This window comes from Sorex fumeus, unplaced genomic scaffold (assembly GCF_029834395.1).
Source record: "Sorex fumeus unplaced genomic scaffold, SorFum_2.1 ptg000052l, whole genome shotgun sequence".
NCBI classification, from domain to species: domain Eukaryota; kingdom Metazoa; phylum Chordata; class Mammalia; order Eulipotyphla; family Soricidae; genus Sorex; species Sorex fumeus.
The window spans coordinates 420,557-542,452 of NW_026606109.1; the positions used below are offsets into that span (position 1 = coordinate 420,557).

A 121,896-nucleotide genomic window follows, 5' to 3' on the forward strand; every position below is an offset into this window, starting at 1 on the left:
CTGACCGGGCCAGACCCCAGAGTTAATCTGTGGAGTAATGAGCAAAGCACGCCATGGGGGGCTAATGAGGCAGCAGCCCCTGCCCGCCATGCCAGGTTCGACTGGAAAATTCCCAGCCGAGCACAGGACCCCATCCAGAGTGGCCCAGAGAACCATGGGGAGAGGGGTCTGTGGGAGGGGGGCTCAGGGCCTTCGCCACAGGCCACTGACCACCCGGTCCAGCCTGCAGGTCTGCTGTGCTCAGGGTGGGGCCCCTGGGGGCTTGTGCAGATGCTCCATAGAAGGAGACTGCAGGGGGCACAGGGCACAGGGCTTGCGGGGTCAAGGCTGCATCGGGTGAGGGGGTGGGGGCGTGAGAGTATGGAATGCAGGTGGAGGGTGAAGGGGCTTGGAGGTGAGGGGGTATGGGGTGGAGGGGTAGGGGGACACGGGCGAGGGGTGAGGGGGAAGAGGCGTGGAGGTGAGGGGGGAAAGGAGCGAGGGGGCATGAGGGCATGGAGGTCCAAGGGGAAGAATTGGGGACACAGGGGTGAGGGGGTAAGGAAGTGCAGAGGTGAGGGGGCACACGGGGCGAGGGGTGAGGGTGAAGAGACACAGCGGCGCAGGGGTGAGGGGATGCAGTGGGGCCCAGGACACATGTCGGAGTGCTTCTCAAACCAAACCCCTCCAGACAAGCACCACCATGTGGGCTGTTTCAGGTGGACCTCCGAGGTTGGAGCAGCGGCCACCGCCTGACCTGGCTCTGAGATGCCCTGCGGGGAGGCCCCCTGACCCACAGGCCCATGGTCCCCCGGAAGGCGTGCAGGGGCCGCTGGTCAGCCGCTCCAGGAGAGTGGCAGCTCTGAGAGTGGGGGGCATTTGTAGGGTTAGGAGTGTCCCCACAGATGGCCCAGGGCAAGAGGAGGATCTGTGTGGCTCTGGGCAGGGCTGGACTTTGTCCTGTCTCCTGTGTTGGAGATGAGTGCAGACGGCCGCGCCCGAGTGTGACCCCAGCCAGCAAAGTGCGCCCCCTTTCAGTCTCCCCTGAGAGGTGAGCAACTTGGACCCTGTCACTCGGGGACAGGGAAAGGGCAGGGGGCGGGCCCTGAGGGCATCTTCATCAGGCTCCTGAGGAGGGCTGTGTGGCCCCGTGAGCCCCCTGACAGGAGCTCCCGAGGGCCCGCTGGCTGCCCCGGGCTCTGGGGCACACAGGATATGGCAGGTAGGCACCAGGGCCGAGGCCGTGCCCCTGTGGACGGACGCTTAGGCGCGTGCCAGGCCGTCAGACTCCCGTTGAGCTGAGGTGCTGAGTCATGGGGATAATTGGGGTCTCCGATGTGTCCGGAATCCACCTCTCACTCAGTGCCCAGGCCAACTCCTGCTAGGCCCAGCTGAGTCCTCCATAGCGGGGACAAGGCTGCCATGGTGGGCACACAAGCCAGCGTGCCCTGAGGGAGGTCTGCAAGAACACTCGTTCTCTGCCTGCCTGCACGGGTCCGGGTGCTGGCTGGGTCTCTGGAGGTGCGAGGCAGCCAGCCAGAACCAGCCCTCCAGGGTCATCCCCCCAGAGCCATGAAGCTGGTGCCCAGCAGGAGGGCACAGGAGGGTGTAGGAAGGAAGCTGAGCTCTGTGTGCCAGCTGTGGGTACTGGCTCAGTGATCGGGTCTTCCCAGGGATGGACGAGGACAGGCAAAGGACAATGGGCAGAGAAAACACCCTATCCAGAGGCCTCGGTAGCTCAGTGCTGAGAGTCCTGAGAGGGGAAACAGGCTGTGGTTTCTGCTCCGGTTCCTGCTGTGGTCCTTCTGTGGTTCCTGTTGTGGTTCTTACTGTGGTTCCTCTGTGGTTCCTGCTCTGGTTCCTGCTGTGGTTCCTGTGGTTTCTGCTGTGGTTCCTTGTAAAATCTTATCACGCCGAAGGTTGTGTGTTCACGGGCTCACTGGATGGCACTGTTTCACCGCCTGCGTTCGGTGCTCTTGAGCCGCTGTGTGTGGCCTGGATCGGAACGGCTGTTGGCCAAGGGCAGACGGAAGAAGAAATGAGGGCCAGGCCGGTCTATATCAATAGTAGTTTATTCCAATCCTCTTCACTCCTGTCTTTCTCTGCCTCCTTCTCTCCTGGGCCCCAGTCTTGGAAGCTCTCTCCTTCTGGCTCTGACTCTGGATCTCTGGAGCCCGAGCTCTCTCACTTCTGACCCCTTTTCCGAGCTTACGTCTTAGTTTATATAGCAGTCACATAAGGCGGTGACATAAAGGTGGGTTGAATACTGACGAATCAACAAAGAGAGGTAAGACCACTCCTCCAGGAGACTAACTCAAGGATAAAATCTCATCTACAGAGATTACTTCAGATTACTAGGAGATCCACTCAAGGGTGGGATCCAACAAGGGTGTGTTCTTCCCTCAGTTAGTAATCTACTTAAATAGTTGTAATAAATCTACTTCTAATATTTCTAGCAATGTCATTCTGTATGAGCACAGTCACTTAATCACTTAACTTCCCGTTAGTCGTCGATTTGCTCGAGCGGGCACCAGTAACGTCTCCATTTGTCCCTGTTGCGTGCTAGTGTAGCCCAATGGCATCTGTTCGCTCCGGGAACATGAAGGGCCTCAAACCGATCGTTCATGATCTTGACGAAGAAGTCTGACCATCTGGTAGGTGGGCGGCCACGCAGTCTTTTGACATCCCGTGGAATCCAGTCGGTAACAGCTCTAGTCCAGCGGTCGTCTTTAAATCTCATTACGTGACCAGCCCATCTAATTTTCGACACCTTGGCAAATGAGACAGCGTCCCTGATTCTTGATCGTCGACGGATGTCAGAACTCCGGATTCTTTCTCTCATTTGAGTGAAACGTGATATTCCAAGCATAGCTCTTTCTATTCTTTGGGAGACCTGAATAGCATTCTCATCTTGTTTGCGTAGGGCCCAGGTCTCTGAGGCATATGTTAATGCAGGAAGAACAGTGGAATCAAAGAGATGTGCCTGGAGCCGGAGGTTCTTCGTCCTCTTAGCTATTTCTTCGACGTTCTTGAAGGCGTTCCAAGCCTCTCTCTTCCTCCTGCGCAGCTCGGGTGCCAGGTCATTTGTCATGTTGACCTCTCGACCTAGGTACACACAGCTGTTGCATTCGGAGATGGTCGTTCCGTTGAGAGCGAATGGGGCGTCAGGAACGAGGCTGTTTCTCATGAACATTGTCTTCGTAAGATTCAGCTGTAGTCCTACCTTTCCACACTCATGGTCAAAGTCAGCCAGCATTTGTGCCGCTTGGCTGATGTTTGGTGTTATTAAAACAATGTCATCAGCAAAGCGGAGGTGGTGTAGTTACCGACCATCTATCTTCACTCCTATTCCTTCCCATTCCAGTCGTTGCATGATGTTCTCGAGGGTGGCACTGAAGAGTTTCGGTGAAATGGTATCACCCTGCCGCACCCCTCTCTTGACATCAACGGTCACTTCTTTGTAGAATGGTGAGATCCTGGTAGTGAATCCGCAATAGACCACATCATATTCAATCAACGGTCTTGCCTGACTGATGTTGCTGTTGTCCCAAAATTTCGAACGGGATCGGACCACCGTCTCCTTCATGCGAAATTCTACTTCACAGAGCGGGGAGAAAGGGCTGCAAAGTTCAAAAAGAGAACTCCCAGAATGGCCACCAACTGGGAACTCTTTGGTACTATTGCGGCAACATGGGAAGATGCCATTGTTGACAACATTGACGAGGAATACGATCGACTGGTTCAGCACCTCCATGAATGTGCGAGGAACGCCAAGAGAGAGATAGCCACAAAAAATCGCCTATCTTCGAAAACTCTTGAGCTAATTCGCCAGCGTGGTTTGGCGCATGCCTCAGGCAACTGCAAGCTAACGTCCGAGCTCGCAAAGCAGTGCAGAGATGCGATCAAGGAAGACCTCAAAGAGAGAAGAGCAGAAGTACTGGTAGATGCGGCAGAAGCCAGGAGAAGTATTCGTAACGCCCGCCTGTCCTTCGCCAACTACAAGACCAAGATGACTGCCCTCCGACATCCTGATGGATCCATCACATCCTCCAGAACAGCAATGGAGAAGATTATCCATGACTTCTACTCAAATCTCTTCGATAGCCATGTCCACTTGCCGACATACCAAATTCCACAGGATGGATATGTTGTTCCCAACGTTCTCCCTTCCGAAATCCGACACGCCATTTCGTCGGTAAAGAAACAAACAGCACCCAGCCCAGACAAGGTCAGACCTGAACACCTGAAGAACCTGCCGTCAGTACTCATCAACACACTGGCTCGACTCTTCACTCGCTACCTGTCTGAATGCAAGGTTCCGTCCCAATGGAAAACCAGCAGGACCGTACTACTGTTCAAGAAGGGAGACATCCATGACATTGGTAACTATCGCCCGATCTGCCTATTGTCTGTCATCTACAAGTTGTTCACTCGAGTCATCCTAAATCAGATTGGCAGAACACTAGATGAAGGACAACCATGCGAGCAAGCAGGGTTCCGCAAAGGATTCAGCACCATCGACCATATCCACACAATAACCAAGCTCATTGAGGTTTCTCGGGAGTTCAAGATGCCGCTCTGTTTAACGTTCATTGATTTAAAGAAGGCCTTTGATTCTGTTGAGACGGAAGCGATCATTGAAGCCCTAGCCAATCAGGGCATTCAAGCCCAATACATCAGGATCCTCCGTGAGCTGTATTGCGGATGAGCACAGTAAGAGATATAAATTTAGTTTGGTTCTTCCTGAGAACATCTCACTATACATTCTGCAGTCCTCAGGCCAGGTTAATCTTCCTAGCTCCAGCAGGGTCCTAGTCTCGTTGTTACTTACTTTTGGATCATGATAGCATTTGTCCATGATCATGCCCTCAACTTATAGTTGAGTATCGTGGCTCTTTGGCCTGGCCCATTTCGATGCCAGGGTAGCTCACCGCTTGCCCTGGGTCCATTCAGTCCCTCGTCAGGACCCTGCTTTTGGGGTGCTAGGAACTAAGGGCAACTGAGTCAAGAAATCAGATGCCCAGGAGTAAATATTATTCGGAGTCAATCAACTCCCAAGTTACAAAGCATAATATTAACTGTCTTCCTGTGTCCATGCAGAAAGGACATTGCTTACAATACAAGTTCAGTGTCCTTAGATGGGTGTGACCTGACAAACCTAAGCTACCTGAGGAAGGACAAAAGAGTGTTATCCTACAGTTCCTCTGTGGTTCCTGCTGTGGCTCTTACTGTGGGTCCTGCTGTGGCTCTTACTATGGTTCCTGCTGTGGTTCCTCTCTGATTCCTGCCGTGGTTCTTACTGTGGTTCCTGCTGTGGTTACTGTGGTTCCTCCTGTGGTTCCTCTGTGATTCCTGCTGTGGTTCTTACGGTAGTTCCTGCTGTGTTCTTTCTGGTTTCCTGCTGTGGCTCTTACTGTGGTTCTGCTGTGGTTCCTCTGTGGTTCCTGCTGTGTTTCCTGCTGTTTCCTGCTGTGGCATCTGTGTTGTTCTGCCTATGATTTCTGTCTGTTTTCTGCTGTAGTTCTTGTTGTATTTCCTGCTCCGATTTACTCATTTGTCCCCTCACCTATTTGAGAGCCATTTAACATATTTTTCTATCCAGGACCAAGCTTCATCCTGCTGTCATTTTTCATGGTCCAGCTCTAGGTGGAATATTTTTCTCTGTTCCTTTCCTGTGCTCCCATGAGAGCCACACATGGGCCATGGGAAAGAGAGCACATGCAGGCCACAAGGAAGAGAACCACACACAGGCCATGAGGAAGGGAGCCACACATGGGCCACAGGGAGCAGAGCCACACTAGGGCCATGGGGAAGAGAGCCACACATGGGCCACGGGGAGCAGAGCCACACATGGGTCACGAGGAAGAGAGCCACACACGAGCCACGGGGAGTACAGCCACATATGGGCTATGGGGAAGAGACCCACACATGGGCCACAGGAAAGAGAGAGCCACACACAGGCCATGGGAAAGAGAGCCACACACAGGCCACGAGGAAGAGAGCCACACACGGGCCACAGGGAGTAGAGCTACACATGGGCCACGGGGAAGAGAGCCAATCACAGGCCACAGGGAAGAGAGCCACACATGGGCCACAGGGAAGAGAGCCACACATGAGCCACGGGAAAGAGAGCCACACACAGGCCACAAGAAAGAGAGCCACACACGGGCCACGGGGAGCAGAGCCATATACGGGCCATGAGAAAGAGAGCCACACACAGGCCACGGGGAAGAGAGCCACACACAGGCCATAAGGAAGAGAGCTACACATGGGCCAGACCAGAATGGAGCAACACACAGACCAGGGTGTGAGGGTTGTGAGGTGTGGAGGGTTGTAGGGTGTGGGGGGAATGTGGATGTTAGAAGGGGTGTGGGGAACAGGAGAGAGTGTGGGTGGTTGGAGATGAAGATGCAGAGATGGAGGAAGTATGGGTACAGGAAGGGTCTGGAGGTCTGGGAGGGGAATTCATGCACATAGCTCAGTCATGAACATGGGTGTGCATGTGCTCTTGAGTGCATGTGATACATGTGCACTCTGAAATCTGCATTCAGGTCTGTGCTCATACTCATTCATATGCATGTGTACACAGGTGAATTATGTGTGCTCAGTGTTCATGCATGTGTGTGTTCATAAGTGTGCATGCATGCATGTGTGCATTATAAACTCCACATGCAGATGTGTGCATGTGCTTGTGCCTGCATACATGTATGCATTGTGTGCTGATGTGCATGTGTTCATGCCTGCATATATATGTGCACATGTGCTTAGGCTCGTGCCTGCATACACGTGGGCATTGTGTGCTCCGTGTGCACACATGTGCATGTGCTCATGCCTGCATACACATGTGCCTTGGCGTGCACCTGTGTGTGGGTGTGAGTGGAGGCATGGTTTCTGCCCTGTCCGCTCGTGCCCACTGAGCACTGGTCCTGTCAGTGCGTCAGGGGAGATGGGCCTCTGGGGTGGGTCCAGTGCAGCCCCGAGCGCTGGCAGCAGCGGGTGGTACTCCCCAGAGGTGCTGACCCCACTCTCGCTGATGGAAGACAGGCCCTAGACTCCCTGCAGATGGACACAGGGTCTGGACCCTGGAAAGCCCCAGGCCTGCAGCTGGGGGCTCTGGGATGGGCGGCCCCTCTCCCTGGGCTGGGAAGGAGGAACATGGGGCCACTTTGCTGAAGCTCCCTGATGATGCTTGGAGATGGTGTGGCCAGATTCTGGCCTGCTCCTCTGCTGAAATCCGCCTGACCAGGACTGGGTCCCCATACTCAGCTGCCGTTCACCCTGACTCCGGTCAGATGTGGGTGGGAGGGTGTTCCCCACTCCGGTTTTCTCACAGCACGAGCAGAGTGGAGTGCAGGGGTATAGAACGGAGCTGTGTGGGGCACAGAGGAGGGTACAGGGGGTACAGTGGGGGTGTACAGTGAGGAACAGGGTGGGGAATTCACATGGGTAGAGTGAGGTACGGAGTGGGGTATGGAGTGGGCCCAGCTAGAAGCAGAGTGGAACAGGCCCATCACGACCCAGCACTTGCTGTTTTCACAACGAGGTCCCTGTGAGGCCCCCCTCTGCCTGCTGCCTGCGGTCGGGGTGCGTGTGGTGAAAGCAGGCTCACCTGACACTAGGGCAGCCCCCACATGGAGATGGAGTGGCAGGCCCGGGTTCCAGCCCTGTTGGCTCAACGCCAGGCATGGGGTGGGGTCTGAGTCAGGGGAAGGAGTCAGAGTGACACTGTAGGACGAGGGGCTGAGTCATCACTCAGGCACCTGCATGCCCCGGCCCTCCGGTGGATTCTGGAAGACAAGATGGACTAGAGGGACAGACTGGCACAGGGTTCCCAAAAACCCTGCTCACCACCTCCTGGGGGCGCTCGTGTGTGGGAGCCAGAATGCTCCACCACCCCTTGGGCGGCAGCATCCAGTGCCCCTGCCTGGGGCTTCCTAGGGGCCCATCTCAGGGGGGAGGACAGGAGCACGAAGAGCCTCAGAGCCACAGTGCCACGGGGATGCACTGAGCATGCAGGGGTGGAGGGAACAGGGTGGTGGGTCTGGAGGACGGGGGAGCAAGGACGTGGAGGTGGGTGGGGAGCAGGGACAGGCCATGTATAAGGGACTCGGAACACAGGACAAACGGGGGGACAGGGAGACCAGGGGACACAGAGGAGGAACACACAGAGGCAGCACAAGGGGACACATGGGACACTGGGACACATGGGGAACTCATGGGGGACACACAGGGACACACAGAGACACAGGGGACTCATGGGGACACACGGGGACACAGGGACACAGAGACACAGGAGGACACAGGGGGACACAGGGAACACACAGAGACACAGAGGAATCATGGGGGACACAGGCAGACACAGGGACACAGGGGGATATACGGGGACACACAGGGACACAGAGGATTCATGGGGGACACACAAGGACACAGGGAACACGGGACACACAGGTGGACATACAGGGACACAGAGGACTTATGGGGGACACACACAGACACACAGAGATGCACAGGGACACAGGGGGACACGGGGACACAGGGACACACAGACAACACCCCCCCCCCCGCGTGAATGGGGACTGCAGGTGCTCCCTGGCATCCGTGAGTTGCCCGCGCTCCCCAAGGCGCGTCCCTCCTCTCACAAGCTGATGGCCGCCCAACTTCTCTCTATTCCCACAAGAGTTGTGCTGCACCTCTGCCTGCAGGCCTGGCCAGACCACCCAGGGAGGTGCCCACATGGGACCGTCCGCGGGGCCAGGCTCGCAGGCAGAGGGCAGCAGGTGGGAGGGAGGAGCATGGCCCAGGGGCAGGAGGGAGCACGTGCTCCAGGTGGGATTGCAGCGTGACAGGGTGGCTCAGAGCAACTCTGCCCACAGCACTGAGAGGGTCGCACACAGGCTGAGTGGGAGGGCGAGTGTGAGTGTGAGCAGGAGGAGGAGCGTTTTGCCAGGAAAGGGTGCATCTCCCTGTCCACCCAGGATGCTCTGCAGCACACTGCTGACCTCCTCGCAGATGGGACCCTCAGGGTGTTTTCTGGACACGGCCATCTGGGGCGCAGACAGGAAGTGGAGATTCTTTAGAACTGAAAAATCAAGAGATCAAACTCAGAACATGAGAGAGTTAAAGGAAAAATCAGTAATATGGAGCATGCAGTGACAAAACTCAGTGGGAAAGATGGACATGAGAAGCCATTTTTCTTGAAGGATCACTTGATCACTTGACATCCCACTACTCATCGATTTGCTTGAGCGGGCGCCAGTAACGTCTCCACTTGTCCCTGTCACATGCTAGTGTAGCTCAATGGCGTCTGCTCATTCTAGGAGCACGAAGAGCCTCAAACCAATCGTTCAGGGTCTTAATGAAGAAGTCTGACCATCTCATAGGTGGGCGGCCACACGGTCTTTTGATGTCCTGTGGAATCCAGTCCGTAATGGCTCTAGTCCAGCGGTCATCTCCAAATCTCATTACGTGTCCAGCCCAACTGATTTTCAATTCCTTGGCAAACGAGACAGCGTCTCTGATTTTTGACCATTGACAGAGGTCGGAACTCCGGATTCTATCTCTCATTTGAGTGAAATGTGATACTCCAAGCATAGCTCTTTCAATTCCTCTTTGGGAGACCCGAATAACGTTCTCATCCTGTTTTCCTAGGGCCCAGGTCTCTGAGGCATATGTTAATGCAGGAAGAACAGTGGATTCGAAGAGATCTGCACAGAGCAGGAGGTTCTTCGTCCGCTTAGCTATTTCTTCAACACTCTTGAAGGCGTTTCAAGCTGCTCTCTTCCTCCTGCGCAACTCAGGTGCCAGGTCATTCGTCATGTTGACTTCTCGATCTAGGTACACGTAACTGTTGCATTCGGAGATGGTCATTCCGTTGAGAGTGAATAGAACGTCAGGAATGAGACTGTTTCTCATAAACATTGTCTTTGTGAGATTCAGCTGTAGACCGAACTTTCTACACTCACGGTTGAAGTTGGCCACATTTGTGCCACTTGGCTAATGTTTGGTGTTATTAGAACGATGTCATCAGCAAAGTGGAGGTGGTGTAGTTGCCGACCATCTATCTTTACTCCCATTCCTTCCCATTCCAGTCATCGCATAACGTTCTCGAGGGTGGCACTGAAAGTTTCAGTGAAATGGTATCTCCCTACCAAACCCCTCTCTTGACATCGATGATCACTTCTTTGTAGAATGGTAAGATTCTGGTAGTGAATCCATAATACAGCTCACAGAGGATCCTGATGCATTGAGTTTGAATGCCCTGATTGACTATGGCTTCAATGACTGCTTCCATCTCAACAGAATCAAAGGCCTTCTTTAAATCAATGAACGTTAGACAGAGCGGTGTCTTGAACTCTCGAGAAACCTCAATGAGCTTGGTTATTGTGTGGATATGGTCGATGGTGCTGAATCCTTTGCGGAACCCGGCTTGCTCTCATGGTTGTCCTTCATCTAGTGTTCTGCCAATCCTATTTAGGATGACTTGAGTGAACAGCTTGTAGATGACAGATAATAGACAGATTGGGCGATAGTTGCCAATGTTGTGGATGTCTCCCTTCTTGTACAGTAGTACAGTCCTGCTGGTTTTCCATGGGGACGTAACCTTGCATTCAGGCAGGTAGTATGTGAAGAGCTGAGCCAGTGTATTGATGAGTACTGATGGCAGGTTCTTCAGGTGTTCAGGTCTGACCTTGTCTGGGCCAGGTGCTGTTCATTTTTTCACCGATGAAATGGCGTGTCGGATTTCAGAAGGTAGAACATTGGGAACGACATAACCATCCTGTGGAATTTGGTATGTGGGCAGGTGGACGTGGCTATTGAAGAGATCTCAGTAGAGGTCATGAATAATCTTCTTCATTGCCCTTCTGGAAGATGTGATAGATACATCAGGATTTCAGAGGGCAGTCATCTTGGTCTTGTAGTTGGTGAAGGACAGGCGGGCATTGCAAATGCTTTTCCCGGCTTCTGCCGCATCTATCAGCACTGCTGCTCTTCTCTCTTTGAGGTCTTCCTTTATCGCTTCTCTGCACTGCTTTGCGAGCTCGGACGTTCTATTGCTGTTGCCTGAGGCATGTGCCAAGTCACATTGGTGAATAAGCTCAAGAGTTTTTGAAGACAGGCGTTTTTTTGTGGCTATCTCCCTCTCGGCGTTCCTCGCACAATCATGGAGGTGCTGAACCAGTTGATCGTATTTCTCGTCAATGTTGTCAATGACGAGAAATGATGTTCTCTTGTTGCCGCAATAGTGCCAAAGAGCTCCTAGTTGGTGGTCGTTCTGGGAGTTCTCTTTTTGAACTTTGCAACCCTTTCTCCCCACTCTGTGAAGTAGAATTTCGCACGAAGGAGATGGTGGTCCAATCCCGTTTGGAATTTTGGGACAACAGCGACATCGGTCAGGTAAAACCGTTGATTGAATATGACGTGGTCAATTTTTTGTGGAACCGTCCACCGGGAGACTCCCATGTCCAACGTTTAGATTCGGCCTTCTGGAACTGTGAGTTACCATGGATGGTTTTGGTCGACATGATGAACTCAGACAGTCTCTCACCCTGTTTGTTCCATTCTAGGCCATGAGTCCTGATGTGGAGTTCTTCAGCTGATCTAGGGTCCTAGCTTGGCATTAAAATCACTGACAATTATCTTGTAGAAGGTATGGTCTTCTTTATAGAACTTCTCCAGCTCCATGTAGAACTTCTCAATTTCTCCTTCATTATAATTGGATGTTGGTGCGTAGACAACAAAGATAGAAACTGCCGGCAGTGAACCACATCTATTCAAGTGTAATCGTCCAATTCAGGTCGTTAGGCATTCGAATGAATCAATGCTCATGGCCAATTTTGTGTTGACAAGGACACCGACACCACCGATGCCTCTTTTCTTGCATGTTCTGAGGAATAGTTCTTCTCCAGTGTCGAAAGTGGCGTGATATGATTAGTGCCTTCTCGTCTTGGTCAGACCAATGATGTCGTACTTGGTTTTTTTGTCCTTGTACCATCAGGTCCTCAATGGATGCATCTGATGCCAGTGTACGTGCATTGAAAGTACAATCATTTTTATCTTTCTTCGTTTTGGCAGCCTAGTTCGGCCTTGAGATTTTATCAGCCTCTCCTTCCACATCCTTCTCAACGCTGCTGTATTGGTGGCTCCTTCAGGGTGAGGGGTTTGAGATCCATTGTATTTACTGGTTTTGGCATATTGAATACGCCACAGATAGCTTGCCAGGCTCTGCCATGCAGGCGAGATACTCTCAGTAGCTTGCCAGGCTCTCTGAGAGAGATAGAGACTTTTGGGGCGGCCTCTAATTGCCCTTGTAGGTGTTCCCATGGTTCAAACCATATTTGGACCCTATCAAATATGGTGCAGCTATCCTGGAAGATGGGTATTAAGAGTCTTATGATGTGTTACGTGGCCACTTCCTTGAAGGGATATTTTCAAAATTTTGTGTTTGAGACTTTTTTTAAATTTTTGCTTTTGGGCCACACCCAGCGATGCACAGGGATTATTCTTGGCTCATGCACTCAGGAATTACTCCTGACAGTGCTTGGGGGACCATACGGGATGCTGGGAATCAAACCTGGGTCGGTCACGTGCGTGGCAAACGCCCTACCCAATGTAGTATCGCTCCAGCCCCAGTTTGAGACTTTTTAAAAACACCACAGTTGTTCGCAATACAGTTGTTTCAGGTATTCAATGTTCCAACACCAGCGGGACCTTCTCTCTATCAATGTCCCCAGTTTCCCACCAACCCCCAAGCTGCCCCCTTAGTAGGCACGAAAGATTTTATTTTATATTGGTATTACACTGGTCTTACGAAATTCCTTCTTTGAGGATATCCTGGGCTGCTTGGTGCTGCTTGAGCTTTCTGTGCTATTGTTTTCTCACTCTGAGCTTGGTGGGCTTCTTACAACCTTCCCATCTAACTTTCTGTGCTCCTGCTGCGCTGTCAGAGCTGTGAAGTTTGGAGGTGACGTGGCTGTCTATGTGGCCAAACACTGCAGGAGCTGAGGGACTATGACGTACAGTGGTTGGCGTCCCTGAGATTGGTTGTGGAGCTGTGAGGCTGGGCCTTTCACATGGTGAAGGAGGTCAGGTGTGGGCAGGGCAGGGTGGGGACTCGGCCCACCCCAACCCCTGGAGCTCTCAACCCGGAGTTGGGCCTACCTGGACGACTCAACGGCAGCGTCCCTCCATCTTTGAAGGAATCTTGAGTCTGATGAAGGGCAAACACGACAACTCAAGAGTATTTACACAAAGATGATTAGGCAAATATGCAGTGAGAGTAGAGAGAGAAACCAGGAATGAAAGAATGTTGTGAACAAATAGGAATGATACACTTAGAAATAAAGATAAGATACATCTCTGGGGAAACGGGAATGCCAGTTTGATAGGAAAATAGGAAGCTTTTCTAGCTGACTAAGAAACAGCTGTGGGACCTAAACCCTCAGAGTTGAGGAACTCTAGATGGCGAGAAGTGAGCGTGTACTCCACATGGAACTGCATCTTGAATCCAGAACAGGAGAAGGGTGTTATACGTGAAAGAAACAGTAGGGTCACTTTACTTGTGAACACAGATGCAAAATTTCAAATGAAATATTACCCAGCCGGATCTAATATTCTATTTCAAAAGCAATAGAACATCATCTGGGAGGATTTAGCCCCGAGAATGGAAGGGTAGTTCAACAGCACACTTGCTTGTTTAGAATATTGGCAGAATACTGTCACTTGGTGGGAGTGGAGAAAAGCCTTTATGAGGTTCATCATTAATCAGCATCAGTTCATTGCGTTCTACACCCACATAAGACACAAACTAAAAAGCTAGGTGTAAGTACCTTCAGTAACTCTGTGAAGGCCATGTGTCACAAATGACGGTCAACCATTTGTGATGAGGAAAACGGTATTTTCAGGACAGCTATCCAGCCATGAGGAGCACACTTCAACTGCCTAACAGCATTGGGAGAACCTGCTCATGTCATGAGGAAAGAAAAAGAAACTTAAGAACTAGCTATAGAGATGAGCATTGTTATTTGTAAGCAATGAGGCCATACACAGACTGTTCATCCAACTAATGAAGAACTAATAAGAGACTAGCAAGTTTGTCAAAACTAGGGTCCGCTTAAAGTCAGTGTAGCTTAGGGTCAAAGATGTGCAGTGGGTGGGGAGTTAGCCTTGCCTGTGGCTGGCTTGGGGTGGACCTCTGGCCTCCCGTATGGGCCTGAGCCCTGTTCGAGATGATCCCTGAGCACAGAGCCAGGAGTAAGCCCTGAGCACTGCTGGGTGTGCCCATAAAATCAAAAAAAATTCCAGCAATAAGTAGAAAATATGATGCATTCATGACAACAAAGATTCTAAAGCAACTGACGAGTTAATTAGCAAGGATACAGGTGTCCCCGGGGCTAGGGAACACTCAGAGAAGGCTCAAGGGGCCAAGGTAGCAGAAAGGAGGGGTTGTACCGCGTCGCGGCTCAGTGTTCAGAACAAGGTTCTGCTGACTGACCTCGCCGACAGGCCGGGGAGTGCCTTAGCGCAGTTCCTAGCCCAAGGAGCCAGGGGAGGGTCTCACTCCGTCTCTTCCCTGGAGGCCCCTAGAGCCCCGGTTTGCTACCAGCAAAGCCAAGAGCAGGAGTGAGCACATAGGAGCTGCCGGAGCAGCAGGAACAGGAGCGATGGCCCTGGCCGAAGGCAAGTTTCCATCTCAGCTGAAGCGGAGGCCAAGGGGCGCTGTGCGCTCTGCCTCTACCCACACTCCGGGTGACCCGAGTCCGGGCACAGGAGTGCCGCACCTGCGGCTGTGACCCTAGAGGTCTGCACAGGGCATCGAGGACACGTGCCCGGCCGTCCCCACAGAGCAACCACAGAGGGTCCCAGCTGCAGCTCTGTCCCCAAGTGTGTGGGGTCTGGAAGTGCCCAGGAGGGGCAGGAGAGGACGGGGGGGGGGGGGGGACAGGAGGGAGAGGAGGGGCAGGGGGGACGGGGGGAGAGGAGGGGCAGGGGCAGGCAGTGGCTGTGCTGTTAGGAGACTGGGCTGTGTGGGGACGCCTGTAGGATAACATTGCCATGGGGAGCTTAGGTTTATCAGGTTGCACCCACCACAGTGCTCCCGAGTCACTCCCATTCCTCTGTTTATCTGTAAACTCTTCTCTGTGCTCTCCTCCCCAGCCAGTTACTCACCTTTTCTCCCTAATCAGATTCTGTTAGCTTGTAAGATCAGATTCTTCTAAGGACACTGAATTTATATTGTAAATTATGTCTTTTGCATAGTTTGCGTTAAGCGATGTCCTTTCTGTATGGACACAGGAAGACAGTTAATATTATGCCCTGTAACTTGGGAGTTGATTGACTCCAAATAATATTTACTCCTGGGCATCTGCTTTCTTGACTCAGTTGCCCTTAGTTCCTGGCACCCCAAAAGCAGGGTCCCAATGAGGGACTGAATGGACCCAGGGCAAGCGGTGAGCTACCCTGGCAGCGAAATGGGCCAGGCCAAAGTGCCACGATTCTTAACTATAAGTTAAGAGTTTGATCATAGACAAATGCTGTCATGATCCAAAGGTAACGACGAGACTAGGATCCTGCTAGGGGTGGGAAAGACTATCTGGCCTGAGCACCGTAGTCTGAGATCGAGATGGCCCTAGGAGAGCAATTCTATAAGTTTAAGATATTTCTTACTGTATCCATACAAAATGATTTATATTATTCTTGTATGCTTGTCGGACAAGGAGAGGAGAGGCACGCCCATGGGATTCTGCTCTAGGGTGGGTCCTCATGCTGAGAGAGGATCTGTCCTAGGAGCGGCCTTCCCTGAGGCTAAGATTTCTACCCCTATTGATTGTGACCGCACCTATGTGTAATTGTTCCCCCAATTCCTCATGGAGAGAGGATTTAACTATACTGTAGGAGTGGGCTGGGGGAGAAGGAAGAAGCAGAGGATCAGAGAGGATCAGAGAGAGAGGAGGATGAAGGGCGATGGAGAAGGAGAATGAAGTAGCTGGGGGAGGAAGAATGGGGGCAGAGACAGAAGGAGAGATGAGGAGAGAATCAGAATAAACTACGACTAATACCTACCAGCCTGGCCCTCGTTCCTTCCTCTGCCTGACCATCGCCATCGACCTCTCCGGGGTGGGAGAAGGGTGAGATTACCGAACGCGGGCGGCGGGAGAGATAGAGCCACCGCCGCTGTGGGTGCCGAGCCCCCCTAGTGTGAGTTACACAACTAGGACCCTGCTGGAGCTAGGAAGACTAACCTGGCCTGAGGACTGCAGAATATATAGTGAGATGTCCTCAGGAAGAACCAAACCTTAAGTTTATATCTCTTACTGTGCTCATACAGAAAGACACTGGTAGAAATATCAGAAGTAGATTTACTACAACTATTTAAGTAGATTACTAGCTGAGGAAAGAGCACACCCTTGTTGGGATCCCACCCTTGAGCAGATTTCCTAATAACCTGGAATAATCTCTTTAGATGAGATTTTTGACCTTGAGTTAATCTCCCCGTGGAGTGGTCTTACCTCTCTTTGTCGATTTGTTAATGTTCAACCCACCTTTGTGTCACCACCCTACGTGATTGCCAAACAAACTAAGACTGTGAGCTCGGAGGTGGCTTGGGCTCAAGAGAGCGAGAAGGCTGAGGCTGAGGACGAGGCTGAGGCTCGGGCTAAGGATCGGGCTCGGGCTCCAGAGGGCAGAGTCAGAGGTGAGAGTGAAGATTGGGATAAACTACAATTGATACCGACCAGCATGGCCCTCGTTCGTTTCTTCGCCTGCCCACGCCATCGACTTCCCCGGGGTGGGGGAAGCGGCTGGAGAATACCGCGGGCAGCGGGAGAGATAGAGCGCTGCCGGACCTTTTGAAAACACACAAACGCCTGTGGCATTCTCTGGGTGCCCCAGGGGCAGTGCGGGGAAGCAGGGGCCTGCTGACCCCTGGGGAGCTGGTCATGGCACCTCAGTCCTGGCCCAGCCCCTCCCAGGCCGAGAGAGCGCCCTCCTGCCCCCGGGGCGGTGGCCACCTGCTGCTCCTGCCTCTGTCCCTGGCCTGACCACACAGGGTCCCCTTGGGGAGGGGAAAGAACCAGCCGGTGGCCCTGGAGGGAGAGGGTGGGCAGGGGACCCAGGTGTCTTGGCACAGGAGCAGAGACGCTGTGTGCAGGGGAGGGAGGCCCGGGACAGCAGGACCCACCGCCCCAGCCTGTCCCGGTCAACCCTCCTTGAACATGTGTGCCCGCAGGCCCACACCCCGCAGAGCCGATCCAGGGCCCGGGGTGGACACAGTGGGAGACACGTGAAGCCGGCGACCTTCTGCGTCCTGCTCTAAGCAGCACACCGAGTCCGGAACCTGCCGGTGTCTCAAAGCTGTGGCCCTGCAGGACCAGGCCTGCCACAGTTCTCTTCTGCCCTGCCCAGCATCTGGCAGCCTCCTTGGGACGGGCCATGCCCAGCGCCCGGCAGCGTCCCGGCCCTCCTCTCCCATCCCCACTGTGGGCCGCTGCTCTGACTTCTCCCCCAGGCTTTGCTGCCTTGGTCGGGACTTGAGCCCAGGGCCTCGTGCTGTGTCCGTGTGGGGCAGAGACTTCAGCCCTTGGTGACCTGTGCTCCCAAAGTCCGGGGCCAAGAGGACTCCGGTCTGTGGATGCCAGGCCGCCAGGCACCCACCTCTCCCCCAGGGCACCTAGCATGGCGGCTGCCCGCAGGGCACTCTGCAGTCATGAACTTGGAGATGCCGGGCTCAGTGGGCTCTGTGCTGTCCCACATCACAGGTGAGTCCATGGCCACGGAAGCCCAAGCCCCGCCCTGCCTTGGGCTGGCCCCTGCCCACAGCCCTGCACCTCTGTGGCATCTGCCACCTGGTCCGAGGTCACAGGGACACAGAAGCATCTGGGTAGGGGTGGACGCCACTGTCCTGTTCTGAAACTTCCAGGGCCAGGTGTGACACTACAGAGCCAGGGTGGATCTGCCCGACACACCTGGTGAGCAGACCTGCATAGATGGAGGTCTGTTCACCTGGGCAGGTTGGTGCGATCTCTCTAACCTGGGCAGGACCCAGGGCCTGACTGCAGTGCGCCCACAGCTTCAAAGACTGTGTGGTCGTTTGCACACCCGCAGATGCCTTCTCTGAGTCTGGGAAGGACGGACCACTGTCCGAATCCCCTCCCACCCAGCCCACTGCAGTGAGTGGACTCTCAGACACTCGCCTTCCTCTCAGCGCCTCAGTGCTCACAGGGCTGGCCTCAGCAGGGCGCACATGCCTGGATATAGCCACACGCCCTGGTGCGGTCACATGCCTGGCCCCAGTCAGTGCTCACAGTCCTAGCAGCAGTACTCACACTCCTGGCCACAGTGCTCACACTCCCGGCTGCAGTGCTCATGGATTGGTTCAGCACTGCTGTAATCACAGAGCTGCCAGGACTGTGCCCAGGGCATGAGGTGGGGGCGGCTGCCCTGGTTCCGTGGCCTTAGGGCAAGGCAGCTGCATTAGCCACTGAACCATCCACGGGCTCAGGAGAAGGCAGAATCCTGGAGCTGAAGTCTAGAGCAAACAGCACGGGAGGGGGCATCCAGCAAGCTGCGGAGCTGAGCCAGCCAGGCCACTGTCCTGTGTGCGTCCGTGGGAGGGACCGGCCCGGGAAGGCGCCGGCCCCACGAGCTCCTGGGGTGCTGCAGCAGCGCGGCCCTTGAGCGCCTGTCTGCTCTGCTCCACGGCCAAGCCCAACTAGGAGGCCTGAGCCCAGCATGCCTGGTCTGCACACCACCCATGGCCATCTTGGGACCAGCAGGGCACCATACCCGGCACTGCCCTTGCTCTGGGCTCCTGAGGCTGAGAGCAGCCCCGAGGACTCAGGGGCCAGGGCCGGGGCCTCGGCCGGTGGCAGGCAGCCCAGGGAGCACCGGGCTGCTGAGCTGGGGGCTGTAGTGCGCTGGGCCCGAGCTCTCCGAGGTGCCACCGTGGGATTCTCCTGACCCTGACAAGCGGCTCCACGTGTTGGCTCGTGTCTCTGGCCTGACCCCGTCAGACCCCCTCTGCAGCGCCCGCACTGGCCCATCCGCTCAAAACCAGCAGGTGCTGAGGCCACACCTGGGAGGCCCGTGTCCAGCCTGACTCCCAACAGGGGGACACTGGGTGGCTGTGCCCCAGCGTCTCCCTCCCTGGGCGCTTGGTACCTGCTCCTGACAGTGCCCGGCCCCCCGCGCCAGCCCAGAGGCGGAGGCAAGGGTGTGCAGAGCCGGGAGAACAAACTCAGACCCGACTGGCCGGGGTCACGAGGTCGCCGTGGGCGGGGGCGCCAAGCAGCAGACTGGGCCCGGCCTGTAGACAAACAAGCAGATGGCAGGTGTCAGGGGGACAAAGAACCATCTGTGCACCAGGGCTGCCGCCGCCTCCCAGGCGACTCGCGCACGCCCGGCTCCCAGGGCGGCGCAGCAGGCAGGAGCTGCCCCGTGCTGGCCGCGGTCTGGCCCCCGACCAGCGCTGGGACCAGGGAGCAGGAGCCTCGGAGCCTCGGGATGCTGCAGGCGCCAGCTCTGGGAGGAGCTGGGCTGGGGAAGGCAGTGACGGAATTCACCCCTGGCCGGCCCTGCCCTCCCTCCTCCCTCCTCCCTCCTCCGGCCCCTCCTCCCCCTCCCTCCCTCCCTCCCTCCTCCCCCTCTCCCTTTACTCCTTCTCCCCCTCCTCTTCCCTCCCCTCCCTTCCCCCTCCCACTTCTCCTCCCTCCCCCTCCCCTTCCTCCTCCCCCTCCCTCTTACTCCTCCTCCCTTCCTCTTCTCTGTCAGCCTCCCACCCCCACCCCGTGGCCTGCTCCTGGCCCAAGGCTGAGCAGAGAGAAACTGCTCCCGCAAGGCTGGGGGGCTTTGGGCGCTGGGCTCAGGCCAGCAGCATCGCCTGAGGGAAGGCCCTGTGGAAGGGCAGCTCCAGCCCCTTCGTGTGGCCTCTGGAGGATGGCCACCTCCGGGAGCCACCACTGACCATTGGCCTCCTTGCCCCTAGGATACTGGGCTGCTCTCTCCCTGCAGGCTACAGTGGACCCTTCCGTTTCCGTCTAAACATGCGGGGGACGGCTTCACTGCTCGGAACAGCTGATGTCCAGGGCTGGACATCCGGCGGGCCGGGCCTCTGGGGCCCCTCCAGCCACTTCTTGTCTCAAGCTCATCCCTTCAGGCTCTAGCCCACCCTGCCCTGACGTGGGGCCCAGGGACATGGATGGGTGTCAGGGGTCCCTGATTCCATGTGGTCCCATCCTTAAGGCTCCAGGGCCTACTCACCGTCTTGGGGGGGACATACCTGGAGATGTCCAGGGTTTACTCTCGACTGCACTCGGGAATCGCTCCTGGCGGTGCTTGGGGCACTATGGCTCTGGCCCGCAGACTACTCACCTTTGCAGCAAGGCCTTTCCTGATCTCTCCACCCCTGTAGCACCTCCTGGCGGTGCCTCCCCTGGAGCCGTGCCCAGCTGATGAGTGGATGTGTGGAATGTGGCTTGCGCATGGGTATGTGAGGTATTGGCGTGTGTGAATGCATGTGGTGTGTGTGTGTGAGTGTGTATGGAACGTGGCATGTGTAGTATTGGCAGAGATGTTACTGGTGCCCGCTCAAGCAAATGGATGAACAACGGGAGGACAGTGCTACAGTGTTACAGTGAATATGTGTGGTATTGGCGTGTGTGTGTGTGTGTGAGTGTGTGTGGAACGTGGCATGTGTGTAGCATTGACGTGTGTGTGAACAGGTGTGGTACTGGCCTGAGGGGTGGACATGGTTCGGTGGCTTCAGTGGGCACGACAATCAGGTCGTGGCTGGGGGTGGGCTCCACCCTTGGGCACACACTGCCCTCGATGCTGCCCACTAGGCCAGGTGCCTGGGACTCTCTTCTGGCCTCAGTGCCCCTGTGTCTGCCAGGGTCTTAGCCTGAGTCCAGTTCTGGGTTAGGGAGCAAAGTGTTTCCTTTGTCTAGCCTGAGGGGAGTCAGGGCTCTTTCTGGACACCTCAGGGGCCCCCAAGCAGCCACGGGAGGGGACGCGACCCCAGAGACGCAAGCTTCCCCTGCATGTGGGATCTGAGCCCAGCGTGACCCATCGTTCTGCTAAATTAACACCACCCACCTACAAGAAACACACTCCTGGGGCTGCTCCAGAGACACACATCTAGCGGCACAGTGGCCAAGCCTCTGGAAACATGTTTTCCACGACCAGCTGGTCTTCGTGAACAATGTCCACGAGCCGTTTCAACTCGGTGAGAAGCATGTTGGGAGCAGTCACAGAGCAGCTCCTGCCAGGCTGACCCACGGCCTTGCTCTCCGCGAGTGAGCAGACGTGGCTCTCAGTGGGCCCCTGGCCATGACAGCGGGAGAGCACTTCGGAACAGAGCAGACACAGCTGACCAGCCACAGGAGCCGTGGGGACGTGGCCGCAGCACCACAGAGCAGGGGGCCACGGGCATCCGCACAGAAGACAAAGAGGATGAAGCCCTCGTGTTCCCTGGGATGGATGCAGGAAGCAGCACGTTCCACAGCGCAGCCGAAGGGGTCGAGCTCCCGGGAAGACACACAGTGCCCACTTTATTCAAAAAGAAAGAGGTAGCAAGGACAGTCCTGGACCTGTTAAGGGGATTAAACGTGTGTCCAGAACCACCCACAAAGAAAGCGCAGGCCCAGATCATCCCCCCACTGGTGAGTTATTTCCCACTTTGGGAAAACAACAGCAAATTGCACACAAGCCCTCCAGGGCCTGCCACGAGGGAACCGTCCCCGCCTCACCTGTGAGCACAGCCGGGGTGGCAGGAACAGAAAGGAAGAGTCAGACCGCTGCTGGCAGGAGGCCGTGTCCCAGCGCGGTTTACCAACGATCTCCGGAGTCCGCGGAAGCCGGAGGGAGCACTCACGGTGCTTGTCTCAGTGGCGAGCCCAGACCCTGGTGGGAAGAGTGCCATTTTGCCGCTGCAGACAGACCCGACAGAACGCAGCGTGATGAGTGTGAGTGTGACGGGACGCGGAACAGCCATGGCCACAGCAGGAGCCAGCGGGGCCTGCCCTCACGTCAGGGGAAGCACCCACCACACCTTGCCTGACCTAGTGGAAGGAAATAGAGGGGAGGCGCGCCCCAGGGCAGGGCGCACACGGGGGCCTTCCTGTACAGACAGAACACCACGGGAGCAGTGAGAGGCAGCAGAGGGACTGGTCAAAGACCACCCCTCCCCCACACCTGTTTTGTTTCTCAGCACTGGCCACCACCGATGGCCGTGGAGAGGAGGGCAGCAATTGTGAGAAGGAGCGAGTGTCGGGCAGGACCTGGGCTGGGAACTGAGGACACAGTCAGAGCCACACTGGAGGAGAGCAAGGTCCACCCCTTGGGCCCAGCGTCCTCCCGAGGGCTCCTCAGGGACCAGACAGGGCCAGGAGACCGCTTCTGCTCTCCTGAGCCCTGGGTGCATGGACAGGACAGTGGCCGGACTGGGACCTACGGGTGGCTGTAGCCGTCAGGGCGGCCAGGTGCGGGGCCTTCCTCCAGGGTCCTGGCCCATGGGCAAAGCCTGTTGGCCAGAGTCTCCTCCCCGGCCTCCTGTGGACAGTCCTCAGTGGAGGTGGAGGTGAGGGGACAGGCCGGGCCTCAGTGGAGGTGAGGGCACAGGGCTGGGCCTCCCACATGCATGCACACAGGCACATGCACACTCAGACACTCTGAAAATCTCTCACACTCTGCATGCACGGACAGTCGCACAGTCACACACACACACACACACACACACACACACACACTCAGACACACACCCGGATAAGTGCTATGCACATGACTCACACAGATGTGGACACACACTGAGCAGCACACAGCAGCCCTCACACACTCACAGCCCTCGCTCACACACAGCTATGCGCACAGGAGGTGGAGGCATTGGGGTGGTCCTGAGACCCCCATGGGCAGCTGCAGGAGCTGTGCACGGGGGCTCCTGCCAGCCTGGGATCTGGGCTCGCAGGGTCCTCCCTAGGAGAGACCCCCTCCTGCAGGTCCTGTCTCTGGAGAGCGCCAGGACGGCTGGGGTGGGGGTCGCCCTGCCACCCCGTTCCTGCAGCCTGGGTCGTCCCCAGTGCCCCTCGCTGTGGGCTTTGCAGGGGCTTGCTGGCATGAACCACCTGAGCGGTGCGGGTGCGGGTGGCTTCTGCGCCCGCTTGCCTTGGTGCGGGCTGGCGCCGGGGAGACTCCTGGGAGCTCTGGGACCTAGGTAGGTGGCATCAGCCTGAGGTGCAGCACCCTGGGGTGCCTGAGGCCTGACTGGGCCTGGGTGGACGCCGGCTGATGGCCGGCCTGCAGCCACGTGGGAAGCCAGGGTCCTGGGCTCTGAGAGTCCCTAGAGGAACCACAGAGAGTCCGTTCCAAAGGGTTTGGGCCTGCCTGTGCGGGGGTCTCTCGTCTGTTTGGGTCTCTTGTCTCTGTGTTTAGATCTCTCGTTTCCGTGTTGGGGCCTCTCAGAGTGCTTGGGTGGACTTGGGTCTCGCAGCAGCCGAGGGTGATATTCAGGGGACGGGGGTGTGTCCAGCCCCTCCTGGCCCTGTGTGCAGCAGATGCCTGGGAGAGTCTGGAACAACCCTTCAGACCAGCGGGGTCTCGAGACCCTGGCAGGGCCATGCATGGAGCCCCCACCCCACTGGGGCATCTCTGGACTCTGGGACCTGCGTCATGGGGGCTTCTCTGGTGCTGGGGGGGGCGTGTGCCCTCTCAGGACTCCTCATTGTGGCACAGCTGTCAGCCCACCTGACTGTGGCTCCCTCCTGGTCTCCGCTGTGTGTCACTCCCTGCCCTGTCCCTGCCGGCCCCTCAGCAGTGCCTGTGTCCTGGGACGCCTCCCCCTGCACTCGGCCCCCCACCCGGCATCAGGCACCAGGAGGGCCCAGTGCTGAAAGCCTCCTGCTGGGAGCCGAGGAGGGGGTCCCCGAGGCCCAGCCCGCCCCTGCACAGCTGTCTAGAACGCCCCGGGATGTGGCTCCGTAAACAAGGCGGCTCTCACGGGAGGGTTGTGCAGAGGGTCAGGCCTGCAGGGGCCTGAGGGGGCTCTTGCCCGGGCCCTGGCCCCCTCCCCTGCCACGTGTGCCTGGACCCTGATGGGAATCGCAGACGCGTGGCCCTGGGGTGTGAGTGACCCCCAGCGGCTCAGGAAGGGGCTCCTGTGCCCTGCGGGGTCACGGGGTCAGGGTGCTGAGCGGGGAAGATGAATGTTCCAGGCTCCGGCAAGCAGGGCTCCCTCTTAAAGGGCCAGTCCAGCAGCCGTGACCCCTCCTGGGTGGGGGGTGCGGCCACTGGGCCTTCCCCTTCCTCTTCTCAGTCCCGGAGGGTGTCCTGGGTGTGCGGCAGCCGCGGAGGGAGCTTTGCTCACCCACTGGCCACCAGGCGCAGTCCAGGTGCCGTGTGGTGTGAGCAGGGAAGGGCTGAGAGTCCGCGGCAGCAGGGGCAGTGTCCGGCGGTAGAGGCCTTGGGCTGTGCTCACAGACCCACAGTCGTGTTTGTGTGAATGTGGACACAGAGAGAGAGCAGGACAGAGTGAGCACCATGGTGCAGGCTAGACCACTCCCACCTGGCCGCCCAGGGCCTGGGGCCACTGCACCGGAGGCTCTGGGGCAGTCACAGGGAAGAGGGCAGTGCAGGGGATGTGGGGGGCACGGGAAGGACCCCACCTGCTGTGGCCCTAGGACAGGCCCAAGTGTGCAGCCACACAGAGAGCAAAGGTGTCCCCTGGGCTGTGGCGGCCAGAGAGGTGGCCGGGCTGGGGCCATTCTGGTTTCCCTGATGGTGGTGTCCGGGCCCCTGGCCCCACCAGGGGCCTCAATGTCGGCCCAACCTCCGTCTACTGCAAGCTGAGCGGTAATGTGGGTGTGAGGAGCTTCGGGGCAGGTGGGTTTGGGTGATTGGGAGTTAAGGGGCAGGGGCTGGGGGGCCCGTCAGCACGTCTGTGCTGGTGGCCAGGTCTGAGGAAGGCAACGGCGGGGAACAGGGGCGAGGGTGGGTGGCTGGGGCCACAGGGGTCACACATCCCCAGATCTGTGTTCCTCAAGGAGCATGCGGGAACATGCAATAGCACACAAGAATACGTGACAGCGCACGAACATTGCAAGCATGCAATCACTCAGGAACATGTGAGGACATGTGTGAACTGTGGGATCACACAAAAGCATGAGGGGGCACATTAGAACACATGAGATCACTTGCACATGCATGGGCTCTAAAGGAGCACGTGAGAGCACGCAGGAACATGTAAGCACCCGCACAGAGGGTCCCTGGGGCCCACCCAGAGGGGAGCGGCCACACTCCTGGGCCCTCGGTCATGTCCCACTCCCAACGGCTGCCTGCTTCCTCCTGGGGGTCTCTCTGTTGGGGGGCCTTGCCGTCCAGGGGTCTGCCCAGGGTTTGGCTGTGTGGTGTTGCCCGTGGTGGGACCCATAATGTCCAGTGTGGAACCATTCCAGGGTGGGACTGTCCAGTGTGAGGCTGATCATTGTGAGGGTCGTCTATGGTGGTTGCCATGCTGTCCACTGTGGGAGCTGTCCAATGTGGCTCTGTCCAATGTGGAGCTGTCCAGTGTAGGGTTGTCCAGGGTAGGACCATCCAGGGTGGGACTGTCCAGGGTAATGTTGTCCAGGGTGGGGACATCCAGGGTGGGGCTGTCCAGGGGGGACTGTCCAGGGTGGGGTTGTCCATGGTGGGGCCGTCCAGCGTGGGCCCTCAGCGCCTGTGCTGTGAGTGAACTCTGTAAATACTGACTCGCTGTCCAACTGCACAGTTTGGGCTGTGGTCACGCCACAGGGCAAGCTGGGAACTGAGCGTCCAGTCCCCAGAGCTGGGCATGGGGCGTGGCTGAGGGGCCAAGGGCTGCAGGATTCCCCACTCTGGGGCCTGTGTCCTGTGGGACAGTGCCGTGTGGGAGTGGACCCCAGTCAACCCAGGCTCGACACAGGGTGCGGCGTCAGTGGGAGGGAGTAGCCAGCCTCTTCTTAGTGGGCTTCTAGAAGCCTCCTGATGGGACGGGCACTGAGGGCCCAGAGGTTCTCTGCAGTGCTTCACGTGGGGAGTGTCCAGGTCTGGGGCAGCACAGAAAGCCAGACTGCATGGGGGCAAAGGGACAGACGATACCAGGCCCACCTGTGTGCCCTCCACTCCCTCTCCATCCCTCAGTCTCTCTTTCCCTCTCCCTCGTCTCCCTGTCTCCTGTCTCCTCTCTCCGTCTCCCTCCCCGCTGTCTCCCATCCGTCTCTCCGTCTCTGCCTATCTCTGTTTTTCCCTCATTAGCTGAGCAGAGGGTGGTCTGCCCCGACCCTGGCCCCGGCTGTCTCTGCCTGTCCATGAGCCTGGTTGGTCCCGTGGGACAGGCCTGAGTGGGTTGTGGTGATATGGCACCTCATGCGGAGTCCACTTGCTCAGGAGCTGGCCCATCTCCAGTCCCTTCTGAGGGCCCTGCCGGGTGTGCTGAGATGCTGCGGCTGCAGAAGCCAGGGGACAGAGGGTTCCCGCCTCCCACTGTCCTTCCTGGGGATGGGTCCGTGGCCGGGCTGCTCCACTGGAGGGCCTGGAGTGCACCCGAGTGGATGCATATCCTGGGAATCCTTGTGTGCCCAGACCTGACTGGGGACACAGTCCTCATGTGGGCTCCTGTCCCCGGGACACGGTCCTCGTGTGCCGTCCTCCTTCCTGATATGGTCCTGGCGTGTCGCAGACCCACATGCACTGCATGCACACACACTTTTACACACTTTGCACCACAGCTTGTACACACAGACACTGCATCACACATATATCGTGCACATACACACTGCATAGACACATTTGCACACACTATGCACAGAATACTTTTGCACAGTTGTACACATATATACTGCACGCACACTAAACTGCACGCAGGGGGGAGAGGAGACGGTGTGTGCGGCAGGAGGGAGCTGACGGGTGGCGGCAGCTCTCAGCCCTAACCGCGGGACTGATGGGGTCACAAAGTTTCTGCAGGAATGACTCGAAGTGCCTGTAAATATTTCCTCTCCAACACAGTGGCGTTCAGCAGAACCAAACTGGCGCCACGGAGGAGAGGCAGCGAGTGGGCCGTGGGCAGGCGACGGGTGCGTCCTCGGGCTTGGGGCAGGCTCTGTCAGCAGCAGCAGCCCTGGCCTCATCCTGGTCCTCTGGACCCAGAGGAGGCAGCTCCACCAGAGGGTCAGCCTGGACACGGGCCGAGGGCATCAGCCCCTGACGGTGCCCTGGGCCTTCCCAACACTCCGAGTCACTGCTGGGCCTCTGGCCAGACTCCCACAACCCAGGACCAAGTTTTCTGAGAAATTCAGGCCCAAAAGTTAGGTACGTGGAACCAACCACAGACCACCTCGGGCTCAGCCGTACAAGCTCACTTATTGGCCTTGCCCCAGAGACTCATAAATAAATCTTGAAGGAGATCAAAAGCTGCAGATAATCTTGGACCCATGAAAGGCTGAACAGACCAGGGTAGATCGGAGGGGCAGGTCAGCCTGGTGCCCACCCACGCAGAGCCCCTGGCAGCCACTTGCTCCTACAATCCAAAATGCCGCCATGCCCCCAGTCAGACTTCTGTGTCTTGGGACGAACTTCACCGAGATATTAATCTGCTGAGAATTCAAGTATGTAGACTTTGTGACTGAAATGTCCAGGCTTTCTTGGGATTGGGTTGGGCTACCTCCCCCTACCTCCCTGTACCTCTGGAAGCCTCTGCAGTCACTCCACACCCCAAAGCCTCCACCAGCTAAAGAAAGCTACTCAGATGTACATTCCCGATAAAAATACCGAAACCCTGAACAAACATGGTAGCACATATACCTGTATTACAAGCCATCATGCACAAAAGGGGGTGGGAGAGAGAGAGAGAGAGAGAGAGAGAGAGAGAGAGAGAGAGAGAGAGAGAGAGAAGAAAGGTGTCTGCCATAGAGGCAAGGTTGTGAGAGGGTTGGGGAGGGAGGGAGGGAAATGGACAATGGTGGGAAGTGTACACTGGTAGAGTATTGGACATTGTATGACTGAAACCCAATCATGAATAGCTTTGTAATGGCCTATCTCAGTGATTCAATTAAAAAAATTGCACACGGCTAGACAATACACTGCACACAAACACTTGCGCATAGACTTGCACATACTTGAACACTCACTTGCACACACTGCACATACTTGCACAAAAATTTCATGCACATACCATGTGCACACTTCCACACCACAGGAAACACAGTGAGCATGCACCTGAGTGCACAGACACTGCGCACTCACTTGCATACTGTGCATGTACACGGACACACTTGCACGCACACAACAACTGTGAGCCTTCACCCCTCATGCCACGTCTATGCACCCGCACCCCTCCACACATCTCTGTGCCTGATCTGTCTCCCTGCACCTGCATCTCTTTGCTTGCCCCCCACACCACACTTCTACCCCCCTGGAATGTAAGCACTGAGGGTGGAGACATCCCTGCCATGTCCTCAGCAGCCAGTCTTGGCATCATTCTAAGTTACTTGCAGCGTATTGGTGGGTTGGTGGACACCAATGAGCAGGTAGATGGACAGGTGGGAAGATGGACACAGGATGAATAGGTGAATGAATGAATAGGTAGAAGACCTCTGGACAGAGAAGTGAACATATGGATGATACATGGGAATTCCAGTGAGTAGGTATATATTTGATCACTTGATCATTTGATATCCCGTTACTCATCAATTTGCTTGAGCGAGTGCCAGTAATGACTCCATTTGTCCTTGTCACACGCTAGTGTAGCCCAATCGTGCCTGCTTGCTCCAGGAACACGAAGAGCCTCAAACCATTTGTTCAGGGTCTTGACAAAGAAGTCTGATCATCTCATAGGTGGGCGGCTACGCGATCTTTTGATGTCCTGTGGAATCCAGTCAGTAACGACTCTAGACCAGCGGTCATCTTCAAATCACATTACATGTCCAGCCCATCTGATTTTTGATGCCTTGGCAAATGAGACAGCGTCCCTGATTCTTGACCGTCGATAGAGGTTGGAACTCTGGATTTCTTCTCTGACTTGAGTGAAGCATGATACTCCAAGCATAGCTCTTTCAATTCCTCTTTGGGAGAACCGAATAGCATTCTCATCCTGTTTTTGTGGGGCCAAGGTCTCTGAGGAGTATGTTAGTGCAGGAAGAATGGTGGAGTCAAAGAGATATGCCTGGATCCAGAGGTTCTTCGTCCTTTTAGCTATTTCTTTGATGCTCTTGAAGGCGTTCCACACTGCTCTCTTCCTCCTGCACAGCTCAGGTGCCAGGTTGTTCATCGTGTTGACTTCTCGACCTAAGTACGCATAACTGCTGCATTCGGAGATGTTCATTCTGTTGAGAGCAAATGGAACGTCAGGAATATGACCATTTCTCATAAACATTGCATTCGTGAGATTCAACTGTAGACCGACCTTTCCACACTCATGGTCAAAGTGGACCAGAATTTGTGCCTCTTGGTTAATGTTTGGTGTTATTAGAACATTGTCATCAGCGAAGTGGAGGTGATGTAGTTGCTGTCTATCTTCACTCCCATTCCTTCCCATTCCAGTTGTCGCATGATGTTCTCAAGGGTGGCACTGAAGAGTTTTGGTGAAATGGTATCTCCCTGCCGAATCCCTCTCTTGACATGGATGATCACTTCCTTGTAAAATGGTGAGATCCTGGTGGTGAATCTGTAATACAGCTCACGGAGCATCCTGATGTACTGAGTTTGAACACCCTGTTTGGCTAGGGCTTTGATGACCACTTCAGTCTCAACAGAATCAAAGGCCTTCTTTAAATCAATGAACGTTAGACAGAGCGGCATCTTGAACTTCCGAGAGACCTCAGTGAGCTTGGTTATCATGTGGATATGGTTGATCATGCTGAATCTTTTGTGGAACCTGGCTTGCTCGCATGGTTGTCCTTCATCTAGTGTTCTGCCAATCCTATTCAGGATGACTCGAGTGAATAGCTTGTAGACAATTAACAACAGGAAGATTGGGCGATAGTTGCTAATGTTGTGGATGTCTCCCTTTTTTACAGTAGAATGGTCTGCTGGTTTTCCATGGGGACAGAACCGTGCATTCAGATAGGTAGTGTGTGAAGAGCCAAGTCAGTGTATTGACGAGTACTGACAGCAGATTCTTCAGGTGTTCAGGTCTGACCTTGTCTGGGCCAGGTGCTGTTTTCTTCGTTACCAACGAAATGGCGTGTCGGATTTCAGAAGGTAGAACATTGGGAACGACATATCCATCCTGCAGAACTTGGTATATGGGCAGGTGGATGTGGCTATCGAAGAAATCTGAGTAGAGGTCATGGATAATCTTCTCCATTGCCCTTCTGGAAGATGTGATAGATCCATCAGGACGTTGGAGGGCAGTCATCTTGGTCTTGTTGTTGGTGAAGGACAGGCGGGCATTGCGAATACTTTTCCCGGCTTCTGCCACATCTGCCAGCACTGCTGCTTTTCTCTCTTTAAGGTCTTCCTTGATCACTTCTCTGCACTGCTTTGCGATCTTGGAAGTTATCCTGTGGTTGCCTGAGGATCACTCCAAACCACGTTGGCGAATGAGCTCAAGAGTTTCTGAAGACAGGCATCTTTTTGTGGCTTTCTTTCTCTCAGCGTTCCTTGCACAGTCATGAAGGTGCTGAACCAGTCGATGATATTCCTCGTTGATGTCGTCAACAACGGCATCTTCCCATGTTGCCACAATAGTGCCAAAGAGCTCTCAGTTGGTGGTCATTCTGGGAATTCTCTTCTTAAACTTTGCAGCCCTTTCTCCCCGCTCCTTAAAGTAGAATTTTGCACAAAGGAGACGGTGTTCCAATCCTGTTTGGAATTTTGGGACAACAGCGACATCGGTCAGGCAAAACTGTTGATTGAATACGATGTGATCAACTTTGTTCTGGAACTCTCCACCAGGAGACTCCCATGTCCAACGTTTAGATTTGGCCTTCTGGAACTGTCAGTTATCATGGATGGTTTTGGGTCCAAGCATCTGTCCCAGAGACAAGGAGCCTGGAGTCGAGAGGACAGTGTGGACACAAGTCACTGCTCCAGCCTGAGGTGTGGGGATGCTCGCTGAGGATCCCACGGTCGGCCCCTTCTCATTCCAAAGACGCAGAGTGCATTGTTCAGTCCCCATGTGGGCCGGGGGTGCCCACCCCATGCCTTGGCCGCAGCCCTGCTCCACGTCGGACCCTGGTGTCCGAACCAGACCACAGCCCCAGAACCAGCTCAGGGCTCCTAGTCTCTGCTGCCCCCACACAGCAGAGCATCCCCTGGGGTCCCTCGTCCCGGCCCCCAGCAGTGAGCCCCTCACCTGCTCACAGGGCCCTGTCACAGGGCTTGGGCGGGGACGTCCTGCAGGGCCCAGAGGCGGGGGGCTGGGACTGGGGCTTCCGAGGGTCCCACCTGACCTGCCCCGCCCCAGGCTCAGACAGATGCTGCGCCCCAAGCCCCCGCTCAGCTGCTGCAGCCCCTCGTCCAGCTGCCGACCAGCCCCGGGCTGCGGCCTTTGATGTCAATCCCGGCTGGATGCAGCCGCTCTGCAGCGCGGGTGGTTTCGTGTTCCAGCGGCCGGCCACAGTGTCTCCGCTCCCTCGGGGCGCCGAGCCGCTGAGTGACAGCCACACATGGGTGTGTGCTTGTTGGAGGGGACAGCGCTGGCCCTGGGAACGCACGCTCTGCTCTTGGCTGACCCGGGCCCAGGGCTGCCCCCCAGGTGGCCACGACCACCATCTGTCAAGGACCCCGCCCTGCCGCCCCCACTCAGCTTCCCGAGAACTCCAGCGCTGATGACCTCCTGCCTGGTGTGGGCAGGGCCCCCGTGTCCAGCACCCGTCCCCCACCTGCCGAAGGGGCACCGCCAGCAGGCTCCAGGGTCAGAGTCCGGCTGGGCGGGCCTGTCTGCATGGCACGGCAGGGGGACCCCCACAGCCTGCGGCTCTGCCCGGGCCATAAGCCAGTGAGGCCCTGGGGACGCTGGGCGAGGCCCGACCTGCCTCCACCCTCACTCCACACGTCCCCAAGACAAGGCAGGAACACCTGGGCCCCGTCACAGCAGGTGGCGGATAGTGCTCAGAGAAACGTGGAGGCCAGGCAGGCCACACCCTTGTCCCGGGAGGGACTCTGGTGCTGTTCCCCACTGCAATTCCCCCCACGGCCTCCCTGAGAAAGCACAGGTCCATCCGCCTGGAGTCCCGGCACCGGCCCATGCTGGCCTCCAGAGTGGCAAGGGCACATTCTCCAGCTCAGCTGCTTGGTGACGCTCCTAAAAGCAGAAATGCAGGCTAGGGGGCGGGTGCCCGGACAGACGTTTCTCCTGCAGGGGAGGAAGTGCGGGTGATGACCATGTGTCTGGGGGTCCCACGGGGGAGGAGGCGCAAGGAAAGTGGGGCCAGAGCCAGTCCTCAGGGAGGGCCCATCACGACCCTCGGGGCAATGCCAGCATGGACAGTGCCCATGTCTCAGGGAGGACCCGCTGGAGGGCACACGGGTTTAACATACCAGCTGCCGGGCTCTCCCGCCGTGTGTGTGTACACACATGTGCATTCATGTGTGCACACAAGTGTGCATGTGTGTACACGCGTGCATGCACATGTGTACGTACACACACATGCGTGCGTGCACATGCATACGTGTGCGTGTGTACACACGTGTGCATATGTGTATACATGTGTGCACATGTGGGTGTGTATACACTGTATACACTTGTGCATGTGCAGGTGTGTACACATGTGTGCACATACATGCATGCACGCATGTGCATGTGCATGCATGTACACATGTGCATGTGTGTAAGATTGTGCGTGTGCATGTGTGCACATGTGTGCATGTGCGGGCATGTACGCATGAGCATGTGCATGTGTACATACGTGTGTATACATGTGTGCATGTGTGTGTATACACATGCGCATGTGTGGGTGTGTACACACGTGTGCATGCATGCGTGTGGGCACTTAGTGACCCCACAGTTCAGACCACACCCAGGACAGGAAGCCCAGGAGGTGGCCTGACCTCTGCTGGGAAACGCCTGTCCCTGAGGAAGTATTTGGGAACCATCTCACCGAGCGGCTCTCCGCAGCACCCTGTGAGGTTCCGGGCGACTCCTGGGTGTCCGGATCAGCTCAGGCCCTGGTGCCTTCCCAGGCACTGAAGCTTTTGTCTCTCTCATTAACTCCATGAATGAGGGGCAGTGCTGCTGGCTCTGCAGGAGCCCTGCGGGCACCTTCTGTGGGTGCTGAGAAAGGGGATGGCAAGCACAGGAGCACACGGGGCTCGCCATCTGGCAGCTGACACGCACGGCCATCACCCGCAGGCCTGCACACACAGAGACGCCGCTGTCTCCCCGCAGAAGGCACGGCCAACATGGGCTCTCCGTGGGTCCCAGCTGGGCCTGCCTGTGCTGTGCTTCTGCCTCCACAGGCCAGGCTGGGCTGGACCAGGGCAGTGCCCGGCGTGCCCTCACACCCTGCAGACACGAGACTCAGCTCCAGAGCAGTGGTCCTGCTGGGAAGGGAACACCCCCCCTCCAGAGCTGTGGACTTGACCGCCACTGTCCACTCAGGCCTCCCGCCCAGGGGGAGGGCACTGCCAAACTTCCCAGCCCTTGCCCCCAAGCCACTGTCCTGTCCCCAAGGTGCTGCCTCGGAGTCTGGTCCAAGGCCCCTCCCCGATGGTCACCAGCACTCTGACCTCCCCCCAGCCCCATGTTGGACTTGGGACTTGCAGCCTGGGACCACAGACAGCACAGAGCTTGGCCTGCTATTCGTGGCACTGCCGTGGGCACTGTAGGGTGTCTGCAGAGGCAAGACCTTTTGGAGGACAAGGCACCCGGGTGTCTGCCCCCACCTCCAGGACCAGCAGGGGAGAGCTGGCCACAGGGAAGGGATAGGAGAAGAGAAGCACCTTGTCCGCAGGAGAGGTTCTGGACAGAGCTTGGCCCCTGCTGCAGTGACAGCTCCAAGCAGGTAGCCCTGACAAGGGCAGGGGTGCAGGCAGGAGGGTACATGTAGGGGGTGAGGGCCGGGGGTGCAGGCAGGTGAGTGTGGGCGAGGGTGAGGACCGGGGATGCAGGTAAGTGGGTGAGGGCAGGTGGGGTATGGGTGTGGGCAGGGTCATTGTTCTTAAGGCAGAGTGAAACTCGGGGTGTCACTAGCAGCAAGGGCAGGTGCACGGGGCTGGCACCCCTGGTCTACACAGGCTCCTGTGCAGACGCAGACAGTGCGGGTGACGGTTGGCCCTTCAGAGGTGAGTGACCTTCAGGCATTGCCTCTTGTCAGCAGCTGGGCAGCTGCCTGGCGTGGTTCAGGGGTGCTGGGGTGGTCAAGGGGCACGTGGGCAGGAGGGTCCAAGCTGTGACTCGGGTTCCCGGGCCAGGGTCTGCCCTGGGATGGCACCATCTGCTCCTGGGGTTGCCAGGCACTGGCTGCAGAAGGCGAGTGGGCGAGGGCTCACAGGACAGTGACCCAGGACACAAGGACCCAGCCGGTCCCTCCCTCCCGCTTCCCAGAAAAGCCCGTGGACAGGAAGGCAGGCGGAGGGAAACCCCAGGGACAAGCATGTTGCCTCGCAGATAACATCAGGGCAGAAGCCATGGCGCCGCGGTCGGCCCTGGAATGTGCCGGGTCCCCGGGACGCCCCACGCAGCAGCGCTCCTCCCCGGGGCCTGGCAGACGCTCTCTGAGGACACGCCTCTGGGCCTGGCTCTGGGCGCAGAGGACACACGAGTTTCTGGAAAGGACGAAAGTAGGACCCTGGGGCTGGGGGCTGTCCAGACGGTCAGTCCAGGGCCAGGGTGCTCAGCCTTCTCTTGCTGCGCCTGGCTCCTGGCGTGGTGTGTTGATGGGGCTCTCTCCCCTCAAGGGTGTGGGGAGGGGCTTTCTCTCCTGGGGGTATGGTGTGAGGACTGGGCTCTCTCCCCTCAGGGTCGGCTGCTCTCCTTGCACAGCTCTCAACCCTTCCAGTGAGCAGTGGGCCCAGAGCTGTTGGCTCTGAAGTCCACCCACTACTTGCTGCTCACATAACCACTACAGGCCACACTGTCTCTGAGGGAAGGGCTGACATGGCAGTGCATGGTACCAGCTGAGGGATGGACTCACACTTGCTTCCTGGGAAAGGCTCCACTGGGTGAAGAATCCGAAATTTCTCTCTGTGCCTGACTTTCCCCTAAAATAGGAACCAACGTTGGATGCCCCATGGAGGGGATGCTTCCTGGTGTCCTTGCCAGCAGGCAGAAGTGTCGGGTCCAGGTGGGGCACCCGGGGTTGTGCACTCGCCCTCCCAGCGCTCAGGAAAGATTGGGGGCCAAGAGAACATGTCCGGGATGTTGGGGTGCATCCCTCAGGATGATGAAGGGTATCCTGGAGATGTCAGAGCCCAGCAGGATACCCCAGAAACACGCTGGTGGCAGGAAGAATGACAGGCAGTGAGGAGAGAGCTAAGGCCTCTTGCGGTGGGTGGAGGGCACCACCGACATGCAGGCTGAACTGTGAGGGCAGGGTCTCCCAGAGGGGACCCCTCAGTTTACCACCAAGGGCCTGGGACTGGCGTGGAGCACATGGACAGAGAACACATGGACATGGACGCAGAGTGTGAGTAGCTGGATGTGGAACATGTGGATGTGGAGCGTGTGGACGTGGATAGAGAATAGGAGCACGTGGACATGGAGCACATGGACACAGTATGTGGACATGGGATATGTGAATGAGGAGCATGTGGACACGGAACACGTGGACATGGAACATGTGGGCACAGAGCACATGGATATGGGCATTGTGCATGAGCCCGTGGGCGTGGAGCATGTGGGTGTGGGGCCCGGGGGTGTGGGTCCCATGGATGCTTCCAGACCATGGCAGAGCCTGCACACACCCGCCTCGCTCCCCAGCACCAGGACAGTTGGAGGTGGCCAGGATGGCCCCAGGGGATGCCGCCCACTCAGGCCTGGGGCCGACCCCCTTTCCCGAGGACAGTGGAGCTTTGACACAGACACACGCCAAGCCCCACACCTGTGCTGATTCCCCACGAGGCAGACCTTTGGGACTGGGTGAGGGGCCCTCGGGGGCTGCTTCCTGTGTCCCCAAACAGGCAGCAGGTGAGAGACGGGCTGCACACAGGCCTGCACCACCCCCTTCTGCCACCAAGTCTGGTGCCACTCAGTGCCCTGCGACCTTCCTGGGCAGGCACTGCCCTGCACCTGCCCCCCTCCCAGGCCGTGCCTGCTCCCTGCTTCCTCTGCCCCCAGGCCCCCTGCTTGGCTCCAGCTTTCCTGTGGAAAAACAAATCAGGTGGGAGGTCTGGAAAAGTCATCTAGGCTGGGGCCTGGCGGCCTGGCTGTCTCAGGAAGGCCCTGGCCCTTGGTCCCCACCCCGAACTCCTGCCCACAGGAACTACCCACAGCCCAGACCCTGGCCAGGATTGCAGCCCCCGGAGGGAGGATGGGGACCCTTGAATCCTGAGTGGGGGTGGCAGACAGCCTGATCTGCCTTGCCTCCTGCCTCTGTCTGTCACAGATGCAGGTCTCAGAGGTTCATTCACTGTTAGGGGTCAGGCTTGACCCCAGATTCCGAGGCGTGAGGCCTGAGACCCAGAGCTCAGGAGCGGCTGACGTGGAGACGTTCTTCCGTAAAGGGACTGCCACACCGATGCTCAGGCTCAGGCGTGGGCGACACTCCCAGTTCCGCTTGGGGAGCAGCACCCAGGAAGCAACACTGCCCCGGGTCAGCGGAAGGCAGAGCCTGGGCCACGTCCTGGAGCAGCCTCCGTGAGAACACACCCTAGCGTGGCCCAATTCCCACACAAGCTCCTCCCGCGGCTGGGGGTGGCAGCAGATTATGGTGCACATTAACGCAACCAAAGAGCAAAACAAAGACAGGGAACCACGGTGACTGAACAACAGATGTGTGTGCCAGACACAGGTGTGGAGCGTAAACACATAGACGTGTGTACACATAGGTGGGAATGTGCACAGATGTGTACAGGTGTGTAGGAGCATGTGCCAAGGTGTATGTTTACAGGTGTATGTACTGAGAGTATGCACAGGTGTGTGTGGGAGTGCACAGATGTGTACAGGTGTGTGTGTGGGAGTACAGGTGTGCGTACAGGAATGCACAGATGTGTACAGGCGTGTGTGTGGGAGTGCAAAGATGCGTACACGAGTGTGTGCGGGAATGCACAGATGTGTACAAGTGTGTGTGCAGGAATGCATGAATGTATACAGATATGCACAGGAGCGCACAGATGTGTACAGGTGTGTGTGCAGAGTGGGCACAGATTTGCACAGGTTGTGTGCAGAGTGTGCATGCAGGTGTGTACTAGTGTGTGTACACTATCCCCAGCCCACCTGTCTGTTGAGCATCTTTGGACGTTCCTGTCAGAGCATCAGATTCCCTGAGTCTCGCTGGTGTAGATGCAGTTGCTGATGTGAGTTTCTGTGTTCTGGTTCAGGATCTGGGTGGAGATGGTTCTCTGGATGAAAACAGTTGTATCCCCTCCAAGAAAACAGCAGTAGCGACACTGGCCTGGTCCAGAGCCAGACAGCCACACCTGGGGCAGGTGGCGAGACCGTGGCCAGGTGGTTGGGGCAGGGGAGTGAGCTCAGGGAGGGCCTGGTGTGGCTGGTGGCCCCAGCACAGGGCACACGTTGAGGCTTGCTGGATTCTTCTGCCTGCTCCCCTACCACACCAGCCACTCTGACACGCGCCCTCACAGTGGGAGCTCGGGGCTGCACTTGCCCCTGCCTCAGGCCGGGGGCAGACGCACATCACACCACGCTGCTCTGGGACTCAGCCTCTGCCCTGCAGAACTGCCTGCCCAGCAGAAGCCACCGAGGGGCCAGCCTGGCTAAGGGGAGGCTCTAGCCCCTGAGAGCAAAGCCATCCTCCTCCAAGACCAGTGCAGTGCCCCAGGCAGGGACCTGCGCAGGCCAGAGGGTCCTGAGGCCGGCAGGTTGTGCGGGTGTGATGAGCACTGGAGCCGTCTGAGTTGCCACATAGTCCCCAGCCAGTGCCGGTGAGGGGCAGTGAGGGGCTTGTGTGGGTGCTGAGCCGGAATGGGTGCTGGGGCGGGTGTGGGTCAGGGGTGGGTCAAGGGTGGGTTAGGAGTGCATGCGGGAGCAGGCGTGGATACCAGAGCAGGAGTAAGTGCAGGCATGGGTACAGGTGTGGGTGCAGGTGTGGGTGCAGGTTTGAGCGTGGGTGCACGTATGGGTGCAGGTGTGGGTGTGGATGCAGGTGTGTGAGGGCAGGTGGGAGTGTGGCTGTGGGTGTGGGTGCAGGTGGGAGTGTGGGTGTGGGTGTGGGCGTGGGTGCAGGTGTGGGTGTGAGTGTGGGTGCAGGTGGGCTGTGCTTGGGCTGTGGAGCAGGTGCCGCTCATGGGAGGGCGCAGAGCCCAGAGCAGCCCAGGCCTTCCCGTGACAGGGTTCTGAGGGTGCCGTGCCTGGCCTGGCCCCGCCAGCTGCGGGCTTGCCCACCCCAGACTCCTCCCCTGAGGCAGGAGCCGCTGCAGCCCTCAGGCAGCCCTCGGCCTGGGCCGGGTGATGGGCGGCACAAGGAAGGAGCATTGGAAATCGCAGCTCAGACGGGAAGGAAGCACTCGCCATCCTGAGAACAATGCGTGGTGGTGGCTGTGTGGGGACGGCAGGTCTCCCGCCCAGGCAGCCGCCCACAGAGGAGGTGGGGCCGGGCCAACAGCTGCCCCTGCTGTTCTCTGAGCCCCCCTGTGGCCCAGGCCGGGAGAGAAGACCCAGGAGAGCAGCTCTGAGCCAGACTCACGTCTTAGCTAGAGCACATGTGCGGGGAAGGAGCACCGTGCCCCGAAGGGAGCACCGAGCCTGGGTAAGGGAGCACGAGGCCCAGGAGGGAGCACTTTACCAGGGTGAGGGAGTACTGAGCCCAGGAGGGAGCTGTGCCAGGGTAAGGGAGCCCCAAGTCCAGGAGCTAACACTATGCCAGGGTAAGGGAGCACTGAGCCCAGGAGGGAGCACCATGCCAGGGTAAGAGAGCACCGATCCCAGGAGGGAGCTGTGCCAGGGTGAAGGAGCACCGATCCCAGGAGGGAGCTGTGTTAGGGTAAGGGAGCACTAAGCCCAGTAGGGAGCACCGTGCCAGGGTAAGGGAGCGCCAAGCCCAGGAGGGAGCACTGTGCCAGGGTAAGGGAGCACCAAGGGAGTCATGCCAGGGTGAGGGAGCACCAAGCCCAGGCGGGAGCACCGTGCCAGGGTAAGGGAGCACGGAGCCCAGGAGGAGTGCCGCATCATCCTTGCTGAGATTGCTCGTCCCCAGCCTCCTCCTGCCCCTCAGGGCTCGTACTGGCTGCTAAGGGGCCTGCCCCACCATCAGGCTCGGACACAGATGGACCCCGCCCGGGAACCGTGACACTATGGCTGAGGGGCGGGCGCATCTCCCCAGACCTGCATCCCAGAGTGTCCCAATAGAGCTGGCCGGCTGCCCCCAGACCCCAAGGCCCCACGCCCAGCAGCAGGAGGGGTTTCTAGACTGCTCTGAGGGCAGGCTGGCCGCTGGCCACTGCAGGGCCACCCTGGGGAGCCACGAGTCCCTTCCACTTCCTGCCCAGTGGTGTTTGGCAGAGTGGCTGCCAGCGGGGCGGGGGGGGGGGGGGGCGGGGTCCTGGCTGGCCAGCTGCTGACGAGAGCTCTGCCTGCTGGGCCGGGAAGTGACCTCTGGACCCCACCTTTCGTCCGTGCCCAGCTCCCTGCTGCTGGCGAGCTGTCGTGGGCTGTGCTGCACGTAGGCAGGCCACAGAGCATGGGATGAGGCGCCTGCCCCCGGGCACCAGAGAGAAGCAGCAGCAGCAGGGGAGCCGCTGGACCCCAGGACACCCCGAGCTGCCTCCAACACCAGGCTCGTGGCTGCGGGCAGGCAGGCATGTGTGCAAAACGACCTCAACTCACCCCAAAACTCACTCACCTGCGTGCAGCTCTGGGTGGGACCCCTGTCATGCCCGTCCCCTGGGACTGGTCTGGGGGGTGGCTCCCACAGGCCGCCACTTACCAAGGGCATGTGTGGGAGCGGGCATGCGCCACTGTGTGCCTCCCATGTGTGTGTGGGCGTGAGCAGCCGTGTGCCTCGCGTGTGTTGACAGGCGCGCGTGTGCCTCCCGTGGGGTTAGAAAGGCTCCTGCTTGGAGGGCAAGCCCGGGAGCGGGGCTGAGCTGTCGGGCCCCGTGGCGAGGAGGAGGGGTCCCTGCCTGCCTGGTGCCGAGCTTGAAGGAGTGTCCAGGCAGCTGGGCGGAGGCTGGAAGCAGGCCCAGCTCGCTCTCTGGAGAGTGTCCTCCGGGGACGGGGACGAGCACCAAACCCGCCGTCCACCCCTCGAGCACAGCTGGAGCCTCAAAGGGCCACATTGTTGAGTCCGTGTGGTTTTTAAGTGCTTTGGTCATCCCTGGGCCAAACAAATGACTCTCCAAAGCGAGTATTAAACATCCAACTTTCTGATGTTTACTTAAGGCGATCTCAAACATTTGCTGCTCCAGCTAAACAGCACGACAGAGCCGGGATCTGCAGCTGCCGCGGGCCCTTGCCGTGGAGCACGCTGGTGTGCAGTGTGCGTGTGTACATGTGTGCACATGTGTACACCCTGTGTGCTGCATGAACATGAGTAAGGGTATGTGTTTGGGTGCTGTTTGTGTGTGCATACAGGAAACCGTGCATAGGTTCTGCACGTGTGTTGTCACTTTACGAGTGACTGAACGTACGTATGAACAGGTGTGAACGAGTGTGTGCCTGTGATTGTCACTGTGAGTGTGTGTGTATGAGGATGAGCGAACACGGGTGCTGCTGAGGTTGAACACGCACCGATCACGTGTGTGTGTGTGTGTGTGTGTGTGCATGTGTGCGGGAGGTGGGGGAGAGTGTGTGGGTGGGCCGGAGGCAGGAAGGAGCCACGGCGGTGGTAGGGTCAGGAGCAGACCCCAGGGTATGCTTGGCTGCTATCAGACACCTGAAAGCACGGATGTGGTGTGAGGGCTCCGGCGTCACCACCATGTGTGCATGCGTCGGCATATCCTGGACGCTCAGCCAAGGGCACTCCAGGCCTGCTCAGCTGGGCCGTGGCCCCTGCACAGGGCACCAGGCAGGCCCAGGTCCGATGGGAGGGGTCGAAGCTGCCAGCCTGTGTGCAGGGCCCACAGTCATGGCCAGCTGCACTGGGTGTTGCCAGTGTGGAGGCCCGGGCAGTTTCTGTCCCAACGTGGGGCCTGCTGAGTGTGGGCACCCAGAGCAGGTCGGGACCCCTTAGAAGTGACCCTGACAACAGACTAGACGAATGTGTGGCATTAGCTGCAGAGTGGCCCCTGGGCCAGTCAACACCCCCAGGGCCCGGGGCTAAAGCTTCACTGTGCAAGCCAGTCCACTGAGGTCGCAGCAGGGCCATGGTTGCTCCCCATGCACCCTGGTCAGTCACAGAGCCCCGGTGACCACACGCCTCCCTGGCCTCAGCTGTGACCTCCTCACTCGACATGGGTGCTGAGCCCGGGTCCCAAGCTGCAGGCTGCACCGGGCTTCAGCCTGGTGGGCCGGGATGAGCCCTGAGGGGCAGACGCTGGGGCTGCGTCTCTCACATGCAGACCCTGAGGCTATCCTCGGGCAGTTCTGGGGGTGGGGGGAGCTGAGAAAAACCCGGAACCCTGTCGTGTGGCTGCACGTTCTCTAGCCCTGCATGTTTCCCAAACACTTCTTGCCCCCATCCCAGCACCCCCATTCATGCCCAGTGGAACCCTCAGCCCAGGTCCGAGAGGAGACCAGATTTTCCCGTCATTGGTGGTGGCAGTAGGATGTGGAGCTGGGACTGGCCCCAGTTGGGGGGCGGCATGTCAAGGTGCCCCCACGTGGCTGGCTGGCAGCAGTGGGAGCTGCTGTGGGAGCCCTCGGGGTGCAGTGCCTCGTGTCAGCTCTCTCCAGGCGTCCTGTGGCCAGGATGTTCCTGGGAGGTGGGTACAGACACACGGCAGCAGGCCCAGGCAGGACACAGAGACACCCAGGGGAGCGTCCTCGGGCACCTCAGTGGGGTACCCCTTCAGGAGTGCAGGGCTGTGGCCAGGCCCCAAGGAGGAGGGTTGTGTGTCCATGCACTGCACTCAGCTGAGAAACTCACAGTTCTGAACCCCCAGGGTGCTGGGCTCTGGGACACGGCCACCTTCACACGCCTCACAGAGCTCAGGTGGTGGCCGAGGGCAGCCCCGGCCACGAGAGGCCACGAGGCTGCCGTCCAGGCCAACAGCCACATGCTCTGGGGCTGCAGCTCCTCCTGGGGTGACAGCGCTGCCTGCAGGACTTGCCGTGCAGGAAGCCTGTGTGGACGTCTGACTCCAGGGCTCCTGAAAAGGGCACCTGGGCAGAGGCTCTGATAGGCGCCCAGGCCTGAGGCTGTGGGCCAGGTGGAGACGCTGACCACTTCTGGGTTCAGCTGGGCAGGAGCCCCAGGAAAGCGAAGGAAAGCGGCATTCCGGCTCTGCGGTGGCTGGGACAGGCCAGCTGGACCGTGTCAAAGCAGTCCCTTTGGGGTACTCAGGACAAACCAAACTGCCAACAGCATGCAGGCTCCAAGCCCAAAGCGCCTCAGGGATTCCAGCAAGAAGCAGGAGGTGTACCCGCGTCTGTGCCCAAATGCCAGCCAGGCAAGCACCCTCGAGGCCAACAGAGAATGGGGTCACTCAAACAAGCCCGCAGGGGCCCGGGACTGGGTAAGAGGTGCTTGGAGAGACTGGCTGCGGTGGGACTCTGCCCTGAGCCCAGCACCTAGTTCAGCGCTCGTCCAGAGCAACTGGGCCAGTCGGGTGGCTGAAAGCATCTGGCCACATGGCAAGAGCTGGAGGTCAACGAGGTCACATTCTGATTATGGCTTTGTCCAGATGAAGGGTCGGTGGGAGGAAGACCATGGAGCAGGAGATGGATAGAGGATCAGGGACAAGGATAGAAGAGTGGAGGGAGGAAGGAGAGTGGGGAGGAAGGAGAATGGGGAGGATGGAGAGTGGGGAGGATGGAGAGTGGGGGGAAAGAGTGTGGGGAGGATGGAGAGTGGGGAGGATGGAGAGTGGGGGGAAGGAGAGTGGGGAGGAAGGAGAATGGGGAGGATGGAGAGTGGGGAGGATGGAGAGTGGGGGGAAGGAGTGTGGGGAGGATGGAGAGTGGGGAGGATGGAGAGTGGGGGGAAGGAGAGTGGGGAGGATGGAGAGTGGGGGGAAGGAGTGTGGGGAGGATGGAGAGTGGGGGGAAGGAGTGTGGGGAGGATGGAGAGTGGGGGGAAGGAGTGTGGGGAGGATGGAGAGTGGGGGGAAGGAGTGTGGGGAGGATGGAGAGTGGGGGAAGGAGTGTGGGGAGGATGGAGAGTGGGGGAAAGGAGTGTGGGGAGGAAGGAGAGTGGGGAGGATGGAGAATGGGGAGGATGGAGAGTGGGGGGAAGTAGTATGGGGAGGATGGAGAGTGGGGAGGATGGAGAATGGGGAGGATGGAGAGTGGGGGGAAGTAGTATGGGGAGGATGGAGAGTGGGGAGGATGGAGAGTGGGGAGGATAGAGAATGGGGGGAAGGAGAGTGGGGAGGAAGGAGAGTGGGGAGGATGGAGAGTGGGAAGGATGGAGGGTGGGGGGAAGGAGTGTGGGGAGGATGGATAGTGGGGAGATGGAGAGTGGGGGGAAGGAGTGTGGGGAGGATGGAGAGTGGGGGAAGGAGTGTGGGGAGGGTGGAGAGTGGGGGGAAGGAGTGTGGGGAGGATGGAGAGTGGGGGGAAGGAGTGTGGGGAGGATGGATAGTGGGGAGATGGAGAGTGGGGGGAAGGAGTGTGGGGAGGATGGAGAGTGGGGGAAGGAGTGTGGGGAGGGTGGAGAGTGGGGGGAAGGAGTGTGGGGAGGATGGAGAGTGGGGGGAAGGAGTGTGGGGAGGGTGGAGAGTGGGGGGAAGGAGTGTGGGGAGGATGGAGAGTGGGGGGAAGGAGTGTGGGGAGGATGGAGAGTGGGGGGAAGGAGTGTGGGGAGGATGGAGAGTGGGGGGAAGGAGTGTGGGGAGGATGGAGAGTGGGGGGAAGGAGTGTGGGGAGGATGGAGAGTGGGGGGAAGGAGTGTGGGGAGGATGGATAGTGGGGAGATGGAGAGTGGGGGGAAGGAGTGTGGGGAGGATGGAGAGTGGGGGAAGGAGTGTGGGGAGGGTGGAGAGTGGGGGGAAGGAGTGTGGGGAGGATGGAGAGTGGGGGGAAGGAGTGTGGGGAGGGTGGAGAGTGGGGGGAAGGAGTGTGGGGAGGATGGAGAGTGGGGGGAAGGAGTGTGGGGAGGATGGAGAGTGGGGGGAAGGAGTGTGGGGAGGATGGAGAGTGGGGGGAAGGAGTGTGGGGAGGATGGAGAGTGGGGGGAAGGAGTGTGGGGAGGATGGATAGTGGGGAGATGGAGAGTGGGGGGAAGGAGTGTGGGGAGGATGGAGAGTGGGGGAAGGAGTGTGGGGAGGGTGGAGAGTGGGGGGAAGGAGTGTGGGGAGGATGGAGAGTGGGGGGAAGGAGTGTGGGGAGGATGGAGAGTGGGGGGAAGGAGTGTGGGGAGGATGGAGAGTGGGGAGGATGGAGAGTGGGGGGAAGGAGAGTGGGGAGGAAGGAGAATGGGGAGGATGGAGAGTGGGGAGGATGGAGAGTGGGGGGAAGGAGTGTGGGGAGGATGGAGAGTGGGGGGAAGGAGTGTGGGGAGGATGGAGAGTGGGGGGAAGGAGTGTGGGGAGGATGGAGAGTGGGGGGAAGGAGTGTGGGGAGGATGGAGAGTGGGGGGAAGGAGTGTGGGGAGGATGGATAGTGGGGAGATGGAGAGTGGGGGGAAGGAGTGTGGGGAGGATGGAGAGTGGGGGGAAGGAGTGTGGGGAGGGTGGATAGTGGGGGGAAGGAGTGTGGGGAGGAAGGAGAGTAGGGAGGATAGAGAGTGGGGAGGATGGAGAGTGGGGAGGATTGAGAGTGGGGGGAAGGAGTGTGGGAAGGATGGAGAGTGGGGGGAAGGAGTGTGGGGAGGATGGAGAGTGGGGGGAAGGAGTGTGGGGAGGATGGAGAGTGGGGGGAAGGAGTGTGGGGAGGATGGAGAGTGGGGGGAAGGAGTGTGGGGAGGATGGAGAGTGGGGGGAAGGAGTGTGGGGAGGATGGAGAGTGGGGGAAGGAGTGTGGGGAGGATGGAGAGTGGGGGAAAGGAGTGTGGGGAGGAAGGAGAGTGGGGAGGATGGAGAATGGGGAGGATGGAGAGTGGGGGGAAGTAGTATGGGGAGGATGGAGAGTGGGGAGGATGGAGAATGGGGAGGATGGAGAGTGGGGGGAAGTAGTATGGGGAGGATGGAGAGTGGGGAGGATGGAGAGTGGGGAGGATAGAGAATGGGGGGAAGGAGAGTGGGGAGGAAGGAGAGTGGGGAGGATGGAGAGTGGGAAGGATGGAGGGTGGGGGGAAGGAGTGTGGGGAGGATGGATAGTGGGGAGATGGAGAGTGGGGAGGATGGAGAGTGGGGGAAAGGAGTGTGGGGAGGAAGGAGAGTGGGGAGGATGGAGAATGGGGAGGATGGAGAGTGGGGGGAAGTAGTATGGGGAGGATGGAGAGTGGGGAGGATGGAGAGTGGGGAGGATAGAGAGTGGGGGGAAGGAGAGTGGGGAGGAAGGAGAGTGGGGAGGATGGAGAGTGGGAAGGATGGAGGGTGGGGGGAAGGAGTGTGGGGAGGATGGATAGTGGGGAGATGGAGAATGGGGAGGATGGAGAATGGGGGGAAGTAGTGTGGGGAGGAAGAAGAGTGGGGAGGATGGAGAGTGGGGAGGATGGAGAGTGGGGGGAAGTAGTATGGGGAGGATGGAGAGTGGGGAGGATGGAGAGTGGGGAGGATGGAGAGTGGGGGGAAGGAGTGTGGGGAGGAAGAAGAGTGGGGAGGATGGAGAGTGGGGAGGATAGAGAGTGGGGGGAAGTAGTATGGGGAGGATGGAGAGTGGGGAGGATGGAGAGTGGGGAGGATGGAGAGTGGGGGGAAGGAGTGTGGGGAGGAAGAAGAGTGGGGAGGATGGAGAGTGGGGAGGATGGAGAGTGGGGGGAAGTAGTATGGGGAGGATGGAGGGTGGGGAGGAAGGAGAGTGGGGAGGATGCAGCCCCCCACACGCCCTTCCTGCCACCTTCTGCAGGCGCACGACCTGACCGACCTGACCGGCTCGACCCTGGGAGGTGCCCGGGCCTCAGGCGTGGCCTCCTGCTGGAGCCAGGCTGAGAGGGACCCAGCTCCATCCTCATGCCCGTCATCAAGCCTGCAGACGCCAGAACCACCACACATGCTGGGCCGCGTGGCGCAGTTGAGGCCTCTGCTCACACTTGGTTCCCAGATTCCTTGCTGGACATGGCCTGGAGCTCGGCCGCAAGCCCAGCCACCTCAATGAGTCTCTGGGAAGACGCTGCTGCCTGGGCCTGCCTGCCAAGTCCTCGCCCTCAGAGGTGGCCCTTGGTGAATAGTCGGCCGGGTGGGGTCTGTCCAGTCAGGGCAGAAGCCGCTCTGCAGTGCTGTGTGGGCCCTGGGTCCAGGACAGGCCTGGTGCTGCTGGTTGGTGGAGCCGTCTCGCATGGTGTGGCCCTCCCTCTGCCGGGAGCCCAGTCCCTTGGTGCCCCTTCACCTGCACCTGGCAACCTGCCGTTGGTGTCTGGGTGCCTGAGTGAAGGGCTCTGAGGGGAGGGGGCGGCAGTGTGTGGCAGATGGTGCTGCCTGTGCCGGGGTCGCAGGGACTGTGAAGGGCGGGGGGCAGGGGCCTGCGGGGGAGGGGGTCCTGCCTTCTACTTTGGTTTTCCGTGGACAGTCCTGTGGTTCTGTCCACAGGCTGATCTGGGCTGTGAGCACCAGGGAAGGTGTGAGCTGTGGGAGGGTTCACTATCTGCCTCCTGGGGTGCTGGGGTGGGTGGCACGCTCAGCCGTCCCCGCAGGGCTCCTGGTCAGGGTGTGCCAGAGGGCAGGCGGAGGCAGACCAGGCCCTGGGAAGAAGCCGGCTTTGTGGTGGGGGTTCAGCCCAGAGCACGATCCTGGGATGCCCTGGACGTCACCCACAGCCTGCCTATGTCCAGGCGTCCGTGTGGGCTCAGAGCCGAGCCCTGATTGGGGTCCCAATGGACAGCACCACCCACCCCCTGAATTTCCCCGCTCCCTCACCCCTGCATTCCATCCGGCCCCCACCCCTGCCGAGGGGCTTCTCTCCCAAGCCATCACCCCAACAGCTCAAGGATGAGAGGTCCCCAGAAAACCTGGCACCCAGAACCCCAGGCTGCCCAAAGATCCACAGCATCGCTTGCTGCAGAGGCCCAGGCAAAGCTGGACACAGCCACTGCCCGTCCACCCAATCAGTCAAAGGGGCTTCTTTTGGAGGACAGAGTCTGGCCTGGGCACCTGCAAGGCCTCCCAGGACGCCAGGCTAGTGCTCAGGGTTCTCTGCACCATGCAGCCCTGGCCCGGACTGTGGCCCATGGGCGAGCTGGTCCTGGGGCGATGTGGATGTCACCTACGGCCATACGCCTGGGTGACTCAGGAGGGCTGCCCCACCTTTGACTGAGCCACATCCTCATGATGCAGCAGCCACATTCAGACCCTGAGGGGCTGCAGCAGGTCCCCAGGGTAAAGGGTCTCAGCTTCACCCTGCAGCATGAGACAACCCCACAATAATCCCCTTCGTATCACTGCATCTCGGCAGGTCACCGTGTCCTGGCAGGTCACTGTGTCCTGGCAGGTCACTGTGTCCCGTCAGGTCACCACATCTCTGCAATCACTGCAACTGAACAGATCAATGGCACTCAGAAGGACTCTATCATGAGGTCACTGCTCCTCACAGATGGCTCCTTCATGACAGATCACTCTGAGCAGGTCTCTGCAGCGCCACAGAGCACTGTATCAGCCGACCTCTCCATCTCAGCAGCTCTCAGACCTCTCCAGCTCTGCTTGCCATATCTCAGACCCTGAGTCTCAGCAGGACGACGCTGCCCTGCAGCCCAGCCAGGGCAGAAAAGGCCCGTGTCTGAGCTTACATCCGTGAGCAGAGGGGCAGTCCCTGAGTGCTCACCAGCAGTAGGCCAGCACTGAATGTCTGGACGGCCGAGGGCACGTCTACCCAGGGGGCACCGTGGCACTGTGTGCATGGGAGCTGCTGACCCAGGGTTGGAGCAAGCCCTGTCACCTCCTCGTGAATAATGTGGCCGTCCTGGGTTGGGGTTGGCGGCAGCTTTGCCACACTGGGGCAGGGGGAGGTGGGAGGGAGCACGGGGATGTGTTACGGTGAGTAGGAGGGAGCCCGGGGTGGGTCACGGTGAGTGGGAGGGAGCACAGGGTAGGTAATGGTGAGCGGTGGGGAGCATGGGGATGGGTGACAGTGAGTGGGAAGGAGCACGGGGATGGGTCGTGGTGAGCTGGTGAGCAGTGGGGAGCACGAGGATGGGTCATGGTGAGCTGTGGGGAGCACGGGGATGGGTCATGGCGAGTGGGAGGGGGCACGGGGATGGGTCATGGCGAGTGGGAGGAGGCTTGGGAACGATGGGTCACGGTAAGGGGAATGCGTGGGGACAGGCCACAGGGACTGCGGGAGGGGCCTGGCCGTGACAAGCAGGCCGTGTCCCGAAGACCTGACCCTCACGGGAGTGCTAGAGGGGCCTTGCCTCTCTGCGTGGGCTGTACGGGCTCTCAGCTGCTGCAGGAGGGCTTGGGAGGACCAGGTGAGGGGGTGGAGGGGCAGGTCCCTGGCCGACAGCTCTTCCCAGAAGCAGGGCCTGGAAAATTCCCAAAGTCCACTCAAATCCCAGCCAGACTTCACAGGAGCAGGACAGTGAGCAGGACCCGCCGCAGAGGTGAGCCCGGGACAGACCGTGCCTCACCTGGTCTCCACGGGGAGACGGGGCTCCCAGGCAGATGGGCCCTGACATGAACACCCCCGTCTGGGGTGTTGTGCCACAGAGTTTTCAGGAGCAGACATGCAGAATTACCATGACAGAGCTGGGAGCGAGTCACACTGGGGAAGGACACACTGGGGAAGGACACTGGTCCTCGGGGGCCGCAGGACCCGGAGAGCATGTCCACCGCCACCCGGCCCCAGGGAAGGGACAGCAGGCCTCTCCTCTCCAGGCCCACGCCCTCCCCACGACCCCCTGCATCTCCCCACCTCCCTCCCAATGTCCTTCCCCGTGCTCCCCCACACCCTCCCCCATGTCCCCCCACCTCCCTCCTGCATGACCCTCCTGTTTCCCTGTTCCTACCTGCTGCGACCACGCCCCTCACATGTTTGGTGGCCACGGAACTCTCCTCTGACCTGCAGTTCTCCGTGCACAGGCTCTCGGTCATCCCAGAACTGGTGTCTGTCTCTTGGGGATGTTCCTGCCGCAGGAAGCAGCATAAGCTCTTGTCTGACTGTCACTCCAGAACTTTTCCTGGCCCATCATCTGCCAAGTCAGGATCAGTGCTGGACGGGCAAAGCAGGGCCACACTGTCATTGGGAGATCACCGCGAGCAAGATGATGCTGGGGCTGTGAGGTGCAGCCCACACAGAACCTTCTGGAAAATCAAGGTGGGCAGAGTCTGGGAGAGGAGTGGCCTCAGGAGCAAGCCCAGTCACTTTGACATTCAGGTCCTGAGGACCAAGGGAGCCCGTTGGAGGGAGTCCGAGGTGGCAGCGTGTTGAAGCAAGGTCGTAGGACGCCGGGTCCAGATCCTCCAGTCTTGAGGGTGCTCCAGGGAGGTGAGTGACAGGCCCAGCTGTGGCTGCTCGGCCTCTGACAGATGTTTCCATCACCCGCTTGAAGATTGAGAATCTTTGCCCAGCATCTGTTTCTGCTTAGACAGCAAAGACCTTGGACACGCGCGGGCCTTGCCACCTGGGAGCTGGCCCACGTGCTGCTGTGCTCACGTGACCACACAGCTGGAAATTCACTGCGCTGCCTGGAACCACCTTTTGTAAAGGGAGCGTTTGTGTTAACATCCCATAAAAAGTGTGTGGCGAGCAAAGCTTCAGTTCACGTTTCTGCTCCTGAAAACCATTGCAAGCAGCAACCCCTGGGTCTTACATGCATACACACACACACACACACACACACACACACACACACATGCAAACAGACACATGCAAATGCACATGCACATTGCACGCACATATATGCACACATGCATGGATGCATGCACAGACGTGCACAGACATGCACACATACACTTATATGAGGGCACATGCACAGACGTGCATGGCCATCTGCACACACGCACGCAGAGGTGCCAGCTGCTGTTCAGGGTCAGCCTCACACTGAAGACAGAGCTGGCGTGGCCAGAGGCCTGTGGTCTGCTGTCCTGAGGGGAAGGCTCAGGGCAGAGCTCCAGCTGTGCCCAGGAGCTACCCCTGTGTCTGCAGCATCCTCCTCCTGTCCACAGGCTCGGGCCCTGCTCAGAGAGAGTTTCCACTTGAGGGGCTTAGCCCAACACCCACAACCCATGTAATCATCACTATGACTCCTGGAAGCTCAAACGTGGGGATCCAGGAGCACTGTGGGTCCTAAACACTCTGAGCACAGTTCTGAGACTCGGGCAAGGGGCTCTTTTCCCGATTCTGAACCAGTATTGATCAACCAGATGGCAAGAAAAGGCCCTCCTGTAGCAGTGCCGTGAGATGCAGAGTGAGTGGGGACCAGGGGCTAGGGCTCTTTGGAGGATCCCCGAGGGCTCTTCGGGGCAAGTACGGAGGCAGGGTGTAAAGCCTTGTTCAGCCAGATCAGAGGGCAGAGACCAGGGCCCAGGCCCAGGCTCCAGGACAGGCAATCAGGGTCCCTTGGGAGCATCAGGACTCAGAGCCAGGCCCAAGTTTCAGTCCATAAAGTGCACAGGAAAAAGACTCAGCACATGAGTATGCGGATGTGATTGAGCATCAGGCAACATCATTAAGATGCGCCTCCAACTTTGTGGAGAAATGCTGTCTTTCATTTAAGTGGCCTATTCTCTAGTAAATATGCGCATTATCTGTTCACCCAACTGCACTCCCCAAGAGCAATTCCAAGAAGGCACCAAGGAAGAGACACACCTCTGGAACTTACACAACCTTCACAGAAGCACATGCTTCAGGGTCCCCAGCCTTATGTAGAGGGTGTAAGCCCAGGGTGCATTATGTGCAGCGGGGAGGGGATAGCATCCTGCTTTACACAAATTGGTCCTCCCTCCTACAGGTAACAAGTCCGTGGCCAATACAAAGATTGCTGGTTCCAGCGCCTGACCACAAGTATGACTGGTGCAAGTTGCCCTCAGAGACGAGGTTTGCCAGTGGGACAAAGTAAAACTACCCTAGATGATCCCAGTGAGGTGAAAATGCACACAAGGAGCATAATGAGGTGAAATGAAAATGCCCACAGGAATGACCCCAGTAAGGTGAAGTAAAATTCACTCATGAAATGACCCCTGTGAAGTGAGGTGAAAATGCCACAGAAGGACCCCACATGAGAATGTCCATTAAATACCCCAGTGAGGTGAGACGGAATCTCAGTAAAAATGCCCATGGAATAACCCTGCTGAGGGGAAAGTGAAAATGCCCACAGAAATGGCCCCACTGAGGTGAAATTAAACGGCCCATGGAATGATCACAGTGACTGGAGGTGAAAATGCCCATGGGAATAACCCCCGTGAGGTGAAGTAAAAATGCCCATGGATTCAATGACCTGAATGAGATGAGGTGGAACTGTCACAGGAATGACCTCAGTGAGGTGAGGTGGAACTGTCACAGGAATAACCCCAGTTGGGTGAGGTAACATTGTCACAGGAATGAACCAAGTAAGGTGAAGTGGAACTGTCACAGGAATGACCCCAGTGTGGTGAGGTGGAAATGTCCATAGGAATAATTCCAGTGAGGTGAGGTGAAAATGTCACAGAGATGACCCCAGTTAGGTGAGGTAAAAATGCCCATGGATTCAATCCAGTGAGGTAAGGTAGAACTGACAGGAATAACTAGACTGAGGTGAAGTGAAAATGCCATAGGAAGAGCCTTAATGTGGTGAGTGGAAATGCCCGGCAGAATATATCCAGTGAGATGAGGTGAAAATTTAACAGGAGTGACCCCTGTGAGGTGAGGTGGAAATGTCTATCAGAATGACACCAGTGACCCAGTCTTGGAGGGAGTCACCCAGAAAAATGTCTCCTTCATTAGGCCTGTCCTGAGGGAGAAAACCTGACCCCCCAAGCAAGAGGGGAGTTGTGGGCCCCATCTCTGCACTGATTTGAACACACGGAGCAGTGTTAAGCCTGTTTGGGTAAAGTTGAAGCACATTCTAGTTCACTTCAACAGAATTTTGTAAGAGAAGGAGAAGGCCTCAAGACAAGATGGAGATGGGGCCTGGGCTTCTGGAGCAACAGGCTGGGACACATAGGGGCCCTCAGTTCAGGACTTAGATCACTAGCACACTGTTGAATAAGTGGGGATTCCATGCCACTGACAGTATGGCCTCAGCCCCCCAGATCCCTAGGAAGCCCGCCAGCATTGCTGTGGTAGTCAGAACACCGGGTGGACACTATTCATCTCCCGCACCAAAAAGTGCACAAACCAGAGCACGCAGCTGGACGTTGTCACAGACCTGAGGGAGTGGGCTCATGTCTGCTGAACTATCCAATGAAAAGATGGGGCTTCACTTCCTGGGGCTTTGTTTTCTTATTCCTTTCAGCATTAACTCATTTTTACTGTGCTTTATAAAAATGTAAGCAAAGTGAAGATCAGATTGAAAGCTCTGGTCTCCTCCACAGATAGCTGAGGAAGTACTTATTTAGATAGCAGAAAATAGGCTTGGGGCTTTATTTGGTTTTGGAGAGGCACACTGGCGGTGCTCAGGGCTTACTCCTGGCTCTGCATTCACGAGTGCCCTCCCCACTATACCATCTTTCCAGTCCTGATTCAATTAAGGCACTGTGTTGGGGCTTTTCTCCTGACATCCTGAAAGTAGTGCAGTCAGAGCAAAGCGTTAGCTCCCAAGAGTGCCAGGATCCCTCTTCCTTTCTCTCTGGGTTCTGTTTATGTTTTCAGGGATCTATTTGGAAGCCAGGCTGGTGCCCACTCCATGCACACAGCCAAGTGGAACAAGAAGTGACACCCTGGTGAGCATCACCTCTTCCCTAGTGTAGCTGAGAGATGCACAACGAGAGCTAGATTGTACTTCTACTTTCACAAAGTATTTTAAAGATCTAATTAAACAATTAAGCTAAAATGTAGCCTTAATACAAAGAAAATTACAAAATATTACTTCAAGAAATAAAAGAGATCACAGGAAATGGAAACACATCCTCTGCTCAGAGTTTGGGAGGATTAATGGCACTAAAATGGCAATATTCCCCCAGGCATTGTACAGATTGAATGTAGTCCCTATAAGGATACCCACGTCATTTTTTAAAAGAAATAGATCAAACACTCCTGAAATTTGTATGGAATAATAAACACCACCAAACAGCGAAAGCAGTCCTTGGGGAAAAGATGAAGGGAGGGCCTCACCTTCCCAAATTCAAACTGTACTACAAAGCAGTAATAATTAAAACATCCTGGTATTGGAATAAAGTCAGACCCGAAGACCAGTGGAATAGATTTAAATATCCCGAGACAGACCTTCAGGGATATAATCAGTTGATCTTAGGTAAAGGAGCAAAAAATATAAAGTGTAACAAGGGAAGTCTCTCCAACAGTGGTGTTGGGAAAACTGGTCAGTTACATGCAAAAAATTAAGCTCAGATTTCTTTCTAATGCCATGCATAAAAGGCAAATAAAAATGGATTTAAGGCCTTGACATCAGATCTGAATCCATTAGGTACATAGAGGGAAACATAGGCAGAACTCTCCATGACATTGAAGCTAAAGGCATCTCCAAGGATGAAACACCACTGACTAAGTGAGTGGAAGCAAAGATATAGAAAAGGGACTATGTTAAACTAAGAATCTTCTGCACTTCAAAGAAAATGATGACCAGAATACAAAGACAGCCCACGGAATGAGAAAAATATTTACTCAACATTCGTCTGAAGAGGCGTTAATATCCAAGATATATATGGCACTGTTAGAACTTTACCAAAAAAAAAAAAAAGCATACAACCCCATCGAAAACCAGGAAGAAGAGATGAACAGAAACTTTCTTAAAGAAGAAATACAAATGACCAAAAGGCATATGAAAAAAATGCTCTACATCACTAATTGAGGAGATGCAAATCAAAACAACAATGGGATATCATCACATGCTATAGAGACTGGCACACATCAAAGAGAACAAAAACAGATCTGGTGTGGATACGGAGAGCAAGGGACTTTCATTCATTGTTGGTGGAAATGCTGATGTCCAACCTTTCTGGAAAACAATATGGACATTTCTCAAAAAGCTAGAAATTGAACATCTATATGACCCAGCAATACCTCTCATGAGAGTATATTCCAGGGCCCCCAACCACTATGCAGAAAAACCATCTGCACTCCTATGTTCATTGTGGCACTATTCACAATAACTAGAATGTGAAAACAACCCAAATGCCTGAGAACAGATGAGTGGATAAAGAAACTATGGAACCTCTACACAATGGAATGCTATGCAAATGTTAGGAAAAATGAAGTCACAAAATTTGCTTATACGTGAAGAGTATCATGCTGAGTGAAATGAATCAGGAGAGAGATGGACATAGACTTATAGACATAGAAACAAGGACCAGGAGGAATGATCCATGGTAAGATGGAGAAGGGACCACTATGACAATGATCACTGGACAAAAACTGAGTGCTCAAAGAGGTGACAATATTGCAAACCACATGCCTAAAAGAAAAATGAGAGAGAGAGTGAGAGAGAGAGAGAGAGAAAGTGTCTGCCATAAAAGCATAAAGGCTGGGGGTTGGCAGGAGGGAAACTGGGGATGCTAATGGTTGGAAATGTGCACTGGTGAAGGGACGAGTGTTGGAACATTGTATGACTGAATTATGAAGGGCTTTATAACTGTATCTCAAGGCGATTCAATTAAAAATGTATCTTCTTTATTTTATTATTTATTTTTATTGAATAACTGTGAGATGGGCTGGAGCGATAGCACAGCGAGTAGAGTGTTTGCCTTGCAAGCGGCAGACCTGGCTGACCCGAGTTCGATTCCTCCACCCCACTTGGAGAGCCCAGCAAGCTACCGAGAGTATCTTGCCCGCACGGCAAAGCCTGGCAAGCTACCTGTGATGTAGTCGATATGCCAAACACAGTAACAATTGTCACAGTGGAGACGCTACTGGGCCCGCTTGAGTAAATCAATGAACAATGGGAGGACAGTGACAGTGACAATAACTGTGAGATACACAGTTTCAAAGTTGTTCGACACTGGGTTTCAGCCCCTGTTCCAACTGCCTCTATGACAATGGCACTTTTCTTCTTTCCCACTCTAGCTCTTTTCTTCCGGGCATTATGGTCTGCAATATAAGTACTGAGAGGTTATCATGTATATTTATTTTAAACAACCTAAATTATAATTTTCTTTCAATTAAATATTAACTCACATTGCTTATATTTTACTATAATTAAATATAAAGGCCCTCCCGTTGATCATTGATTTGCTCGAGCGGGCCCAGTAACGTCTCCATTGGACTTTGTTGTTACTGTGTCTGGCATCTCGAATACGTCACGGGGAGCTTGCCAGGCTCTGCCGTGCGGGCGAGATACTCTTGGTAGCTTGCCGGGCTCTCCGAGAGGGGCGGAGGAATCGAACTCGGGTCGGCCATGTTGGCTGCGTGCAAGGCAAATGCCCTACCGCTGTGCTATCGCTCCAGCCCATAATTGTAAAACAAAATTATTTTCTTATATTTTAACTGTTATGTGTTCAAATTGAATACTTCTAAAGCAGTAACTTTTTTCTATCCTTATTTAGAGCATTAATATAATTATATAAAAATGATTTTTTAGCAATGCTTTTTGCAAAATTTCAAGAATTTATGAATTTTGCATGCCTTTAGTTTTGTATGATTCAAATGTTAACAGCTTATCAACTGAATTTTGAAACATGTACAATAATGATTAAATTTGGTTTTCTTCGCTTTTTTTGCCAAATTTCCTCTAACAAAGGCAATCATTTGGCACATTTTGATTTCCCCTTTTACAATGTAATTGAAGAGAGGATTTTCTCTGACAGCTGTCAGTTCTGTGTGTTACTGCAGGAAAGTAGCTTTGCATCCTCCATCTGCACCTGTGAAACCCTCTCACCCAGCCTAGCCCGCACACCCCATCCACCTCACACCCCACGCATACCCCACACGCTGGTGCCCCAGCTCACCCAGCTCAGTCAGCTCAGTCAGCTCACCCAGCTCAGTCAGTTCAGTCAGCTCACCCAGCTCCGTCAGCTCACCCGGCTCAGTCAGCTCATCCAGTTCAGTCAGCTCAGTCAGCTCAGTCAGCTCACCCAGCACAGTCAGCTCAGTCAACTCACCCAGCTCAGTCAGCTCAGTCGCTCACTCAGCTCATCTAGCTCAGTCAACTCACGCAGCTCAGTCAGCTCAGTCAGCTCAGTCAGCTCACCCAGCTCAGTCAGCTCAGTCAACTCACCCAGCTCAGTCAGCTCAGTCGCTCACTCAGCTCATCCAGCTCAGTCAACTCACGCAGCTCAGTCAGCTCAGTCCCTCACTCAGCTCAGTCAGCTCGCCCAGCTCAGTCAGCTCACCCAGGTCAGTCAGCTCAGTCAGTCAGCTCATCCGGCTCAGTCAGCTCACGCAGCTCAGTCAGTTCAGTCCCTCGCTTGCTCACTCGGCTCACTCTTTAGGGCATCCTGACAGCACAATAAAGTGACCCTAAGCTTCATTTTTTTTTCCTAGTATCATTCAGTGTAAGAGTCCCAGAGTCCGCAGGGCAACCTGGCCCCTGTGCGTCCCTCTTCCTTCACTGGTGTGAGGCCCTTTGGCTTACAGGACCACCCTGTGAGCAAACAGTGCTGGCCTCAGAGAGGACGTGAGGATGGCAGAGATGCTGGTGGCCATCCCAGCATCGTCCTGCCTAGTCTCAGAACGGGAGCAAATCAGGAGTGGTGGACACAGGTTCCACAGGTCATGAGGGCCTAAGGAAATGCCACAAGGGAGGAGCAACCCATATCCCCCACAGTCACTGCAACCTCATGTGGTGCGGCAGGAGCAAATCACACATGTACACTCGTTCCTAGGCTAAGTGTGACAGCCTCCGCCCAGGAAGTCACGGAGAGCAGGTCGCCATGGGTGTGGATGAGCGCGCAGTGAATAAGTGAAGGAAACATCATGAGATCCACTCAGGCGCTGCTCTCCAGCTCATTATTCCATGGTTTCATCTGACCATTTCCATGTGGACCCATCTTCCGGAAGGCGGATTGTATGGATGGCCGGGTGGGGAAATGAATCTTTAGTGGGTGAGATGACTTTTGGATGCAGCAATGAGCTAGTGAATGTTCAACAACCTGCTCTCTCAAGAGAAGAGGGTCTGGATTTATAGCAGCTACCAATTTCCGCCGTGCAAATGAGCCCGTCCTGGGGTGGGGATGAGACCCAGACCAGTTAGCTGAGCTCACAGCAGTGAATGGCCAGGGGTGGTTCCCCACCATGGGCTACTGCACGCCTTCCCCTTCCCCCTGGAAAGCCACTCACACTCCTCTGGTCAGTGAGCAGCAGTGGAATAAGCACTATGGCCAAAAGCAGTTTCAATGGTCCCTTTGTTCCCCCGACACTCTTCCTCCTCCTCCTCCTCAGACCTTCCCACTCATCATCCTGTTGTTCTAGGGTCACAGCATTATGGTCTGGCCTCACCAGTGAACAGCCCACAGTGCAGCAGCCCAGAACCTGAGGTGGCAGGAACACAGCTTGAATCAGACCTGGAGTGCTGGCTGCTGTCTTTACTCTTGTTCTTTATTTCCAGAGATGGGGGTAATGCAACATGCTCTTCAAAAATGTTCCAGGTATGTTCTCAGTCACTCTAGAATCTGATGGAACAGAGTATTGGCCTTAGGTCTGGCCCAGCAAGAACCTTTCCTCCTGTATCTGTGTGCCCATAAGGAATCCAAGTTAACGACAAGAAGTGGGAGGTGGCAGGGGATGGGTAGAGATGAACAATCAATGACCTCTGGGTGCTGAGGGAGCTCTTCTAGTAGCCCAGCCTTCTAGGTAACTTCCTGGCACTGCACGTGAACAGAATCTGCTGAGCCACTGAGCCGCTGTGTCCAACTGCACATCTGTGACCTCGAGGGCTTCCAGTCACTGGGCTAGTCCTCTCCACCATCATGGTAGCCAACCTAAAAGCACATTGTATATAAAAGTCTCAGCCTACAGTCTGTGCCTTCAGTTTTGCTCTGGTGTAATCAATAACTTGTCATATATAACTAAGACAAACGCTACATAATGGCCCCATGTTTATTAAGCCAATATATGGTTTGTGGGGAATTCCTTGGCATTGTTTGTATGTGGTATAAATATTTTAAGATTGCGCCTGTAACAGGAGTTTCTGTATATATTACACAGAGTTCTCTTTTATCCGGTTTGAAGAAGGAGTATGAAGGAGCGGATGCAAATTGTCTAAACAAACATGTTTCTTCCTCCAGATGGGCGGATTGCCCTCACTTTCTCCTGGGGAACCCTGGTGGTCCCAGCCTTTCCGCACAGGTAAGGTACTGCTGGCTTGGAATTGGATAGTATGCGTGGATAGTGTGACATGTTGTGTGGTAAAGTCATAGTGTCATGTGTGTCAGTGTTATAAGGTGTAAAGTTTAAGTTGTGTCAAATTTGTGTTATGTTGCTGTGGAGCAGTGAGGCATGGTGTTCTAAAGTAAGGTGCATGGTACTGTCTGTGCTGTGGTGGTGTGGAAAGAAGAATCTGGGAGATGGTGTTTTTTATGGTGTGTACAATATAGTCAATGTAATCTGTGATGAGTGATGTCTATTGTATGGGGTGTTCTGTGCTGAGGTGACTCATGGTGTATTATCTGTGGTGAGATGTTTCCTGTTGTGAGGCATGATCTGTGTTGAGGTGATGTCTATGGTGACGTCTTTGGTAAAGTTTATTGTCATACGGTGTGAGGTGTTTTCTGTGGTGAGGTGTTGTCTGTTGTGTGGTATTGTCTGTGGTGAGGTGGTGTCTGCGCTGAGGTGTTCTCTGTTGTGTGGTGTTGTCTGTGGTGAGGTGTTGTCTGTTAGGAGTACTGTCTGTATGAGTCTGTTATGAGTCTTGTCTGTGCTGAGGTGTTTTCTCTGTTGTGCGGTGATGGCGTCCAGAGCAGTGCTGTGTTATTCTCTGTCGCCCTCTCTTGTTTAGTGGTGAGAACAATGCAGGGTTCAGCTTGCACCCTGGAGAGACCAAGAAAGGACCGTTGGGTTGAGCAAACACTGACCTGTGGGAAGAAACCAGTCATGCTGCTACTGAGCCTCCTACCTCAGGTGACCAGCCCTCAGCTGCTGCTGTGCAGAATGAGTCAGGGTCTACAGAATGGCTGATACGAATGTCAGCTTCCAGTTTCTCCATCTTCACTCCATATAACCTAGAGGGTGCCACAGTTTCACCTTACCATTGTAGACCATTCAAGAACACCTGGGGCAAGGGGTGAAGGTGAGGGGACAGGATACATGGGCCTCATGTCCTCACCTCCGGACTGGCATGACCACATGGTAGGAAGCCCTTTCCATCGGGGCCTTAGCTGCAGACACAGGCAACGGCCTCCTCCTGTCTGCAGCAACAGTTACAGCGCCCCCTGCCTGCCAGCCCAGGCAAGAACTGGACATGCTCAAGGACAGAAAACTCAGCCACCCACATAGCCTGCACAGGTCAGCACTCTCAACCTGACCCAGCAGGACTGCCGGATGCCTCGCACTTGGTTCTCCTCAGCCATGTGTATAGAAGGCGCAGTCCAAGTCACAGAGCAGCGAGCCTCACCAGGCCCAGACGGGAAAGGGTGAATCCCTCCCTCCTGACAGCCAGCCCCCATAAACAATCTTGGACAATGTCATCTTCACATCTTCACACCGCACATGCACATCTCACATTCACACCCTCATGCTCACACTGCCCTCAAGAATGAGGCTGCAGCAAGCTCCCAGGGGGCACCTTGAGCTCTGCCACCACGCTGGTGTGGGAATGAGGGCACGCGACCACTTTTTCAGACATGCAGTGCCAGGCTGCCAGGAAGAGGAGACAAGAGCCCAGACCAGGAGCCACTGGGCCCAGAGCTCTCCTCCCAGAATTCTAGAGTGTTCTGTAGCACCCACCTTTTTTGGTTGTCAGAGGAGACTAACACAAATGCTTTCCTCATTGTGGAGACACCATGGCTCTGTGAGCAGTCACAAGCATGTCCACAGTGGCACTCCTGCCCTAAGAGCCTGCAGAGGGCGTGAGTTGGAGGTCTCCACGCAAGCACTATCCCGGGAGCAGCTGGGACCTCCTTCTCTTGTTCTCCTTGCAACAGAGAAGGAAGTTAAGCAGAAGGGCACAAACTCCAGGACCATTTTCTCAGGCCATGAGTATAACTGAAGCTGTTTCCAGTCACGTGAGTTCTCTGTGTGAACTGTTTAACAGACATGAAGAGCTAGGATGTTGTGTGTCAGGAGGATGAGCACATTAGGTATCAGGATGTGTGAGTGTATGAGTCGTCCAGCATGCTGTGTGTCAGGACATGTGTGTGTATGAAATTGTCCAGCAAACTCCTTGTCAGGACATGTGTGTGAGCCGCCCAGCACACTGCATGTCAGGACATGTGAGTGTATGGAGCCATCCAACACACTACATGTCAGGACATGTGTGTGAGCCACCCAGCACACTGTGTGTCAGGACATGTGAGTGATGAGCCGTCCAGCACACTGCATGTCAGGACACGTGTGTGAACTGCCCAGTACTCTGCGTGTCAGGACATGTGAGTGTATGAGCCGTCTGGCACACTGTATGTCAGGACATGTGAGTGTATGAGCCATACAGCACACTGCATGTCAGGACATGTATGTGTGTGAGAACTGTTCAGCACACTGCATGTCAGGACATGTGTGTGTGAGAACTGTACAGCACACTATGTGTCAGGATATGTGAGTGTATGAGCTGTCAGCTCACTGCATGTCAGGACATGTGTGTGATAATTTTCCACCATACTGAATGTCAGGACATGTGTGTGCGTGAGAACTTTCAACCACACTGAGTGTCAGGACATGTTATCCACTCACACACCCATCCATCCATCCACCATCCATCCATCCGTCCACCCATCCACCCCTAGCCCTACCCATTCACCCACCACCCATGCATTCATCTACCTTCTATTTACCCTTCCATCTACCGACCATCCACCTATCCACCCACCATCCACACCCTTCTGTCCATTCATCCACCCACCATCCATGTATCCATCCATCCATCCATCCATCCATCATTTCATCTACCTGTCCATCCATCTACCCATCCATCCATTCATCCATCATCCACTCATCCATTTGTCTGTCTATCCATCAATCTGAACCTCCATCTATTCAACCATCCATATTTCCTCCAATCCATCCATCCTCCTGTCCATCCATCCATGCCCCATATATCTGTCTGACCATCCATCCATCCTGTCATTCATGCATCCAACTGTCCATCCATTTGTCCATCCATCTGGAGCCAAGGTGGCTCTGCCCCTCTGCACACCCCACCAGGTCCCTTTGGCTGCCTGCTCCAGTCCACCCAGTGGGGGCACTGCCAGAGGAGACAGGGTATAGGGAGTTAGGACACACAGGCACTGCTCTGGGCTGGGCTGGCCCTTCCGGATAACTCCTCAGCACCACTGGCCTATGCAAACAGCCCTAACCATGCTCTGCCCGTGGTGTTCGCCTCCCCGTCTCACAAGGCCCCTGCCTTTCCTGGCCTCCTCCAGCCTGGCCACTCAGAGAGGTTGACCACTGCCCTGCCTGGGAGGGAACTCAGGCCATAGCCAGGCCCCTTCTGCCCTGCCTGCAGCACATGCGCACTGGCCCTGAAGCCTGCTCACCACAAGGCCATGACCGCCAGGGCTGGGCACGTTGCAGCCCAGGAGCCGGTCACTGGCCCATCTGCCAGGACAGACCTCAGGCCCGAGGGCGGTGCTTGGCACTCAGGGCCTGGGCTGGGCTGCCCCATGCGCCTCGGCAGTCTCAGCCTCCCTGTGAGGCTCTGCGGCAAGCAGGTCCCAGAACGGAGAAGCCGCCAGCCCTCAAGTCCCTGCTCGCCTCCTTATTTCTGGTTTTACTTGGAAAGGGTTGCAGGCACCAAGCTGACTAATGCTGGGGGCCTGTAAGCAGTGTCTGGGTGACCAGCGGCAGTCCTGGCAGTTGTCAGTGGCCCAGAGCAGGGCGCAAGAGTGTGCAGCTGGGGTGACCAAGGTCTCCCGGAGTGAATCCAGAAGTGCTTGGGGACCAGGTGGTGCGGGGGATCGTGCTGAGATCAGCCATATACCAGGCCTAACCCCGTGCTGTCTCTCCGGCCCCTGACTAAATCTTATCTATTCCCTCCAGCCACAGTCCAGATCTGCCACTACCTCCAACCACTGCTCAGGGAGAAACATGTTGGGCGCTGGCCTCTGGCTGGAATCGAAAGTTCCTTTCAACCCCGAGAGAAGACGCTGTCTTCTGATTGCTGGCCTGGCTATCCAGCTCAGGCTTTCTGCCATGCCATTTTGTTGAAGGGACTCAAAATGCTGAAGTCTAGGGAGAAGCTAAGAATATGTCTTCAAACAAAAACTAGGCACTGAAAGACATGCTGGAGAGTGAGATGAAACATAATTACATGCCAAGTTCAAAACATTCTAAAATCTGGTTGAAAAGCTGCTTTATCTCTTAGCAGATCCCAGAATAAAGAATGGGAGTAGGGGCTGGGCTTTAGCTCAAGGGTGGAAATAAGAACCTCGTGTGTAAAGCCAGTGTGATCTCTGCAGCATAAACACAGATGCAGGATCTAAATCACGTGTGCAAGACTTAACATTCAAACTCTACACAGAATCAAGCAAATGTTTTCCCAACACGGTGACACACGTGTCAGCCGCCCATACAATATCAGTAATATCACAATATAGAGATAGTTTGTTATCAGAGTACAAGCCAGTATTAAAAAACCAATTGCTTAAGAAGAGACCATGGGAAAAAATCATCCTATCGATTAGTGAAAAGGTGTCTAGGACTAAATTTAAAAGTGTTGAAATCTTTGCAAGAAGCAACTTAAGTATCCTTGAAAGCAGAACACTTTCTAAGGACCCCGGGCATGAGGAAAAAGAGGGCTCAGTGAAGCATCACCCTGTGGGCCTGTTCCCAACTTGCTTCTCCGACAGCTGCACCATAGGAGGGAGGGTGAGGGATGCTGTGTGTGGTTGCTGGCTGCAGGGAGGGGAGGGGGGAAGGGTGCTGTTTCTATGAGGAGGGAAGAGTGCTGTGTTTGCAGGGAGGGAGGGAGGGGTTCTGTGTCTGAGGGAGGGAGAGGTGCTGTATCTGCGGAAAGGAAGGGTGCTGGGTCTGCAGAAGGGAAGGGTGCTGTGTCCGTGGGAGGAGGGAAAGCAGATGTGTCTGAGGGAGGGAGAGGTACTGCGTCTGTAGGAGAGAGGGGTGCTGTCTGAGGGAGGGAGGGGAGCTGTGTCTGAGGGAGAGAGGGAGGGTGCTGTGTCTGAGGGAGGGAAAGATGCTGTCCGAGGAAAGGAGGGGTGCTGTGTCTGAGGGGACAGGAAAGGCAGAGGCTGACAGGGTGCAGAGTGGACCAGCTAGAGCAGAGACCACCCTGACCCATCCCTGCCTGTGGCTCAGGAGCTGAGCAGAGCGATAGAGGACTCAAGAGCAGGACTGGAAATGTGGGGATGGCACAGAAAGGAGGTGATCCCCAGTGACAGTGACCCCAGGAGTTACTCCCCATAAACGGAGAACACTTTCCCCCTTTCCAGACATGTGTCCAATAGCCCAGCTCTGTCAGGCCAGGCCCAGTCACAGACACATCCACACTTCAGGGCCAGTGGCTCCAGGCTCTGCCTCTCTCCCAGTGCAGCCACTACGGCTCCTGGGACACTGCTCCCTACGCTTATCCCAGGGCAGCCTGCTGTATCTGCGGAAGGGAAGGGTGCTGGGTCTGCAGAAGGGAAGGGTGCTGTGTCCGTGGGAGGGAAAGCAGATGTGTCTGAGGGAGGAAGAGGTACTGAGTTTCAGTGCTCAGTGGGGCATGATCCCAGAGACCCCATGCACAGAGGCTGAGCATCCACTTGGAGTCCAAGGTCCCCATTACCACTTCTCAGTGCAGCAGTGACTAAAGCGCCCATGCTGGCCTCTGTCCAGGGGCTGGGTTGCCCAGAAGGTCTCTGGAGCTGCATCCCCATCCTCACCACAGGCATGTCCCCTTCCCTCTCTGCTGACCGTGTCCCAAGCAGCCTGTTAGCCTGGATCTGCCCGTCTTTTCCCAGCCGTGACGCAGGCTAGACTCTGTGTCCCACTTGTCTCCTGTGGCTCACATTCAACTGCGCATCTCACAGGATTCTGTGTCTCACACTCGACCCCATGTTTCACATTCAATTCCGTGTCTCCCATTTAACCCGTGTCTCACACTCTCCACATCTCATGCTCAGCACTCTCACCTGATTCCACATCTCACATTAGAGTTCATATCTCACACTCAACTGCATCTCACATGCAATTCCACATCTCCCACTCAAATTCAAATCTCACACTCCATTCTGAGTGCCAGAGTAGAATCGGTGTCTCTTACTCGAATCTGTGTCTCAGACTCAATTCCACCTCACTCTCATCTCTGCATCTCACACTCGCTCCCAAGAATCACTTGATTCCCTCACCTTGCAGAGAGAGCAGGGGCCAGCCCTCCTGCCTTCATAGAACTGTCAGAAGCATCAACCTCAGGGCAATCCCCAGTAGGCCAGCATTGCACTGGCCTGCAGCTCAGGAGCTGATCAGAGCAGCACCTTCCTCCCTTGTCCACCAGCAGGGAGGGCCTGATCAGAAAGGGACGTGCAGAGGACGAGCTGGTTTTATGGGTTCTCTGAACCGAGCAGCACAGCCTGGGTGCTCTCTGAGGGGCAGATGCTGCTGCGCTGTGAACAGAGACATGCCTCCAGCAGAAAAGCTGCCCCTCTGCTGCTCTCAGCCACAGAGGCAGGCTGGAGAGTGTTGCAGGAGCCAGGAAGAAAAGCTGCCCTTGGAGGGCAGTAAGAGAAACTGCAGGTGGAGGAGAGATGAAGGGAAGAACTGTCAGAGCCACGGACCTTCTTGATAACAAGTGAGCCTCAGGATGGCAGCAGAGCCCCAGCGGAAAACCTTCTGGATCCAGGGCTGCAGCCTTAGCAACAGTCCACTGAGTGGGGGGCAGAAAGCATGTGCATTGCATGTGCCACGTGTCCTGGGTAGTGGAGGGGACAGGGTCATACATGTGATCATGCGTCCTGGGTGAGGGAGCAGGGTCGTGTGTGATTGTGTGTCCTGGTGGGCAGGATGGTGTGTGTGCACACCACGTATTCTGTGGCATGTGACAGCCCTGCACAGTGACTATGTGACTTGGGAGAGGGTGACACCAAGTATACTAGTATCTCTGGGACCCAGGGGTAAGCATGCGGCAGGTACATGCCTCGCATGTGTAAGACCCTGGCTCTATCCCACTCTTCCCAGGAAAGTTTCGTCTTTGAGGAGCAGGGATACTGCACGTTTGAATCACTCCAATTACTGGAAACAATCCAGATGTGACCAGCAGAAGCAAGCTGGGAGCAGGGCTGGACTGAGAAGCATGAAGTTATGGAAGGAGGCTTTTTTTTTCTTGTCAAGTTCAAACAGTACCTTGTATATCCTTAAAATTAATCCCTTATCAGAGGGGTTAAGGAAAGTGAGCAACTTTTCCCATTCTTTAGGCCATATCTTATATCTTGGTCAGTTTCTTTTCAGGCACAGAAGATTAGTTTAATGCAGTTCCATTTGTTTATCTTTGCTTCTGCTTGCTTGGTCAGTGGCATTTCATCTTTGAAGATGCCTTTAGTTCCAATATCAAGGAGGGTTTTGCCTACATTTTCTTCCATGTACCTTATGGATTTGGGTCTGATATTGAGGTCTTTAATCCATTTTGATCTGACTTTCGTGAATGGCGTTAAAGGTCTGAGTTCATTTTTTGCATGTAGTTATTCAGTTTTGCCAGCACCACTTGCTAAAAAGGCTTTCTTTGCTCTACTTCATATATTTCTTGCTCCCTTATCAAAGATTAGATGATTGTATATTTGAGGATATGTGTCAGGATATTAGATCCTATTCCATTGGTCTGCGGGTTTGTTTTGATTTTCTAATGCCAGCTAGCATGATTCTTTTTTTTTTTAATTCACTGTGAGGTACCATAACAAAAATTTCATCTTTGAACTTCGATCATACGACCATCAAACACCTATCCCTTCACCAGTGCACATTTTCCACCACCAAAATCCCCAGTATTCCCCCTACCACTCCCCCTGCCTGTGTGGCAGACAATGTGCAAAATACTTTCTCTACTTTAGTTACCTTTGATATTTCAAGACCAGTACTACCACCCCTCATACGGCCGAAAATGCAATGCTAGACAATGTGTTTTGTTATGTATATAATGTCGTGTGGCCACTTTTGCAGTCATGCGTTCTAGGAATTCTAAGATTTTAGGGTCTGAAGAAATTGCTGCAGCAAGTTGCTCAGGTCCGAGATTCGTTTGTGTGTCTCTGGATGGTGGCCATGTGGGAGCTTAAGTAAGAAAGGAATCCAGAGTTCCGACCTCTGTCAATGGTCAAGAATCAGGGACGCTGTCTCCTTTGCCAAGGCATCGAAAATCAGATGGGCTGAACACGTAATGAGATTTGGAGACGACTGCTGGACTAGAGCCGTTACTGACTGGATTCCACGGGACATCAAAAGATCGCATGGCCGCCCACCTATGAGATGGTCAGACTTCTTTGTCAAGACCCTGAACGATCAATTTGAGGCTCTTTGTGTTCCTAGAACGAGCAGACGCCATTGGGCTACACTAGCACGTGACAGGGACGAATGGAGACGTTACTGGCGCCCGCTTGAGCAAATTGATGAATAACGGGATGTCAAATGATCAAGTGAAGTGATAGTATTAGAAATCCTGGCTATAGCAGTCAGGCAAGGAAACCAAATCAAAAGGATCCAAATTAGAAAAGAAGTAAACTTATCACTATTTGCAGATGACATGATAATATTCATAGACAGCCCTAAAATACCCATAAAAACTCAATACAGAAAAATTGATGGGTCACATTCTTATATACAAAGAATGAGTCAGAAGAGAGAGCAACCCAAGAGTCTATCGTATTTAAAATAGTGTCCAAAATTCGAGTTCAGGAAGGAGAAGGGGAGAAGGAAGAGAAGGAAAGAAATCCAGGGAAGATGAGGAACGCAAGGATCAGGGCCTCGGGTATACAGGGACGTGAGAACAGTGTAGCACTACAGCCACAGCACAGACCCAACAACACTGAAAATGTGAGCTCTCAACTACAACCATGGGATCTTGAAATGTGCCTGTTAAGGTGGCAGGCAGGAGTGGGCAAGAGCAGGAGGACGCTGGGGGGGGGGGGGAGGGGGGGACACTGTAGGCCTAAGATCCAACTACCAATAAACAACTTTGTCAATCCCGGTTCTTTAAATAAAAGTCTTTTTAAAAAGAAGGGCAGGGAGGTGACTGGAGCTGAGTGGACACTGAGCTGGACAATGTGCTGCCACACAGAACGCCCTGGTCTATATGCTTGACCTTTAACCCTGGTCCTCAACTCTGACCTTTGACCCCAAGATCTACTGTATCTCCACAAGCCCAGGTCTGAAGGAGAGAAGGCTCGACCTTGACCTGGGGTCAACACACACAGCACAGGGTCTTGGTCCTACTGCTGGGACCTGATGTCTGGTCAAGGCCCAGGCGTGCAGTACCGAGCACGAGCTGGTGGTTCTACCGAACCCCCTCCCCCAGCTGCACTCTAAGTGCTGCCCAGATCCCTGTGGGGCCTGTGCTCGTTGGGCCACATGAGGACAGCACCTGCTGCACTGCCTAGAGATGCTGATTCCCAGGCCAGAGACAGCACAGGTCACTGTGTTTGGTCGTCCCATGGTCACTGAAAGCATCTCTTCTGAGAGCAATGGGCTGAGTCCTCTGAGTGCTACAGGAAGAATAGTCCCCAGACCACAGCTGCTGGCTCCCAGGGGAATAAGGCATGCAGCACTCAGGGCAATGTAAGGAGAGAGGAACGTGCCACTGACGGGAGCCCGACGGAGCTGGAGGTGCCCACAAGCCTGTGCCGATGGCATCACAGGGAGCATTTCCATCAGACGGCGGGGTCAGCGGGCTCCTGGGCTGAGTGCATCAGCAGCTGCCGCCTCTCAGCAACAGTCCATACTCTGCACACAGCTCTGGAGGCAAGGCCTGTAGCCTCATCCCACCTGTTCTTCTCAGGGCTAGTGTAAGACACCAGGTTCTCGGTCAGCTGCAACAGGGCCCTGAGGAACCTGTGGGGAGATGAGATTCCTCAGCCATGGGCAGAGCCACCAGGCTGCCATGCTTCCTCAGTCACAGGCAGAGCCACCTGGCTACCATGCTTCCTCAGTTACAGAGCGACCTGGCTGCCATGCTTCCTCAACCAAGGGTAGTGCCACTCTGGCTGCCACACTTCCTCAGCCACCAGCAGAGCCACCCGGCTGCCACACAGCAGCTGTGCGAGGGGAAGACTATGGAGCTACACTTGCTGTCTGAGGGACCAAGTTAAGGATGAGACATGACGGAAACAGCACAGATCTAGAAGGAAAATACGGAGATTGATGCCCGCTTGCCCAAGTGCCCCATTACACTCCCTCCCACCAGGTCACTGATTCTAAGTAATGCATATGATTCCTGAAAGTCTCCTGGCGACTGTAGGGGCCCAGTGATACACATTCCACCCCTGACGGGGACGGTGCCCACTGTCACCTCCCAGAGAGCCAGGGCTAGGCCTGCAGCCCCCACTGATACAGGACAAGCTGGGAGAAGGGGACTCCACGGCTCTCAGGGGCACTCCGTATGTGAGACACAGCTCGGAGAAGGCCCTGAAGATGTGTACGAGCAGCACCCTAAGTGCACTGTGGCCAAGTGCTGCATGGGGTGTCTCACAACGGCACACGTAAAGTGGCTGGAGGGTCACAGATGTGAGGAGGATGGTGAGAGCCCGGATCGGGTGGGTAGTTTAGAGTGTGTGACAGAGGGCACTGGTGCCACCTTGCACTGGCCGGTATTGACTCAGGGCAGTTCCATGTCTCCTAATCAAGTGCCACTAGGCCTATAAACACTGGTTGAAACTGCTTGGGGTGTCTGGCAGAGATGTGAAAGCACCAGGTGTGGCCTGGTCACTGCGGTCACCGGGACATCCCATGTGCACACACCAGGTGTGGGGCCTAGGCCACTGTGACCTCCTGGACACCCCAGTTCTAGCCTCCACAGTAAGGGGCACCTGCTTCCACCTGGTCCCAACAGCGACTGTATGGGGCCTTGTGTCCAGGCATGGCCTTGCCCAAGTGTCCGCGCTGCCAGCAGGGTGCCCAGGGCTCTAGCCAGGCACACCAGACACCACAGCTGTCTCTACTCCAGGCTCGAGGCTGGCATCACCCTGGAGCAGGAGATAGGCACAGTGAAGGCAGCCCTCTGAATGACGCTGATCTCGGGTACTGAAGCCAAGTCATGGAGAGAGAAAACCACAGTCTAGAGCACGAGACACAGCACAGCCTCCATCTGCGGGGTGATACTCACTTCAGATACCTCTGATACTCGGCAGGGGCCTTCCCAGGAGCTGCGTGGATGCTGACCATTTCCAGAGCAACCAGCAGGAGAATGAGGCGGAGCACAGGAGCCAGCAGCCGCATGCTGAAAGCAGACAGGGTCAGGGGTAGGGGGTGGGGGGGGCACGCACAGGGCAGGTGCTTAGCAAGCAGCCCTTTCACACCTCCAACCAACAACCCCCAGAGCACAGCTTAGCTGGGTACAGGCGTGATCCCACATGCAGGGGCACCAAGTACCACCTGCATCCCATGCTCCCCTGCACACCAGGACAATCTCCCCTCCCCTCCCCTCCCCTCCCCTCCCCTCCCCTCCCCCTCCCCTCCCCTCCCCTCCCCTCCCCTCTCTCTGGCTGCCCCGGACCATTTTGGCCTCGCTAAGCGCAGTGGCAACGTGGGGGAATATGGGACTATTTAGGAGACTGGATACCGAAAACTCTGCAAAGTTCTCAAACCTGCCAGAATGCAGGCTCTTAAGGAAGGAGTTCCTGCCACTGCCTAATTAGAATACATTCTCTTTTCCACGGGAGGGGCCATGCTCTTGCCTCCACTCAATAGCTGTCATAGGATACTTTGTGTGGGTCCCCCCAGGAATACTTCGGGGGCCCTGGACTGAACCTGGCAGTGCTTGGGCTGATGTCACTGGTACCAGGGCAGGGCAGCAGAGAGGGCACCACCCCACTTGGAGTCACAGAACGGTCACACGCCAGGCATTCGTGACACCAAGGGCACACACAGCCACCCAGTACTCACAGCCCACCCTGGCTTGGGGGTTGCAGCCCACACACGAGGTCCCCACACGCAGCCCCCACGCGCCCTCGGCCCTCAGTAACCCACACCCACCTCCACCACATGCGCAGGTAGTTCTGCCGCTGCCGGGAGCGCAGCTGCCTCTGTGCCCACATGTGCTGCCGTAGCTGGGCTGAGGCGGCCACCTGAGCTGACAGGCGGGCACAGCAGGCCACGACGCTTCGGAGCAGCCCCAGCACCTCCAGCTCCACCCGGGCGCAGAAGAGAGTGGGCACGGGGATGTCACACAGCTCCCGGATCCAGGCAGCCCAGCTGCAGAGAAGGAAGTGACAGGCTGACCCTTCCCCTGCCCGCCCGCCTGGGGCCCCGAGGGGACTACCCCCCCATGCGGGCACCAAGGTTGACAAGTATCTGACCGCTGCAGCTGCCACAGCTCCGCCCTCAGTGCTGCACTCACGTCTCGGGGGAAGCCTTGTCCAGCACGCCAGGAGCAGTGAGAGCTCCGGGCAGGTGGCGACAGAACTCGCCCACGACGCTCGGGATGAGAGAGTGGCAGGCTTGTACTTCAGAACCCAGCTCAGACCTGGAAATCCATGAGTGCACAGAGAGCTGGGTCAGTGCGGGCACGGCAGCAAGTAGCTTCCTGCCCCTGAGGCCGGCAGGACACAGGGCAGGAGGTAGACAAAGGAGACTCGGCTCCTCCCAGCTGAGCTGGCTGCCCCGGGCGGACCTAAGACTCATCGTGGCTGCCCACTCCCTCCAAGCACAGCACTGCCCTGCACACAGCTACCACGGCAAGCCCACAGTCCCCAGTGTCTCAGGCCCCCGCTGTCCCCAGTCCCCCCAGGCCCCCGTGGCAAGGCCTCTTCAATGGACTGACAAGCCAGGTCTGTGAAGGCTGGCCTGGGCCTGCTCCCCGGGAAGGAGCGCACCTGGCAGCCTCCTGTTCGGTGTCTAAGGGCCACGGCAGCAGAGGCCACATTCGGAGGCTCTCCTCGCAGCTCAGCACCTGCAGGAGATCACAGCTGCAGCTTCAGATAAAGGCGCCTGTGAGACTGTCACAGAGCAAGGGCCCCACTGAGGTCAGTGCCGGGGGCCCAGTCAGGACTGAGACGGGCCATGTCCCCACTGAATGGCTGGGACTGGCGTCACCTAGGGAGTGGCCAGAGGAAGCCCCACTCACTCTGGAGGCACATGGCAGGTGCCCACTCTGCCTCCTCTGGATATCAGAACATCTCAACCGTCTGGAGCGCCAGTGAGTAAAAGAGGCAGTGACACCACTAAGGCGGGGAGTGACAGAAGAGCAGAGGGCCGCATGAGAGGCGGGCCAGGAGGGAGAAGCAGGCACTGCTCTCTGTGGGGAGAGAGGGCTGGAGGGCCTGAGGGGTACCACTGGGACATGAAGCACAGCCACACTGCAGCAGGAGGCCGTGGGAGGCTGGAACTGCAGCTCAGGGCCATAGGCAAAACCACAGGCTTTCCTCAACATGCCGTCCTGTCCTTGGCATAGGCACTCCTCATCCCTGACTGTCTCCCTGAAAAAGGAAGCACCACTAACAGAGCACTGGAGGGAGTTTCCCGTGCATTCAGGCTGAGCACTGGGACAGCACCGTCTGCTCAGAGGCAGCATTCAGGCAGGCCAGCTGCAGAAAGCCCCCACACCAGGGGTCCAAAAGAGACCCCTGGCACCAAGGCTGTGGCACTGCCTGCGGCTCACTGCTTCCAGCTGGGAGTCTATAAAAGCAGCCGTTGGGAAGGGCCCACTGCATGCTCCCACAGACTCTTGGCAAGGGCTCCTTTAGCGGAACCGCACAGAACGAAGCAAGTGCTTGCTCAAATGAAACCCACCATCAGTTCTAGTGGGCAGCTCACACTCCATTCAGCCTGCTGCAGTTCCAGGAAGGAGGCCTGTGTTCTCCACCGCGAGGAGACTCACCTGGCCTCACCATGGATGAGGAGACTCACAGGTGCTCACCACCCATGAGGAGATTCACCTGCCCTCATCGCCACAGGGAGACTCACCTGGCCTCACCACCCACAAGAAAACTGTTACTCGTCCTCACCATTCATGAGAATTTGTCAAATGTCCTTAGTGGGAAGTAAAAGTGACAGTCCACTCAGTGTGGGACCAACAGGTTCCAAAAGTAAGCTGGAGAGTGAAGGGGCCAGCAACAGCCACACACGGCAGCTATTACTCTTACAGGGCATGGGGCCTGAAGGCTGGGGGGACGATTCAGCAAAGTCATGTACCTGAGGGCCCACGTGCCTGAGCGTACACACTCCTGTGGCAGACCAGAAGACCCACACACCTGAGAAGCAGACCTGCCCACAGCTGTCTCAGACACTTCTGAGATGGTGACACGTACCTCCCTCTGCAAGACACTTCCCAGCTCATCATCCCACACACCCCCGCAGAGCCCTCTCTGGTAGCCACCCAGAGCTTATTCTTCTGCTGCTGCCACTCTGCCCACCAACAGGGCCCCTGGGTGCCGGTATGAGGGGGGTACCTTCCAGGCCAGACACTGTCCCGTGCTTAGGGCACAAGACCTGTGGGACCTACCTGTGCTTTCAGCCGAGACAGAGGGTGAAAGCGCGCATAGTAGCCTTCTACACATCTGATCAGGGTGCTCACTGCAGCTTTTTCCTAGTTTAGAAAGAGGCAAGGGCCAAGTTTGGGTGAGACTTCGCACTTATTGCACTGAATTCCTACTCACACAGGAATCCAATTCCTCATTATCCTCCTGCACATAAGTCTGTTCAGCTGGGGCACAGCACACGTTTCCCTAACAGCCAGTCTGACCTGACACTCAGATCACACACTCTGAAGGCAGTGAGTGAACCACGGAGAATCGCAGATTATATCCACTCTTGCCCATATGGCAGCAAAACAGAAGATAGAAGAAAAATATTCCAGATAACTGAAAACTCTAAGAGATCCTCATAAAACCTGCATTTTAAACAGAAAATGAAATAGAAATTGGGGTGGGTAGGTGGGCCCCAGGGGCCACACCTGGCACTACTTGGCCAGTAGTAAGGAGGCAGGGGGCAGTCCCATACTCGGGCCCAACAGTAAGGGAACTCCAGGGCTGCACCCAGAGGTGCTGGGGGTTGTGTGTGGCCAGGATCTTTACAGAAATTGTTATGGATATGATCTGAAAAGATTAAAGTATCAGTCACAAAAGTCTAAACTCAAACGTGAATATTTCTCCCCATCAACTCCAAAGACATCTGTAAAGTTTTCTGGATATTCACTCAGCCCTTTTTACACTATGCTCCTCAGTCACTGGGAAAAAAGGGAAAGTGTGTGAAGCCGTGAGCTGCTAGGGTCAGATTCATACCCAGAGAGTTGGTTCAGGGGGTACAGATGCGTGTCCTCTACCCATTTGCATGTGATTTTGACAAAGGCGATTCTCCCAGATCGATTACAAATCATTCCTAATAACTTCTGCTCCTCCGTGGCTGAGTGCCTGTGTGCCCGACGAACTCCCCTAGACATACCTTCATGGCCGACAGCAGCTCCTCGTCAACAAACCTCAGGAGCAGCACCAAGGAAAATGCCAGCAGGTGCTCAGCGGCTGCTTCCGGGAAGTCCTGGAGGTCGAATTCCCCGTGACTCAGGCGGTCTCTGACACGGGGCCCTTCCTGGTGGTTCAGGAGATCCCACAGAAATTCCTTGCAGAGCCACAGAGAAGAGAGTGTTAGTGCTCCGGGCAAGGCCCACACCTGCCCCAGGCAGCCCCCCAAGCCCCAGGACAGCTGGGATCCTCCCGGGCCCCTGGTCCAGCCAGTGCACCCCATAATCTGAGACTGTCGGGGAGGGGAGGGCCAAAGAGACACGGTGTGAGAGATGGCACAAGAAGGACAGGCAAGCGGTCAGGCACAGGATACCCTGCTTCCTGGGAGGAGGGGTATCCCTGGGCCTCGCCTGTACATGGTGTGCCCTCTCCCCGGCATCATTGCCCTGGTCAGCTGCTCCCCAGCAAGCAGGCAGCCGCCACAGAGGGGAAGGGCTGGGGGTCACTGGTGGTGCCACAGATAGGGCTGCAATAAGCTGCTGGCGCTGGTGCAAGGAATAAATGTGAAAGTCCATAGCATGTGCCGAGCAGACACTGAGAATGCACGGACCCGTCCAGCACGTACACAAGAGACAAAATGCTCCCAGCGACCTCGACTCTCCCCACCAACACAGCCTCTCACATAGTGCTGCCGGCTGAGGGAGTTGGCACAGCCGAGCAACCTCTCCACCAGTGCGGTGCTCACAACCACAGATCCAGATATGTTTGGAAACAGGGCAGTGAGACCACTGAGCCTGTGAAAAGGCGTTTAAATCACTGGCGAGAAGCCCAGCAGCCCTGTGGGAGCCGGGACACAGCCAATGGCTCCGGCCGATGCAGAGCGGAGCTGCCCAGGACGCTGGGAGCACATCACAAGGCAGAGTGGGTCCAGAGCACAGGGAACACCGCACGGGAAAGAAGCCAACAAATCACCATGGCACGTTCCCCAATGAACAGAGGGAGCTGGTTGATTCTCCCGTCAGTCAGGTGTTTTGCCAGTATCTAAAAGACCAAAAATAAAAAAGCCAGTTAACTGCATCAGTACATTCACGCACAGAACTTACGAGTCAACGAGGCCACAAACACATCTCAAATGCCAATGATTCATCAAGGCCAGCCGTTGGAGCCAAGGCGAGGAGGGAACATGCATGGGCCTGATGCAGGCCGGGGGGCAGGGGGGAGGGGAAACAGGGTTCCAAGGTCTTCCCTGTCTGCACCTGTCTGCTCAGGGACCCCAGACCCGGGCCTGGGTCCTGCAGGCTGGGAAGGAGGAAGGAAGGAAGTCGCGAGGCCAGAAACTGCTCCTGCTGGAAGGGCACAAGGGTCTCCCTTCAGGCTGACACCTGTGCAGGAGCTCAGCGCTTCTCCACATCTGTTCCCTCAGGTCAGCCCTATTTCACTTATAGTGGAAATTTCCTAGAAATTGGATGATACTAAGAGGGAACTTAGAGTAGCAACTTCTAAAGGCCCTGTACTGGCCAGAGCAAAGTTGACGAGATAAGGAAGTCTGTTTGAAAGCTCTTAACTGTCTGATGACTTTAAGAATAGATATGCAGGGCTGGAGGACAGGCTGTGCAGACTGCAGTCCTGGCTTTAAGCCTCGGCACCTACACGGTCACCTGAGCACCTCGGGAGTGACCTCTGAGCAGGGCCAGGTGTGGTTCAAAAAGAGAGAAAAGGATTTATTTCAGTTCTGTTCTTAATTGTGAGTAGGTGTGCTTACATTTCATGTATGCATATTTGTACATTTGTGTAAAAATGCATATTATAGTTCCTTCCTCTGTCACTCCTTACCTCACTGAAGCTTTGAAACCCAAGGACCTGTCAATCCTAAAGCCTAATTTTTTATCTGGTTACCCGCTTGGATTTAATCCTCACAGCATCAAAACTATCATACGACTGATTTGAAAATAAATAAGAAAAACTATCTACCCATGTAATAAACTCTACAGGTAAGCAGGCACACTTTTTACTCTCTACCTAATGATAGCACAGTGGGTAGGGTGTTTGCTTTGCACATGGCCAACCCAGGCTCGATTTCTCTCTCCCTCTCGGAGAGTCCGGCAAGCTACTGACAGTATACCGCCCGCAGGGCAGAGCCTGGCAAGCTCCCTGTGGCGTATGTGATATGCCAAAAACAGTAACAAGTCTCATAATGGAGACGTTACTGGTGCCCATTCAGGCAAATCGATGAACAACGGGAGGACAGTACTACAGTGCTACCTAATTTATTGGGAATCCGACAGTGCTGGGGATCAAACCCAGTCAGCCTCATGCAGTGCATTAACCCTTGTCCTTTTTCTTTAGCCCCAAAGTACTGTACTCTTGTAAAAAAAAAATTAAAATACAGATGTAAAGATCAGTGATATATTGTATATCTTCAGGGAAAGCGTTAAAGGTCATGTAAGCAAAAAAAAAAAAAACCTTATTCTAGAGTTACAGTACTCAGGCAAATTTTGAGATTCAGTATTCTCACTCTCGTTTATAACGTCATAGAAACCTCAAATCTGAAAAATAACATGTGTGCTAGTAACAAATGATCTCCTACGCCCTGACAAGAGTGATTCCTGAGTGCAGAACCAGGAGTAATTGCTGAGCACTGCCAAGTGTAATCCCCAAACCAAGACAAATGAAAAGAATACAGATTTTGTTTTACAAACATTATAAATTTACTTACTTCATCCAAGGTGGTATAAAGAGCTGTTGACTTCAGGGGAAGAAAAAAAGAAACAATTAAAGCCATGCAAATGGATCATCCCACCAAATGACCACCCACCAAAGCAACCAGCCAGTCAGGGGGCTGCATGGAACCTGCTTGGAAGGCTGAGGGTTACAGAACCATCTAGAACCACAGGCCCTATGTGTGATGCTTCCCAGGCTATCGAACCTAAGTGGGGCCACTGGAACTTCCATCTCGCAGCGATGAGACTCAGGGCTTGCCGGGCCAGGCAGCAGTGCAGCCGCGGGGGAATGAGTGTTGAAAGAAAGAAATAGCCCAGTAAAGCCTGCTGGCACATTGGCAGTGGAGATCTGTCCACTTATGGCAAGGCCTGTTTGAACATCTTGGGGGACCCTATTATTTTCCCCTTAATAGGATGTGGCACCAGCCTGTCCTGGTCTTGAGTGAAATCTGCTCTCAGGAAAGTGCCTCTGTCCTTACAGACACAGTGACCCATTCTCCCGGGAAACTCGGGGCACAGCATAAACACTGCTGGGACCTGGATAGAACCACAAAAGGCCCCAACAGCCAAAGTAACCCCAAGAAAAAAGAAAGTCGTTAGAAGCCTCACTTTCCCCTACTTCAAGCTAAATGTGCAGGCTACCATAACTAAGTGAGCTGTGTGCAGTAAGTAATACAGTCTTGGAAGAAAAACCACATGGATGGGACATAAACGGAAAGCCCAGGGCTGGAGTGACAGTGCAGCAGTTAGAGCAACTGCCTGGCACAGGGCTGGTTCCTCAAGCCCCACCAGGAATGATCCCCAAGTGCTCAGCCAGGAGTAAATCCTGAGCACCACAGGGAGTGGATCCCAAACAAATAAAACACAAAAAAGCAAACAAACATAAAGAACTGAGAGCCCAGAAATAAATCTGCAAAGAACATACCAAATCTCTCTCAGCACTGACAAACAAACCCTTAAGCACAGATCAAAGACTGGATATAAGAAACAAGTGAAAAAAAGAAGAAAAAAACCACATGGAAGAACACAGGCCAAATGCTTCACAAAGTCAACTTCCCTGACTCAGCTCCGAACACAGAGGAACAAAAGCAAAAACAGACAAGTGGGACCATGTCAAGGGACAGATTTCAGAAGCAAAGAAAGAAAGAAAGAAAACACTGTGGGGCTAGAGAGATAGTACAGCATGTGACAGACCCAGGCTCAATCCCCAGCAACCCATAGAGTTCCCCAAGCACCACTGGATATGGTCCAAAATCCAAACTCCAAAAACCAAAACCAAAACCAGAGAAACCCAAAGGCCTAAAGCGATAGTACAGTAGGAAGGGCTCATACCTTGCACAGGCTGACCAGGGTTCAATTCCCAGCATCCCATATGGTCCCCCAAGCACCACTAGGGTAATTCCTGAGTATAGAGCCAGGAGTAACTCAAGAGCATCACCGGGTGTGGCCCCAAAAGACAAAAAAAAAAAAAAAAAACCCCGAAAATACCACTTGAGCAAAAATCAGCCAACTGAAGGGACCAAGTATCTGTAAATCATATATCTAATAAGGGGTTAACACCCAAGTTATGAAAAGAACTCATAAAACTGCAACAAAATACCATCAGCTCAACCCCCAAAAAATGTGCAGAAAGGAGGAACAGACACTCTGAGAAAGACAAGCAGATGGCACAGGCACAAGGAAACATGCTCATCACTTATCAGGGAAATGCAAATCAAAGCCCCAGCCGGGATCAGCCAGTGCTGAGAGGCCTGGTCACAGACCGGAAGTGGCGCAGGGCTGTGGGGAAAGGAGCCAGACTTGGTGGGGTGCTGAATTGGTTCCGCCTCTGGAAATCAGTAAGGAAATATCTCGGAAGAATACAAACACAGCCCACCACTTCCAGACCAGGGACCCATCCAAGGAAGAAAGACGATGACCTGGTCAGGGCAGGCTGCATGGTGGCCTTTCCTGTGAGGCTCTGGGTTCCCTCCCTGGCATCAAACACAAGCCGATAATCCACAGACACGCACAAAGACGAGAACTGTATTCACTGCAGTTATTGTTTAAACAGCCAAGATCAGTACACCCTGTGAGTGACCAACAGCAGACGTGAAACATGCAGCCTGCAGCCATAGTGGCGTACTACTCAGAAAGATGGAGAAAAGGTAAGATCTTGCCTTTTCCACATGGATGGAACTGGAATTTCATGCTAAGCAAAAGACAATACTGAGGGGCTGGAGTGATAGCACAGTGGGTAGGGTGTTTGCCTTGCACGCAGTCAACCCGGGTTCGATTCCCAGCATCCCATATGGTCCCCTGAGCACACGGCCAGGAGTAATTCCTAAATGCAGAGCCAGGAGTGATCCCTGTTCATCTCCAGGTGTGACCCAAAAAAGCAAAAAAAAAAAAAAAAAAAAAAAGACAATACTTTTTCACATATAAAGAAACAAAGCAGGAGATGGACAATATCCAGTGAAAATAAACCGTTACTCTCTGAGTGTGGGATGTGGCCAAGGGAACGGCCCTATGTGGAGGGACCCTGGCTTTCTGCTGGAGCGAGTTGTACAGGCCCCCTTGTACCTTAAAGCACACAAGGAACATTAAAGAGGCCACAGAAGCACTTGTATATGAGCTGGGCTGAGCGGTGGCTCTCTTTTTCTCACATCTACGCCACACAGAGAACATGCCACAGGCAGTAGCAGGAGACACAGAGGTGAACACCACACTCTCCTGGAACCTGCACCAGAGACAGCTCCAAAAACTCACTCAGGCCAAAACAGAACTGCCTCCAGAATGAGAGGAAAGTTGACAACCGAATGTGGTGAGACACATGTGCTAAACTGCTGAGGCATTCCTGGAAACACTCTGAGACCGACCATGCCACATGAAATACACACTTTGCTGGCAGGCACTGGCCCACCACGAACGCTCTGGAAGCAAACGGAAGACTTATAAACCTAGAAAACAACGGTGAGCAGGTTCGGACCTGGGAGAGAACCATGGGACACGTGGGGACATGAGCTCAGGTGAGAGGAATGAGGATCCAGGTGAGAATCCAGCTGAAAAAGAATGGTCTGCTGACCGACCAGGTGCAGAGTTCTACTGAAGGCCAGTCAAACACATGCAGATCCACCAATCAAGCACAGACCCACTAGAGAAGGAAGTACTGGCAAAGCACAGACGGTATCCAGGTCTGCAGGGGCCAGTGAAGAGGACAGTGAAAACCAGGGGCCAAGAGAACATGTTGAGAGGGGAAAAATAGTTTTTGAAATAAAGTGAATTTGAAGACAGACATTCATTGAGCAAGTGTAAACCTGTGACTTAAGAGACCCACCTGGGGTCACTTAGAAACCCACCTAGAGTCATTAGACACACCTGGGGTCATGAGAGACCCATTCTAGGGTCATAAGAGACCCACCTGGGGTAATTAAAGACCCACCTAGGGTCATTAGAGTTCCACGTGGGGTGATTAGCGTCCATGGGGGACTTGGAAGGGGGTCATGAGAGATCCACCCTGGGGTCACTAAGAGACCCACCCTGGGGTCACTTTGAGACCCACCATGGGATCACTAAGAGTTCCACCTGGAGTCATTAGACACACACCTGGGGTCATGAGCAACCCATTCTGGGGTCATGAGAGACACACCTGGGGTCATGAGAAACCCACTCTGGGGTCACTTAGAGTCTTGCCCTGGGGGTCATTAGTCCCATCTGGGGGCACTTAGAGTCCCACCCAGGGTGAGAGTCCCACCTGGGTTCATTAGAGTCCCTCCCTGAGGTCATTAGAGACCCACTTGGGGGGGGGTCATTAGCGACAACCCTGGGGTCATTAGAGACCCATCCTGGGGGGGTCACTTAGAGTCTTACTCTGGGGTCATTAGAGACTCACCTGGGGTCATGAGAGACAAGAGCTGCCTAGATACTGTAGCTCCAAGAGCTCAGAGTGCCTATCCCTCCACCACCCAAAGCTTGCTGAGGTTCCCTGGCACCTGCCACCCAGAAAGTTCTCCATGTCCCGGGCAGCTGGTGGGAGAAGTTAGGGGCTCTGAGGAAGCAGTGCCCACAGAAGGATGAGGAGCAGGGCTTGGGTGGAGGTTGCCCCCCAGTCAACATGGAAATCAGTAAGAGCCCACTGACCCCTTGCTGAGACATTCCCCAGCAAGACAGGTGTCAACAACAGACAGACAAGGTCTGGCCCAGGCATGCACCTGAGAGTGGACCCTGGAGTTCTGGCTTGTCCCCTCATGCCTGAGGCCTCCAGACTCAAGAGTGGGGTGTATGTCTGTTACTGTGCCAGGGTATTAGAAACCCCATGAGCCCTGAGAAAAAGAGGCTCATGGTCTGTTTCCTCCAGTACTTTAAACGCGACGACTGCCCTGCTGAGACGGGCCCACTGCTGAAATGGTGCATGAATGAGGTCAGCCCAGGGGCTGGGGGAGGCCCAGCTGACAAAGCCTCTGTCCTCGCAGCTCTGAAACCAAGCTCACATCTCAGCCCTGCAGCACTGGTATTTGGTTTTGGCTGACAAACAAAGAACACTGCTGCCCACGGTCACTCCAGCCCATGGATATGAGGGCCAAGGCTGTCACCCATGGACAATCCAGCCACAGATGTAAGGCCCTAAACTATCACCCATGGACACTCCCACCCATGGATGTGAGGGCCCACGGCTGTCACCTCGGACACTCCAGCCACAGATGTAAGGCCCTAAACTATCACCTACGGACACTCCCGCCCATGAATGTGAGGGCCCACGGCTGTCAAGCATGGACACCCTGGGCTTATGGGTACGAGGCTCACCATTTATTAATGGCTACAGAGAAAATCCACAGGTACTATTCTCATCCACCAATCAGCTTAAAAGATTTCATGGAAATACCAGAGAACTATCAAAACCAGCACAAATAAAATAAGATCTTATGCAATCATTACCACAGAACAAAAATCTCAAAAAATGTCAAGTCTTCAACAAAGTTCTTAGCTAAAAAGATCATGTAAATATGGGTTTTAAAATGGTTCACTGAGCACAGGAGATCCGCATCAGCAACAGTCAGTGCACGCACCTCTGCGGTCAGGAGTCTCTGCGGACATCTGTTCACCACAGCAAAAACTCTCCGAAGTCCAGTCTCCAGTTGGGTCAGCACCAAGATGGCACAGTCAGCAAACCTGTGGACAGAGAAAAGAGACATAGCCCCGCGTTCACAGTGATCACGGACTCTGGGCCCCCATAATAGGCACCACCCATGTGGCACCAGTGTGGAGAGAGCACCCACTCCATGAGAAGCCAGACCAGGAGCACAGTCACACCAGGTGAGTGACGTGAAACCTGTTCTCTCAGGTTTTAACATTTGGTGACCATTTTCAGTACCTTCAGTGGAATAAAATGCGAACAAATGGCTGCCTAGTTCACTTCATTTAAAATGATTTTTCTGAAAACCACTAGCAGGGCTGTGACAGGCTCTGAAGAGAGATCTAAGTGCCCCAGAGGGAAAAGGGAGCTCAGATAGAGAAGGGTGTTGGGAGGATCCTTCCAGGATGGGAGAAGCATGCTGAAAGTAGACTATAGACCAAACGTGATTGCCACTCAATGCCTCTTTTGCAAACCACAACACCCAAAAGGAGAGAGAGAACAAAAGGGAATGCCCTGCCACAGAGGCAGGGTGGGATTAAGGGGATGGGGGATGGGAGGGATACTGGGACCTGTGGTGGTAGAAAATGGGCACTGGTGGAGGGAAGGGTAGTACTTGATCATTGTATAACTGAAACCCAAGCACAAAAATTTATAAGTCTACAACTGTACCTCATGGTGTTTCACTAATAAAAATAAAAAAACAAACAAAAACAAACAAACAAAAAAGTGCCCCAGAGGACCAGGGCTCCCTCAGGTATTGGTGCTCGACAGAGACGGAGCTGTCTGCTCTGCAGCTGTCGTGCACAAGCCGCAATTCTCTCACAAGAGCATTTGCAAAAGAGAAAAGACAAAACCCTGTCTCGTTCCTGCTTATTAGACACAGACAGCGGAGCCAAGGTGGAAGAAATCAGCTGCCAAATGAACCAGTCCGCTTGATTCCAGGCAAAGAACACAGGAGGATGTTTTCCACCAGCCGAAGACTCACAGCTTCAGGACCACATCTCGTGTCCTGCTCACCAGGAAACGGAGGTCACTTACCAAGAATGGGGCTGACTTCATCAAAAACCACCAAAACAAGTCTGCACAACCCTAACCTTGTTCGTCACCTCTTTCTGCTCCTAGGAACAGAGCCTGGAGCCATGCTGGGAGAGATCTGTGCTCTGCCCCAGAGTCCAGGCAGGAAAGCCTTTCTCTCCTTGCAAAGCCAGTGAGATCAGGTTTGCTTGCCGGGTTCACCCACCAGAACATAGAGACACAAAGGCAACAGTCCAATGTGACTTGAAGAAAATTAAATTCAATCACCGAACCCAAAGTCCAGAAGTACCGGTTCTGATCCTCTGCCCCTCAGTGGCTATAGGGGCACTCCTTCTGCTGCCCTGTTTCTGCCACTGGATACAATGTCTCTCCCCTAATAAGAACTCAAAAAATGTCAAACAGTTGACTTTAACAAATACACAAATAAATCTCAACTATACAAACAGGGTGACAGGGAACCCTAGAACAGTTGCTGGCTGTCTGGACTGGGCACATGATGCTTCCCTGTGTGCCAGGTCACTCCTCAATCAGCGCCACTTCCACTAGCCTCTGCTGTTAGTGGCCAAGGAGCAAATCTTCCTTAGCTAGGGAAACCGTGTGGGCTGGCTGTACTGTACCGGCTCTGCATGCAGCTGGCACCAGGGTCACTCCCAGTACCACAAGATCCCCTAAGCAGTGTTGAGTGCGGGCTGTCCCACCCCACAAACACCCACGGCACCCTCCAGCTACCTGTGGGCATGGAAGCTGAGCAGTGCAGTTTCCCAGTATGGCAGCATGATTCGTGGAATGAAAGTGGATTTCTTCATCACTTCCTCTAATACCAAGAGTTCCTCATGTGTGACATCTGCAAAATGGCAAACGCAGCTGAGTGAGCTCTCAACACTGCTGACCAGATGAGAGAAGATGTGGGTATGCTGAGCCTGGAGAGCACCTGCCGCCCTCCAGGCTGAAGCCAGAACCACAAGGGACAGACCAGGCATCTCTGCAGAGGACTCAAGGCAACGTTCCTGAGGGCTGAGCTCAGGCTCAGGACCTGGGCACATCCCAAAGCAGGGTCATGACAGAGCACCCAGCAGTGTAGCCCAGGGCAAACTGCAGCTTGCTGTGGGAATTTGACCAATGGGTGCAGGTTCGCTAAGTTCAAAAAGAAGTCTAAAGGAAAGCACAGCTCTGCTGAGATACTGAGAATGGGCCAGTAAATATAACTCCCTCTCCTTCAAGTCTGCTATTAGTCTAGACCTGTTCCCCTCAAAAAGTCTTAAGAGAACATCTACGATCAATCACAGACAATGCCGAGAGTCCACAACACGTAAGGCTCCAGCTGGTAGACAAGAGGACCCATGCACTGGAGAGAAGCGGCCCAGGGTTCCAGCCGGCAGCTCTGTCCCTGCCCCTGACACTGGGGCAAGGTGATAAAAAGATACAGGGGAACACTGGGTATCAGCCCTCGGCACAGAGGTGGGGGACAGAGGAGGGAGGTAGAGAGGTCACAAGTGTGGCTGTGCCCTTTTGTGTGGCAGACGATTCTCTTCTCATGAGGATGCCTGAGCCATGACCATCTGAGAACCCCAGAAGCTTGGCACGCTTGAGAAAAGGCACGTGGAAGCCGTGATGAAAATGCCAGGACAATGGCAGGGGCCGTCTGGACAAACCGACAGACGACATTCAGAGCAAAGTAGAGACAGGGCACTTGCCAGGGAAGACGAGGAGATCCTCCAGACTGGTGAGGGCCACGGAAGGACGGTGGACCAGGGAGAGACCAGTCTGCTCTAGGTATCTCTGCAAGAGCTGGCCCAGCCCTGCTGTCAGCACCACCAACATGGAGCAGTATCTAGGGACAACCAGACAGCCATCAGACTTCTTCCTGTGAGGTGAAATGGCTTCACTGGAAGAGAGACTCTAGATTAATAACGCAAACACAAGCAGAGTGTGGAGGGCAGCCGCAGCGGGGCAGACACCTGCACCTGCTCTAGGTCAGGAAATCACATCTGCATCATATTCTTTTCAGCCAGAAATGCTCTCTTGTGTCTCAAAGACATCTTCCCTGCAGTGGAAGTCAACAGAAAGTGACCCCTCAGGAAAGAGGGGGAGGGAGGAAGAGGGAAAGAGGGAGAGAGAGACAAGGGGACAGAGATGGAGAGGGGGAGAGGGAGAGAGAAAGGGAAAGAGGGAGACGGAGGGTGGGAGAGAGACACAGGGAGATAAAGGGTAAGAGAAGGAAGGGGGAGAGGGAAAGAAAGAGAGAGAGGAAGACAAAGAGGAGATAGCGACAGCTTCACAAACTACTCACTTGGGAGGGATCTCTTGAGGTGCAGCAAAGCCATGCCAAAGGACATTCCGCAGGTTGAGTCCACGCGGGGAGCCCACGAAGACTCGGAGTGTGTCCATCTAAGCAGGGAAAGGACAGGAGATGGAGCCGCCATCTGTGGGACCCAGAGGGAAGGTGCTTTCTTTCTCAGAACCAGCAATCCAACAGCTGGATGATTAAAGTAATAACAATGGTGGACCTAGGATAACAGGCTATCACTCCCCAGCAGCACTCAGTAACCCTCAGAACTGTCTGAGGGAACTTCACGACAGAGGGGTCAACCATGATCCAGTGGGGCTGACTGGACTCCGCATGTACAAGGTGCCTAAGGTCCAGTGAGACAAAAGGCCAGAACCACAGCAATCACCATGTGCCCATGAAGATAGTCAGAAAGTGGGCAACGTGGCTCTCCACAAAGCAGACATGGCCACCACAGAGTGCTCCTCTCTCCAGAGCAGATGTAGCTATCAGTTTTTCTTTCTTCACAGTGCAAAAGTGGCCATCACAGAGTCCTCCGCTCCCCAGAGCAGAAGAGACTACCACAGAGTCCTCCTCTCTCCAAAGAAGATGGGGCTACCATAGAGTCCTCCTTCCTCCAGAGTAGATGCAGCCCCCGAGCAATCTGGTCCACAGACTATAAATGGTAAGCACAGAGTCTTCCTCTCTTCACAGTGAAGACACGGTCACCAGAGTCCTCTCTCCACAGAGCAGAAATGGTTACCAGCGTCCGTCCTCCTCTTTCTACAGAGCTGAAAAGGCCACCAGAGATATCTCTCTCCATTGATCTGACATGGCCACCATAGAGACTTCCTCTAGCAGAGAGCAGACAAGGCCACCACAGTGTCCTCTCTCCAGAACAGATTCAGTCACCACAGAACCATCCTCCAGAAAAGACACAGCAACTAAAGTTGTCCTTTCTCCAGAACAAATGAGGGCACCAAGAAGTCCTCTCTCCAGGGAGACACAGTCACCGGAGAGTCCTTTCTCCATAGAACAGACATCAACACCACAGAGTTCTCCTCTCTCCAGAACAGTCACAGCCACCAGAGTCCTTCTGTCATGATATACCAGATGTGGTCACAAGAGTCCTCTCTTCACAGAGCTGAAACGGCCACTCCAGTCTTTCTCTCTTCACAGCAAATACTTGGCCACAACAGACTCCTCTCTCCACACAAAAGACACAACCACCACAGAGTTCTCTCTCCACAGAATAGATGAGGCCACCAGAGTCCTCCTCTCTACAGATAAAATGTGGCTACCACAGAGTATCTTCTCTCCACAGACGAGATATCGGCATCGGACTTTCTCTATGAAGAGCGAAACAGCGCTACCACTGTACTCATCTTCTGCCCTGAAGATATAGCCACCAGAGTCCTCCTCTCTGCAAAGAGGACACGGGGCCACCACAGTCGTCCTCCATCAGATCACATGTGACCACCATAGTCTCTTTTCTCCACAGAGCTGCCATGACTACCAAAGTCCTGTCTCCAGAGAACGGAGACTGCAACAAGAGTTCTCCTCTCTCCACAGACCAGATATGGGCACCATATCACCTCGATCAAGAGAGTAAATATGGCTACCTCACCACCACCCAGTGGCCACTTGTCCCTGCACCTCTAATGTGCCTTACTCAGGGGCCTAACATCTAAAACACTCTGATATACCCACCTGAAAGATCTGAAGTCTCTAGCGATGCACTGCTTAGCTGCCAATCTGCCATCTAAACTTTTTTCACTCTAACTCTAACTACTACAAAGGGCATGATTCCCAATTAAAAAAATTTCTATTTTAGAGACGATTGGCGTGAGTCAGCAATAGAGAGCATATATGTGTCCTGGGGTTCAATCCCTAACAAGACATACACACATACTTTCCATATTCTAGAATTTGAATTCTAATACTGATCAAACTTATTAACAAAATTAATGATAGCAACAGGATACAAAGTATTCACTTAATTCCCCATGCCCAGGTTGCCACAGCTACCACATGAGAGATCATCATGAGAGCTCTCACTGTTACTAGATTAGAGGCCATCACACCCGGGGTTCCCACTGCAGAAACTCTTGTTAGAGGCCACCACAGCAGAGGTCACTACAGTGAAGGTCACCTCAGCAGAAGCCACCACAGCAGAGGTCATATAACATAAGCTCTTACATTACAGATCATCACAGCAGAGACCACACAGATAAACGAAGCCATTAGAAGTCATCGTGCCAGGGGTCACCTCTCAAGAGCTCTCCATAAGAGGCCACCACACAAAAGCCCTTTATTTAGAAGGTAATAGAAAGGTCATCACATATAATCTCTTACACTACACATCACCACAGCAGAGGTTACTACACTAAGACTCAGACAGATGAGGGGTGTGTTTGGCAGAAGAAAGACAATTCTGGAAGTGGTGGGAAAGGGGAATATTCTCAGATCACTGACACTAATGCAAAAACAATTTCTGAGGAACAAAAGCAGAGCTAACAGAAATTCCTTTGTGTGGTGCCTGAACTGTTAGTTTTAGTAAACTAACAGTTTAGTTAACCAAGCTTACCACAGAATGTCCAAACACTTGAGTAAGCTCCTGGGATGCCAGCAGGTCTCGTAAAAGAAAGGGGCATTCCTTCCCAGTTAGTAAATATACCTGAAATCAGATAAATATGCATAACAATTATATTACAAATCAAAGTGAGTTTTACTTTGGTGATTTTTTTTTGGGGGGGGGGGGGCTGGGGCCACACCAGTTGGTGCTTGGGACTCTGCAGTCAGAGATCACTCCTGGCAGATCTCATGGGACCAGCTTGGTTCCAGCTTGGTTCTGGGGACCAAACTTGGGTCAGGTTTGTGCAAGGCAAGTGCCTTTCCCACTGCACTATACCCCCAGCCCAAATAACGGTTAAGGATAAAAATCACTCACAAAGCAATAGTTTGTTAAAATAAAGAGACAAGTTCTGAAGATACTAGTGTTTTGATTTCATAACCACTCAAAAGGATAACATTAAAAACCATGCCAAATTCCTCTATATTAAAGAAAAACAGTAATGGAAGCCAAGAAATCTGAGAGTGAGTATAGAAGTATCCATTCATCTGGAACCTTCCCTGAGCTAGGATGAGCAAGCCCTGCACTTACACCCCCAGGGCACACCCCAGGGCCCAGGCAGCTTCAGCCCTGCACTTACACCACCAAGGGCACACCCAGGGCTCAGGCAACTTCAGCCCTGCACTTACATCCCCCAGGGCACGCTCCAGGAGTGAGGTCAGCTTCAGCAGGCTGAGGCAAACAGCAGCTGGGTGCAGACTGCCCAAGGCATCGAATACTTCGGCAAATAACTGTTTAGAGTAAGATGCATGTTTACACTTGTGCTCCATAACACACACTTCTCTAAAAAACAATACTATTATTATTTAGTATTATTTGAAAGCAAACCTCTACAAAGATTTCAACTGGCATATTTGTGGGGTCTGGGGCACCCTCCCAGAATTCTCGGACAACCTGCCAGGGATCCAATGTGAGGGCTGAGGACACAGGGCTGCTCCCCCCAGTGCCTGCAGTACTGGGGGACACTAATCACTGCACTATCTCTCCAATCCCAACTGGGATGCTTTAATGGATTTCTTTTAACTAAGTAAACATTTTCTCTATAAATATACACAATGCTATCACTGTCATTGTCATCCCGTTGTTTATCGAGTTGCTCGAGTGGGCGCCTGTAATGTTTCCATTGTCCCTGTCACATGCGAGTGTACCCCAATGGTATATTGGGGGCTCTTTCAGGGTCAGGGGAATGAGGACCATCACTGTTTTTGGCATACTGAGTACACTACCAGTAGCTTGCCAGGCTCTGCCACGCAGGCGGGATACTCTCAGTAGCTTGCAGGGCTCTCCAAGAGGGATGGAGGCTTTCGGGGCAGCCTCTAATCACCTTTGCAGGTGTTCCCAGGCATATATGTGGGCAGGATACTTTTGGTAGCCTTTTTAAAGAATCAGGGGAAGTGTTTTAAAATCTAAGAATTTCTTTGCAAGATTTTGTTTGCTGAAAGCAATACATTAGATATGACATCAAATGAAAAAAAAATTTCAGTCTAAATCTTACTTCCTATCTTACTTTGGAGGCTATTCTTGAAGGGGCCACACCTGGCTATACTCAGGGTTCACTCCTGATGGTCCTGGAGATCCAACAGGGCTCAGCTGCACACAAGGCAAGCCCCTCAGCCCTGAGCTTTCTCCCCAGCCCTTAGCTTCCCACATTGATGCATTCTGGTTCTTAAATGCACAATGCAGCTTCCCCAGCACCGAGAAAAGTGACTCCAGAGTCAGAGGTGTAGTCTCCTGGTCACCTGGAGGCTCAGCAGAGTGGAGGATAAGACGTTCACAGCAGGGTCCTGCAGTGCTCATATCACTGTTCTAAACCCTCCCAAAGAGTGAAAACAAGAATGGGTTCTTTGGGAGGGCTCAGGCTGCCTCACACCGCCCTGCACTCCCACCACCCGGCAACCAGCTGCCCTCTCCCATCTCCTGGCCTGCTGGCTCATGAAACCTCACACCTGCCTTTTCTCAGGACCATGACTGCACTGAAGCACCACCCAGCTCCTCACCGGCAAGGGCACCCCAACTTCCTCCTCCCAGGACACATTCTCAGCTCAGGTCTGGGTCTCAACCTAATGGCCCCACCCTGCGCAGCACACCTCATGCACACCTCGCGCGAGCAGCCAAGACAGCAGAGGGGACCCAACAAAGAGCAAGTAACAGGAATCTCTAGGTAGACACTGCATAATCTTCATGGGTAAGTTTGTTAAAGGCCAAACCTCTGGCAAATGTGTCCACTGGAACCAGGGTGCAAATTGAACTTCAAACTGTGTCTTGGTCAGCGATGACAAGTGTGAATGAACAGCCTCACATACAGGCCCCAACAGCCTCACGCTGGCCCGATAATCGAGACTCTGGTCTTAAAGATAAAGAAAACACATCTTAGAATCGCCACTCTGTGCCATCACAGAACCCTATCTAGCCTTTAAGGAAAAGTGCTGAAAATGAACTGGAGTGATAGTACAGTGAGTAGGGTATTTGCTTTGCATGCGGCTGACCAGGGTTCAATCCCCAGCATCTGATATGGTCCCCTGAGCACTGCGAGGAGTAATTCCTGAGTGTAGAGCCAGGAGTAACCCCTGAGCACCCCCACTGGATAACCAAAAAAGCAGGGGAAAAAAAGAAAGAAAGAAAAAGTGCTGAAAGAACTCACAAGACTGCAGTCTGCTTGTGACTTAACTCAATAAATATTTTCATATCACTGTTGAAGTAATTCATACACACCTTATTTCTTTAAGAAAGACAAATACACTGCGTAGAGTTTAGAAAACACAGAAAAATCAAATAAAAGAAAAAAATATGGTCTTTGATTTTTTTTTGCCTATATCAGAGAGCCCGGCAAGCTACCCAGAGCATCGCGCCCGCATGGCAGATCCTGGCAAGCTCCCCATGGCGTATTCAATATGCCAAAAACATTAACAACAAGTCTCACAATGGAGATGTTACTGGTGCCCACTCAAGCAAATCGATGAACAATGGGAGGAACAGTGCTACAGTGCAGTGCATACACATTCACACAAAATCACATTTTTTCACTGAATGCAAGACTGTGAGATTTCCAGTATTATTTAGAGCACATGTGTAAAATCCATTTTTAAATTTTTTGCAAAATTTAGGGCTGAACATTCACATGTTCATCATAAAAAAAATAGTAATAAAGTAAAAATATCACTCCTATCACTCCTGGCCCATTAACATTCCCTTCCTCTGATCTACTACTGTCACCTCCTTAGGTATATTCTTAGTATTTGAAAACAGGTAGGAAACACGTGCTTCAACTCAGCCCCTTAGCATTTCAGACATCTCTGCACAAAAATACAGGATGCCTCACTCCTTACCCACCACAAACATCCCATCAAAAGCACTTCCCACAGCGGGTGTCAAAATCTCAACTGCAGGCCGGTCACTGTCTTCATGTTCTTCCTTCCTGCTATCAATAACACTCCAGAGAAGAATCTGCAGATGCACACTCTGCTCATCTGTGCCTGGGTAATCTCACGTTTACTCTCTGACCTGCTCATCTGTGTCTGGATAACCTCACATGCTCACTCTCTGACCTGCTCATCTGTGCCTGGGTAACCTCACGTGCTCACTCTCTGCCTGCCAGCCTACCCCTGGACAACCTCGCATATTCACTCTCCTAGATAACCTCACTTTCGCACTCTCCTATTCTCCTACATGTACACCTGCTGATAGGTCAAAATCGATGCACAAGTACTGCTGAGTCAGAGCATATGCTTATTTATAACTATTCTTTAAGTTTCCAACTTTGGACTACCTGGCAGGCTACCGAATGCAACCTGCCACACGGCAGAGTCTGGCAAACTCCCCGTGGCATACCCAATATGCCAAATACCAGTAACAATGATTGGTCTTATTCTCCTAACCCTGAAAGAGCCTTGAATATGGCACTTTTTAAAATTCAGGGCCAGGACGAAGGAGACGTTACTGGTGCCTGCTCGAGGCAATCGACGAACAACAGGATGATTGTGATCGTGATTCCAAAACAATTGTTCCAATCCAAAGAATGTACCAGAATGCCAGAAAGTCCTTTCAAATAACTGTAATAGATTCTTGGCATTGTAAACCCTTCTCACATCTACCCTTCTCATATCTTCTGTTTTTCTACACTTTTCACCTAAGATTTACTCAGCACTACTCTCCAGCCTCTCCTCCCCAGCGTGGTTCTTTTTCCAGCTCTCCTACACTCTTACCCACTCCTCAGGCTTCTCTGCTCTCCAGGATGAGCCTTAACCAAAAGCATCATCAGTAGTCACAGGGAACAGTAAGGGTCAAGATTTGTCCCACAGATCAGTGCTGAGAGACATTTAGGATGCAGAGTAAGCTCAAACCTGGTTCTGTAGAAACCACACAGTCTGTGATGGTGTCCCAGCACACACCACCACCTTCCGTGATGATGCTGCTGATGGCACATTGCTCTCTCACTTCCAGTCCAGCTTTGCAGATCATATCATACACTGAGGGAGAGAGGCATGTGGTGATATCATCTTCTAACATCTGAAACAAAAACCAGAAGATACTGTTTAAAAGCAGAACAGGGTCGTTATTTATATATTTAAGCCTGGAAAATTCTATCTGCCTAAGTAGAGTTTACTCAGGTATAACAAGTGTTAAAACACTTTTTGGATATCAGGAGAGCTTTATGATGAGAACACTGTGTTTCTGTATTAAGAAACCTTAGTACTTTCAATAAATATTCAGATTGAAAGTAAGTTGTATTAGTCACCTATTGAAGACACAAGGTCTCTGGATCTCAGACACTGCAAGAGTAGGCTCAGCTCCTCCCAGCAAGTCTCCCCTACTCCCTAGCCCCTTTACAAAACTGGAAGCTCTGCCTGCTGGAGAAGGGAAAAGCAGGAAATCGAGCATAAAGAGCTGGCACAGAGGAACTGCCTCTTCCTTGAGACCAGGTCTGTTCTGTGAGTGTCCTGCCCTAGAGTGTAAGTTGCCACGTTTGAACCACTTTCCTTAGTTCCCTCAGCCCTATAGGCAGTGATTTCTCAGAGGGAAACTAAGAGAACTGGCTTTTCTCCTGACTGAAACAAAAATACAATGGACAGGAAAAGTTACTCTCACTTTGAAGGGGTCCCCTAGCATTTTTATAAAAGCTCGAGCCTTAAAGGCATGCGCTGTAGTTCTTGAGTGAATGGATGCAGGACAGAGCTGTTTGCACAAACGCCCACTGCACTACTAACGCTGGCTCTGAATGACGTCCTAAGACACAGTTCTTCTCATTGTAGGTCCCTATCAACCCCGTGGGATCTTCAGCCTCAACCAAAAGGCAGACCCTAAAACACAGAACCAGTTGTACAGGTTTATACAGCTGTACCACCAGCATGGAGCATAACCCTGACACAAAGCGAGTGAGTCGTTAACTGAACTCGTTCTTCAGTTCTGAGGAACAAGTCTATCTCACCCGCTACCAACAGATGCACAATTCTTAAAGTAGGAGTTGGGGTTAAAATACACGCTTTACACAAGCCTCCGTTGTCTAGAAATAAAAATCTAACCGCAAATCGGCACAACGTTAGACGCTGCGACTCTTTGTCCTCAGACAAACGCGTGGTCCCCCGCTTGGGCGCGACCAGGCCCGGCCTCCCTCCGGACTAGCACCGAGGGTGAGCGTCCGGGCCGCCCCTTCCTCAGGGCGCTGCAGGCCGGCCCGGTGGCCGCGGCCCCGCCCGGGTTGGCCCTGAAGGAGAGACGCCCCTCGGCCTCCCGGGCCAGACGGCGGAATCCTCAACATTTCAGGGCTGAGGCCGTGGCAGGAGGCACTTGGGGACGCGCGGCCGCTGTTAGCAGCTGTGGAAGCGAGGGGGACACACCATGATTCGGGGGAGCACGTCAGAGTCCGACTCGCGGCACAGAGGCGACTCGGCTCCTTGGTGCTTCCCGGGAGCACCGGGGCCGCGCGCACGCGCCCGCACAGGGCCGCGCTGCCGCCACCGGAAGAGAGGCTGCGTCCGCCCGCACGCTCGGCCGGAAGTGGGCGGTCACAGGGGCACGGGACCACCGGCCCCGGCGGCCGCGTCTCGCGCGCGGCCCCCGCCCCCCGCTCTACCTCCGCGACTTCCGGCTCCGGGCCGTCGGCGCCGGGAGATGACGTCCGCGACTCCGCGCCCGTCCCTCGGGCGCCCTGGAGCTCGTACGGCGCAGGCGCGAGGCTGGTCCTCTCGCGGGACGGGCCGGAGCGGGGCGCTGCGCAGGCGCGAGATTCGAATTCTCGCGGGGCGGACAGGCCCGGGTCGGCGGAGGCCGGGCGGCCGGAGAGCGGGCGCCATGGAGAAGCGCAGCCGGCTCGCGAAGGCGGCCCAGGCTCTGCAGTCTGCGCAGCTCCCTCCGACGCCTAAGAAGGAGCGGAGGCTGAGCATGTTCGAGAAGGAGTCCGTGAGTGCGGAGGCATCCCGGCGGACGCGGCCCCTCCGCACGCCCGCGCGCCCGGGCGGCTCTAACGGAACGCGGGGCGCTCGCGAGTGGGCGCCTGCCCGGGGCCGGCGCTCGGGCCGCCCGCGGCTGCGATGAGTCTCCGTCTGCCGCGGCTCCGACACGCTCGGGTCGTCCGACTCGACGCGCACGCTAGTCTCCGCGCAGACTAGACCCCGGCGCGGAGACGCGGCCGTGGGCGGCAGGAGGCCGGGGAGGGGTGCAAGGGGCGCGTGCGGGAAGGCCCCGTCGGGGGAGGGAGCGGGACCCCGTGTGGGAAGGTCCCAGTCAGGGGGAGGGAACGGGACCCCGTGCGGGAAGGTCCCAGTCAGGGGGAGGGAACGGACCCCGTGCGGGAAGGTCCCAGTCAGGGGGAGGGAGCGGGACCCCGTGTGGGAAGGTCCCAGTCAGGGGGAGGGAACGGGACCCCGTGAGGGAAGGTCCCAGTCAGGGGGAGGGAACGGGACCCCGTGAGGGAAGGTCCCAGTCAGGGGGAGGGAACGGGACCCCGTGCGGGAAGGTCCCAGTCAGGGGGAGGGAACGGGACCCCTTGCGGGAAGATCCCAGTCAGGGGGAGGGAACGGGACCCCGTGCGGGAAGGTCCCAGTCAGGGGGAGGGAACGGGACCCCTTGCGGGAAGGTCCCAGTCAGGGGGAGGGAACGGGACCCCTTGCGGGAAGATCCCAGTCAGGGGGAGGGAACGGGACCCCTTGCGGGAAGGTCCCAGTCAGGGGGAGGGAACGGGACCCCGTGAGGGCAGGTCCCAGTCAGGGGGAGGGAACGGGACCCCTTGCGGGAGGGTCCCAGTCAGGGGGAGGGAACGGGACCCCTTGCGGGAAGGTCCCAGTCAGGGGGAGGGAACGGACCCCGTGCGGGAAGGTCCCAGTCAGGGGGAGGGAACGGGACCCCGTGCGGGAAGGTCCCAGTCAGGGGGAGGGAACGGGACCCCGTGCGGGAACGGGACCCCTTGCGGGAGGGTCCCAGTCAGGGGGAGGGAACGGGACCCCGTGCGGGAAGGTCCCAGTCAGGGGGAGGGAACGGGACCCGTGCGGGAAGGTCCCAGTCAGGGGGAGGGAACGGACCCCGTGAGGGAAGGTCCCAGTCAGGGGGAGGGAACGGGACCCTGTGCGGGAAGGTCCCAGTCAAGGGGAGGGAACGGTCCCAGTCAGGGGGAGGGAACGGGACCCCTTGCGGGAGGGTCCCAGTCAGGGGGAGGGAACGGGACCCCTTGCGGGAAGATCCCAGTCAGGGGGAGGGAACGGGACCCCGTGAGGGCAGGTCCCAGTCAGGGGGAGGGAACGGGACCCCTTGCGGGAAGGTCCCAGTCAGGGGGAGGGAACGGGACCCCGTGCGGGAAGGTCCCAGTCAGGGGGAGGGAACGGGACCCCGTGAGGGAAGGTCCCAGTCAGGGGGAGGGAACGGGACCCCGTGCGGGAAGGTCCCAGTCAAGGGGAGGGAACGGTCCCAGTCAGGGGGAGGGAACGGGACCCCTTGCGGGAGGGTCCCAGTCAGGGGGAGGGAACGGGACCCCTTGCGGGAAGATCCCAGTCAGGGGGAGGGAACGGGACCCCGTGAGGGCAGGTCCCAGTCAGGGGGAGGGAACGGGACCCCTTGCGGGAAGGTCCCAGTCAGGGGGAGGGAACGGGACCCCTTGCGGGAAGGTCCCAGTCAGGGGGAGGGAACGGGACCCCGTGAGGGAAGGGCCTGTCAGGGATCCTGTATGTAAAGGGCCCATCGGAGATTAAATAGGACCCTGTGTGGGAAGCCATGCAGACGCACCTCAATTGCTATAGGAGGGAGGGAGGAAAGGGGGCAAACAGGTGACGTTGGTGGCCCCCACAGGTGGCTTATGTCAGGCGGGGCAACTGTCCCTTTCTCCTGATCCGCCTCTTCCATCCCAAGGAAGATTAGGACTGATAAAGTCTGCGATCAGCCCCTGTGCAGCATGGGCCAGAGTCCTGTCAGCCCCATGAGGTGGCTGTGAAGCCACCTGATGTCTGCTTGGTCTTTTCAGGACGGGAGCTGATCCCCGCCACTCAGTATCAGGGAACCACAGACTAAGGTTGGAGCGAGGAATTGCTCATTGCGGGAAAGGAAAGTCAGTCCTAGACTTTACCCAGGGCTTTGGGGTTCTTGTCTCACCTCTCAGAAAAGGATTTCGGGAGTAGATAAGCAGTGAAGTGAAAACGAATTTTATTCGGAGGTTTTAGAAAGGGGATTGAGGGAGAGAGAGAGTCGTGCTCAAAAGAACGTGGCTTCTCCAAAGGTAGAGATAGCCCTTCACATAACAGCATTAGATATGGAAGCATGAAAGTTCACATCACAGGGAAGATGCAGGCACTACATGGGCTCGGTTGGCCACATGTTGGGTAGAAGCAGCATAGGGGCTCTGGCAGCATAAGCGCACAGAGGTGCGCTTTGTTCAAGGTATCTTATAGGGCTTCTAGTTAGATAAGAGTCCGTTTCTAGAGTGATTGCTAAGGAGGTAGAGTTGGGAGTGGTGATGGTCTTTAGTTCCTGCTGGAACTTCTCTCAGAGGGGGGTCCAGCCTTATCTCCATCTGCTACTGGCACCAGGTGACTATAAGGCCTGAGCTCACAAAGTTGGCTCTTTGCAGCGTTGGGCTGGGCTATAGGTTTTATTACATCCAAGGAATTCCATTGCCATTGGGGTCTTTCCCTGTCTAACTGTCAGAAACCTGGGCCTTTATGTCCTCACTGAGAAGCCATTACATTTCTTGGCATTTCCCAAAGATTTTTGGTCTTCCTCATTGTGCTGTCCTGCACAGGGTTGGGGCTGACTGTTGCCTGGGGCATACCTATCCTGAGCCTAAAAGATCTGACCCATGAAGGCTTGGTTGTGGGCCTGAGCCAGGGACGGGAGTACACCTTTGTTATGATTGTGATCAGTCATGCTCTTTCTCTTTTCCTTCCCCCTAGTGCCCCCTTCCCCCAATTTCCCACTCCTGGGTGCACAGGTAAGGGTTGGAAAGGACCGAGAAAGACTGCACCTACTCGCCTTAGATCATAGTACTGTGAGTTAGCACGTGTTTCTGAGCATGGGAGTGTAAGGACACACAGTGCACAGCTCTAGACCTGTCTGACTTTCCTTGTGCTTGCTCGTCATACTTCAGGTAGCAGCCTCACAGTTTTCCTTGGAGGAAGTCACCATCCCATCATTGGTTTTAGTTTTAACTGTGATGAGCATTAGACTGCGGGATGATTGGTTGAAGTCTTGATTTGATAGTACAGAGGACTAGTTGAGATAACTTCACATTGAGGATACCGTGCTGAAAAGCTGCGTGGACTATTGAAACTTCAACTACATGTCTTTCCAGTTACACATTTTTTTTCCCCTTCACAAGATTCAGTTCCTACTGCTTGGGTATAAAGATTACATAACCTTCAATGTTTGGAATCCACCACAAGTGTGTGTGGGGTGGAGGGTAGGTAAGAGAGAAGAGACCAGTCTGACAATAATAGTTCGAAATAATCTCAATGGATAAGAACTGAGTATTTAAAGTAGGTAAAGGATATACATGATAACCTTTTAGTATCTGTATTGCAAACCACAATGCCCAGAGGGAGTAAGGTGCCTGCCGTAGAGGCAGGCTGGGGGTGGAGTGGGAGTGATGGGAGGGAAATTGGAGACACTGGTGCTGGGAAATGTACACCAATGGAGAGATGGGTATTGGAACACTATAACTGCCTAATCATGAACAACTTTGTAAGGGTATATCTCACAGTGATTCAATAGAAACCATAAAGAAAAAAATTACAGAACCTTAAACATTGCAAAAAGGAAATTGATTATGCTCGTTGTTTGAAAATATATTAGCAAGTAGCATTTAGAAATTTGATAATTTCTAAATTTTTTTAATTTAAATTTTATTAAAGCACCGTGATTTACAAAGTTATTCATAGTTGAGTTTTATACAAACTATTTTCCAGCACCAATCCTACCACCCGTGCTACCTTCCCTCCACCAGGTCCTCTTCCCCACGACATAGGGCCCCAGAGACAGGCACATTTTAAAGTTTGCTTGTTGAAGTTTGGATCTCTTATTTTAAATGTTGCTGAATCTGGCTTGGATCATTAGCTATACCAATTTTTTACACCACCAATGTGTAAAAAAAACCCTTGATCCCTGCCAACTGTTGCTTTCTGTCTGTTTCTGCTGCCCCCTTGATTTTTTCCCTTCTTGTTATACTTTGATTTCTAAATTTCTAATAGCATTCAAACTCATTTTAGACTCATTGCAAGGAAATGATATGTCAATAGTGATAGGTTGCAGGCTTCACCTGGCATAGACAAGAGCAGGGATAGAGTAAAGTGTAGAAATAGAAGTATATTAGGGTGTGCTCCCAGGTGGGCCCTCCCAGCCCCTGGCAATCCTGGAGTACGGCTGTGCCTTAGACTAAGTGGATTTTTAAGTTGTCTTAGATGGGAAAGGTAACAAAGACCAGTGGGAATGGTGCCCTTGGTAAGCAGTAGATACATCCTGGGGACTACCAGGCTTGGGATGGACCATAAGGCCTGTGTTCAGTGCCAGAGGTGACAGGGTGATGTTGCTATTTCATCAGCCTGCTGCCATTTGATCTTGAGCAAACCTTATAAATAGATGAATTAGACATAGACTGTTTTGGTAACTGCCAAAAAAAAGTTTATCATGCTTAAAATCTAGTTTCTAGAAGTGCATTACATCAGAAGACCAATATAGATGGTGAGAATAAGATGTGAGTTTTTGGGACCAGAGCAATGGTACAGCGGGTAGGGCATTTGCCTTGCACATAGCCAACCCGGGTTCAAGCCCCAGCATCCTATATGATCGATCCCCCAAGCACCACCAGGAGTAATTCTTGGGTGCAGAGCCAGAAGTAACCCCTGAGCATAGCTGGATGTGACCCAAAACGGACAACAAACAACAACAAAAAGTTCTCAGCATCACATCTTCAGATTTTAGATTTCTTAAAGGTAAGGTAAAGGTAAAGGCCCTCCCGTTGATCGTCGATTTGCTCGAGCGGGCCCAGTAACGTCTCCATTGGAGACTTTGTTGTTACTGTGTCTGGCATATCGAATACTCTCGGTAGCTTGCCGGGCTCTCCGAGAGGGGCGGAGGAATCGAACTCGGGTCGGCCATGTTGGCCGCTTGTAAGGCGAACGCCCTACCCGCTGTGCTATCGCTCCAGCCAAGTATTTTAAATTTAAACAGGCTGTAGCTCCAAGGCAATCTTAGTAGTTGAGAGCCACTTAAAGATAGGAAGTCATCACTTGAATATAATGGGCAGGGGGAATGAGAGCCTAGATGAAATCTTCTGATTTAAAATAAGAAAGATGCAGTATTTAGGAGGATTGGGAATCTAATAATTTCTCTTCCCTATCTAAAATGTAAAGCAGTCTGACAAGCAAAAAGCAGGTTTATTTCCATGAACTTCTCTTTGTATTTTGGGGCTACACCCAGCAATGCTGGGGGTTATTTCTGGGTTTGCACTCAGAAATTACTCCTGTCAGAGCTCCAGGGGACCCTATGGATACCAGAGATCCCAGGTCAGCTGTGTACAAGGCAAGTGCCCTTCTGCTGTCACTCTGGCCCTCTCTGATGAACTCCTAACAGGCAACATGAGTAACTTCTCCAGAAACTACTAGTAACGATGTATGAAGCAGTACTTTCCACTGCTTGGTTGTAAAGCAAGACACTAATGATGGCGAGGGAAAGGTGAGCACCAGGGTTTTCTCTGATCTACCTGGTGAGAAGTTTCAGACCCCAACTTACAGAGAAAAAGGAATGGGGATGTGGGTGCATGGAAAGGAGGTCAAGGTACTTTGAGTCAGCAGGGCATAGTATAAGGACTGTCTAAAGAACTGGGGAGCTGCCTATTTTCAACTCTAGTTTCATGTAACAATTCATCTGTTAAGGAGGAACCAGTGGTTAAAGAACTATCCAAAAATAACAATCCTTGGTTTCATAGAAAATACTAGGCATTCCTATCAGTAAGAGGGGAAAAAAAATCCATGTGGATAAGATATTGGTTAAAGTGCTAAGAAAAGTGTTTCAGTAGTGGAAGTGAAGTGGTTCTAGACTTATTCTTTGACCTAGCAAACTTAAAAGCAAGTGAGCTTCCTGAAATTGCAACTCACTGCATTCTAGGGGGACCAAAGCAATATTATTGTGGATAGGGTACTTGGCCTTGCAAGCAGCCTTTTGGGTTTGATTCTTTGCACCCCCGTATGGTCCTCAGCCTCCCAGGGGTGATCCCTGAGCACTACCATGTGTGCCACCTCCCCCAGTCAAAAAGTTCTGGGATAATTTAACAGAAAAACACAAACACTTCAAAAAAATCATTCATGAAATATAAATGGACATTATAAAAGTTCTTGTAATTAACCTTATATTCTTAGGTGTACAGAGAAGTTTGAACATGTTAAAATAAATTCTACATTGATGACATGTGAATACTAAATTGGAATTAATCTATGACAACAGATAATTTAGAAGCAGTGATAAATACTAGACATCAATGAGTTATGAAATAAAAATTGTAATTGAGTCACATAAAGGGAGGATAGGGTATAGACAAAAATACTTGAAGCAACAAAGGATGAGATCTTTTTAGGTGATTGAAAACATTTCACAAATCCAAGAAACTGCAAACCTGAGCACTTTAAATGCTTAGGTTATAAGAATTATAATTATAAGAAATATAATCTATTTTAAATGTAAACTTAGGAAATTTTAACAACAGATAAAACAGTAGCAGATTACCAGGAACAATACAAGGCACAGAGACTTCATCTTTAAACTACTGAAAGACACTTGAAGATACCCTAATTACAGTTTAAAATTTCAGTACACATCCCTCTTTCTCCACCCCTCCCCCCCCACTACCATTAATGGTATTTACATGCTTTGTTTACTTTTGGAAATACGATTATTTGGGGCGGGGGAGGGATTTGTAAGCTTAGTATCACTTATATGCTTTACATCTTTATAAGTGATAATTCATTTAAACTAGTGGACTTCATAGAGTACCCCGTGCAACAAAAAGTAAATAATGTTCCTTAAGCATGAACATGGAATCCAGGAATACATCAAAGGAATCATATGCCATGATCAGTTGTCATCCTAGGAATGCAGGATAATTGATGCAGGCTAATCATAGCTAGACACAAAAACGAAGAGTACAATCACCGGCATGGAAAAAGCTATTTTGATGAATCATTTATGATTAATGAATATGGAAGGACTGACTGTAATGAAGACCATGTAGTAAGTTCATAGCTGACATACTGAATGATAGAAAACTAGGATTTTTTTTCCCTCTAAGACAAGGATGTTCACTCCTGCAGATATTTGACATACTGGATGTCCTACCCAAAGAAATCTATCTTGGTGACAATATGGGTGAAGCTTGAGAAGCCATGCTTAGTGAAATATGTCAGAAGGAGAAGTGTAAATGATCAAAACAGAAAGACTTTAGGCTCAGAGTCAGGTAGTGTCTACTAAGGAGAGAAGAGATTAAAACAGATAAGGACTCAATTAGATGATGGTAGATGGTCATTAGACTTTTGGTGGTGGGCATGGTGTAGTGTGTAGATCAGGTGTGAAGCTCTACACCTAATGTAAAGTGATGGAACTTAAAAGAAGACATTAATTTAAATGAGGCCATGGAGGCGAGCCCTAATTCAAGCTGATTCCAGTCTTCATGAACAAATTTGAAAGAGATGCCAGAGTGAAGCACAGAAGGTTGACTGTGTGAAGAGGCAGCAAGAATAGAAGCCATCCATGGAATCGCGGGGGGGAGGGGGGGGAAGGGGGACACTTTGGACTCTTATACACAATTTTCTCAAGTTGCATATAAGAAAATAAATTACTGTTTAACCACCTGGCCTGTGATATTTTCTTACAGTAACCCTAGAACACTGATATGGATTGGCTACCATTAATTTAGAACTAATCCCTGGGGTAAGAGAAATGGTTAAAAGACTGAAGTGCATCCTTTTCCTGTACTGATCTCTGAATTTAATTGTTGGCCCTGCATCCTTTAACTCCAGCATACCAAATGTATCTTTGGAAGCCCCAAACACCAGTTGGTGTGGCTCTGGTCGCTTCCAAGCATTGAGCCACCAAATATGACCAGGCTGAGTATCTCTGGGAGTGATTCTGGTTCCTTTGAGCAGTGTTTAGGAGCCACTTCTAAAAAACAAAAAAACCTAGTACCCATAAGTTAAGACCTCATTTGAGAACCACGGAGATGGTACATGAGATAAGGCATTTCTGTGTGACTGACCTAGGTTAAATATATACACTGCATATAGTCTGAGCACTGCCCAGGATCTCGTCTGAGATCTGCTGGGTATCTCCTAACCTACCTTCCCAAACATAAAAACTTTTCCATTTAAAAACAGAAAGTCTCAGTGACTTCTGACATTTCTGTGATAATGTCTTGGGAAATTACATAGAACTCTGCTGAATTCACCTCATGCGACCAGTATTTTCTTGAAACACTGATAGTAGTAACAAGAAACAACGTACTCCCAATATTCCTCATGAATATATGTGCAGTAATTAATAAACTTATAGTAAGTATAAGTTAAATTCAGCTACATATAATATGTCAATGTAGGGTTTATTTCAGTGATGCAAGTTGAGCGTTGAAGACTCAGTAAAAGTTAAATCACTAATGACAAAAGATTGACAGATGATACACCACTTTAAACCAGCTTGTAGCTGAATCTAGTATTCTATTCCTTTAAAACATTCAGTGGTGGGACAGATAGCATGTTCACATAGTTAGATTACAAAAGAAGAGCTAGGAAAAATCTGCACATGACATGCTCTTTTTCAGCTCACCAATCGAATGAGCCCTCAAGGTGGAAAATGGAAGGGCAAAAGAAGTATTACTGATTCTGTAAATTTCTGTAGCATATGAGGAAAATAACATTTAGGGAGTACATATTCTCCCTTTATGTGCTCTATGAAGGGTTTTAATTTGGTTTGGAGGTCACACCCGGTCACACACAAATCATTCCTGGTTGGTTGAACCTTAGTCGACTGTAAGGCAAATCCCCTACCTGCTGTACTATCTCCAGTTCCTAGAGTTTTAATATGTAGATTTAAAACTGCAATAGGTTATGAGAAAGGTTTGGTAGAACTGTTGATTCACATATTTAGTAAAATTAGGTATGTAAACAGTAGAATAAAAGTCTAGATACCAGTTCTATATTAAAACAATGCTGTAAAGTATTTAAAACGGTTAAAAAAAGTGCTTCAGGAAAAAACATGTTCTTCAGTAGGAAAAACAAACATTTAATATATTGGAAGTCCTACATGAAAAAAAATGTTAGAATATATTTGTTGATTTCAAACAATATTCTAAATATTACTGTTTTAGTATCGTCACAGGCAATGAAATGGTAAGGTAGGTGGGTGAAGGGGTCAAATGATACTTCAAGGTCAGTCCTGCGGATGTAAAATTGAGTGTGGTGAGGTAATATTTATTCCATATCTCAGCATAGAAAAAACAGTGGTCTTAAAGTTATGACAGGAAAAATTTTGTAACTGATGTCAACTAAATGTGACTTTATATTCACTATAAGAATCAAAATATACCTGTAATATATTCATTTAAATTATAATATTACAGTTAACATTTCCAAAACCATACTATGACAGACCAGAGAGAGTAGGTAGGGCATTTGCCTTTCATGTAGGCTGGCCTGAATTTGACCCCTGGCATCCCATATGGTTCCTGAGCATCTCTGGGTGTGGTCCAAAACACAAGAGAAAAATGTGTTTTTAAGTATGAAGTTACTGCCTTCATTCAGACCCTGCTCTCTCTATACATTTTGCAGCAAGTATAATGACCACTTAAAGGTAAAAGTCAAAGTGTATGCATCCATTAAAAATTCTTCCAATAGCTTCCCTTAGCTCTGAGAATAAAATTCAAACTCCTTACCAAATCTAATCGTGGCTTTCTAGCCTCATTTTCTTACTGCTCTTTCCCCAAGAATGTTTCAGATTTATTAATGGCATTTATATTCTGATGACACATTTAGTTCCTGCTTTGAAGGCTTAGTTTTTTTATTACCTGTTCCTTTAGACTAAAGCTTAAAAACGTATTTCAGAGGGATTACCCTGGATCGTCATGTCTAAACTGGTTTCAATGAATTTCTATCATGTTATTAGCAACTTCACTGTCTGACCTATGGCACTGTCCTCCCGTTCATCAATTTGCTCAAGCAGGAACCAGTAACGTCTCCATTTCGAGACTTGTTACTGATTTTGGCATATTGAATATGCCATGGTAGCTTGCCAAGCTCTGCCCTGCAGGCGGGATACACTCAGTAGCTTACTGGGCTCTCCGAGAGGGACGGAGGAATCGAACCTGGATTGGCTGTGTGCAAGGCAAATGCCCTCTCCGCTGTGCTATCGTTCCAGTCCAATATTAGCAACTACTGCTTTTAAAATTAGCCTCTTCATTTACCCCTATACATTACTATATATCAGCCCTTCTTTCTACTTGAATTTTTTTCTACTTGGATGTAGAGTTTGTGACTATGAATTAATTCAAGCAGAACAATTCTTGTTAGAATAATTGTGGTCTAGAGCATTTGTCTGGGCCATACTAGACACTAAAGAAATACTCCCTTAAGGAGTGCTGAATGTAAAAGAATGTTGAAAGTCAAAAGTGTGAAGTGACAAAATAACTTGTTACTTTGCAAAACTTATAAAAGTGTTGCCTAACTTATTCAAACATAAATGAAAAGTAAAGCAAAGCCTTAATTCAATGAAGGGAGCCCAGAGCAACAGTACTACAGGTAGGGCATCTATCTACCTTGCATAAGGCTGATCCAGGTTTGGTTCCCACCATCTCAGAGTTCCCCTAAACACCACCAGGAAAGATTCCAGTGTGCAGAGCCAAGAGTAATTCTTGAACATCACTGAGTATGGCACAGAAACCCCTCAAAAGTTCAATGAAGGATAATATTTTCATAATCTTCATGTAAGAATCAGGGAACATAATAGTTTTCATGAAATCTCTTCCTCTTAGCCACTTATCACTGTCACTCCCATCACTGGATTTTTTTCTTCATGGATAGTCTAGGCATATACATGCAAATTTGTACTTTAAAGAAAGGAGTGTGGAGAGATCTTACATCAGGTAAACCTTTGATGTGGCAGATCCAGGTTCAATTACTGGTGCCTATATTGTCCCTCTGAGCCCACCAGGAAGTGATCCCTGAGCAAATAGACTGAGTACCTCTGGGTGTGGCCCTCAAATACTGATATACAGATTCCTGTTTATTCTTTTGACAAAATAATAGGATCTAGGATTTAGAATAAGCACATAATCATAAAAATCTGTTAGAATTGATTAACAATAAAATAAAATTTTTAAAAAAGAATAGATTAACAAGTTTTGTGTCTACTGCACCAGGATTCTTTTTCCCAGTGGATGGGGCAAACCAGCAGTGCTAGGTGGCTCCTCTCAGTAGTAGTGTTCAAGGGACCATGTGGTATGGGTGATGAAGCATGAAAAGCACATTCCAACCCTGTGAATTATCTGGCCCTGCACCAGGATTACTAATTCCAAAATTTCATTATACAATTTTAATAAAGCATCCCCTACCTCTTTCTTCCCCGTCTTCTCCTCTTCCTCCCTTTTTCCCTCCCTCCATCTTTTCCCCTCCTTCCTTCTCTCACAGTACGCACAAATTTTAAAAGAACGACTGAGAGAATCTATTCATGATGTTCAGTATGTGGAGCCTCCATTTGATGACTCGATTGCTGATATAGGTAAAGAATGGAAGAGTGCCCTAGCAAAGCTGAAGTTTGCCAACTCATATCGAATGGAACCACTGAAAAAATTTCAAGCTCATTCTGTAGAAATGAAAGCCCAGCAGATATTAGAGGTGGGTTTACATATATATTTCAACTGAAATACATCTGTCTATATATATGTATACATACATAGATATGACATTTATAGAGTCATATGATATAGAGTAGCAATAACTTAACTTTGAGTGTTTGATAAAGTATGTTAAGATGTATGGCACTCCAATTTCCCTGATAGATTTTTTGGTATCATGTATTTATACAATAAACAGTGGTTTGTAGCCATAGCAAACAATCTTTACATTGAAGTTAATTTATTTAAATGATTATGAATCGGATTATATTACATACGAATAAGAGTAAAGGAAATATTCTTTTGTTATTTTATTCAACTCTTAATTATACTTAAGTTATTCAAGAGTTTCCAGATTTCTCCCGTATTTGAAGTAATGAGTGAAAAAAAAAAACCATTTAACAATGTATATGCTTCAGGGAATTTCCATCTTGATCTCTGACTCCAAAGAAATCTGAATGCATGGATTCGTATCTATTATCTGGTTGGATAAATGCTTCATATTGAGCATGTTAACGAAAATGTCTTGAACAACAAAGGTCTGATGTAAATCAGGCAAAACAACACTGTCACTTCATGTTTAACCTATTAGAGGATCTCTGGAGCAATAGCACAGCAGGTAGGGCTTTTGCCTTGCATGAGGTCAACCCAGGTTCGATTTCTTCATCCCTCTCAGAGACCCCAACAAACTACCGAGAGTATCCTGGCCGCACCGCAGAGCCTCGCAAGCTACTGTGGCGTATTCTATATGCCAAAAACAGTAACAACAAGTTTCACAATGGAGACATTACTGGGCCCCACTCAAGCAAATGGATAAACAACAGGGGGTCCCCCCGCCCCCCGTTGTTTATCCATTTGCTTGAGTGGGCACCAGTAATGTATATTAATGGAAACATCTGGAAACATCTTAAGAACAGAAATCTCCAGTTTCAGTTTTTGTTTGGTTTGGAGCCACACTTGGAAATGTTCAGGAGTTATCCTGGCTCTGCACTCAGAAATCACTCCTGGCAGTGATTGGGGGACTTTATGGGATGCCAGGAATCAAACCCGGGACCTGGGTCAGCTACACACGAGGCAATTTCCTTACCCACTGTACAATCTCTCAAGCCCTTACCCATTGTATTATCTCTCCAGCTCTGCATCGATTGTTTTTCTCTCTTAACTGACTGAAATCTAAAATTCATTGGTTTGCTCTTCAAGCCTGTGTTCTGCCTTGAACACTTAAAGATAAGTGTTCTTGCTTGTCTGTATATTTCTTTGCTTTTTTATTTCCACTATGGAGAAGCCTGTGCTCTCTCTTGAAAGGGACACACTTCTCCCTTTCTCTCCCTATGCATCTTTCTAAATAACATTCAGTAGAGCGTTTCTTGTTACACACACACACACACACACACACACACATACAAATCTAAAGTTCATTAAAGACAATTGTGAAATACAGACTTTTTGTTTTGGTTCAAAAAAGCCTCAATTTTGTGAAATAGGTGCTATACCACTATGTTAATATAAATATTATTTATGCTAATTTAAATATTAGCATAAATATGCTAAATTATGCTAATTATGCTAATTTAAATATTAGCACAGTGGGCAGGGCGTTCGCCTTACAGGCGGCCAACATGGCCAACCCGAGTTCGATTCCTCCGCCCCTCTCGGAGAGCCCAGCAAGCTACTGAGAGTATTCGATATGCCAAACACAGTAACAACAAAGTCTCCAATGGAGACGTTACTGGGCCCGCTCAAGCAAATCGATGATCAACGGGAGGGCCTTTACTTACTTACTTACTTACTGTCTTTACTATTAAAGATCTGGTTTTTTTTAAATTATAAAAGGCATATGGAACCTGTGGACAGCTTAGTGGCCAAAAATACCGCATTGCTTGTGCGAAGCCTTGAATTTTATCCTCAGTACACCCTGCATGTTGGCTGCGTGCAAGGCAAACACCCTACCGCTGTGCTATCGCTCCAGCATTGTAGGGCTGGAGCGATAGCACAGCGGTAGGGCATTTGCCTTGCACACAGCCAACATGGCCGACCCGAGTTCGATTCCTCCGCCCCTCTCGGAGAGCCCGGCAAGCTACCGAGAGTATCTCGCCCGCACAGCAGAGCCTGGCAAGCTCCCTGTGATGTATTTGATATGCCAAACACAGTAACAACAAAGTCTCCAATGGAGACGGTACTGGGCCCGCTCGAGCAAATCGATGATCAACGGGAGGGCCTTTACTTACTTACTTTATATACCCTGCATGCATGGAACATGATCCCACTAGCACTGATATTTGGGATCCCTGGCACCACAACAAAGCATCTGATCTTAGATGCACTGCAACCAAGTGGGTACAAGTACAGCATCAGTCAAGTGTTTGACTCAGTGAATACCAATGCATCAATGCACCACAAGTAGATGTGTGACCTCTGAGACCCACTAAAGGCCAAGTATGTGGTCTCTGGTCATTGCAACAACAGTGACAGTGGGGGAGGGGTAGATAGATGGATTGATAAAGGTGACATTTTCTGAATCCCTTTTCATCTTTAGTCTTCAGGTGTAGGTAGCAGGCAGAATTTTCTGAAGACCAGAATCCCTTTCTGAGACTTACCCAGCCTAATTCTACCTGTTTCCTTGGACTAGAGTGATAGCACAGCAGGTGGGGCATTTGCCTTGCACATGGTAGACCCAGGTTGGATTCCTCCATCCCTCTTGGAGAGCCTGGCAAGCTACCGAGAGTATCCCGCCCACAGGGCAGAGCCTGGCAAGCTCCCCGTGACATATTCAATATGCCAAAAACAATAACAAGAAATCTCACAATGGAGATGTTACTGGTTCCCACTGGAGCAAATCGATGAAAAATGGGAGGACAGTGCTACAGTGCTAATTCCACCCGTTTCCTTATTTTTAAATTTTCTCCTACTTCTTAAACTTGAAATTTGATTTTCTTTGGTAACAACTGATAGAAGCTAGTGGGAAGAAAATATTAAATTTATATGTATAAATGATTTAACACACATGGTTTTGTTTGGGGGCCACCATGACTTTGTTCAGAACTTACTCCTGGTTCTGCACGCAGGTATGGCTCCTGTCAGGATTTAAGAGACATTATGGGATGTTGAGGAACAAATTCAGGTCCACTGTATGCTAGGCAAGTGTCTTACCTGCTGTATTATTTCTCCAGTCTCGATTAATACACATTTATATAAAGCTGATTTTCTCAAGTGAGAACATTTACTGAATATGAAATACATTAATCACTTGATCACTTGACTTCCTGTTAATCTTCAATTTCCTCGAGCGGGCGCCATTCGTCCCTGTTGCGTGCTAGTGTAGCCCAATGGCGTATGTTCTAGGAACACGAAGAGCCTCAAACCAATCGTTCAGGGTCTTGATGAAGAAGTCTGACCATCTTGTAGGTGGGTGGCCACACGGTCTTTTGACATCCCATGGAATCCAATCAGTAACGTCTCTAGACCAGCGGTCATCTTCAAATCTCATTACGTGTCCAGCCCATCTGATTTTCAACGCCTTGGCAAATGAGACAGTGTCCCTGATTCTTGACCATTGATGGAGATCAGAACTCCGGATTTGAGTGAAACATGATACTCCAACCATAGCTCTTTCAATCTCTCTTTGGGAGACCCAAATAGCATTCTCATCCTGCTTTTGTAGGGCCCAGGTCTCTGAGGCGTATGTTAATGCAGGAAGAACAGTGGAATCGAAGAGATGTGCCTGGAGCTGGAGGTTCTTTGTCCACTTAGCAATTTCTTTAACAATCTTGAAGGTGTTTCAAGCCGCTCTCTTCCTCCTGCGCAACTCAGGTGCCAGGTCATTCGTCATGTTGACTTCTCGACCTAGGTACACTTAACTGTTGCATTCGGAGATGGTCATTTCATTGACAGCGAATGGAATGTCAGGAACGAGACTGTTTCTCATAAACATTGTCTTCGTGAGATTCAGATGGAGTCTGACCTTTCCTCACTCATTGTCGAAGTTGGCCAGCATTTGTGCTGCTTGGCTAATGTTTGGTGTTATTAGAACAATGTCGTCAGCAAAGTGCAGGTGGTATAGTTGCCGACCATCTATCTTCACTCCCATTCTTTCCCATTCCAGTCGTCGCATGATGTTCTCGAGGGTGGCACTGAAGAGTTTCGGTGAAATGGTATCACCCTGCTGAACCCCTCTCTTGACATCGGTGATCACTTCTTTGTAGAATGGTGAGGTCCTGGTAGTGAATCCATAATACAGCTCACGGAGGATCCTGAAGTATTGAGTATGAATGCCCTGATTGGCTAGGACTTCAATGACCGCTTCCGTCTCAACAGAATCAAAGGCCTTCTTTAAATCAATGAATGTTAGACAGAGTGGCATCTTTGAACTCCCAAGAAACCTCAATGAGCTTGGTTATCGTGTGGATATGGTTGATTATGCTGAATCCTTTGTGGAACCTGGCTTGCTCGCATGGTTGTCCTTCATCTAGTGTTCTGCCAATCCTATTCAGGATGACTCGAGTGAACAGCTTGTAGATGACAGACAATAGGCAGATCGGGCGATAGTTGCCAATGTCGTGGATGTCTCTCTTCTTGTACAGTAGTACAGTCCTGCTATTTTTTTTATTGGGACGGAACCTTGCATTCAGACAGGTAGCGTGTGAAGAGCTGAGCTAGTGTATTGATGAGTACTGACGGCAGGTTCTTCAGGTGTTCAGGTCTGACCTTCCCTGGGCCAGGTGCTGTTCGTTTCTTTACTGATGAAATGGCACGTCGGATTTCAGAAGTGAGGATGTTGGGAACGACCTATCCATCCTGCAGTATTTGGTATGTGGGCAGATGGACAAGGCTATCGAAGAGATCTGAGTAGAAGTCATGGATAATCTTCTCCATTGCCCTTCTGGAAGATGCGAGAGATCCACCAGGACGTCAGAGGGCAGTCATCTTGGTCTTGTAGTTAGTGAAGGACAGGCTTGTGTTATGAATGCTTTTCTCAGCTTCTGCCACCTCTACTAGCACTGCTGTTCTTCTCTCTTTGAAGTCTTCCTTTATCGCATCTCTGCACTGCTTTGCGAGCTCGGATGTTATCTTGTGGTTGCCAGAGGCATGCGCCAAACTACGTTGGTGAATAAGCTCAAGAGATTTCGAAGATCAGCGTTTTTTTTGTGACTATCTCTCTCTTAGCGTTTTTCACACAATCATGGAGGTGCTGAACCAGTCGATCGTATTCCTCGTCAGTGTTGTCTATGATGGCATCTTCCCATGTTGCAGCAATAGTGCCAAAGAGCTCCCAGTTGGTGGTCATTCTGGGAGTTCTCTTCTTAAACTTTGAATCCCTTTCTCCCCACTCTATGAAGTAGAATTTTGCATGAAGGAGACGGTGGTCTGATCCCGTTTGGAATTTTGGGACAACAGTGACATCGGTCAGGCAAAACCGTTGATTGAATATGATGTGGTCAATCTCATTGTGGAACCGTCCACCGGGAGACTCGCACGTCCAATTTTTAGATTCAGCCTTCTGGAACTGTGAGTTACCATGGATGGTCTTGGTCGACATGATGAACTAGACAGTCTCTCACCCTGTTCATTCCATTCTTGGCCATGGGTCCTGATGTGGAGTTATTTGGCTTATCTTCTCAGCCCTATCTTGGCATTAAAATCACTGACAATGATCTTTTAGAAGGTGTGGTCTTCTTTATAGAACTTCTCCAGCTCTGTGTAGAACTTCTCAATTTCTCCTTCATCATAATTGGATATTGGTGCATAGACAACGAAGATAGAAACTGCTGGCAGTGAGCCACATCTATTCAAGTGTAATCATCCAATTCGGGTTGTTAGGCATTTGAAAGAATCAATGCTTATGGCCAAGTCCATGTTGACAAGGACACCGATGCCTCCGACGCCTCTTTTGTCGCATGTTCCGAGTAACAGTTCTTCTCCAGTGTCGAAAATGGCGTGATGTGATTGATGCCTTCTTGTCTCGGTCAGACCAATGATGTCATACTTGATCTTTTGTGCTTGTACCATCAGGTCCTCGATGGATGCATCTGATGCAGCATACGTGCTTTGAAAGTACAGACAATCATTTTTGTCTTTCTTCGTTTTGGCAGCCTAGTTCGGCCTTGAGATTTTATCAGCCTCTCCTTCCTCATTCTTCTAAACGCTGCCATATTGATGACTCCTTCAGGGTCAGGGGAATGAGATCCATTTTAATTACTGGTTTTGGCATATTGAATATACAACGGATAGCTTGCCAGGCTCTGCCATGCGGGCAGAACACTCTCGGTAGCTTGCCAGGCTCTCTGAGAGGGATAGAGGCTTTTGGGGCGACCTCTAATCGCTCTTGTAGGTGTTCTCATGGTTCAAACCATATTTGAACCTTATCAAATATGGTGCAGCAATCCTGGAAGATGGGTATTAAGTGTCTTATGATGTGTCGCATGGCTGCTTTGCAGCCGTGAGGTCCGGAAAGCATCCTGGGACGTGGCGGCGATTAGGTAGTGGGGGCAGTGAGGTAGTGGAGGCCTGCTGGTGAGGTGTTTATCTGGTACCGGTAGGGTGGGTCTTCTGTGCATAATCCAATATCTGGGTCGCAGGCAGTTGGTGGAAGCAGACAGGGCAGGGTAGTGTGGAGTTCCTGGTTTTAATCCCTTCGTCACCTGTGGTTGGTGGGAGCAGGTAGAGGATCTCTGTCCCCGGGTCTGTTGAGCCTGGAGTCCAAGGTCTCAGAATCCTGCTTATCTTGTTCTGTGGGGCTTCACTTGTGCGTGAGTCTCGGCCTGAGTGGAACTCTGAGAAGTTGAAGCCTAGGATTTGTTAGCTTCAAAAGAAAAAATGTGTATTGTTAAGCATCTGAAAGATAAAGCTGCAGTCCAATGTCTATGGCTTCATTTTCTTTCTTTCTTTCTTTCTTTCTTTCTTTCTTTCTTTCTTTCTTTCTTTCTTTCTTTTGTGTTCTGTATTTTCTTTCTTTTTTTAAAAAATTTTAATGAATCACTGTGAAATGCAGTTACAGACTTAAAAACCTTCCATGATTGCATTCCAGTCAATGTTCAAGTACCCATCCTTCCACCAGTGCCCATTTTCCACCTCCAATGTTCCCAGTATCCCTCCCCCCATCCACCCCTTCCCACCCCTGCTTCTGTGGCAGGCACATTCCCTTTTACTCTCTCTGTCCTTTTGGGTGTCATGGTTTGCAATACAGGTATCAAGCAGCCATCAGGTTTGGTCCATAGTCTACTTTCAGCATGCATCTACTATCCTGAGTGATCCCTTCAACCATCATTCACATAGTGTTCCTTTTTCCATCCCAGCTACCTTTTACCCCATTGCATGAGATTGGCTTCCAAGGTGTGGGGCAATCCTCTTGACCCTTATTTCTATTGTACTTGGGTATTAGTCTCCTATTTTGTTACTTTATATTCCACAAATGAGTGCAGTCCTTCTATGTCTGTCCCTCTCTTTCTGACTCATTTCACTTAGCATGATACTTTCCATGTCCATCCAGTTATATGCAATTTTCATGATTTCATTTTTTCTAACAGCTGCATAGTATTCCATTGTGTAGATGTACTAAAGTTTCTTTAACCGTTCATCTATTCTCAGGCACCTGTTCTCGGGCACTCAGGATTTTTTTTTCCAGATTCTGGCTATTGTAAATAGTGCTGCCATAAACATACAAGTGCAGATGTCATTTCTACTTTACATTTTTGCATCTCTGGGATATATTCCCAGAAGTGGTATTGCTGAGTCAAATGGGAACTTGATTTTTAGTTTTTGGAGAAACATCCATATTGTTTTCCAAAAAGGCTCGACGAGTCGGCATTCCCACCAGCAATGAAGGATTTCTCCCCACATCCACGCCAACACCAGTTGTTTTTGTTCTTTTGGATGTGTGTCAGTCTCTGTGGTGTGAGATGATATCTCATAGTTGTTTTGATCTGCATCTCCCTGATTATTAGTTATGAAGAGCATTTTTTCATGTGCCTTTTGGCCATTCAGATTTCTTCTTTGATAAAGTTTCTGTTCAATTCATCTCCCCATTTTCTGATGAGATTGGGTGTTTTCTTCTTGTAGAGTTCAACCAGTGCTTTGTATAGTCTAGGTATTAACCCCTTCTTGGAAGGGTATTGGGTGAATATCCTTTCCCATTCTGTAGACTGTCTTTGTATTCTGGTCACTGTTTCTTTTGAGGTGCAGAAACTTCTTACTTTCAGATAACCCATTTGTTTATCTCTGTTTCCACTTGTTTGATCAATCGTGTTTCATCCTTGAAGATACCTTTAGCTTCAATGTCATAGAGGGTTTTGCATACCTTTTCTTCAATGTACCTTATGGATTCAGATCTGATGTTGAGCTCTTTAATCTATTTTAATCTGACTTTTGTGAATGGTGTTAAGGTAGAGGGCTGAGCCCAGTTTTTTGTATGTAGCCATACAGTTTTGCCAGCACCATTTGTTAAAGAGGCTTTCTTGGATCCACTTCACATCTCTTTCTCCCTTATCAAAGATTATATGCTCATATCTTTGAGGATGTTCAACCCTATTCCACTGGTCTGCGGGTCTGTTTTTGTTCCAGTACCATGTTGTTTTAATTATTACTGCTTTGTAGTACAGTTTGAACTTGGGGAATGTGATGCCCCCATCTCCCCCCCCCCCCCCCAGAATTGCTTTAGCTATTCGTGGGGGCTTGTTGCTCCATGTGAATTTCAGGAGTGTTTGATCAATTTCTTTGAACAATGTCATGAGTACCCTTATAGGAATTGCATTGAATCTGTATAATGTTTTGGGAAGTATTGCCATTTTGACAATGTTAATTCTCCCAATCCATGAGCAGGCATGTGTTTCCATTTCCTCGTGTTCTCTCTTATTTCTTGAAGTAGGGTTTTGTAGTTTTTCTTGTACAGGTCCTTTACCTCCTTAGTTAAACTGATTCTGAGGTACTTGATTTTCTGAGGCATGGCTGTGAATGGGATTGCCTTTTTCATATCACTTTCTTCTCTCTCATTCTTTGCCATGGGCTTTTGAGGAAAGCCATAGACTTTTGCCTGCGACTTTACTATACCAGTTTATTGTTTCTAGGAGTTTCTTGGTAGAGGTTTTAGGGTTTAGTATAGTATCATGTCATCTGCAAATAGTGAGAGTTTTATTTTTCCTTTCCTATTTGGATGCCCTTAATGTCTTTTTCTTGCCTAACTGCTATGGCAAGTACTTCCACTACTATATTGAATAGTAGTGGTGAGAGTGGGCATTCTTGTCTTGTCCCTGATCTTAGAGGGAAGGTTCTTAATTTTTCCTCACTGAGGATAATGCTTTCCATAGGCTTGTGGTAGATGGCTTTGACTATTTTGGTGAGAGTTTTCATATAAACGGTACTGGATCTTGTCAAATGCTTTCTCTGCATCTAATTGATATGATTATATGGTTTTTATCTTTTCTTTTATTGATGGAATCATGGTCACGATCCTCCCGTTGTTCGTCGATTTGCTCGAGCAGGCCCAATAACGTCTCCATCATGAGACTTGTTGTTACTGTGTTTGGCATATCGAATCGTCACAGGTAGCTTGCCAGGCTCTGCCCTGCGGGCGAGATACTCTCGGTAGCTTGCCGGGCTCTCCCAGAGGGGCGGAGGAATTGAACTCGGGTCGGCCACGTTGACCGCTTGTAAGTCAAACGCCCTACCGCTGTGCTATCACTCCAGCCCTATCAGAACTTATTAACGCTAGGATCAGAACTTTTATTGATATGATGGAGTATATTAATTGACTTGCAAATGTTAAACCATCCTTGCATCCCTGGGATGAGTCTCACTTGGTTGTGGTGTATGATCTTTTTGATGAATTGCTGGATTCTATTTGCTAATATTTGGCTGCTTCTCCCAGAAGGGAGCATAAAATGAGGCCCCCATAACCATTCCACTGGACTCTGTGTCAGGCTGTTTTCACTTGGAACACTCTGGGGGTGAGAGTCCTCCCCGCCCCAAGTGACCCAGCCCCGGCACCTGACCTCCACTACCCAACCGCCGCCACGCTCCAGGCTACTTTCCACACATATTCCTGGACATATTCCTGAACATATTCCTGGACCACGACACATCATAAGACACTCCCTACCCATTTTCCATAATTACCACACCATACTTGATGGGGTTCAGACAGTAGGCAACAAATCATAGAGGGAAATATGTGTGTGTGTGTGCGCATATATATATGCCTCTCAGAGAACCCGGCAAGGTACCAAGAGTATCCTGCCAGCATGGCAGACCCTGGCAAACTACCTGTGGTATATTCGATATGCCAAGAACAGTAACAATAACGGGTTTCATTCCCCTAACCTTGAAAGAGCCTCCAATACGGCAGCATTGGGAAAGACTAGTATGGAGAGGCTGCTAAAATCTCAGGGTTGGGACGAATGGAGAAGTTACTGGCACCCACTTGAGTAAATCGATGAACAACAGGATGACAGTGATACAGTGAATATTTTGTTGAGGATCTTCGCATCAGTGCTCATCAAGGATATCACATGGCTTCATTTTCAATGGAAAGTAAAGACAAGCAGGGAATTGTGCCTTGGGGAGTTCAGATCATCTGCTGCCACCAACCCCTCCTGAGAGAAGGTGACAAGTGATCTTCTATATGGGATGTAAGATGCATCTAATAGAGTGAATTACTTATTTTAAAATGGAGCAATCTTTTAAAATCAGTATTTCTTGATATAATATCCCTTGGTAAAGATAAAAGTTCTAGGGATGAGGTTGAAGCTTAGTATCTGAGCACTTGGCTTTTCATGTGTGAGACCCTGAATTCAATTTCTAACAAGAAAGAAAAGAAAGGAAGAAAAGAAGGAAGGAAGAAAGGGAGGGAGGGAGGAGGGAAGGAAAGGAAAGAAGGAAGGAAGGAAGATGAAAAAGGGAGGTAAGGAGAAGAAAAAATAAAGGGAAAGGAGAGAGAAAGGAAGAAGTAGGAGGGAAGTAGGGAGGGGAGCGAAGAAAAAGAAGGAATGAAGCAAAGGAAGGATAAAGGAAGGGAGGAATGAGGGATGTAGGAAGAGATTGAATGGAGGGAGGAAGGAAAGCCGGAAGGAAGGAGGAAGAGGGAGGAAGGACAGACATGCTGTGGGTAACTTTGGGCTGGGAAGATAGTCCTTTGGACTAGAGTGCATGCATTCCGTTCTGGATGCTCTGACTCAATGCCTTGCACTTCAGGGTCCCCCAAGCACTGCCAGAAGCAACTCCTTGAGCATTAAACCAGATTAGCTCCTGAATGCTGTCTTGTACCACCAAACCCCCATCCAAAAAAGACATGAGTTGGAAAGTATACATTTTGGGGGTCAGGAGTGATCCATGTATAAGAAATGCAGGCTGGATCCTATGCTTATCTTCAAGGAGCCTTGGTCAATGTGTGGGTCTGGATATTATCCATCCTTCCAGAGGTGGCAACCAAATATGGAGATTCGGAATTTGGTGTGCTGGGTCTTCAGGGCAACCTTTCCTAGGTAACCGTGGTGTCTGTGGCTTTTTCTGGTACTTAATACTGCTAGTTTCCTGTTTTTCCCTTCCACACTTGGTCAGCCTGTCAGTTACCACTGCAACTCAGAGCATTGGTTAATTTAGTATTAGCCTGAGTCCGTTGAAATCCTGTGACTTTTTTTTCACTAGGTACTCCCAGTCTCTTTAGTGTCTAAGAAAACATAATGCTATGTGCTACACTTTATGTTTTATGCTATAGACAGATTCCTGCACCTCCCTCCCTCGCCCCAGCGATCTATGAATTTACTGACACATGTGCTGAGAACCTTTAGATTTCCTGGCACTTTCTAGGAAACCTCAGAAAAAGCAGGAGAGAGTGGGCCATGGGGAAGGGTTAGAAAGAAGTGGGTTCTAATTCCAGGAGACTGAAGAAACAAGGGATAACATTACTCTCACTTTAGGAAAGCCCAACTACGAAATTTATTAAATATATACTTTAAAAATTATTTCTCGAAGAATTCCCAGATGCTTTCTAAAAATTTTTCTTTTGTGGCTCCCTAATAGCTTTTTGATAATCAAATAAAAGAAAAGTGTATAGTTTGAGGATTGGTAATGAAGTCTAGTTGAACATCATAACCAGACCAAATTTTCTTCAAAATCAAAATTTCTTCATTGCTACTGAAATAAATGGGAAATTCAACATCATTAGATTAGGAATATGTGTATTTTTAAGTTAACGTGTTTTTTTTGACACATTGTCTACTTTAATTTTTATTTAGAAAAGTATTTCATTTGAAAATTTAAATGTTTTTATGTTTTTTTAAAGGCTGCTCTAAAAGATGTCAAATATGATGATAAGCTCTTCTCTCATTTGTCACTTGAGTTAGCAGACCAAGTATTATCAGCTGTCAAAGAATTTGGGTACCACCGTTACAAGATCATTATAAAAATATTATTAATTCAAAAAACTGGTCAGGCAATAAATGTAAGTGTTCCATAAATCCATCATCTATAAATTAGAATAGTAAGATCTCTCCTCACTGCTGATTTAATGTTCTTTGTGATGCCTCCAAAGTGCTTGGCACACAAAAATTTGTAAGTCTACAACTGTACCTCATGGTGTTTCACTAATAAAAATAAAAAAGTTTAAAAAAAGTGAAAAAGGGGCTGGAGAGATAGCACAGCAGGTAGGGCGTTTGCCTTGCACGCGGCTGACCCGGGTTCGATTCCCAGCATCCCATATGGTCCCCTGAGCACCGCCAGGAGTAACTCCTGAGTGCAGAGCCAGGAATAACCCCTGTGCATCACCAGGTGTGACCCAAAAAACAAAACAAAACAAAAGTGGAAAAAAAAGAAAAAAGAAAAAAATTAACAAAAGCAAAAAAAAAAAAAGAAATACCACTCTTTACATAAAATTAGTTTATTAAAGATGCTGGAAAATTAAAAAAAAACAAAGTGCTTGGCAAGCTTGAGTCCTCATCAGTGAGAAAACAATTTTATTAAATCTATTTTCTTTCATTGTAAATTATTTGAAAAGTACTTTGAAATGGAAATTTTGTAATAGAAATTTATTAAATTATGTGACTGTTTTGTTGTTGATCATACCCATTTTACAATTCAACATCACTTAATAATTAACCAATACAGGGTACAGGGATGTGGCACAGTGGTGAATGAAGTGCATGCCTTGTGTATGTAAGACCTGGTTCAGTCTAATTACCAGCAGATTTACTTTGAGCATTGAAGCATTTTAGTACAAGAAGCTTTTACTTTAGATGAAGAAACAAAGTAATGCAGTGTAGGGTCTGAGAGAAAATCATGCACGGTATGATGGCAGATCCTGAGTCTGACACACATAGCTACCTGGAAAGACAGCAGCCAGGTAACTGAAGCAACCAAGGTCAACCCTGCCTTAGGATTCTGCACTCCATGTTTTCTCTGCTTTGAACATTGTTTTCCTTGCTCTTTGGCTGGTTCCCTCCTGAACCAATGTCCATCAATTCCTGGTAGTCACTCTGTCATGCCAGCCCATTCCCATAGCTTATTTTTTTTTCTCAGAGATTTGTTAGCCTCTGGAAGTGTCCAGTTCCAGAGTATGTGTGCAGAGAGGTGGCAATTCTCTGCTTCCTAGAGCCAAGACACCCTTTGACTTAATGACTGTTGCATGTTCAGCTCCTTTGCCTGTTTTCCTCCCAACCCTCTGTCTGGTGCTCTCCTCCAAGTGGTCTCTGCAGAATGCACTGCCACACAATCACTCTTCACTTGCTAGGCAAGAACTTAGCCGTAGCCTCGTTTTAATAAGCAGGATCTTACTGTTTAGTGAAACTCTGTAGTCAAAAATGCTGGTAATCTCACAAAATCCTTATAGCAGGGGCTGGAGCAATAGCACAGCAGGGAGGGTGTGTGCCTTGCATACAGCGGCCCTGGGTTCAATCCCCGGCATCCCATATGGTCCCCCAAGAGTGATTCAGGCGTGATGCCTGAGCACAGAGCCAGGAGTAATCCTAGAGCATTGCTGGATTGCCAAAACTAAAATAAATGAATAAATAAAATAAATCCTATAGCAACTTAAGCAAGTAGATTTCATCATCCCCAGTTAAAATATCAGGAAAATTTAGTAGTATAAAACAGTATCTGTGGATTTGCTCACAATTTTTTGGGGCACCCCACTTCAGCTAGCTGTTCAGTGTTTCTATTAGTCTCAGTGATGTTCTGGCAGCTCTGGTGACTTGGTTGACCTGGAGATCCAAGCTGGTTTCTCATGTTGTGTCTGTCGATTGGTATGACTGAGGACAGGATACCCAGTGTCTCCTGCACATAAGCAAGCTGCACAGTGTCACATTCTATTTCTCAAGGCAATAACCAAGGCAAACAAATAGTCAAGAGGTGAAAATGGACTCAGCCTTCTAGAGGAAAAAGTCAGCAAAGATCTCGTGACCATTTTAGAGCTCACACAGAAAAGTAGGCTGTAATCAGATCATGTTTTAGAAATGAAACCAGGTGTTAGCATGGGCTAACAGCTTTCCTATATAAGTGAATGCCATTTCTTTTTTTTTTCTGGAGGGGCGGGCAACCCGGTGTTGCTCAGGGGTTACTCCTGGCAATTTTCAGGGGTGCCAGGGATTGACCCCAGGTTGGCCATGTGGAAGGCCTATTATACTAACCCTCCCCATTATATTATCTCTCTAGTTCCTGCCATTTCTTCATAACAAAATAAGGTCATAACAGACTTTCAGGTAATAATTTCTCTTTTCTTTATTTGGCTTTTATCTCTAACCTGTGGTGCTTAGGAGGCCATGTGATACCAGGGATCAACCTGGAGGCTCTCTCGTACAAATCACATATTCTTTCCCTTTGAGCCACATTCTCTCCCTGGCTGCAAGCGTTGCAAGAAGAGCTCTTTAGGAGACTGAGAGAGTACAGTGGGTAAGGCACTTAGCTTCACGTGGCCAACCTGTGTTTGATCCCTGGCGCCCCATATGGTCCCCCAAACTCTGTCAGGAGTGACCCCTGAGCACAGAGCCAGGCGTAGGCCCTGAGCACTTATGGGTATGACCCAAAGACAAAAACCAAAAAAAAGGAGAGTTATCAGGGGCTAAAACAGAACTACTGAATATAAATTACAAAAGATCTGTTCGTGTCCCTAGATCTGCTAAGATCTCTGCATCAGAAACCACCATCTCCAGGAAAAGAGAAGGATCAGAAAGCATCACTATTCAGTCTTTTTAGGGAAGGGGCAAATTGGACAAAAAAAAAGCTTTTTTAGATACTAATGAATCTTTTTTTTTTTTAAACCAACCTTGCATTTATTTAAAAATTACATATTAACATGCACAACTAAAGTTGGTCTTTGAAATTTTCTCTTATAGATTGCCAGCAGATGGATATGGGATGTTGCTTGGGATAGCTGGGTTGCTGCCAAGCATGAAACTGAAGGTTACGTGGCGTTGGTCTTGGTATTTGCTCTTTATTGTGAATAGCTTGATGTGTACTAAAGAGCGTTTCATTCTGAGCATCTCCCCAAAACATGGAATTTATGGATTTTGAGGCTCAATTTTTTCTTATTGAAACTTTTAATTGTATTTTGTTAACAACAAACAAGTAAAAGCTTTTATTTACCTTAACACTTACTAGTTAATATATTTGTTAACAGTCTGTTAGCCCAAAGTATATGAATGCTGATAGTGGATTATAGTATGGGAAAAATATTTATCATTCTTGTTATATCTAAGGACTGGAGCGATAGCACAGCGGGTAGGGCGTTTGCCTTGCATGTGGCCCACGCGGCTAACCCAACCAGAATTTGATTCTTCTGCCCCTCTCGGAGAGCCTGGCAAGCTACTGAGAGTATCTCTCCCGCACGGCAAAGTCTGCCAAGCTACCCATGACGTGTTCAGTATGCCAGAC

The 121,896-nt window shown here is 52.3% G+C and overlaps 2 protein-coding genes across 2 annotated transcripts; one reads left to right on the plus strand and one right to left on the minus strand.

Moving 5' to 3' along the window:
* Positions 1 to 66,897: 66,897 nt before the first annotated feature.
* Positions 66,898 to 93,583, minus strand: ERMARD (ER membrane associated RNA degradation). Its single transcript, XM_056124887.1, has 18 exons — positions 93,536 to 93,583; positions 92,042 to 92,207; positions 89,909 to 90,048; positions 88,331 to 88,432; positions 87,657 to 87,746; positions 85,094 to 85,191; positions 84,498 to 84,634; positions 83,533 to 83,647; positions 81,701 to 81,803; positions 76,652 to 76,681; positions 74,908 to 74,976; positions 73,919 to 74,092; positions 72,981 to 73,064; positions 71,353 to 71,429; positions 70,878 to 71,003; positions 70,514 to 70,732; positions 69,645 to 69,758; positions 66,898 to 68,374 (listed from the first exon to the last, which is right to left on the minus strand). Exons 1-18 carry the CDS (start codon positions 93,536 to 93,538, stop codon positions 68,194 to 68,196), a joined length of 2,028 nt encoding a protein of 675 aa, XP_055980862.1. The 5' UTR covers positions 93,539 to 93,583; the 3' UTR covers positions 66,898 to 68,193.
* Positions 93,584 to 93,948: 365 nt separating this feature from the next.
* Positions 93,949 to 121,661, plus strand: DYNLT2 (dynein light chain Tctex-type 2). The gene is made up of 4 exons (XM_056124920.1): positions 93,949 to 94,097; positions 105,839 to 106,045; positions 118,316 to 118,474; positions 121,359 to 121,661. Exons 1-4 carry the CDS (start codon positions 93,990 to 93,992, stop codon positions 121,467 to 121,469), a joined length of 585 nt encoding a protein of 194 aa, XP_055980895.1. The 5' UTR covers positions 93,949 to 93,989; the 3' UTR covers positions 121,470 to 121,661.
* Positions 121,662 to 121,896: the final 235 nt, after the last annotated feature.

What these genes read in the sequence shown, in the direction of transcription:
- DYNLT2 (XM_056124920.1), top strand. Translation starts at nt 93,990, where the DNA reads ATGGAGAAGCGCAGCCGGCTCGCGAAGGCGGCCCAGGCTCTGCAGTCT. An exon ending in GCATGTTCGAGAAGGAGTCC is followed by an intron (nt 94,098 to 105,838) that starts GTGAGTGCGGAG and finishes CTTCTCTCACAG; the next exon opens with TACGCACAAATTTTAAAAGA. An exon ending in AAACTGGTCAGGCAATAAAT is followed by an intron (nt 118,475 to 121,358) that starts GTAAGTGTTCCA and finishes TTTCTCTTATAG; the next exon opens with ATTGCCAGCAGATGGATATG.
- ERMARD (XM_056124887.1), bottom strand. An exon ending in TGGAGCGTGCCCTGGGGGAT is followed by an intron (nt 87,747 to 88,330) that starts GTAAGTGCAGGG and finishes ATCTGATTTCAG; the next exon opens with GTATATTTACTAACTGGGAA. An exon ending in AAGTGTTTGGACATTCTGTG is followed by an intron (nt 85,192 to 87,656) that starts GTAAGCTTGGTT and finishes TTCCCTGCTTAG; the next exon opens with ATGGACACACTCCGAGTCTT.